Source organism: Malaclemys terrapin, chromosome 12 (assembly GCF_027887155.1).
Source record: "Malaclemys terrapin pileata isolate rMalTer1 chromosome 12, rMalTer1.hap1, whole genome shotgun sequence".
Classification (NCBI taxonomy): Eukaryota; Metazoa; Chordata; order Testudines; family Emydidae; genus Malaclemys; species Malaclemys terrapin.
The window spans coordinates 19457179-19580334 of record NC_071516.1 but is presented as its reverse complement, the minus strand read 5'-3'; the positions used below and the strand labels follow the sequence as shown (position 1 = coordinate 19580334).

At 44.8% G+C, this 123156-nt stretch overlaps 2 protein-coding genes across 2 annotated transcripts; both read right to left on the bottom strand.

The window, feature by feature from the left end:
- Positions 1-64128: 64128 nt before the first annotated feature.
- OCSTAMP (osteoclast stimulatory transmembrane protein) lies at positions 64129-67452 on the bottom strand. Its single transcript, XM_054045967.1, has 2 exons — positions 66457-67452; positions 64129-64491 (listed from the first exon to the last, which is right to left on the bottom strand). Exons 1-2 carry the CDS (start codon positions 67450-67452, stop codon positions 64129-64131), a joined length of 1359 nt encoding a protein of 452 aa, XP_053901942.1.
- Positions 67453-80176: 12724 nt separating this feature from the next.
- SLC13A3 (solute carrier family 13 member 3) lies at positions 80177-122620 on the bottom strand. The gene is made up of 13 exons (XM_054046334.1): positions 122465-122620; positions 109449-109714; positions 108445-108608; positions 103147-103213; positions 102199-102384; positions 98576-98701; positions 94441-94536; positions 91999-92103; positions 90782-90879; positions 89796-89908; positions 89300-89461; positions 87255-87392; positions 80177-81872 (listed from the first exon to the last, which is right to left on the bottom strand). The coding sequence occupies exons 1-13, from the start codon at positions 122573-122575 to the stop codon at positions 81687-81689; spliced, it is 1818 nt and encodes a 605-aa protein (XP_053902309.1). The 5' UTR covers positions 122576-122620; the 3' UTR covers positions 80177-81686.
- Between the last annotated feature and the right edge of the window lie 536 nt (positions 122621-123156).

Sequence of the window (123156 nt, the reverse complement as noted above, 5' to 3'; positions counted from 1 at the left end):
GATCCTTGCTACTTTTGTTGTTGTTGTTGTTGCAAAACTCTCATGTCACCATCATTTGCAGCAGGCCTTTGATATGCAGCAAGGGGAATCCTTTCAAGCTACAGATTTTTATGTTTATTTTTTTGTCTCAAAATTCCATTCAGTTTGACTGTAACATTAAGATACTGAAAAATCACCATTTCTCTTCTCCCACTTGCTTTTCTTATGGAAATGTTGGGAGCCTGCCAAAATCACTGACCCTTCCAAGGCTGTCAAAGCAGCAGCAACAGTAGGCACTGCATTGGGAACACCAGGGAACTGCCAGTGCAGCTGTAAAGGGAGTGAAAAGGGCAGGCTCACCTTCCCCTGTAAACCTGCACATAACAGAATTTGATTTCCCCCTTAAAAAAACCCTAAGAAATTATACACAAAGAGTACATCGAAAGAATGTTGTTTAATTGCAAAGCCAAGTATTCGAAAGTTAGGGAATGCCAGATTTCTGGTTGCCCATGCAAACTTAATCCTGCCCTTTAGTGTGTATGCATTGTAACTATTTAAGCACATAATAAAATACTATTTTTCTACAAGACCCCCACCTCAGTCAGTGCATAGAACAGACACACAAGGTTGCGGGATGCAGACAATCACACATCTAGTACTTCCTAACTTTTGAGTTCTTGACTTTACAACCTAAACAACATTCTCTTAACACATTTTATGTTTTATATTTAGATAACAAACACACACATTATATAGATATTATAAATTGCTTTGCAATGTTTGTAAAATACTTTTCAAGTTAGTGAAATGTTAGTCATAATAATTATCATCATCATTATTGCTGCCCTCTGGTATATGAGCAAGAACGTAGCATATTCATTATAGATTTACAGCATTCCTGGTTACTTGTTGCTTGGCACCATTAGCAGGGCTGCAGTGCATTGTTCCTCCCTGAATGCAGCACTGTTGCTCCACTTTCTTCTCTCTTGGCCCTGCTCCAGCCATAATAAACATTCTCTTCCTATTACTTCTCATTGTGTCAACCACCCACCATTATTTTCTACAGAAATAATAGCTGACATCATCATTAGCTCCCACAACAGGATACTGTCCAGATCTGGGATTTGTGATGTCAGGAACCCATGTTTTCACACCTGAACCAGCACTTAGAGTTTATTGCTTAATAGCACCTGTCATTACTTAATTATTTTCTAATTGTTGGATGATTTAATTCTACCTCTCACCATTCAGCATTTTCTCAGTGGCATTTTTCATCCAATGCTGCCAGACTCAGCAAACTCCTCATTCACTTTGTGTCAATATAATAACTTTCAGCTTCCCACCCGAAGAACCTCTTAATATAAGAGCCACAGATTTGCAGGCACTGAATGTGGCCACACACTTCTTGCTTTTCTCCATCATGACCTCCACCCTATCCCTTACCTTATGCTGACTAAGGTTTCCAGTGAACTTCTTGATCACCATTCATTACATAATCCTTTCCCACTGAGTGCTTGACACTGTTGGAGAGGGCAGTCTGCTGAATTCAACCCCGTATTTGGCACTGCACTAACCTGAAGTGGTGCAGTCCATCAATTAGCCCTCATCTACAATGGGAATATGTCTCAATTTCAGCCATTAGTAGCCAGCCACTAGAAAGCCAGCACAGGTGCAAACCCCTAATGTAAACAAGGAAAGCTGCAATTTGCCCAGTGGAACTTACCCCTGCTTGAAATGAGGGGGTAGGAATCAGTGGCTAGCTGCTGGTGGCTGGAATCAGACAAATTCGCAATGTAGACAAGGCCTTAGTGTTGCCGTATGGTTTTTCTCCATAAGCTACTTACAAGTGAAATCCATGAATTGGATTCTCTCTGGTCTGCTAAGTGGGGTTCCTTGGAGTGGGTGGGTGTTTGTGTGTGTGTGTGTTCATTTAGCTCATGGTGTTCAAGGGCTGACACAAGTCATTATTCTAAACAGAGTGACGGTAATGCCAATCTGGTTGCTGCTGTTCATCAATACACTGCTCTATCTTAACAATAGCAGAGGGTCCACTCTGGATGTTATTATCTGACACCACATTGCTGTGCAGCGGTGTAATTTTGCACTCCTGATCTTTTGTTTGGTAATTAAAATGTCCTCCTTCAAAACAGAAATCAATTGTGGTAAAAACTGTCACATAATTTTGAGGCAGATGCAGGAAAAAGGTACATCAAAATAATAGGTTCAGTAGTTACTGTGCACTGTTCGTTACAATAATCTCCATCCAAGAGTATTAAAGGAACTGACACAAGAAATTGCAAGCTGAATAGTAAGAATTTTTAATGAATCTGTAAACTGGGGGAATAATATCCTATGACCGGAGAATTGCTAATATAGATCCTATTTGTAAGAAAGAGGAGAAAAGTGATCTAGGAAACTGCAGGCCTGGTAGTGTAACCTCAATTGTAGGTAAGATCTTGGACCAAATTTTGAAAGAGAAAGTCGTGAAGGACAAAGAGGTAAATGGTATTTCAGATAAAATACAGCATGGTTTTACAAAAAGTAGAGATCATGCCAGACCAACCTGATCTCCTTCTTTGAGAAGATAACTGATTTTTGAGACAAAGGAAATGGAGTAGATCTACCTGGATTTCAGTAAGGCATTTGATACCGTTCCACATGGAAAATTATTAGTTAAACTAGAGAGGTTGGGAATTAATATGAGAATTGAAAGGTGGGTAAGGAACTGGTTAAAGGGGAGACTATCATGGGTCATACTGAAAGGTGAACTGTCAGGCTGGAGGGAGGTTACTAGTGGAGTTCCTTAGGGATCGGTCTTGTGGCCAATCTTACTTAACATTTTTATTAATGACCTTGGCATAAAAAGTGGGAGTGTGCTAATAAAATTTGCGGATGACACAAAGTTGGAAGGTATTGCCAATATGGAGGAGGACCGGAATATCATACAAGATGATCTGGACAACCTTGAAAACTGGAGCAATAGAAATGGGATGAAATTTAATAGTGCAAGGTCATGCACTTAGGGACTAACAACAAGAATTTTTGCTATAGGCTAGGGACTTATCAGTTGGAAGCAACAGAGAAGGAGAAAGACCTGGTTGTATTTGTTGATCACAGGATAACTATGAGCTGCAAATATGATGCAGCCATGAAAAAGGCTAATGCAGTCCTAGGATGCATCAGGTGAGGTATTTCCAGTAGAGACATGGGAGTGTTAATAGTATCATTATACAAGGCACTGGTGAGACCTCATCTGGAATACTGTGTGCAATTCTGGTCTCCCATGTTTAAGAAAGACAAATACAAACTGGAACAAGTGCGGAAAAGGGCTACTAGGATGATCAGAGGAATGGAAAACCTACCTTGTGAGATAAGTCTCAAAGAGCTTGGCTTGTTTAGCCTAACCAAATGAAGACTGAGGGGAGATATGATTCTCTCTATAAATATATCAGAGGGATAAATACCAGGGAGGGAGAGGAGTTATTTAAATTAAGCGCCAATGTGGACACGAGAACAAATGGATCATCAACAAGTTTAGGCTTGGAATTAGATGAAGGTTTTTAACCATCAGAGGAGTGAAGTTCTGGAACAGACATTCCAGTGGGGGCAAAAAACCTAACTGGCTTCAAGACTGAGCTTGATAAGTTTATGGAGGGAATGAGGTAAGAAGACTGCCTACAACAGGTAGTCGATTTGCAACTGCTAGCAGCAAATATCTCCAAAGGCCAGTGACGGGACAATAAATGGCAAGGGCTCTCAGTTACTACAGAGAATTCTTTCCCAGGTGTCTGGCTGGTGGGTCTCACTGAAATGTTCAGGGTCTAACTGATCACCATATTTGGGGTCGGGAAGGAATTTTCCCCCAGGTCAAATTGGCAGAGTCCTGGGTTCTTTTTGCCTTCCTCTGCAGCATGGGGCACAGGTCACTTGCAGGTTTAAACTAGTGTAAATGGCAGATTCTCTGTAACTTGAAGTCTTTAAATCATGATTTGAGGGCTTCAATAACACAGCCAGAGGTTATGGATCTATTACAGGAGAGGGTGGGTGAGGTTCTATGGCCTGCAATGTGCAGGAGGTCAGACTAGATGATGATGATGATGGTCCCTTCTGACTGTAAAGCTTATAAGCCTATGAGTAGAAGAGTGCCACATGAACATCAAAAACACAATAGACCATCCCATGTTCCCAACTGGACTAAGGAGCTATTGGAGCACACTATGACTTGGTGGTTGCCACTGTAGTACAGAGGGAGGCACCAATGTCACCAGGGCATTCTTGGAAGAGTCACTTGCATCTTTTTGTATCTTCTGTTGTCCTGCAATAACAGAGGAGTTTATCTCTTGGTTGGGGAACTCATGAAGAAAATAGTACTCTGCACTTATATAGCAATTTCCTTTCAAGAACCCCAGAGGTACATTCAAAAATTAATGAATTAACCTTCACAACACCACTGTTAGGTAGGCAAGTATCATCCCCTACTGTAGTGAGTACTCCCATCCCTACTATATTCCCCAGATGGAGAAAACTATGCCCAAAGAGATACAAGGGGAGATTTTCAAAGGCACAAATAGGACTTAGATACCCAATTCCATTTGATTTTCATTGAGAATTGGATGCCTAACTGCCCTTTGTGCCTTAGGGTAAGATTTTCAAAGTGATATGCCTAAATTCACACAGCTAGCCTGTGGCTGGGTCAGAAATAGAACCTCTTACATCTGTCCTGTCCTTTAACCACTGTACCAGACTTCCCCTTTCTTTTCCCATATGTTTCATGTGACAAGACATGTGGTGTTCTGCTGAATCATATGGCAGTGCAGCTCAGCAGATGTACCGAATCAATAATCTGATGCAAAACAATCCAGGGTGTTAAAAAGGCAGCAAAAAATCTATGCTGAGCATTGTCATCAGCCAAACCAGCACTGCTTCCTGAAATAGACTATGTGGGAGAAGTGGACACAAAGTTATTCACGTGTCCTCCTAATTTGGATGTCTCTGTAACTTATTCCTGACATGTCGCTTGCATTGCAAAATTTAGAAAGAGAGAGAGAGAGAGAGATGGAGGCTGGGTGGTAAAGTGTGTGAGAGTGGGCTGAGAGGAAAGCAGAGTATAACACGACAGAAAGCACAGAGAGTGGTTCCAGATTTGACTGGTTTCTCAAACACATTCCAAGAGCCAGGGGCTGTGACCAGGACAGAAAAATAAAGTAATAATACATATTGTTGCTATTTCACATCAAATAGCAAACAGTTTGTGGGATCATCATTTTTGACTGTTTTCCCCTCATACAACAAACCGCATTTCAGTTTACTTGCAGAACTGCCCATTCAACAATAAATAACCCCCTAGTAATCATGAAGATAAGAATAGCCATAATAATAATGGCACCAGATCACTCCAATAGATCCCAAAGTATCAACTCCCCTTTTGCCCAAATGCCGGAGGAAGTGGACATAAAATGTGTGTATACACACACACAAGCATAATGCAGACACATAAGGTTATAAGCAGTGCAGTAGCAACACTTATTATTAAGATTATCTAACAACTTCCTTTGTAACTCCCTGTTTTCAGTTGCTTATAATTCAGAAAAAACTTTAACTTTTCAGGTATTAAAAAAATAACAGTATAATGAGGTGTTTATAAATAAGATCTGGCCAGCCAATGAGTATTAAAGAAGAATATACCTAAATATTTACCCCAAATTTGAATGAAATCCAAAAGGTGTGTGTGTCTTGAAGCTTGACTAATTTTTATTTGTAATTGACATTTCCACATAGTTGTACTTCTGCACTTGCTAGTTTCACCCAGAAGCAAAAGTGTCTATATCATGACAGAAAATCTCTGTGGATTTTTCTAAGCCTGACTAAAATCAGGAAGGAGAAACTGAACTCTTGAAAGAATGTCTGATCTGCTGAGATGTTTAGTCCCCATTGTCCAAACCAAATCTGATCAGGTAAATTCAAAGAAGCTGTGACAGACATGGCAATTTCCTGCAAAATCTTTGGGAGAAAATAATGGTATTAAGTTTATGTATCACTGTGGACCAGGGATTATATGAAATTCCATGGGGGAGAGGAACCACAGCACATGAAGAACTAAGAACAGTGAAAGATGACTACAAAAGTATAATCAGGTTGTAACACCTCCAAAGAGGCACCACCACCTGCAGATACTTGCATATACTGGTTCAAATGGGGTTCTCCAGAGACCAGCAGACAAAGAAAGGACTTTGGGACAAATAACCTGAGTTTAAACTGACTCAGGGTCTTCATTCTGGTCCAGCAAATGGACAGAACTTTCTGTCCAACGGGAGTGGCCCTAATCCGTAGGAAGGACTGACACCAATGCGAGCCCTGGGTGGAGATGGAGGGGTGGGGTGATCTCTGGTAAACTTATTAGCATGGGACAAGGTTCTTTTATTGTTTGGAATATGTTTTCTCGGTAATACTTTTACCTTAAGAATAAATGTGCTTGCTTAGAAAGAGCTGTGTGGTAACTTAATGGTGGGTAATACGCTGTTTATAGCCTCTGAGGAGAAAAGCAGAGCAGGCCTGCTGAGGCAGTCTGACTTTGCTAAGGAATTCACAGTGTAGGCGGGGAAATACCTGGCCAGGAGGGAGAAAGAGACACGGGTCTCCACCCTAGTGTGCAGAGGCAGCTGGGAAGCTGAAAGTGTGAGAGTGGGTGCCCTTGCTGGACCATGGAGGGGGAAATTCAGGTGCCATTGCACTGAACTGTGACAGAAGCATCTAGACTAGAGGATCAGAGTCTCTGGTCTGCTTCATCTACTTTGCACCACTCAGGCTCGCTCCTGGAGGGCTCTTACACCACGGCCAGTGATGCAGCATCGGGGATTCAAACTGGTATCATGATTACTCCTCCCCACTGCACGGGAACTCTACTTAGACATAGTTGAAAATCCAGCCCTGAATGGTTTCAATGACTTCTGGCCAGGGCTGGTGCAACCCATTAGGCGACCTAGGCGGTCGCCTACGGCACTAACATTTGGGGGGCGGCAACCGCAGCAGCCGTATCTTCGGCTGCCCCGGTCGTCGGCAATATTTCAGGGGTGGGACCTTCTGCCGCCTAGGGTGGCAAAAAAGCTGGCAGCGCTCCTGCTTCTGGCACTATTTACAAGCAACTGCTATTGCTAGGAAGAGCATGTCTCCCTCTGCTAATGGATTTGCATACTGTTCAACTGGGCTATGGATTATGAGGGTGTCACCCCCTCCCACTCCACCCCCTGCCACTTTTCCCTCTCGTTCGCTAATTTCTTTGAACAAGTTGGGCACAGAGTATTGGTTCACTGTAACCGGACAGTGAAAATAGCTGAGCAAACATGTTTCTCCTTTCCTCCTTAATTAATGTAATTCAGCAGGACAAGTAATGAAACTAAAATTAATTTGCAATTGCATTCTCTGGTGAGTTATCTCTGCCTCATTACTCTCGATGATCTGTCATTGGCTTTGTCTTGTGGAGGCCAGTGAATGACATTAATGAAGAGAGCACAGCATGCACGGGAATTTATTCTGCTATCACTGACCCCACATGAATACAGTCAGTGTTCATTTTCTTACACCAGGCTGTCCAGCATGTCCATTGGTGGCAGAGGAGGGACCAAGCAAAAAATGCTGGTGTCAGAAAGAGAGAGAGCTCCGACAGACTATAAAAATCAATCAGGGAAGAGTAAGCGAGGGATGTGTAGATAGACCCCACGGTCATATAATTAAAATGTGAAGTGTGAGCATGCTATCTGTTTGGACACCAGGGAGGTCAGAATGGAGGTTTTCAAATGGAGCGGAGCTGGGGAGGAGGTTGAATAGCTCAGGCAATGGGCTGTAAGGCCTTTCTCCTTTGCAGTCGGGCACATGCTAAAGTTTAGCTCAAGTCCTTAAAAAACAAATGTGATCATCTGACAGCTGTTCCATGGCCTCTGTGAAATGAGTTTGGCAGGAGGGAGGGCTCTCAGTCCAGTTTGTAAAGGACAAATGTCCACAATGTAAAAGCTGCCATTGCAAGTGGCAGTAGCTAGCCTCCTGTTTGGTAGCCTCAGGACATAGCTGGTAGGAGCAACTGCAGAAGCAGCCAAAGCAGAGACTACAGCACTGAAGGAAAGGGGTAAAATGGGGCCTGAACTGTGCAGTGGAGACCCTGCCACATACACACTGCAGGACAGTAGGACACCATTTGCCCTCCCCTCCCAATGTCTGTTTTGTCTGTTTGTACAGTGTTTAGAACAATGGGGCCCCGATCTCAATAGAAGCCTCAAGCCACTACTGTAATAAAAATAATTAAGAAAACCTATTCAGGCCACCTAAAGGCCTACATTCCCACACTGCTCAATCCTTCATGTAGTATGTTATTTCCCATTGCAACAGCTCTGTATCCCTGTGCTGAGGAGCTAATAAGGTTACGTCTCACATGGACAATAAACATCTTTACTCTCCTATTTTTTTAATAACCGCTAGAAAACTCATTCCTCTAATATGGCCTCAGTGAGCAATTTGATTAGCTCCAGGGACAGAAAGACCTATGATGTTTTAACATATTTAATAAACAATGTGGGGGGAGAGTTTATCCACGTGTCCAAACTTTGGATGAGCATCTTTCTCTTCTCTGGGGTGCCGAGTACACTAAAAATATTAAAACCATTAATCTTGTGAAATTAGACTGAAAGCTGGTGGATTTATGCTGTGTCTAAAGCAAACTATGAAAGACACTGGTGGGGCTCACAGAGGCCATGGGGTGTCTCAATGAGGGACTTTCATGAGAAAGCATATTTGACCAAACATGACAGTGTTTCTCTGTCCATTTTACTGTCCTACCAGATATTTGCATGGTAGGGGCACTCGGATTGAAGGGAGAGGGGTATAGTATGGAAAGTTAGTTAGCTCGCTGAATTTTACTCTACCCTATCTATACCAGGAATGAACTTGGCTTGTTATGTTTATATATAGGGCCCTACCAAATTCAGGGTCCATTTTGGTCAATTTCACAGTCATAGAATTTTTAAAATTGTAAATTTCAGATATCTGAAATTTCATGGTGTTGTAATTGGAGGGGTCCTGACCCAAAAGGAGATGGGGGGAGGGGCTCATGATATTGCCCCCCTTACTTCTGCGCTGGTGCTGGCGGTGGCGCTGCCTTCAGAGTTTGGTGACCAGAGAACAGCGGCTGCTGGCCAGGAGCCTAGCTCTGAAGGCAACACCTTTTCCAGCAGCGGCGCAGAAGGAAGGATGGCATGGTATGGTATTGCCGCACTTACTTCTGTGCTGTTGCCTTCAGAGTTGGGCCCTCGATCAGCAGCCGCCACTCTCCAGCCTCCCAGCTCTGAAGGCAGCAGCGCAGAAGTAAGGGTGCATGGTATGGTATTGCCACCCTTACTTCTGCACTGCTGCTGGTGGGGTGCTGCCGTCAGAGCTGGGCATCTAGCCAGCAGTCACCACTCTCTGGCCACCCAACTCTGAAGAGAGCACAGAAATAAGGGTGGCACTACCATAACCCTCCTACAATAACCTTGTGACCCCCCCAGGAAGTCCCTTTTGGGTTGGGACTCCCAGTTGACTCCCTGTGAAATATGTATAGTATAGGGTAAAAGTACAGAAAAGACCAGATTTCACGGGCGAGACCAGATTTCATGGTCCATGGCGTGTTTTTCACAGCCATGAATTTGTAGAGCCCTATTTATGTGTCTTGGTCTGTCTATTCAGTCAAATATTAAACCTCTTGACAAGGGCATTGCAGAGTAAAGTTTTTCAGGGATATTGGAATCCTTTAATTGTCTATATACCACTGCTAGGAGCCTGGGTAATAAGAGGAATTGGAATTGCTCACTCATGAGCATAAATTCAGCCTACTTGGTATTACTGAAACCTGGTGGAAAGATTTGCATCATTGGAATGTTACACTCAATTGGTATAACCTATTTAGGAAGGATTGAGTGGGCAAAAGGAAGGGAAGGGGGAGTAGCACTGTCAAAACTGGCATTACCTGCTTCTGAGTCACTGACAAATGACCTCGAACGTCCACACATTGAACAGATAAAACACAAGACGGGATATTAATTGGTGTCTATTACAGTCCACCAAAATCACATTAGGGAATAGGCTGACCAGTTCCTTAAGCACGTATCTATAATATGTAGGGGGAAAAGCTGCATTATTGTGACCGATTTCAATCTGAGTGACATATGCTAGAGGCCTCAGGCTGCTAGTTTGAAAACATCCTTGGCATTTCTAAAAATTATAGATGACAATTTCCTAACTCAAAAGGTGTTGCTTGTGACAAGGAGGAATTCCATTAGACCTCACCTTGACAGATAAAGAGGAATTGACCACAGAACTAAAAATTAGTGGTAGTTGAGACACAAATGATCCTGACTTGAGTACATCTGCTATGTGCGAACAGAATAAAGCCCAGACCAGTAATATAGATATGATGTATTAAAAGTGCCAATTTCACAAAGATGAAAACATTTTTGAGCCAAATCAGTTAGGAGAAAAAAATTAAACAGAAAAAGGTGAACAATAATTGGGAACTATTTAAGAACATGTTACTAGATGCCCAAAAAGATACATGCATTAAATGGATTAAAAATTAGGGAGGAGGGATAGCTCAGTGGTTTGAGCATTGGCCTGCTAAATCCAGAGTTATGAGGTCAATCCTTGAGGGGGCAATCTAGGGCAAAAATGTGGCAGAGACTACTTGATCCTGCTGTGAAGACAGGGACCGGACACAACTCAATGACCTTGCAAGGTCCCCTCCACTCTATGAGATATATCTCCATATTAAAGATAGGTCTGAAAATGTAAGCATAAGTGAAGAATCATCATTGTTTCTAGTGGGGTCCCACAGGGATCACCTCTTGTCCCCATGCTATTTAATATTTTTATCAATGACCTGGGAGACAACATAAAATCATCATTGCTAAAGTTTGCAATGACACAAAGAGTGGGAGTGGTAAACAAGGAAGAGGGCAGGTTATTGATACAGAGAAATCGGGATCACTTGGTAAAGTGGTTTCAGAGTAGCAGCCGTGTTAGTCTGTATCCGCAAAAAGAACAGGAGTACTTGTGGCACCTTAGAGACTAACAAATTTATTAGAGCATAAGCTTTCGTGGACTACAGCCCACTTCTATATGCATCTGAAGAAGTGGGCTGTAGTCCACGAAAGCTTATGCTCTAATAAATTTGTTAGTCTCTAAGGTGCCACAAGTACTCCTGTTCTTTTTGGTAAAGTGGGTGCAAGCAAATAATGTGTGGCTGAATATGGTCAAATGTTAAATCATAGAATCATAGGACTGGAAGGGACCTCGAGAGATCATCTGATTCCAGTCCCCTGCACTCATGGCAAGACTAAGTATTATCTAGACTATTCCTGACAGGTGTTTGTCTAACCTGCACTTAAAAATCTCCAATGATGGAGATTCCACAACCTCCCTAGGCAATTTATTCCAGTGCTTAACCACCCTGACAGTTAGAAAGTTTTTCATAATGTCCAACCTAAACCTCCCTTGCTGCAATTTAAGCCCATTGCTTCTTGTCCTATCCTCAGCGGTTAAGAAGATTTTTTTTTCTCCCTCCTCCTTGTAACAATCTTTTATGTACTTGAAAACTGTTAGAAATTAATGGAGATATCCTATCTCCTAGAACTGAAAGGGACCTTGATAGGTCATCGAGTCCAGCCCCCTGCCTTCACTAGCAGGACCAAGTACTGATTTTGCCCCAGATCCCTAAGTGGCCCCCTCAAGGATTGAACTCACAACCGTGGGTTTAGCAGGCCAATGCTCAAATCACTGAGCTATTATGTCCTCTCTCAGTCTTCTCTTTTCCAGACTAAACAAACCAAATTTTTTCAATCTTCCTTCATAGGTCATGTTTTCTAGACCTTTAATCATTTTTGTTACTCTTCTCTGGACTTTCTCCAATTTGTCCACATCTTTCCTGAAATGTGGCACCCAGAACTGGATACAATACTCCAGTTGAAGCCTAATCAGCGCGGAGTAGAGCGGAAGAATTACTTCTCATGTCTTGCTTACAACACTCCTGCTAATACATCCCAGAATGATGTTCACTTTTTTTCCAACAGTGTTACATTGTTGATTCATATTTAGCTCATGGTCCACTATGACCCCCAGATCCCTTTCCGCAGTACTCATTCCTAGGCAGTCATTTCCTATTTTGTATGTGTGAAACTGATTGTTCCTTTCTAAATGGAGTACTTTGCATTTGTCCTTGTTGAATTTCATCCTGTTTACTTCAGACCACTTCTCCAGTTTGTCCAGATCATTTTAAATTTTAATCCTATCCTCCAAAGCACTTGCAACCCCTCCCAGCTTGTTATCATCCATAAACTTTATAAGTGTACTCTTTATACTATTATCTAAAACATTGATGAAGATATTGAACAGAACTGGACCCAGAACGGATCCCTGAGGGACCCCACTCATTATGCCCTTCCAGCATGACTGTGAACCACTGATAACTACTCTCTGGGAATTGTTTTCCAACCAGTTTTGCACCCACCTTATAGTAGCTCCATCTAGGTTGCATTTCCCTAGTTTGTTTATGAGGTCATGTGAGACAGTATCAAAAGCTTTACTAAAGTCAAGCTATACCACACCTACTGCTTCCCCCCTATCCACAAGGCTTGTTACCCTGTCAAAGAAAGCTATCAGGTTGGTTTGACACAATTTGTTCTTGACAAATCCATGCTGACTGTTACTTATCACCTTATTATCTTCTAGATGTTTGCAAATTGATTGCTTAATTATTTGCTCCATTATCTTTCCAGGTACAGAAGTTGAGCTGACTGGTCTGTAATTTCCCAGGTTGTCCTTATTTCCCTTTTTTATAGATGGGCACTATATTTGCCCTTATCCAGTCTTCTGGAATGTCTCCTGTCTTCCATGACTTTTCAAAGATAATCGCTAATGGCTCAGATATCTCCTCAGTCAGCTCCTTGAGTATTCTAGGATGCATTTCGTCTTGCCCTGATGACTTGAAGACATCTAACTTGTCTAAGTAATTTTTAACTTGTTCTTTTCCTATTTTAGCCTCTGATCCTACCTCATTTTCACTGGCATTCACTATGTTAGATGTCCAATCACCACCAACCTTCTTGGTGAAAACAGAATCAAAGAAGTCATTAAGTACCTCTGCCATTTCCACATTTTCTGTTATATATCCCCCCCTTAATCATCTCTTTTCCAAGCTGAAAAGTCCCAGTCTTATTAATCTCTTCTAATACGGCAGGCGTTCCATACCCCTAATCATTTTGTTGCCCTTTTCTGAACCATTTCCAAGTTCAATATATCTTTTTTGAGATGGGGTGACCACATCTGCACACAGTATTCAAGATATGGGCATACCATGGATTTATATAGAGACAATATGATATTTTCTATCTTATTATCTATCCCTTTCTTAATAATTCCCAACATTCTGTCACTTTTTTGACTGCCGCTGCACACTGAATGGGTTTTGTCAGAGAACTATCCACAATGACTCCAAGATCTCTTTCTTGAGTGCTCACAGCTAATTTAGACCCCATCATTTTAAATGTAGAGTTGGGATTATGTTTTCCAATGTGAATTACTTTGCATTTATCAACATTGAATTTCATCAGCCATTTTGTTGCCCGATCACCCAGTCTTGAGATATCCTTTTGTAGCTCTGCCTGGGACTTAACTGTATCATCTTCAAATTTTGCCACCTCACTGTTTACCCCTTTTTCCAGATCATTTGTAAATATATTGAATAGGACTGGGCCCTGGCCTCCACAAAAGGGGATTGGTGTGCAGTCCCACCTAGGATTTGGGATACTCCTCACTTGCACCAGGGAGACCTAGCCCCTGACCTTATGCCCATTTAAATCAATGGAAAGCATCCCATTGACTTTGGTGAGCTTTGATCCAGGTCCTAAGTGCCTGATCCTGAACTACTGACACCCGTGGGAGCTTTAACCTTGACTTCAAGGGTGCAGAACTAAGCCAGGGGGTGAAACTCTGGCAAAACTCCCATTGACTTCAATGGGTGAAGGATCAAGCTGGTGGTTTATTTGTAAGGCATAGCTAGGCAATTCCCCTTCCAAACGCTCTCTTCACTGACTTCCCCACCAGTACATAGGTTCTCTGTCTCCTTTATGTCATTGTCTGGTTTCTGTTATCACTTCTATATATATTACATGGAATAATCTATTCCAGTGAACTCACAGCTGCTTCTATGCCTCTGTGTGGCATTGCCCCTCCCCCCCCCCCCCCACCATAGGCGTTTCACAACTTCGTAAAAACAAAAAAAGGAATTGGCTGCATGTGGATGTTAGTGATTTTTCTTTAATAATTTCCAGCTGATCTAAGAAACCCATATAAGGTGACTGCTACATCATTAAATTAAAACAATTGATTTCCATTTCCCCTTCCCACTATTTTTCACACCCCTCAAGCGAAAAACTTTTCACCCGGAATAAAATGGGAAATGTCTTTCCAAAATGAAGTAATTAATTCAAATAGGCAATTCTGAGCCTTTTGCTGGTGCTAAGGACCTGAAGGTTTATGGCTCCATCAGTATGCGAGCAGCGCAGTGTCAGAAACTGTGATTCATTTTTTCCCTCCTGCTTCAATATTGATCTAACAATCATACAAAAGAAAGTTACGGCTTGTTGTCTGTAGAGGCATCATTTGCTATGGGATAAGGGGGCAGCTGACAGATCTTGGTCCCCCCACAACTTTTCATATATCTATATGCTCCATTCCCTCCAATCCCTGACTTTGCAGGATATAACATAATCACTTATAATGTTCTATTTGCTGACATAACTCTACCCCACTCCGAATTTGTCTGACATGATGCTCCTGTTTCTCTGTTTTTCTAGAGGTTGACTTAGATTACCTAGTTCTGCGCTCTCTCCCTAAGAGTCACAAGAGCAGGGATCAGCTAGTGGAGAGGAAATCTCTCTTATACTCCCTGTGTTTCCATACCGGGAGAAAGTGAAGTCTCTGGTCAGGGTGTTCTATTTTGGAATTCACTTCCTCCCACTGTTGTGAAAGAGCCTGAATTTCATAGTTAGATGAAGAGTAATTTTCATTTTCCTGGTGAAGGTAGAGAAAGAAAAAAAACTGTTATATCATCCAGTCAGTGTCCTGGGGCCAATGCGGGTTTGTTCCCATTTCCTCTTGTGGGTGTTGCCATCAGGGCCCATATGTTGAAGCAGGCTTTTGCTGGAGTGGGGAGAAGGGTTGTGGGGAATGCATCAAGTATTATTTGTGGCAAGAGCCTTCAAAGGTGCCATTTGCCAATAAATCATTATTGTTTTAAACTTTTATACTTGCACTTGGAGAATGTGTGATGGATACGTTGTATAAATCACTAACTAAATCATTAATACCTAACCATATGCTCCCCTTACATACCAGCCTACTACAGACTGAGGTAATAGGGCATAGCAAACAGGAAGGCTTGCCATTCCAAAAGCACAGGGCTTTACCTTCTGAAAGACTATTGAGCACCAAACAGAAGAAGCTGACTTATTTATTGCACCAGAGTAGGGTAAGGCAATCAGGCTGCAGGAGCCAGTGGATAGGACACAAAGTGAGAGTCAGGGGTCATGGATTCTAGTCCCTGTTCTGCCAATATCTCCCTAAGTGGCCTTGGGCATATTCTAAGTGGTAGTAGGACCATTGACACAAGCTGAGCTAGCTGGTGGAGCAGGACATTGAGAAAGTGGATTAGAGAATCCTTCTTTAAGAAGCAATAACCTGCAAGGCTGTTATTTTGCATAAGGCCTCCATTGGTTCTGCAGCCAGAATGGGCCCAGATTAAGTGCTTAGAGCCCAACTTTGGGCTCAGCCAGCATTCATTAGTATGAACCTCGGTTAGAGGATTGGTCTGGTACACCTGGATATTAGATGTGTGGGGCCATGTATTCCATCACTCACCCATCACCAATTAAATGTGAAGAGGGACATGATGCATGAGACCAACACTTCCTGATCCAGTTGGTTTCTTCCTCCTATTAATTCTCGGAAGTAAGCCTATTTATCAAGGTTATATTGATGATGTGATGCCCAATGTGTCTCAACAATGCTTCACATATGCCAGGCTACACAGACATGTACCCATGACCCACTCTTTGTCCTTTATGAATGTTCTGTATCCATGACTCATGCATCCCAGACCACCAAGTACCGATGTGACCAACTTCACAAGTACTACTTTTGGAAGGCTCTAGCAGAGACAATCTCCAGGTTGAACGGATGTGTTGACTTTTGCCTTACAACCCAGAAGGAATATAAAGGAGAGGATGTGAAAATAAGGCTGTGGTGGGGGTTTTTAAAGCAAGTCTATTTCCAAAGCTAGGCTGTTGGCTGTCATTTCTAGAACATGAATGTTGAAAACAACTATGGAAGGATCTTGACAAGCAAATGGAGGGTTCTGATGATGAGACTCAGCCTTTCTGTAGCTGGGCAGTGTCTCTCTGCAGAGTGAATGGCAACACGCTACAGGCACAATCAATCCAGTATGTCTCACAAGAGATGCCTGGGAAGTTAAAGTGAGAGTACGTGGTGGTGTTTTTGAGTCAGTTCCACTTGCCAGTCAAATGTCAAACACAAATGAACGAGCAGGTGCTTGCTTTCAGTCACTTTGCCTTCTTCAGCCCTTTCTGGTGTTAAAGGTGATTGGTTTGTAGAGGATCAGGAGCAAAACAGCACATGAGGGTTACAGAAAACTTTCCAAGTTTGTGATTTATTTCCCCATCAAGAACGCATGCTTCCGAAGTCAGGGTGTCATTTTCCACAGCTAAAGTCATTGCTTTTAAAAGACCATGATTACAATTTTGTTCGTTTAACATAAAGCTGGTGGAAGTCTCACTCGGAGCACAATTGCTGAACCAGCCATTTTGGATTTTGAAAGCGCAGTACGTCTGATTTTACTAAAGTAATTCCCAGCACTAATAGGTCACTTCATGCACTTTCAGCCAAGTAGCAGAAGAATAGAAAGGGTAGTAAATGTATTATTATACTGTGTGCCTAAATGAAAGCAGTGTTGTCGCGACAAACTAGGCGGCAGACCTTGCACTCCTAATTACAGGGCAACAAGAACCGGGGAAGGATGGTCTTGTGGTTAAGGCAGCAGATGGGGACTCAGATGTGGGTTAATTACCTAGCTTTGTTGGAGATTCCCTGTGCGACTTTAAGCAAGTCACTTAATCTCTCTAAGGAAAATCATGGCATCAATAGAAGTTTTGACTTGACAATGGGGCCAGGATTTCACCTTTTGTGTCTCAGTTCCTCATCTGTACAGTGGGGATAACAATACTTCCTTTCTCCTACACTCGTCTATTTAGACTGTAAGCTCTTTGGGGCAGGAACAAACTCAAAGACTTTAAGGTCAGAAGAGACCATCATGATCATCTAGTCTGATCTCCTGTACATTGCAGGCCACAGAACCTCACCCACCTGCTCCTGTAATAGACCCATAACCTCCGGCTGTGTTACTGAAGTCCTCAAATCATTATTTAAATACTTCAAGTTACAGAGAATCTGCCATTTACACTAGCTTAACCCTGCAAGTGACCCGTGCCCCATGCTGCAGAGGAAGGCAAAAAAAAGCACCCCAGGACCTCTGCCAATCTGACCTGGTGGTTAATTCCTTCCTGACCCCAAATATGGCAATCAGTTAGACCCTGAGCATTTGGGCAAGACCCACCAGCCAGACACCTGGGAATTAATTCTCTGTAGTAACTCAGAGCCCTCCCCATCACTGGCCTTTGGAGATATTTGCTGCTAGCAGTCAAGATCGGCCACATGCCATTGTAGGCAATCCCATCATGCCATTCCCTCCATAAACTTATCAAGCTCTGTCTTGAAGCCAGTTAGGTTTTTTGCCCCAACTGTCTCGTACTATGTATGTACACCGTGCCTGGCATTAACCCCTATCTCAGTTGGGGCCTCCGTCTGCTACCATAATAATAAATAATGGAAACCATCACTGACTTAGTTGAGTGAGAATTTTGCCCACGTAAGGACAGCAGGATTCAAGCATAAACTAGCAGCCAACCAGAAAATAAATTTTGTTGCTGATATTTTTTCCTTAAAACTGCAACACCACAGCAGATTCGTTCCTCCCTGTAGACCACAGCAGCAATGCACCAAATTAACCCTTCATACCATTTGACCACATTGTGCTCATTCCAGACATTAGTCAGATTTTGCTCTGAATCCATTTTTAATAGAAATGTTGCTCTAATAGAATAAGGTAGCAGGTGTTAATCTGACAAAACAACAGGAGAAGGCTAGCTCCAGGGTTATTGATAAGTAATTTTTAATGAAAAAAAAAAAGAAATTACCCTGTTTTTTCTTTTTCTTTTTTGTGTTTTAAATAGTACTTTCAGACAGATGTCCCTCTTTCTCATATTCTCTATCCACTGCAGACATGTAAATCACTATAATTCATCACTGATGCAGCCTCCTATATCCAGGAGCATCCAGAAATTAAACTATTTTTCTCTGCCTTTGAATATATCGGTCCTGCATGTTACAGTTATAATCAGAGCACATTTTGGAATCCATTCTGACCAGCTTCTGGAATGACTGAGATCCTATGAATACACCATAAGAGCAGAAAAGCACTTGTTAGTGTGATATATTATAGACCGGTTTTATAAGCACAATGAATTGAAACACTGGGATTGATGCAGCTCTGAACAGAACAACCTTTAGGAATGAGGATGCATTATGTAGTTCTATGGATACCAATTTCCTCTTTCCAATACCTATAATTTCCATCTCCATATAGTTTAAGAGCTAAGCAGACTGGTACAGTGTATCTTTACAACCTAGTTAAATCAGACGTTTGTGAGCGTTAGCGTTGGCGTCTTCTGTACAGAGAGCTCCCCTCCTTTTTCTGTATTTCCCAGTCATTTTGGCTGTAGACTAGCTGGGACCAATTTGACATGCCCGAGCCATCTCGGCGAACAGCCCAACACTCACATTGTTTCCACCTTTCCAATGGAGCCCGAGGAGAGGAAAAGCCGTTGTTTTTGGAAATTTGACTGGCAGCTACCAGTTCTCAGCTTGAGTCTTACAAATGTCTTATGCAAATTTTTAAAATTATTTAAAACAAAACAAACCAACCAACCAAAATGGCCAGAAGCATTTTCTAACTAGGGATGGGAAACGCCTCAGAGAGTTCAGCCTGGGCAGTCAGCTCAGGAGAGGGCACCTCCTACCCCAAACCTGGGACAGGGACTGTGGCGCCCTCTATGGATGTACCAAGCCCCAGAGTCGGTGCTCAGTCACTAATCACCATGTCTGATAGGACAGTCTTATTGGGACAGGCTTCTGGGGGAGATTTCTGATTCTTCCTGGCTTCAGTGAGCTTGGAAATATTGTCCTTTGCTCATGACGTTTCAGCGATTCTTCTGGGCTCAGGCTGATGTCCAATGGGGAGTCTGCCCTGTCAAGCTGACCTGCAGTGGCTCAAGAATGTTATTACCAACCTCCGGGCAGACTGTTAAGAAGCAGCGCACAATCCCCAAATGGGCTGTGAGCTCTATACTTAGATTTCACCAACCAATTATCAAGTACAAACTCCTCAGGCCCTGTAAGAGCCTAACCATGGAGTCACAAACCATCCCCTTGGGTACACTGATCTATCTTGTCACCTAGGCAAGCTTGCCTTTGTGATAGATGGTCCCTTACACCAAAGATCCCTGCAATATCCAGGTTACTCCCAGTCGCAAAGGACCAGTCACTTACTCGAAGTCAATTGCCCCTTAGATCTCATACCAAAGACAACTCTGTAGCCAATCCTATGATAAACTATCTAAAACATTTATTAATAAGGAAAAGGAAATAAGACAATTATTTACAAGGTAAACACACACAAACAAATTGGTTACAATCTTAAGTTTCTTTGGGTAATAGAAACTGCTACAATAAGCAAGCTCTATATGCCCCTGAGGGCTAATCCAGGGTAAACACTGGGGATCTCTTTCTTATGTCTAGAAAACCTCACCCTCAAGTGTCCAAGCAGCACAGAGATCCAGTTTCTTCTTGTTAGGGGTTTTATCCCATTTATCCCAGTTCAGCTGATGGGAGGAATTCCTCTTCATGGGGTGGGGGGAGCAATCAACAAAGTCTTTTGTCCTCTGATGTCCCACAGTAGTTTGTCTGGTGTTGATGAGCCTTCTTTGTTGGGCAGGGTGTAACACCTCCTGTTATTAACACTTGGTAAAGCTTCTCTCCTGTCTGGTGATTTACAGTTACAGAGCAATACTTACATGTTACTTTATACCATGGGATACAGATTATATAAGTGAGGGTAATGCCAGCAGCAATTTACAAGCATTAATTAAAGTCTAAACACTAAGCACATTTTTATAACACTAGTATCTATTTTAACAATACTACCGCATAGGTGAGCCAGACTGGTTCCAGATATGTACTGGTCATAGGCGCTGAGTTTTTCATTTCCCTAGGGGTGCTTCCCTCCTCCCCCCAAAGCCCTGGCTTTGTTCTTCCCCTTCCCCAAGACCCTGGCTTTGTTCTTCCCCCCTTCCCAAGGCCATGTCCTTGCTCTGCCTCATCCCACCTCACTCTGCCCCCTCCCTGAGGCCCCTGCCTACTCACTGCTCTCTGTCCTCCCCCAAGCTCCTCCCCCAGCCACCAAACAGCTATTTGGTGGTGCCTCCAATCAGCTGTTTGGTGGAACCCTGATCAGCTAATTGGGGGCGCCATCAAACAGCTGATTGGGGGTGCTACCAAACAGCTGTGGCTGGTGCGTGCTGAGCACCCACCATTTTTTTTCTGTGGGTGCTCCAGCCCTGGAGCAACCGCAAAGTCAGTGCCTATGGTATTGGTCAGTGTTTCGTTAAGACCTAGGGGCCTTGGCAAGAGCTGGCACTGGTCTGCCAGCATCACATGCCCACTAGATGGAGAACTCTGCTAGCTGTCGACATCTATTTCAGACAGTGCCTGGTTACTGGTCAGTGGACACAACTATTGGTGAAGAGAAAGGGAACAGTTCCCACATGTAGTTCCAAGAAAGAAAGAAAGAAAGACGGGATTTCCAGTCAAGATTAGAGAAAAGTTTGTCTCCTGATCTGAACTTCCTCACAGAGTGAGTGGAGATGTGTTTTGGGACCATCTAATGTCTAGTAGAATTGTCACTTAAAAATCGCAAGGTCTCAGTTTGCAGTCACATGCAGATACACTCACAGCAGATTAAGGGATCACTGATAAAAACACCTATAATTATTAATTGGTCATGAGTCCCGTGTGCTTTAATGCCTAGTCACCAGTTGGCAGAGAGAACGAGTTACACACTTCTATCCTGCCCCTGAGCAGCTGGCTGGGATAATTGTTACAGTAGAAACCCACCCAATTGGCCCTGTTTCCAAGGAAGATGCCCTGTAGTTGTTGGCAAACCCTGTTTTGCAGCAAGAGAACAAATAGCTGTACAGATATTGCACAATCTGTCTGGCCAACCTTCAGGTTGTGAGGATTTGTGAGTAGAAACTGAATAGATAGTGTCACAAATGTGAAGAAATCTTTAAAGGAAATAAACTTATTGCCACCAATTTATAACCTCCCACCACAACCTTGCTTCCCTGCAAAAAAGCAGGAAGACTAATGCTCTCCAGGTTACTTCTTATCACTTTATTTTCACCTTACTTTTGTGACACAGAATTGGTACACCATGTTACAGAGGAGCTACACACTGTGCTTGCTTGCTTTCCCTCCGCCCCTATTCTTTCATGTTTTGCTTTTTCTTTTCATCTAAAATAAAAACTAGTCAGGCTGAAAGCAAACAGTTTCTCTCTGTGCTTGGAAAAACATAACAGATTGTAGCTATTTTTAAAGAAATACAGGCTTGAAGCAGAGGTATCATCTGGATCTGTGCTGCTGTGGGTCCCTCTTGGAAACCAAGTACATTTGGATGTCCCAATTTGAGACTGCAATTGTGTATGCACAATTTTCAGTTGTCATGACTGCAGGCGCATATTGGAGATTGGCACTTACAAGCAGCCATTTACGTGCACATCATGCTATAGTGATGGGCACTCTAGAAACATCAGGGATAGAGAGAGAACTGACCACTAACAGGATTTAGGATTTAGGAGCACATTTCAGGTGCACAGTAGCATGCACTTTTTTTTGGCCCCCCATCCCACAATCAGGCCATTAATGCTGTGAGTGCAATGATACCTAGAAGTCTTGTGAAACCCCGGATCTAGTTTGCTTCGGGCTCATACAAAGCTGTTACCTAGCTCCATTCAACGTGAGGTTTAAACAAGCTTCCAGAGCCTGATTCTTCCTTACCTGTTACATTGCCAGAGTGCAAGGCCTCTGTGTAAATGAGAATCAGGCCCCAGACCTTTAAGCAAACCTAAGCTGTGATCATATTTAGCAGGATTTAAGATCATACCTTGGTACATTTTCTCCTGCAGTGTCACTAAGCCTAGCTTGTGTTTCACAAAAATGTGAGTTTCACCTGCTTTAATGTTGATTGTGAAAGTTTCCCACTCTTCTCCTTCACCTAGGGAATTTCAGCGCTTTGCCTCCATGGTATATAAAACAGAGGCACATTTCCATTCTGATGTGGCAATGTTGTACAGCGAGGCCTATTACTGAAAATCTCCCTCTGGGAAAGAAAGCCAATTCCTCAGACTGCTCTCATCATCGTCAGTGGTGCTTCATCAGCCCAGAAGAATCTGCTTTAGATTTGGCACACTTAAGTAAGCAGGAGAACTTGTACTTGGCAGAAAACGTGATGAAACCCCCTGAAAAGAACTGGTCTGTAATGTGAGTGTGGGGCACACTCCATCTCTTTTTTTTTTTTTTTTGCTGCTTCCTGGATCACTTATTAAACAATTAACATGTTGTGATATAACAGCAGGGATTCATCAGTAACTGTTGGCAGAGCTGATGCGTCCAATTCATTTCTCTATGAACAGCTATATTTTGCTCCATCAAATCCCTAGAAATGGTCCCTACAAATGACAATCAGAGCTGGTATCCCAGATGAATTATGAATGGCCAATGAAATAATATACAGAGGTCCAGCCAACGTCCTGTTTGCGGAACCTTGGTTAAGAGAGATTTCCAGCAACTTAGGTCCAGAGTCAATGGTGCTGGGAAGGAAGAGCGTGAGGGATTGTGTTTGATCTCTTTGCAACACAGTTAAATTCTCAAAATATTGGATAGGCCGAAGTATAGCGGACTCCAGAGACCATGTGTACATTCCAGAGAAGAGGCTGACAAATAGGTGATGGGCAAAGCTCAAAAGATTCATCCAGTGGCTTCTCTGAAGTGCATCCAAATCTATCCCAACCACATTGGCCAGGGAATCAAAGTGGAATTTGTTTGAGGACAGCCTCTCTTGTAAACTTTCAGCACTCCTTTGTTTTTTGCCCAGGACAAGAAATACAATAGAAATCACCTTTTCCTGGTATATTTCTGCTTCTGGTCCCAGCCAAATGGAGGAGGTACAGAGGCTCAAGGAGCCTACAATACACTTTTAAATAGTTAGCCAAGCTTTTATGAACTTCAATAAAGTTTTAATCACAATATGTTCAAGAGATTCATCTTTAGGACAATGGTTCAGGCTGGATGTATTGTATGTGAATTGGATTACCTAACCCTGCTCCTGTCCTGGGGGAGAATGCATGGGCTAAGTCAAAATATAGTGGTTTGGGGCCAGAAATAGTCAGTTCCTGAAAATAGTAACCAGCCTGTTTGAGTTAATAGACTGGAGTCCTGAAGGGATAATAGGAGGGTTAATGCAAGGATTAAATACAATATTACAAGAGAAGAAAACCCTGGCAGAATAACAAGATTGTAATTATGGGTGATTTCAGTTCCTGTAATATGTGTTAACCTTTTAACACTATTACAACAAGCACTTAGGTACAATAATACTGCACACACTGCTGATTAATATCGCTGCTGAGGAAGGTGAATTCACAGCTATTATTTTTTTGCTCTGGTTCATATTAGAATCTAGAATTGAACACAAAACTTCGACTGCCACACACAATTCAGGCTAGAGATGGCATCAGAGTGAAAATGTCAACATCCGTTACAAATGAGTGCTTCTGATGGATACAGAGGTTATCTGTCTGGCTTGTAACCGTCCATCCGCGGTGCTAAATGTGCATCCTCCCTGGTAGCAGCTGAATTTATGAGGTGCTGAGCACTTTCACCTGTCCATGTCTTCAGTGGGAGGTCAGAACACTTGACACCTCACAAGATTGGACACTACATGTTAGATGTTATGGACCATAAATTCCATTAGCAGAGATGGGCTAGACTCAAAATGCCCACTAAGAATTGCATGCACCAGGCAAATCCCCTCTGCACCCCCATGCTTTCCCATTCAGAAGAGATGCTCACAGGGGTACTATTTCCAAATGGTCTTTATCTATGGTGTCAAGGGCAAAAAAAAATTCCAGGTCATGCAAAACAAGCCACACCCTCTCCACCCACCCCAGTGTTCTGCAGTGCCCAGCCAAGCCCCTTTGCTCATCTCAAATCATTTATAAGGGAGAAAGCTAAGATACTACTGAGATTTCAGACTAAGTGCTTTGTTGTATAAAAAAATCTGTCACTAAAAATTCATAGTTGACTTTAAGGGTACCAATAATTCCAAGCCCTAATCCTTAGCATTTTTGCTTAAGCAAAACCCACTTATATCGCTAACTGGCTGGGAAATGAAAATGCATCCATCATGTGCATTTAAAAGTTACTGAACGTCTAGATTGGGTTGACATTTCAAGGGCCTGATTTTCAGCCCCTGGCCTCATTATACATACCTACACAATTGCACACTTGCATACACGGGCCCACATGTTGCTGGGGCAAACTCTTAGGCACACACTTGAACATTTACCAAATGGGTTTTGCAATGGTGTATGTGCACGTGTGTGCGTGTAGCCCTTTGTGCTTCCAAAGCATGGGGACCCTCACAATTTTATATGTGCACAAGTGGAGGCAAGGCAGAGGCCTGACTGGATATTTGGCACGATGTTAAAAGATGCACTGTGAACACACCTGGGGCGTCATTCAATGTAACCTCAGGATAGGGCCTCCATTGTTTGATTATCTGGTAGGAGATGGGTTGTGATGGGTTCCCCCCGGGGTACCACCTGGAATTGGGTTACCCCCTGACTCACCAGCGTGGGCTCCCTCTCATACTGTACTGCTGTGACAATCTACAACGCCCTCCAGCCTGTACTTTCACCAGCATTCATACAGGTGGGGACAAACCAGCTGCAGTTACACGCAGGCTCTCTAACCACCAGCTTTCCAGCCTGGAACCCCAGAGCAATATCGTCCAGCCCTGGTCAAATCTGGCCAGTATATGGGTTTAATACCCGGTCCGCCTCTCCCTCAATGTGAAGAGAACAATGCACACTTGTGGTAACCAAGCAGAGATTTTCCCCAAGCACTCCAGTCAAAGCTCACTGGTTTAGATTAAAACAAAACCAGGTTTATTAATAAAAAAGATAGATTTTAAGTGATTATAAGGGATAGCAAACAGATCAAAGCAGATTACCTAGCAAATAAACAAAAACCACAAACTAAGCTTAATATAATACATAGCTTGGCTATGAATAGCAGATTTTCACCCTAACAGATGATACAAGCAGGCTGCAGATTCTTAAGGGGCAAGCTGCACTTGCTTACAGCTTGGAATCCCAGGTATTTTACACAAAGGCTAGGAATCCCTTTAGCCTGGGTCCAGCACGTTCTCCAGTTCAGTCTTTGTTCCTCAGGTGTTTCCAGGTGTCTTCTTGTGTGGGAAGTGAAGAACCCCAGATGATGTTACCCCCTGCCTTATACAGCTTTTGCATATGGCGGGAAAACCTTTGTTCCAAAGCTGGGTTCCCAGACCAGTCTGTGGAAAAATACTGACATCCCAAGATGGAGTCCAGCATCATGTGGCCTGGTCACATGTCCCTGTGGAGTCATGGCAGCCATTACTTACAGGCTGTGTGGTGTGTTCTCAGGAAGGCTCACCAGGTGGGAGATAAGCTTCTCCTAAGGCCTATTGTTTTCCCTAGTGGCTCATTGCCCTTAACAGACCCTTCCCAACCAGCTATCTAGACTGAAAGCATCTTATCTAGTGGGCATTACCTAGGTGTAATTACATTTGAAATACAGATACATAGTCAATATTCATCCTGACAGGTTGACCCCCTTAGGATACACCTGATGTGCTGAGATACCACTGAGCATCCTTTTAGGCCAGCCTGGGCCCCCTTTTTACCTGTCTTGCTGAGCCAGGCTATTAAGCCTCCTCCAGCACACACACAGGCAGGGCCACACTCAAATGCAGAATGACACAGACATCAGTTCTGGAAAGATTCAGTTTAAGGGACTTGCCTTAGCACTCAGGTGTCCATCTCCCTTGGAGTGCAAACCCACAGGTATATTATGAAATCCGCATCCTCCCTCAATGTGGAGGGAGGTATGCACAGCCTCTTCCGCCACCCCCCAGTTATGAATTGTACAAATAGGGTTATATTATAAACAAGAAATAAGTTTATTAACTACAAAAGGTAAATTTTAAGTGAATATAAGAGATAACACACAGAACAATGCAGATTACTGAGCAAATAAAACAAAATACGCTAGCTAAGCTCAATATACTTAAGAAACAGGTTACAAAATGTAATGTCTTACCCTAAATGTTATTTTAGGCAGGTTGCAAAGTTTCTGTAGCTTAGAGTTCCAGTTATATTTCTTTTTAGACTGGACCCCTGTCTCAGTCTGGACTCCCCCCTTGCCTTCCCTTCAGGTGTCTTTAGCAGTCTTTCTTCTTGGGCAGACAGGCCATGGAGAGGAGTCCTGTTTGCCTTCCTCCCCACCCTTAAATAATATTTACATAAGGCGGGAATCCTTTGTTTCCCAAACTTGACCCCCCCCCCTTGCCTTTAATGGAAAGTTACAAGAAGTCCAAGATAATGTTTACCATCAGGTGACACAACCACCTGACCTAATAGTGTCACAGTTACATCCCCAGACGCCTCCCAGGAGGGAGAGGAATTAGTATCGTCATGGTTTTGTTGTTCCTTCCTAATGGGCCATCAAATTTGATGGCCTGTCATCTGGTGGGTGTCTTCCCAATACACACCCAGTTGTAATTGTTACATAGTCCATATTCCTAACTTTAGATACAGAAATGATACATGCATACAAATTGGATAATCACATTCAGTAAATCATAACCTTTCCAATGATATCTTACAAGACCCATCTTGCATAAAGTATATCTCAGTTATGTCATATCCATATCATAAGCATATTTCCATAAAGAATATGGAGTGTAACGTGACATTCATAACTTAAGATACAAAAGCGATACATGCATAACAATAGAATAATTATATTCAGCAAATCGGAACTTTTCCAATAACCCCTCACTATGAAGAATATGGGGTGCAGTGTCACACAGGTTATAGTACAAGGTGCTCACAATCCCTTCTCTGCGAGGGATCCTGAAGTTAGGCAGCACAGCCCCAAAAGTGGGTGGTGGTGGCTGTGGAGGGGGCTTGGCCTGGGCACTCACAAAGTGCACTTAATGACCTCTGGGGATAAGGCTTCCATAAACCTCCCACTGCAGGAGGCAGCTTTAATTTGCAATTGAATACCTGGGGAAGGAGAACAGGAGTACTTGTGGCACCTTAGAGACTAATAAATTTATTAGAGCATAAGCTTTCGTGGACTACAGCCCACTTCTTCGGATGCATGGGGAAGGAGGGTGCTAACACTGCATGGCCTCCCCTTCAGTGAATCTAATCACACCTGTGCTGGTGTGAGTAGTGCCATTTGCATGCTATGCACTAGCAGGGGCAAATCATGCCCTGGATCTTAAAAACCAACCACTTTTTCATAGCTTCCTGCAAACTTGCAGCTTTATCACCAGCAGATGGGGCTAATTCTGCTCAGTTCACACTCCAATCCACACTGGCTGTACTACAGTGCTTGTTGAAATCTATCTACCCTGCTGACTGAGGGAGCAACCCTGCTGCTTTCTCTAACTTTAAACCCACTTGAGCTCAAATGTGATGGGTTCACATGCCACTGAGAAGAGACTGAAAATAGAGAGAGCAAGAATATTCCTAGCACAGTGAACAAAAGAGCTGTGGGAAGGAGAGAAAAAAACTCTAAACGGGGTAAAAAAATGCAGAGGTTCTGGTTCCCCTATAGCAGTGTTTCCCAAACTTGGGATGCCGCTTGTGTAGGGAAAGTCCCTGGCGGGCCGGGCCGGTTTGTTTACCTGCCCCGTCCGCAGGTCCGGCCGATAGCAGCTCCCACTGGCTGTGGTTCGCTGCTCCAGGCCAATGAGAGCTGCTGAAAGCGGCGTGGGCCGAGGGATGTACTGGCCGCCACTTCCAGCAACTCCCATTGGCCTGAAGCAGCGAACCGCGGCCAGTGGGAGCCGCGATCGGCCGGAGCTGCGGACACGGCAGGTAAACAAACCAGTCCAGCCCACCAGGGACTTTCCCTGCACAAGCGGCGTCCCAAGTTTGGGAAACACTGCCCTATAGCCATGCAACTTGTGTGTCATAATTTACACTGCGCCGATGGGGTGTATAATATGACCAGATCAGATGGCAACATTCTGCACTCACCTTGCAGAGGGGCAAAGCAGGGGAGAGCTGGCCCCAGACTGCAGACCAGTTATAAGGCTTGGTCACCTCTCTTCCCTCCGCCCCCACTCTGTCTCTTTTGACATAGTTACTGCCGCTCACTGAGGACAAGTAGAGGATGGAAGAACAGTGGATGTAAAGAAACAGTCCTTACAATTAGGGATGTTAAAAGCAGTTAAACTAAAATAGAATCCACCCTAGAGCCTTCACCTTAAACTTTTTAGAGGTTTTGAAAAAGTTTTGACTCACTCTTGGGTTTGGAAGGGATTCCAAAATCCAGCCAGGATCAGGACTTGGAAATGCAGTAATACCTTAGGCAAAAGGGTCTTCCTATGGTTTTTTTTTCTCCATCCAGAAGTAGGAAGTACCAAGAATCTCACAAAAGAAACTGTTCTTACAGTGGTTATAGCATTAGCTTAGGACTGAGAAGGCCTGGATTCAAGTCCCTGCTCCACCACAGACTTCCTGTCTGAGCTTAGGTCAGTGACCTTGTCCCTCTGCGCCTCAGTTTCCATCTGTGAAATGGGACCAACAGTACTTCCTTACCTCGGGGATGTTGTGAAGATAAATATATTAACAATTGTTAGCTGCTCAGACACTATGACCATGGGGGCATTAGTTCCTTAGATAGATGCTAAACTTCCAAACCTTGTTTGCTCCTCTGAGCATATTAGGGTCACCTGCAGTAGACAATACTGAACGCATGCAATAGCCATGAATAAACATGAGGACTGTGGCTTCTGATAGGCATGAGAGCCACACTTTCCCCCTTTGCCACCAGGGCAGGTGGGTACTACAAATTCTGACACGACGCTGGGTGAGGACAAATCCCATTAGTGCTTTGAGCTCACTCTGCAGTAATGTTCCAAAGCACTGTTGCTGCCTCTGAACCCTGCCCAGTAGATTCCTGCATGATTTGTTCTTTAGAGCATGGTCATTTCGGGCTACAGCCCCTGCCTGCTCAGCCTACAGCTACACACTCTGCAGTGCTGAATATACTATCTGTACAATGGGTCAAGCAAGGAGACGCTTCCTATTAAAGGAAAACCACAAATGAGCCCCTCATTTGCTATGCTATCTTCAGTCCTCAGGCTGCTGTGCCATGACAAAGGATTTGGACCTTACTGCAATTTGCCATATCCCTGCTTTACTGAATTAATAGCTGCAATGGATTTTAAGCTAATGCAAGAGAAACTTTCAGCTTTTGAACTTGGTCATTTCAGTTCCTGGATCACTTCAAAGGATAAATTAACCTCACAGATGCTGATCGTCCTCCAGTCAAATATAACCATTCACGGGGCCATACTATTGTGGCTAAGATGTGACTGGAATACAAGTGAAGGGAGCTGGGTGATGGTGGATATTTTCCTCCAGTATCTTGGTTTTCAATTCTCCTCTAGAATTTACCTGCATTTCCCTGAGTCACTAGTGGGAAGTTTCATTGTATTTTCAAGTGTAATTTTCCCTTGAATTAAATTATCTTTTCAGAATCTCTGTGGGAAAACAAATCTACAGAGCTGCTTTCTATCTTCCCCGAGAAATTGTTTTCCCTTGAGTGATAGGGCATATTCTGCCTGTGATTTATATGTAAAATGAGGAGTTAATACCAAAGGGTTAGACTGCAACAGCATATGAATAAGTGTTTGGGGGAGGGGCGTTATATATTTGCATGTATATTTGCTCTTCAGTTCAGGACCAGTGAAGTGAGCCAACCTTGATCTTATTCCAATCTGTTTTCTCTCTCTCTCACTCTCTCTCTGCAAATAAGATTGACTGGTTTGTTGCTGTGCTGCAAAGCACTGAATTGACTCAGTTCAATCAAGATTTCATGAATCGTTCATAATTCTTCAAAGGCTCTTGTAAAATAGCCCATGGCCACACTGCACAGTAGTTTACAATCTCAGATCAGCAGATTTTAGGTCTCTGGTGCACTCTGGTGCTGAGACAGCTGATCAGGGCCACGATTTTAAAAACTGGGTGCCTAAAGTTAGACTCCTCAATCCTTATCTAGGCACCTAGAAAGTGGCCTGATTTTCAAAAAGTCTCAGCACCAAGCTAATGGGAGCTGCTGAGTGCTAAGCACTTTTGACAATTCGGCTACTTATTTAGACACCTAAATATGTGATTAGTGTCTAACTTTAGCCTCCTTTTTTTGAAAATACGGACCCAGTTCACTACTAAAAATTGTGTAATGATCGGTGTGATTATTATTTATCTCCCTCTCATTGACTCGAAAGGTCAAAAGGATATATCCATTATGCATCATCACTGGCCAGTGCCCAGACCTCGCTTTCAGTTACACAACACTCAAATATCAACGTTCAACTAGAAATTTGAATTCAAAAGAACTGCAATGACAGGGACTGTTCTGTTGGTGAAATGCAAATGATCCTATTCTCAGTGCAGCTGCCTTAGCACTCACTCTGACATTAAAACTTCTTTCAGAGTAGCAGCTGTGTTAGTCTGTATCTGCAAAAAGAACAGGAGTACTTGTGGCACTTTAGAGACTAACAAATGTATTAGTCTCTAAGGTGCCACAATTAAAACTTCTGGTTTTCCATTGGAAATAATTAGAAGATCTGATTTAAAAAAAAAAAAAGCGTCAAGAATAAGACTCTTAAAGCCACCCAAAGTGCTGCCAACTCTCACAATGGTAACATGAATCTCGTGGTATTTGGTGTTTTTCTTAAAGCCCCAGCTGCTGGAATCATGTGCCTATGTGAACATCTCAGCTTTCATTGACAAAAAAAGTAAATGTCTAGCCCCCGTGGTTGTAGAGAAAAGTTTGAAAATGTGAACCGTAAAGGATCAAAAACCAGAAGGTAACTAGGAATCCAAAATTATTTTTTTTTAAAGTCTCCTGATCTTTTTAAGCCAATCTCATGATTTTGGGAGGGGGAGGAGGGAGCTTGACTCGTGGCTTTTGAATTTTTCAGTTTAGCAACACTGCACAGGTTTGTGGTTAAAGAGCAATGAAAAGCCAAACAAGCTCACAGATGTTTGAGTACCTTTTCAGGACTGGGAGGACACTCACTATTTCTTTATCCAATAAGAGCAGTCCCTGTAGAGCACATAGAATCATGGAAAGCTTTGTTCCATGAATATTCAGTAACCTTTTAAAATGAATTCCCATGAGCCACACTTCAGTCCCTTTCGTGTTTCCTTTCCATGTCATGTGATCAGTTTCAATGAACACAAGTTAATGGAAAGCAAATGGAAAAGTTATATCTGCCCTTCTGGTAGAGGACGTGTGTCCCCTGGTGGCCTGGTTAAATCCACGGAGGCTGCTGGAAGATCAAGTAGCAGGAGTGGCCAAGATGGCTTCTGTCCATCTACATCTAGCCAGAAGCATGTGGCTGTTCCTCACGGATGCGAGGATGTTGCCAGCAATCCAAGCTTTGTCACTGCTAGCTTTGACAAGTGTGGTGCAGTTGACATGGGACTAGAGCTTGAATGCACTTGGAAGCTGAAGCCAGTGCAAAATGCAATAGCCCACCTGTTAAAGTGGGGTATTCTGTTGTGAGCATGTTGCATCAATGCTCTGTGATTCCCCCTGGCCGTCGGCTGGTTTCTGGGTAGAGTCTCAGGTGTGTTGGCTTTGACTCTGGTATCTCCCTACTTGAAAGGTGCCTCTTTCCCTGTCTCATGCTGCCACAGTTACAATCGACAGAGATGCTGAAGCTGGCACAACCATGGTCTAAGAGACAGCAGGGTGTTCTCTATGGACATCCCCTTCACCACCACCACCAGGTCTGGAATTAATGATCCCCACTACCTTGGTCTGAAGTAGCTTGAATCTGTTCCCCTTTGTAGCTAGCATGCTATGAAGCCTCTCTGTTTTCATGATCGTTTCGGGGAATGCAATGGATTTGGTCTCTCTCCGGAGGATTATGCTGGTTTAAAGGGACAAGGTTTTGCTGCTGGATTTGTAGATACTCTTGATTGCACTCTTAACCCAGAACCATGGAGAGGCACCTTTCCAATTATATTATATACATCAATATTAGTTCAATTAAGAAGGCGTCTGTAATTGGAAAAGTTTAACACCCAGTGACCTAGCACTGATTTCACTCAGTCTGTTTAGGCCTCATTTCTCCAAGGAACTGAGACAGACAGATATTATACCTGACTCAGCAGACTTGTGCTATTTGTTCACTGTGAGTCAGGAATAATCTCACAAACTAATGAGAAGAATTGTCACACCCGACTGCTTTGCTGCTGGTCTGCAGCAGATTCACCCAGCCTTAGACTGGTCTTGCTATCTCAGCATGTGTTCTGAGCTCAGATGCTGGTCTTTAAGAGCGGGGCCTTCAGCTTTGTGCCTGACACACCACCCTAGGGATGCTGTTAGAAGAGTATAACGTGCTGGGCTATTGCTCCTGTCAGGAGATCCAATGCAGCCTTAGCACACCTTACCAAGTATCCTTCAGTCTAAAACTTACCTGCTAATAGAACCTCAATCTCATAATCTGCCAACGGATAGACCTTAATTTTCCTTTAGAGCAGAACTCCTGAAGGGCATCAAAGGACAAATACAGAGTTGACACCTGTTCCGTGTTACTATCTCAAGCTTCTTTAATGACCTTCTCTGGAGGTTTTGACACCTTAGCCCTGAACTGTTGAAACATCTCCAAAGTGCGTCTTTGGTTTTCAGCTCTTGGCCCAGTCCTGCAGAAAAGCTAAGCAGCAACCCAGGGTTTCAGAGAGCAGAGTGGCCTCGTGAAGAGGGCACTGGCCTGGGAGTCAGGAGACCGATGTTCTAGTCCTAGCTTTGCTACTGGCCTGCTGTGAGACCTTGGGCCAGCCACTTTCCTCCTTTGCGCGTGTCTGTTTCAGCTCCCACCCTTTGTCTGTCTTGTCTCTTCAGCGCAAAGGCTGTTTCTCAGTATGGTACTGAGCACATGGCAGCCTCTAGATGCTCATATAATAAACAGTCTTTAGACTGAAGCTTTAACTGAAACAGAGCTGATAAATATTACAATTTGTTGCCTGTCTGTACAGAGCACTGTGCAATGCGGCCCCGATCTTAGATTAACAATTCTCTTTTTAGGCTATTCTTATTGCTTCAGTGTGTGGAAGTCTTCATATATTTATAGAAGTTATGGATCGGATATAAAATTCTTTTATATCTAACCCATCCTGCTGCTCACTGAAGTGTATTTTTAATGTTGGCTTTGGTTTAGTTTTAGTTCTGTCTATTGGCTTTCATCCAGTAGAATTATGTTAATGAGCAATTTAGGTGAAAGTAAAAGCAGGTTCTTGCTGAGTGGTCTAGCCCTAGTGAGTTTCTTCTCAAGGTAAGTGTCCGTGGGCTCCTCAGATGACAGAGAGAGAATACAGATCCTCTCCCCCAGATAGACGTTTTTCACAAGTATTTTCCACTTTCCTCTTTTAATTAAGGTTATCCACTAAAATGGGATTGGCAGCAATTTGGACACTTTTGGCCAGGGCATAAACCTTGCTCTAGAGGGAGCAGCAAAAGGAGGCTGCCAGCTACATGGTCTGTCAGAATCTCAGACTCAAGTGAACCTGGAAAATCTGCAGTAAATGAAGCAAATCCCCACTCCAGCCTTCAGGAAATACCAGTGGCTCCCAGACTTCACAGGCACCAGGCTTTGGCAATGCTCCATGACTTCACTATCTTGGCTTGTTTGTTCAAAGGAATGATAGTGCAGACTGAAAACCTAGGAGATCAGTATTATCTATTACTGGAATTCGACAGCATTGGCAGTCACAGTGCAAATATTATGAATGCCCCATTCCTGACGTGGAAGGACGATCTCTGGTGATAAAGGAGAGAATTAAATCTTGCATTCTCCTAAGAATGGCTACTCTGGTATACGTGTTGTGATTGGTGGGGAGGGAGTGTGTGACACAGAGAACTGTCCACTAGGAACTGGACTGAGACCCATCAACTCATTACACATAAGTCACTGAAATAGCCTTTAGATAGAAAGTCTCATTCTCAGTGACATTATTTTCCCTCCTCAGTTTTGATGACAGCCCAATTAATTCAGTTTTCAAAAGCCAGGAGAGTGGAAGAATGAAGATCTGTGAGTGCAGAAATTAAATGTTCTCTTATCTTCAGTGATATAATTATCCCCATTTAGCTTCCCTCACCATGTCAGTGAGATCCTTCCTCCTCCTGGCATGTAGCTCTATCTATGGTCTCCCAGGTAAGTCCCATCAACAAAGCACATAGCTTATTAATAACTCAGCTGTCATCTGTACAAAAAGATGCTGGCTACATTAATTCTTTATGGACAGAAGGCAGGTTTCTGAGGACAGACTTCTCTAGAAGAAGTATTTTAGCAGCAGAGCACATTACACATCAATGGGAATAGAGGAGGTCTTGAAAAAAATATGCAAAATGCTATTAAATATAGAGAGGTATTTTTAAAATAATGTATGATACCAATAATATTTTTTGTTTACAACACATATAACTTAGATGGGATGAAAGCCCCCCCTAAAGTGTTCTGGATTTAAAATTGCTAGTGACTCTATTTCCTGGGAAAATATTAAAATGTGTTTTCTCTGGTAGATTGAAGATTAGGGCAGTCAATTACACTTTGCCTAAGAGGCTCTGTTTGTGTACAAATTTGCATCTCAGCACATCAGGGGCCTTCATTACCACGCACCAGCTTTCCATAGCAGGAGAATACTGTACCAATAGTGGCATTTTATACCCATTTTACTCCCTTGGCATGAGGTGCAAGCCCAGAAGAATCAGCTCTAGAGTCTTCAGGGCTGATGCTCAGATGTGTGAGAGCTCCATCCAGTGAAATGGGGCCATCAGGGAGCTCGTTGTGGTTCTCTGATTCTGCTCTACCCTGCCCTGCTGAAAGCGAGTGCTGCAAGGAAACTCTGACATACACCAATGGCGCATCAGGCATAGCATAACACAGATCCACCCCCTCGCTGCCTTACTCTGCCCCTGAATGCAATGTCCTGACAGGCCCTTTTGCCCTCCTTATGATATCATGGGGCTGGTGTAAGAGGCAGTGGAGCTACTTCCACCAGCCATCCACTAGTCCAGAATCCCCCCTGCACAGGGCAAACTCTCTGCTGACCATCTCTGGATGCTTTAAGTCCATTTTGCTCCCCGTGGTATTAAGCTGACTCAGTGGACTGGAAAATGTATCCTTCTGTGAGAGAGAGCAATCGCAGCGACTCATGCTGTAACATTCTGCATTTGAATTGTAACACAACATGGCAGTTGCCTCATAGCTGCTTCCACTGCAGACAGGCACGGAGACTGTTCTGCATTTAAAAGGTGCCTGGACACAGAAAAGAGATTGACAGCTTCTCCTTCCAGTTACACTGCTAACATATGCCACATAATCAATGCTACATCCGTGCAAGTGATGGTACTTTAACAACACTATTTGGTTTCTGACCAGTCATGACATTGATGAGGGCCATAGAGATGCCTATCAATGGACAACTACAGACAGCATGAGCAACTTGTACCATCATTTGTGGTACATTTAACTGAATTGTACATAAACAGAAGCGTGACAATGTTTTCCTCTCCCCTCAGCAGTGTTAGGGTAGCTCCCAGCTGCACTTCAGTTCTGGGCATAATGTAACAGAAAGATATTAACTGGACAGAGGGAGTTCAGTGAAGAAGAAGAAGAATTACTTTTCCATGTATTAGTTCTGGAGGGACTAAGTTATGAGGAAAAGATTAAAAGAGCTAACTACTGTCTCCCTGATCAACGAAAGTTTTAAAGACCAAGATCTGTGCCAGGATGGTTCCTTTTGCCCAGCTCTAAATTTAATATCCTACTGGTAAATATTATTTAGTTTGACAACTCTTAAGAAACCCTTTTCTCTCTTCACCCCTGCCCCCAATCTGGTCTATTTGTATGCTGGCATATCGTGTAGCAGGAGCTGAAAGCAATCAAAGGTATCATCATAGTCTGACCCTCCTTTCTAAATTATTTTCTGTGTTTGAGACAGAAGGATTAGTGCTGAATAGAAACAAAGCAAAGGGGAGGGACGGGAAGAGTTCAGCAGGGGCACAAATTGAAAGACGAATGTGAAAGAAATCAATGGAAATTCCTTAGTACTTAATGAAGCCTTTGTATTGATCTCACTTCATAAACCAGTGCTGATATATTGGATTTGCCCAGTGGGTAAGGCTGTGAAATATTTCACTGCTCTACCATTAAGTAAAGAGTGGAAAGCCAGCCTACCCTCCAACACGCAATAGGAGAAAGTAACGAGATAGATTTCTGAGCAAGATAAGATATTACATACTGCTGCTACAACAGCTTGGAGGGATAGCTCAGTGGTTTGAGCATTGGCCTGCTTAAACCCAGGGTTGTGAGTTCTAATCCTCAAGGGGACCACTTGGAGATTTGGGGCAAAATCAGTACTTGGTCCTGCCTAGTGAAGGCAGGGGGCTGGACTCAATGACCTTTCAGGGTCCTCTCCATATATAAAAGATTAAAAACCTTGTAGAAAAGTTTCCCCCATAGAAACCTAGTCAGCCTCTATCCCAACAGTTCCACCTTCTTTCTGCAAAGTTAGTAGTTTAGGAAGTTGCTTCATAGAGAGATTCATACACATCTCCCCATGCTAACAACTCGGGCTCTTTTCAGCAGGAACATCAGGACATATTATGGGTTGCAAAGCATTCCTCAGATACATCTTTCCTGCTCCCACTAACACATTAAAAGCAAAGCTATTGAATGTCTATATTTGTATGGATATGATATCATGTGACACAGGGACCTAAGTGTATATTCTCTACTTCCCTGGCACACAAGTGGCTCTGAAGTCATGCGAGATTGAAATCAATCTTGTGAATAAGTGCTCACCCATGGGTGCTAAATGCACTTGAAGAGCGGGGAGTTGAGAGAACTTTTTATTCCTCACTGAATTTGCATAATGAAACTAGACTGACTGCTCTGTGCTTTCCGCCTATTGCTCTTTGTTGTTTGTTCCTACTAGCACAATACCATTGTGTTTGGTGTTTCAGCACTGTGGGGTATGGTTAAATTAGGGCATAGATACATAAGGAAGCTGCCTTGTTTAATGTCAATCAGTTTAAAACCTGATGTGGTGCAAACCCTTATGTAGACACAATTACACTGGTTTAAAACTAATTAGATTGGTTTAGCTTGTACCTGTGTAATTTTATTGACACTAAACTAATAGAAGCCAGGTTTCAATTGATGTTAGAGCATCCATACTCAAAGTTGCACTGGTGTTACTATATTGGCATAAAACAATATTTCTAGCTAAACTGGTGTGGCTTTGTGAGTACACTGAGCCTTATTTAAAAAAAAACTGTGAAAATTGCTTTCACTGAAGTTTTTGAAACTCCTGTGTAATGTGGATGGAAGTGAGAAGAGAATCTGGCCCTGGCAGGTTAGACATCCAAATTCTTTTCACAGTTTTGCACTCAAATCTGGAACGAAATTTGAGGATAAACCACCTGATTGTGTTCCTTTAAATCCTAGGGTGGAAAAACAGGGCCAGAAAAGCTTTTCAGATTTGAAAGAGCTACTTTATCCCAAGAAACTGCCTCTGTCTAAGGAGTTTCCAGGATTTATTGAACAAACTGTTTGATTAATTAGGGGGATTAATCTTTAATGAATTTCTCAAATTCTGTGTGTAATGTCATTCCTATGGCATATGTGCTTTATTCCTGTGTACTGAAGCTTAGAGATTTCTGGTGTGCAGAGTGAAAGAAATCAATGAGCTGTAATTAAGGAAGGAATTAATTGGTTGCAAATGTGCATTGGAGGAATTATAATGAGTTAATGGATACACCATAGAATCACAGAAATGTAGGGCTGGAAGGGACCTCCAAGGTCATCTAGTCCAGCCCCTAGCGCTGAGGCAAGGCCAAGTATACCCAGACCCTCCCTGACAGGTCTTTGTCTAACCTGTTCTTAAAATCCTCCACTAACAGGGATTTCACAACCTCCCTTGGAAGCCTATTCCAGATCTCAACAACCCTTATAGTTAGAAAGCTTTTCCAAATATCTAACATAAATTTCAATTGCTGCAGATTAAGCACATAACTTCTTGTCTGACCTTCAGTGGACATGGAGAACAGTTGATCACCGTCCTCTTTATAACAGCCCTTAACATATTTGATGACTATTATCAGATTCCCCCATCTTCTTTTCTGAAGACGAAACTTATCCCGTTTTTTTTTTTAACCTTTCCTCATAGGCCAGGTTTTCTAAACCTTTTCTCATTTTTGTTGCTCTCCTCTGGACTCTCTCCAATTTGTCCAGATCTGTCTTAAAGTGTAATGCCCAGAACTGGAAACAATACTCCAGCTGAAGCCTCATCAGTGACAAGTAGAGCAGGCCAGTTATCTCTCGTGTCTTATGTACAACACTCCTGTTTACACACCCCAGAATGATATAAGCCTTTTTGCAGCTCCAGCACATTGTTGTCTCATATTCAGATTGTGTTCCACTATAACCCCCAGATCCTATTTTGCAGTATTACCGCCTAGCCAATTATTCCTCAGTTTGTAGTGGTGCAGCTGAATTTTTTTCTTCCTAAAGGTAGTACTTTGCCTTGTCTGAATTGAATTTCATCCTGTTAATTTCAGACCAATTCTCTTAATTTCCAAGGTCAGGTTGAATTCTAATCCTGTCCTCCAAAGTGCTTGCCACCCCTCCCAGCTCAGTATCATCAGCAGATTTTATAAGCTTACTCTCCACTCCAGTACTGGACCCAGGACTGACTCCTGGGGAGACCCCGCTAGATACATCCTCCCAGTGTGACAGCAAACCATCGATAACTACTCTTTGAGTATGTTTTTTCATCCAGTTATGTACCCACCTCATAGTAATTTCATCTAGACCACTTGTCCAGTATCTTTAAAGCTAGGTACTGTGTTTGCCCTTCTCCAGGCCTCGGGGACCTCACCTGTCCACACCATGTATGTGTGATTGCTTTTATTTAATCATATTAACTTTCTGCTAGCAACAGTTACTTTTCTAAAGTAATCCTAAGAGGGCCTTTGTGGGGACAGTATAAAGAGAGGGTTTTTATTCCATTTACTGCAGAAAGGTCCAGAGTTCAATAGGTAATCTAGATTGTTTTCCTCCTAATACCAAGCCTTAAAATGCCCTTCTTTTTGTATTTCTGTATTTATCAAATCCCTCTGACATAGCGCCTGAAGTATCATTTTCCACTTCTGTCTTCTTTGCAGACACTGTGAGCAAATCCTTCTGTAACTGAGGGATTTCAACCCTGTAGCATCACCTGGCAGTCTGCTGTGGAACTGCAGTTGTCCCTGCCTCAGTTTCCCCTAGTTGGATCAGGGATGGAACTGGTGTCCATCAATCTTTGTCTGTAAGTCCAATCCTCTACCTGGGTCACTTGTGTGTCTCCCCTTTTGGGACAGAAAGAAGTCTGGTCCCACCCAAAATGTTACCAGCGTCCTTTAGTGCAGTTGTCTCCAAACTTTTTTGATCGCGCACCCCTATCAGTAAAAAAATTTTGAGCACGCCCCCTGCCGTGCCAGCTCTACCATTTTTGCCAAAGCAAAAAAAAAAAAAAAGCCGCTCGGACTCCCGCCCGAACTGCCGAAGCCAAAAAAAAAAAAAAGGGCTCCTCCTGCCGCGCACGCCCAAGGATCCTCTTGCACACCCCACTTTGGAGACCACTGCTTTAGTGGACCTTTGCTCAATAGTCCCAGGAGTTTGGGCCTTCATCTCAAAGTGTCTCCTCACCTCTGTTCTGGTGCTTCCCCTTGACAGATTTCTTCCCTTCTCTCTTTTTGAGCAGGGCAGAAATAAAGAAAGTTAAAGCAGGAACACAAAGGCAAAGCCCAATATTCCTGTGATTGTTACCACCCCTGGTCAGGGTTCTCAGCAGTCTTTATCCCCATCCATATAGGGGTGGTAGAGACCTGCCTTCTCCTCTGGGGCCCAGCCAAGGGACCCTGGGTGATGCAGTCAGGGACTTGTTTCTTTAAATCGCCCACTGCTGGAGCCTGAACCCCTCCTGCACCCCGCCCCCCAACTCCCTGCCCACACCTCGCACCCCTCCTGCACCCCAACTCCCTGCCCTGAGCTCTCTGCTGCACCCTGCACTCCTGTGCACCCCAACCCCCTGCTGCACCCAGCACCCCTCCTGCACCCAACCCCCTGCCCTGAGCCCCCTCCAACAGTCCGCACCCCTCCTGCACCCCTGCCCTGAGCCCCCTTCTGCACTCCATACCCCTCCTGCACCCCAACCCCCTTCCCTGAGCCTCCTCATACATCCTGCACCCCTCCTCTGTCCCAATCCCTTGCCCTGAGCCCCTTCCTGCACACCACACCCCCTCCTACACCCCGCACTCCTTCACGCACCCCAACCCTTTGCCCCAGCCCTGTATACAATTTCCCCATCCAGATGTGGCCTTCAGCCCGAAAAGTTTGCCCACCCCTGCTCTAAGCCATCTTTCCACTCCATTGATCCTAGATTGAAATGGCCTATTTTAGCTGTTGACATAACATAGAGCAGCCTATGGTCTCCTCTAGTTTACATTGGCTGGCCCTATCCCTTTGGTGCTGTTCCAGTGGGCCAAAGAGCAGCACACTCTGGCATCATGCTTTTCGGCCTCAACACATCTCCTATCTCAGGCGGGCTGGAATTTGGATGATGTAGGCACACCTGGTTCCTTGTCATTAAGGTATTCCCTTATGACAGCCAAACTCCTAGCTTCCCCCATTTAATGCAGCTTTCTGGCTGCCTGAGCAACACAAAGCAGTTGGCTGGGAAGTCAAGGATCTGGCCCACAGAGAAGTTCAGTGACTTATAGCATCTTGCAGCAGTGGGCACTTGGTGACGTGGGGTATGTCTCCCAAGAGGTCTGGGGTACTCTTATTGGCCTCAGTGCAGAACCGATGGCTTTCAGGTCCGTGCAAAGCTGAGCTCGCAGAGCATTGGTGACAGAGTCAGGAACAGAACTCATGGCTAGAGCTGGACAACATTTTTCAACCTAACCTTTTTTTGCCAAAAACTGCAGATTTTGCAACAATGAGACATTTTGTGGATTTGTGTCAAATTCACCAAATTGTTTTGGTTTAAAAAAAAATTAAAACAATTTAAAAACGGAAACATTTCATTTTGCCATTTTCTAACCAAAATGTTAAGGTTTTTCAGTTCAGAATGATTTTTTTCAAAAATTCCTTTAATTTTATTTTTTTAAATCAAAATGGTTTAAAATGATGTAACTAAAATGAAATATTGTTACAACAAAATGTTTCATTTGGCTCAGTATTTTTTAAATAATTTTTGATTCACTGAAAATTTCAGAAAGTTTTGATTTTGATTTGACCTAAAACCTTTTTCGTCAAGAAGTGCCAGCAAACCAAAAATGTATTGTTCACCATCTACTCGTAACTTGCTCTACTCACTCGACCATATCTGGGTCTGAGCCAGGGACACCCTCGGTTTGAGCTCAGCAGTTCTTGTATTCAGTGCTGTATCCACTTTTCTTTGTTAATTCCCACTGTTCCCTTGCATGGGATTTTAGCACCAGTTGATTAAGCCTTAGATCATTTTTCCTTGTCCTGATGAATTAAAGATTATTTTCTGATTTTTGGATCAATAATCCCATCTCCTAACTACAAAATTGATGCTTTTTATTTCAATGCAATCTTTCAAGTATGAACTGAATTTCCCGGTGCTATGAAATGTCCATTTAATCTTGTTGGAACTCACTCTTGGATCAATATTGTAAGGATTATGAAGGCTTTGTTCTTCTTGAACAAGTCTTAATGTTGTGAATGCTGAACGAACTATTGTCTTTACAGGGAGTAAGCTTTAAAGAGTTTATGTTCTATATTATGATTTAATTATAATTATATACTTTGAAATTAGTCTGGTTGCAATTAGATTAATGACTTCTTGTTCTCTGTGTTTAATACTGGCCTGACTAATTGGCTGTTTCCTCTGCCTGTTTTTGTGCTAATTCTCTGGACTAATTAAATGATCATACTGGACTCCTGTATCTTTTGCTTTGGGCTCTTAGGACACAATCTCACTGTCCCAGTTTTATAAGTGATGCACATAATGGCTCTATGAATACAGAAGGACTATAAAGGAGTTTGCATCTAATCTGAGAGTGGATGCACATTCTACCTCTTAGAAGTGAATGCTTTTGTTGAAACTGATGCATATGGATTTCACCATCTGCTAAGTATGTGTCATGTGCTTATCAAGCAGAACTCAACCCAAAGCGAGATGTCAATTAGTTTAGCTCATTATGGGGGCAGCCTTAATATGAACATTTTAGGATGTTCCACCATCAAATTAAGGCCCAGAATACAAACAAGATACAATTTAGAATGAACCAGGTTACTGGACATCTTTAAAACTATTGGCATGTTCCAGACTGCTATCCAAATTAATGGTTCAAATGTTATGTGTGTGCATCTGTATATATAAAAAATAATATAAATGGCTCTCTGCAGCTACTCAGGTATTTGGAATACTAGAAACAGTCCTAGAGGAGAGAGATTAGTTGGCAGAATGCCCGTGAGGCAGTCATGCCTATGGAACATCATCAGCCTTGCCATCGCCTTCAGAATTAAGGGAAAGAGTCAGGACGTAGCGGGGGAAAAGTGACATGCCCAGGGTCACACACCAGGTCATTGGCAACCAGGAGCAGCCTGAATCCCAGCCCAGTGCCCGATCCACTAGATTATGCTACGTCTTTTATATGCACAATAGATGCTTGCATCAATTATGCAGCCATAACTTCTCTGTCAAACCTTGCAGGTGTGGCCACTTGAGTCTTTCCCAAAGATTTCCTCTGCTACAAACTACCTGCACCTGTTCTCTTGAAATTAAAAATCCTGTCCACAATAGCAAGGAGCAAGAAACAAACTCCTGAATAATCAGGTCCCAGCGTGCTGCATTTGGAAGTGCTGTAATTACCTCTGCTGTTTTAATGTGCTACAGTCCGCTGCTCCTGATTTATGTGCTAGCCTGCCCAGAAGGATTGGTCTAGTTCTCCTAACCATTGGTTAGTGGATATTAACCCATCCTATCACTGATACACCGTTTGGCCTGGGTGGCTGGCCCAGGGGATGTTTCAAACAGCAGTGAAGGTAATTGGAGCTGCTGTCTGGTTATTAGCTTGGCTGACTTTTTGCACTCCCTTTTTCATCTTCACCTCCATTATAGAATCATAGAAATATAAGACAGGAAGGGACCTCGAGAGGTCAGTGCAGCCTCCTGCACTGAGGCAGGATTAAGTATTATCCCTGACAGGCCTTCTTAATAACCTCCAGTGATGGAGATTCCACAACTTCCCTAGTAATTTGTTCCAGCACTTAAATACGCTGACAGTTAGAAAGTTTTTCCTAATGTCCAACCTAAACCACCCTTGCTGCAGTTTGAGCGTATTACTCCTTGTCCTGTCCTCAGTGGATAAGGAGAACAATTTATCACGCGTCTCTTGATAACAATCTTTTACATACTTGAAGACTGTTATCATGTCCCCTCTCAGTCTTTTCTCTTCTCCAAACTTAACAAACACAATTTTTTCGTCGCGGCAAAACCATCCACTAAGTCCTGCACATTTCCCAGAATCACTCTCCTTATTAGCAGAAGTCTATTGACTGCCCTGGCAATTTGGATCACATCAGACCCCACAGCAGATTTACCCACTCCGAATTGATTCCCCACTGACAGGTTGCAGTCTGGCATTGCAAGCTTCCACAGAGCTATCGCCACTCGCTTCTCAACTGTCAGAGCAGCTCTTGTTTTAGTATTGTTGCACTTCAGGGCTGGGGAAAGCTCTTTGCACAGTTCCATGAAAGTGGCCTTGTGCATTCCAAAGTTCTGCAGCCACTGCTCGTCATCCCATAGCTGCATAACGATGCAGTCCCACCAGTCAGTGCTTGTTTCCTGGGCCCAGAACCAGTACTCCATCATGTCAAGGTGATGCGCGACTGTTGCCAGCATGTGAATTGCTCCACTCCATGGCTTCCAGCAGGGCTGCTTGCGGGGCATCACATTGTTCTGTGCAGCGGCTCCTGCTTCAGCTAAGCAAATACTGCAGGATAAGGCGCGAGGTGTTTGTAATGCTCACAACAACAGTGTACAGCTGAGTGGGGTCCATGCTTTCTGTGCTATGACATCTGCACGGGTAACCCAGGCTTAGGAAAAAAGGCGTGAAAAAGGCTTGGTTGGTTTGCCATGGATTTCAGGGAGGGAGGGAGGTAAGTGCATGATGGGAGGCTAATGCCATGTTCTCATAACCACCCACACAAATGTTTTGGTCCCATGAGGCATTGCAAGCCCTACCCAACATTCCACTCGGCTCCATGCACTGTGGGATAGCTACCCACAATGCAGCGCTCTGTGAGTTGATGCAAGCCCTGCTAGTGAGGACGCGCTCTGCTGACACAATGTCATAGTGGGGACATGCAGAATCGACTTGCTTAAATCGGAGACTCGGTGTCAACTTAAATAAAATCAACCTAATTTTGTAGTGTAGACATACCCAAAGTCTATCACATCTACTACTTCTTCCCCAGTGACAAATCTATTATATCAAAAAGGATATTCGGTTGATTTAATTATTTGTTCTTGACAAATCCTTGTTGACTGTTACTTATCACCTTATTATCTTCTAATTGCTTACAAATTGATTGTTCGATTATTTGCTCCATTATCTTTCCAGGTACCAAAGTTAAGCAGACTGGTCTATAATTCCCTGGGTTGCCCTTATTCCCCTGTTTATAAATAGGTACTGTACTTGCCCTTTTCCAGTCCTCTGGGATCTCTCCTGTCCTCCATGAGTTCTCAAATATAATTGTTAATGGTTCAGAGATCTCTTCAGCCAGTTTCTTAAGTATTCTAGGATATATTTTATCAGGACCTGATGACTTGAAGACATCTAAGGCCAGGTCTACACTTCAGGCCTATATCTGTATAACTACATCACTCAGGGGTGTGAAAAACCCACACCCCAAGCAACATAGGTATACCAACCTAACTCCCCATGTAGACAGTGTGACAAAACACCGCCCTGAGTGCTGCAAGTTTCAGCACTGTAAAACGCCAGTAACGACAGTGCACCAGTGCTGGGAGCCACGCCCCTCATGGAGGTGTTTTGTTTAGAGCACTGGGCATGCTCTCTTCCCAGCGCTATGCTGCGACCACACAAGGCACGGCAGCACTTTAACGTTGCCAGTGAAGACGTGCCCTTAAGTGCTACACCAATGCAGCTGCGCCAATGCACTGTTTTAAGTATAGATCTGCCCTAAGTAAGTCTTAACTTGTACTTTCCCTACATTAGCCTCAGATCCTCCCCACGTACACTGATATTCACTGTGCTGGTCATCCAACCACTGCTAACCTTTTTGGTGAAAACTGAAAAAAGGCATTTAACAATTCGGACATTGCTGCATTTTCTGTTATTGTCTTTTTCTCCTCATTGAGGAATGGGCCTACTATGTCCTTGGCCTTCTTGCTTCCAACGTATTTGTAAAATGATTTTTGTTGCCTTTTATGTCCCTAGTTAGTTTTATCTCCACTCACCTCTCCAACCCTTACAATGATCAGAACATTCCAGCTAATTAGAAAGGATTGGGTGTCTCTTTCCTCCTTGGTTTTGCTCTAGATTCTCCCTGGCTCTCATGTGACTGTGTGGGACATTGCAAGGAATGCACCTTACACTTCAAACTTTGCACAAGTGTCAGACACTATCACAGCTCCCACGCTTGCAGGAGAGCTGGGACTGCTCCAGGGAGAGCAAACCACCCCAAAAGGCATGTGGAGGGTAGGGTCACTTAATGAAGCCCAATGCCCACAGTGCTGGCCAGTCAAGTGGGGGTGCAGGAGGGCAGTAAGGTGCATGTCTTCATATCAGTCTGTGAAGTACCTACCGCACAGCTGGTGCTGTACAAATAATAGTAATTCACAGGGCTCCTCTGAGCCTCAAGACTGAGAGGGCCGGAGGATGAAGTCCTTTCTTTTACCTGCAGACGAGGTATAGCAATGGGCAGTGACAGTTCAGGCTTCCCCACAGACGTGATTCCAATATAATCTGCACTCAGTCTCCATGGCCCAGTCAGGCCTTGGCCTCTCTCCTGACACTGTCAGCTGTGGTTCCCTTTCCAGGGGATGAGTGTTTTTGTGGCTTGTCCATGGAGAGCTGGGGCACCAAACAGCCATCCGATGGTAACTAGAGACACTGGGTTGGAGTCCTTGGAGAGATTGAAGGATTTTGTTAAATCCTCTTACCAATCCATCATCTGGACTCCTGGCCTTCCCATGACAAATCCATCTCCAGGCCTGGCTTTTCTGTCTATGTGGGCTTGTAAACCTTTATGGGAGTTGCCCTGGAACAAGCCCATTTCCCTCTGGTGCAGCACCTCTACAGGGGATAAGCTGTATCTTTTCAGCTCCCTAAATGCAAAGGGCCAGATTTTTGAAGGTATTTGGGTGTCTAATGGTGCAGATGGGTGCCTAGTGGAATTTCGACAAGTGCCTAGGCATCCGTCTCCTATCGATTTTAGTGGGAGTTAGGCATCTCAGCAATTATGAAAATCCTGCTAAGCACCTGTCTGCATCTTTAGGCACCTAAGTACCTTTAAATCTCTGGCCTATAGTGCAAGAGAAATATTATTGGTTACTATAAGGTGGTCAGCTTAACATATGTTAGCCCACTGGCTCTGTTGTCAACACTGAAAAAATTGCATGAGAAAAATATGGTAATTTAAACATCAATAAGTGGACTTTGGACACAATCGACTGTGTGAAGTGATTTGCATCACAGCACTTTTGGTGGAGAATAATGTGGCTGGAGAAACAATCGTCTAATCAACAGCTGATGATTCATAAACCTAAAAATATTGTGTTGTTCCTGAATGCAATTTACATTTGAATAAGTGCTTTGCTTTATTAAGCTAGCGTTAGTCCCTAAAACAGATTGACAGTGATGATAATAATAAAGAAATCACATTGTGCTAATCTTTGTGTTTTTAATTATAATGTGTTTGTTCTAAAATATACTCTCTGCCACAAATATATTTCTATTATGACAGTTTATGCGATGATGTGTAATTAACAAAACACACCACACAGTGTATGTGTGTCTTGCTCTGTGTGGGAGGGGGGAGGGGGACTAGGATTGTACAGGGTACTCCGTCTCAGCACACCGTTTTCCTCATTAGGTGTTACTTTGCAAATGTTCATAGCTCTTGACAGATGTCAGTCATTCTGGAATGTATTAGCAGAAGTGTTGTAAGCAAGACACAAAAAGTAATTTTTTTCCTCTGCTCAGCACTGAAAAGGCCTCAACCGGAGCACTGTGTCTATTGTTGGGCACCCATACTTCAGGAAAGATATGGACGAATTGGAGAAAGTCCAGAGGAGAACAACAATAATGATTAAAGGTCTAGAAAACATGGCATAGGAGAAAAGATTGAAAAAACTGGTTTTGTTTAGTCTGGAGAAGAGAAGATATGATAATAGTCTTCAAGTATGTCAAAGGTTGTTATAAAGAGGAGGGTGATAAATTGTTCTCCTTATCCACTGAGGACAGGACAAGAGGCCACGGGCTTAAACTACAGCAAGGGTGATTTTGGTTGGACATTAGGAAAAACTTCCTAACTGTCAGGGTGGTTAAGCACTGGAACAAATTACTAGGGAGGTTGTGGAATTTCTTTCACTGGAGATTTTTACGAACAGTATCAGAGGGGTAGCCGTGTTAGTCTGGATCTGTAAAAAGCGACAAAGAGTCCTGTGGCACCTTATAAACTAACAGACGTATTGGAGCATAAGCTTTCGTGGGTGAATACTCACTTCATCAGATGCATGTAGTAGAAATTTCCAGAGGCAGGTATAAATATGCAGGCAAGAATCAGTCTAGAGATAACGAGGTTAGTTCAATCAGGGAGGATGAGGCCCTCTTCTAGCAGTTGAGGTGTGAACACCAAGGGAAGAGAAACTGCTTTTGTAGTTGACTAGCCATTCACAGTCTTTGTTTAATCCTGAGCTGATGATGTCAAATTTGCAGATGAACTGAAGCTCAGCAGTTTCTCTTTGAAGTCTGGTCCTGACATTTTTTTGCTGCAGGATGGCTACCTTTAAATCTGCTATTGTGTGGCCAGGGAGGTTAAAGTGTTCTCCTACAGGTTTTTGTATATTGCCATTCCTAATATCTGACTTGTGTCCATTTATCCTTTTACGTAGGGACTGTCCAGTTTGGCGGATGTACATAGCAGAGGGGCATTGCTGGCATATGCAGGTGAATGAACCAGTGATGTTGTGACTGATCTGGTTAGGTCCTGTGATGGTGTCGCTGGTGTAGATATGTGGGCAGAGTTGGCATCGAGGTTTGTTGCATGGATTGGTTCCTGAGTTAGAGTTTCTATGGTGCGGTGTGTGGTTGCTGGTGAGAATATGCTTAAGCTTGGCAGGTTGGCGGGGACAAGGACTGGCCTGCCTCCCAAGGCCTGTGAAAGCGAGAGATCGTTGTCCAGGAACGCTTGGTGAAGATCTTGTAGGTGTTGGTCTCTGTCTGAGGGGTTGGAGCAAATGCGGTTGTACCTCAGCCACTGGCCATCACCTACAGTCCTCAGCTAAAACCTCTCCAATGCATCATCAGTGATCTACAACCCATATCATTCTAAATACCAAATAGATGCAATAGTAGCAGCCAGCCTCCTCTTACAAAGCTTGGTAAACTGGAGTAGATACAACAACAGATACAGTGCATGACTCTACAACACACCACTTTCACCGTTCACACGTTGGTTTGTCATGCCAAAAATATATGGCTACACCTCTGATGGGGTGAATATCACTAACTGCTTTAAAATGGCAGGACTCCTGGGTTCTATTCACAACTCTACCAGTGACTTGCTGTGACGCCTTGGTTAAGTCATTTTCCACTGCTTTGTGCCTCATTTTCTCCTTCTGCAAAATAGGGATAACCACTGCCCTACTTCACAGAGTGTCATGAGGATTAATTAATTGCAAAGTGCTTTGCGATCCTCAGGTAGAAGGGGCTAAGGGCAAAGCATACGTTTTAAGAGCTTTCCAGTTGCTAGCTCACTTTTAGTTCTGCTGCTGCAATGTGCCACATGAGACAAAAAACCCAACTTTAAGGAAAATGAGACTTACAGTAGCAATAAATAGACATGCTGCTTAAGATGAAGGTTTGCAGACCCAGTAGACTGAATTTTGTGAGGCTTTTAAAACATTTTAGTAGCAGCTGAACAACAAATTAATTGTAATAAAATGAAATGGCATCTCATGTGGGCTGGAGGTATGTTATCAGCCGAACTAGAAATCCTTTCCAATGGCATATTTCCTGCAGGCTAGCAAACCATTACAGTTGTGCCTCAGGCAAAGCCCATCTGGAGCGCTTCTGTCGCTGTGATTGGAATGCACTCCCCAGGGCCAGGCAGTGCTCTCACTCACTCCACATGCGGCTGTTGTTCTCAGGCCTTCAGGTTCAGAAACAGAAATCCCTGCCTCCTGCTTCTGCCCGAACTGATTCTTCGCGTTTGGAGGCCTTTAAACTACCCAGAAAGGAGCCAAAATGCTCCAGCAGTACTGAGTCAGCTGATTGGTACACACATTGCAAGAGAATAGACCAGGGGTTGGCAACCTTTCAGAAGTGCTGTGCCGAGTCTTCATTTATTCACTCTAATTTAAGGTTTTGCGTGCCAGTAATACATTTTAACATTTTTTAGAAGATCTCTCTCTGTCTATATTATATAACTAAACTATTGTCGTATGTAAAGTAAACGAGGTTTTCAAAATGTTTAAGAAGCTTCATTTAAAATTAAATTAAAATGCTGATCTTACGCTGCCGGCCCGCTCAGTCCGCTGCTGGCCTGGGGTTCCGTTCACCTAGGCCGGCAGCAGGCTGAGTGGGACTGGCAGCTGGGACCCTGGCTGGCAAGAGGCCGGCAGCCAGAACCCAGGGCCGGCAGTGGGCTGATCGGGGCCGGCGGCCAGGACCCCAGACCGGCAGTGGGCTGAGCGGCTCAGCCCGCTGCCCCTCAGCCCACTGCTGGTCTGGGGTCCCGGCCCTGCCCACAGAGAGTGGGTACCTACCTTCTCCCTGGTTTGAGCCCATTCTCTTCCTCTCTCTCTGCACTGAGCTGAGGGTGGGAGTGCACTGAGCACAGGGCTGGGGGTGAAGGAGCAGGCTGGGGGTTGGGGTATGAGGTCTGGCCAGGAGCTAGAGTGAGGGACGGGGCTCAGGGTTGGGGCAGAAGATTGGGTGTGGAGTGCTTACCTGGGCAGCTCCCATTTGGTGCGATGGGTGTAGGTGGGAAAGTGGTGCGGGGGACGGTGCAGGACTTCCATTTGGTGCTCAGGGTGGGAGTGGGGATGTGGGCGGTGCAAGAGTTAGGGCATGGGGTATGTGGGGACTGGGTATGTGTGGGGGTGCAGGAGTCAGGGCAGGGGGCTGGGGGTGTGTGAGGAGGGTGCAGGAGACAGGGCAGAGGGCTGGGGGCATGTGAGGGGGGTGCAGGAGTCAGGGCATGGGGTGTGGGGGGGCTGGGTATGTTTGGGGGTGCTGTAGTCAGGGCTGGGGTCGTGGGGGGTGCAGGGGTCAGGGCGGGAGCTGGAGGTGTGTGAGGGGGGTGCAGGGATCAGGGCAGGGGCTTTGGGGACATGTGGGGGGGGGTAGGGCAGGGAGCGGGGTGGGAGTTGGGACTCCTGGGCTCCGGGAAGGGGCTGGTGTCTGACGCTCAGAGGAGGAGTGCTGGGAGCGAGGACTTTGGATTCCTAGGTTTCCAGCTGGGCTCTAGTTGTTCGAGGGGGTGGGGGGCAAACGGAGACTATGGCCCCGGACTCCTGGGTTCTGCCCTCAATGCCGGAGAGGAGCAGGGTCCAATGACCTGCGGTGGGGAAAGAGGCGTGACCCAGCTGTTCCCAAGGTCCAGCAGGTGGCGAGCCGCAGCCCCTGGCCTCGGGTTCGGGCTGTAGGACGCGGCCTGCTCCAGTACAGAGCCGAGCTCATCCCGGCACCGGGGCTCCAACCCTGGGGCAGCTTGCCTGAGTCCAGGGAGTGGGGCCGGCCGTGCTCGGGGCGGGCAGGCACACGGTGCAGCGGGGACCCACGACCCTTCCCCACTTACAGGCCTCATGGGCCCTGCAACTCCTGTGGGGCTGGGTCCCTCTTCCTGGCCCAGCCGGCGGGGCTGCTCAGTCTCCACAGACACCAGATAGAGGTATGGACACGCTAACCCGGAAACACAACCTCCCGCCGGAAGTGACAGAGGTCAGGAAAGCATGTGCAAATGCCGGTGGGAGGGGCGGAGAAGAGCGGGCCGGGCCGGGCCGGGCAGGATTTTTAATGGGACGCTGCTGCCTGCCAGGGTCCCAGCCACCGGCCCCGCTCAGCCCGCTGCCAGCCTGGGTTTGGCAGTGGACTGAGCGTGGCCAGAGCCCGGGACCCCGGCAGGCAGCAGCGTGCCATTAAAAATCAGCTTGCATGCCGTCTTTGGCACGCGTGCCATAGGTTGCCGACCCCTGGAATAGACCATTTGCTTCTGACCTCAGAACTCGAGTGTGTGTTGGAGGGGAAACAGGGAAGAATTGATTAACATGTGACAGGAGGCACTGGGCCAGGTGCTTTCAAGACAGAGAGTGTTTTCGTGAATCCAACAAGTAGGGGACACACAAACTGCACTGACAGAGAAATAGCACCTCATGCACATCAGCTTAGAAATGTTGCTATTGCCTCCGGAGCTGGAATGAGCAGGGATACCACTGATTTGTTAACATTCTAATAAAAAGGAAGACATCTGCTGCTGGTCAAATTCCCCCTCACTGTTCTCTTGAGGTGACACTACCTCCTGTGCGTAGGCTACCACACAGAGCTTACACACCCTGTAAACCAGTGGGGGTAATTAAGTGGTGGGGATTTCACCCTCTCTGCGCAGCAATCATGTGATCCTTGTGCTTTCAGTCTGTTCTAGGTCCAGCTCTGCAGTGTGACCTTGGGAAGCCACCTCACCCTTTTGGGTCTCCCTGTCTGTGAAATGGGCATTACACCTGCCAGGCTGTGGGGGGGGGGGGTGTCACTGGCTGTACAGTGCTTGAAAAGCACTATGGAGGTGCTAGTTATTTTCAAGAAAGGGCAGATCCTTTGCGGGTGTAAATTTGTGCAGCTCCGTTGATTTCAGTGGAGCTTTGGTGAGTTACACCCGACTGAGCGTTTGCCCCAACGTTAATAAATAAATAAATCCCAGTGATTGTGAGGGAGAAATCTCAGCTTTCAGGCCCCTTGTGGAATTCTTATTTCTTATCAATAGGAAAGGGATCTTGTGTCAGCTGGGCCTGGCTCTGAGAGGAAACAACTGCCCAGCTACAAGAAGTTGTCCAGCTATTGCTAGGTCTTTGCAGTCTATGTGTTCCACTGGATTAGTCAGGCCATTTTCCCTTGACTCAGAACATCCTGATCGTGCTGTGATAACCCTTATCCCACCCTGACTCTGAGTCACTGCCATTGTGGGAGTTTGGAAATACTGGCCAAACCTTAGGAGAAGCTGCTGGTTAATCAAACGTCACATAAATGTTGTGCAATTAAGCTGCAGAAGATGGGTGGGGAGTGAACTGGTTTCCTCCGCGGATTCCTCTCTTTGCTTCTCTGAGAGGAAAGCAGGACTTTGCATACAGTGGAATTTTGTTTTTGATCTTCACTTAGCACCATCTTTCAGCTGTAAGGATCAAGTCACTTTCCCAAAGCCATTTGCCACTGGTGTGTATAGCCACCGACCCTGACTGGTCAGTGAGGAATTTAGGTTGTAAAGATCAGACAGGAAGAGATTTATTTGATACTCCTTGATGGTTTCAAAAAACAGGAAGGAGTCGTTCCCTTTTGCAAATGCCACTCAACTACAAGTAAAGAAGATCACCGTCTGTGGCTGTGCTAGTTAAAGCCAATAATAATGTGTCTGCTCTGCCCCTGGCTATTAGCTGTAGTTGAGCTCTTGCAAGACGGAGATTTCCTGTGATATAGAAACTTCTCATATGGGATGGTTTTATGGGTCCGTGTTAGCAGCAGCAGCCTGCGATGTGGGTGACCTGAGCTCAAGTCTCTGATCTGCAGCAGACTTCTTGTGTATGTTGCACAAGTCACTTATACTCTGTGCCTCAGTTCCCCATCTGTAAGTTGGGATAATAGCACTGCGCTACAATGCAGGGGTGTTGTGAGGATAAATGCGTTTAAGACTGTGAGAGGCTCAGAAACTATGATAATAGGGGTGCCTAAGATATGTTGTTATATCCTTTCAGATAACAGTTAAAAGATTTGGTTAGCCAAATCAATTTGTATGCTCTGTTGAATTCCTATCAGGTTCTGAGGGTTAGTCCTTAGTGGAGAAAGGTTATTATGAACTAAAAGAACCTTTAAAGATGTTAAGACATTCATTGCATTAGGGATGGTCGTGATGGACAGGTGTCATTGTTAGATGTCAGGGGAAAGCCCTACTAACCTGATTGAATGAACAAGGTGATTGCTGAGTCTCCTCTCGCAAGGCCTAGGGAATTACAGCCAAAGGAGGTGGGGATTTCTGTTAAAAAAGTGAAGGAGACAGGATATTATAGGACTTGGCAAACACCCAAGACATCCAGGTATTTCTGAATATTTCTGGCTGATGCACAGTGCAAGTTCAGTGAAATTGAGGCACATCAGTGAAAAATAAACAGGGCAGCTGTGTAACGATGGAGCAAAATGGATACATTCAGCTAATGGCATTTCCCTGCAAGAATGTGAGCTGGATCTTGCAGTCCTTACTCAGCTAAAACTCTCACTGATTTCCTTGTATGATGCTGTGCCCAGATAGATTATACAGTGTGTGTATGCATACTTACCTTCATCCATACAATTACTGGCATGGGTTTTGGCTCAGAGAGGTTATGCTGGATTTTAGTCAAGACAAAAATGAAAATTAATGTTGCTGTTTGGTAGGTGGCATTTAACACAAAGGAAGATAAATAAAATCCCAAGGGGGGGGGGAATGAAAGCACATAGGTTTGAAACAAACAAAAACATTGTGGTTTGGGTTTGAGGTCTCTCCCATCCCTAATTTAGTGGCAGAAAAAAACCAGAGCTTGCTGCTTCAGCTGCCACTGATTGGCAGAGTGAGAGGGTAGCTGCTGTGTACATAACAGGAAGGAAGGTCAGCCTTATGCAAATGTTGGGGGTTAGACTTTCTGCTAGTAGAACGTGGTGCAGCTTCCTTGAGGTCAATCAGATTACAGTAGGGTTACCATATTCAAACATTTAAAAAAGAGGACACTCCACGGGGCCCTGCCCCCCTGGCCCCGCCTCAACTCCGCCACTTCCCCGCCCCCACCCCCTCCAACCCCACCCCAACCCCACCTCCATTCCAAAGTCCCTGCCCCAACTCTGCCCCCTCCTCTGAGCACCCCACATTCCCCCTCCTCCCTCCCACTTTGATCTTGGTTGGAGGTTGCTAAGTGCTTCCCTGCACCCCACTCGCCCTGCAGCCCCTGCACCCCCCCCCACTCCTGCAGCCTCTGTGCCCCCTGCTCCCCACTAGCCCTGGAGCCCCTGCACCCCCCCGTCCCTGCAGCCTCTGCGCCCCCTGCCTGTCCTGCCCCTGCGCCCCCCTACCCCTGCAGCCTCTATGCCCCTGCCTCCCCTGCTCCTCCTCACCCTGCAGCCTCTGCACACACACACACCCCCGCCTGCCCTGCTCCCCCGCTCACCCAGCAGCCTCTGCCTGGCGGGGGCTTCAGATGCTCAGCGGCGACCGAGGCAGCGCGGGTCCCTGCAGCCCCGGCACACGCCACACTCCTGCCCCGCGCCACAGCCTTCTTCCTGCCACGCAGGGTGACGGGGCCGTAGGAAGGGTCCCCCAGTGGCCGGGGAGTCCCGGCCCATGAGGGAAGCCCGAGCCACTGGCTGGGCCCGGCCTCCCCGTGGTCCTGCGGGCTCGGCTGGGGCGCGTGGTCCGCCCGGCCTCCGGGAGCAGCAGCGGCCCCTCCGCTGCCTTCTGTGGCTGCGCCCCCCTCCTTTCCCCGCCCAAGCTCGCTACAATGTAGCCGGGCGGCTGGGCTGCGCTGCGGACCCAGCGGGTCCTGCTAGGGCTGGGCGGACCCTGACTTATGCTGCCTCCCTATTTCCCCGGACATGTCTGGTTTTTTGGCAATTCCCCCCGGACGGGGATTTGAGCACCAAAAAGCCGGACATGTCCGGAGAAATCCGGACGTATGGTAACCCTAGATTACAGCAGCAGAGAATATGGGCCTGAATCTTTAAAAGCCAGCCTGTTAAACATGCTGGGTGAAATTTTGCAAGACCTTTTAAAGCTGTTATTTATTTTCTGATTTTGTTGCTTCCCAGCATCTCGATGTAACTTCAGCAAAGACAAATGAAGTTGAGTCTCACAAATATAATTGTATTTTATGCCTTTTGTTTTCTGGGCCCCACCCTTTGTAATGCATTGTGTTTCTGAAGAGAAACTCCAACCCCTTGATACAAAAGGGATATCTAATTCTTTATTTGCAGTGATGTTCTGTTCTCTTCTGTCGAGATTCTTCTGCTGCAATGCAGCACTTTAATATCTGCTCCCACTGTCCTCTGGAAGAGCTGCTTTGCCAATTGACTTTCTGACTTTTCCAACTCCAATGGGCCCTGTCCTCTCTCCTCACAGATAAGGCCAACTCCAAAACCCAGACCCAAACATCCCCCTGGCTTTGTGTCAGGTGTCAAAATCCACATCTGAATTTTGAGACTTGTGTCTATCTCTAAATGTAATAAATCCCCAACCCTGTGCCTCCACTTTCCCCTTGCCATTCACCCTCTGAACTGACCATCTTCATCTTCATCTTCATCTTCCACTCCACTCCTACAGAAATCTTCCCTGCAGGTCATATTGTAACCACTCCTCTTTGTGTTGGGGGATAGAGACAGGAACCGGGAGTTTGTTTCGGATTAAGGATATGGTACAAAAAGAACTTGGATTGTGTAAAATGTACCATTGTGAGGCATTAACTAAAAAGAGTAGGGTCCATTCTGAAAAATTGAGCCATCTGTTTCAATGACTACAATGAAAAGTGCCTATCAGAACTCCGTATGCTAATGGGGATGGTTTCTAGTTAGAAAGAAATCTTCTGTTCTCTTCTCTTCCCCATTGCTCCAGTCATTGGTTCCAGATAGGTTCAGCTACTCAAAGGGAGCATGGAAGTCTCTTTGGTTCACAAATGCAGGAGAGTTTAAAGCATTTTCTAAAGAAACACCAGGCTCAAAGCCCTTGATTGTTCCAGAGGCAGAAAGGCATTTGTATTAAACAAGGTAATGATGTGGCGCCAGGAAACCCAGGGAGACAGTTACAGCCACTGTTTCCTTAGGTAGCTACTAAATAAAAAACCCCACACTCTTTGTTCCAAATACCCCAGAAGCTGAAAGAGTCTGTCTGATGCATCTGGCTCCAGCTGCCTCTTCACTTCTGCAATTTAATCTCATAAGGTCCATTATGGCAAATAATTACAATACCTTAACGAAGACTTGGATGGGAGAAGTGAAGGAAAGAGTCAAGACACACTGAAGAAAGGGAGGCTGCACAGTTTTGTCATTATAACTGAGCTCGGTAATTTAACTGATTCTCCCCGTTTCATCCTCTGGTGCAGTCTGCTCAGAACAAAGGGGGGCTGATGTGCCACCTCTCAGATTCAGATTTAGCCGCAGTGATCTGTGCCTGTGGACCGCTGAGCTAGAGTATTGCAATTCTCTGAACTTAGGTTTGAAACAATCAAGCTTGAAAAAGCAGCAATTGGTTCAGCGCACTTCTGTTCATCTGCTCAGCAACGCAGGCCACTGAGACATGGTCATCCCACTGCTCTGCTTGCTGCACCAGCTCCCATGTAGTACTGAATCATATTCAAAAGCTTGGTCCTTATCTTCAAATCCCCTTTAGGGATTTGATCTAAATGACCTAGGGGACCCCCTCTCCCTGAGAATGACCTCCCATTTCAGCTGTGTAAGTTCTGCAGGAACCAGGGAACACCCACCTCAACACAAGAACTTTATTAGTAACTGGGTCATGAATCTGGAACTAAGTGCCGGGAGAACTCAAGTTGTTTGTGGACCTCAGAACCTTGACAACCAAATGCAAAACCCACTTTTAATAGCCTATCCCCAATTACACCCCCACAGAGAGAAAGGAAACCTTCTGGAAAATTAAACAGTAAACCAACCCCAACAAATCCAGCCACTTCTGACTGAGGGAGTTAGAGAGAGAGAAATGCATATATGTACGTACACTTTGTAATTTTGAGAAGCACACAAATACAATGGCCGTGGGTATCATATAAAAACTTAGATGGACAGATTAGTTCTTTTCAAACAGGGATATGCTTACCCTTAGGGGTACACGAGTTCTCGTCAGAGGGTACATGAGACAAATCCTGTAATGGTGGACAACGCATTTTATTTTGTAAGACTTGCCAATCTAATCACAGGTATATTATGACCCTGTCTCAGATGAGGGTACACAATAGACTCCATTATTTGGGAAGGGGTATGCAGCCTAAACGTTTGAAAACCACTGGATTTAGCAACACAAATAGAAGTGACGCTAGCATACTCTAAAACCAGAGCACTAATGGTTGCCATATTATTCCAGTTTCAAGAGTCAGTGGTGTTTCAGAATTGATCACTCTCCCAAATCACATGCTAGCCTGAAATCTCTTCTTAATTACAAGCCACACTAATGGGACTCCTACAGGAGCCCAATGGGAAATAAACTGGACTATGTGAGCCAAATTTTGAAAAACAGCCACTAAAACGGCACCTGAAATTTTGCACCTGAAATTTTTCATCTGGTATGCAATTAATTTTTGTATATGTAATCAAGGATTAGTGCATGGAAACAGCATTTATGCATACAATCCTACCCAATTTGCATGTGCAAATCCATCTTGCCACCTTCACAAAAACTAATGGTGAAAACAAGATACCCACTAAACTTGTGGCCACAAAATTGTGGGCTCAGTTTTAGATGCCAACACTATTTGTCATGCTTGAAAATTTGTTTGTTTCTTTTTAACACCTGGCTTCATCTCTCAAGCAGCCCCAGCTGGGCTACTGTCTCTGTTATGGGGCATAAGTACCCTGTGGGGATTATAGGTGAGATTTTCAAAGGCACAAATGAGTTAGGTGCCTAATCTCCATTGAAAACCATTGGGCATTAGCCACCTAACTGCTATTTGTGCCTTGGAAATGTCCCCTGTTGTGTCTTTTGCTCTTTACATAAGAAATATAATAGGAAAAAATCACATGGGCACAGTGGGTTCCAAATAACCATATTTACTAAATACACACAAAAATGTCACACTGAGCTCTGTACTGCTCTGGCTGGTTTCCAGCAGCTTCTAAAACAGGAGTGACCAACCTGAGCCTGAGAAGGAGCCAGAATTTACCAATGTACATTGCCAAAGAGCCACAGTAATACGTCAGCAGTCCCCCCGATCAGCTCCTCCCCCCTCCCCCCCCGTCCTAGCACCTCCCGCCACTGGCAGCTCCACCAATCAGCATCTCCCCCTCCCTCCCCGCACCTCCCGATCAGTTGTTTTTTTGGGGGGGGGAGGAGCGAGGGCACTGCAGGCTCAGGGGATGGGGTGGGAAGCGGTGGAGTGGGGGCAGGGCCTATGGCATAGCCAGGGGTTAAGCAGTGAGCACCCCCAGCACATTAGAAAGTTGGCGCCTGTAGCTCCAGCCCCAGAATTGATGCCTATACAAGGAGCCGCATATTAACTTCTGAAGAGCCGCATGTGGCTCCGGAGCCACAGGTTGCCCCTCCCCACCCCCCCACCCCCCGTTCTAAAACATAGAACACAGTGAGCACCACTAGGAGGGATCACAGACTACTTAAAGAGACTACCCCATTCCTGTACACAACACCCCCCCCAGGAGTGTGCGTCTATATATATAATATTACCCGTGGGAGGTGGGAAGCAGCCCATGTACATGTTTCAGATTGCTAGTGATACCCTAATCATTTTGCTGACAGGATCAGCTTTGAAGCGGCCTCTCTCCATGATGGTTCAGTAGGAGATAGGTATTTTTAAAACCTCCCCTTGAAATGTCACACTTTGGTACATTTTCCCAAGTGACACTCAGAGCTCCTGCTCACAGTCATTTTCTGACGCGCTACAAACGTGCCCCATGGAAACAACAGAATCTGCCCACCTGGCATCATTCAGCCCTGACACTTAATTGCTCCCCATTGTCATCTGCCTCTAATATTGGCCTCCCACTCTGCATTTTCAATCCCTCACACCGAATCTTCTCACCTCCCCAGCAGCACGATGAAAAGAGTCAGTGAACTCTAAGGCATACAGCAGCCTTAGCTTGAACTGAAACAGAAGATTAGAGGCCCTTAGGTCCTTTTAAAAAATCTACATAACAAATCCTCAAGTGCCCTTTTCCCAGATAGCGCTAAATCTCTTTTTATTTTATAATGTTGGATTGCTCTTCTGCTCCGTGTTTTCTTTTTTCCCAAGTCTCTCATTAGGGGACGAGTGGAAGAGACTGATCAGGCTAAGTGGGAAGGGGCAAAGATAATTTTCCAGAGTAAGCTGTCATTACTGAGAAACTCTTTAAAATCTAGTTATAACATAGTTACTATGATCGTCAAAATAGACACAACCTAATAGATAGCCTAGCCCTTTTGGGAGCGAGATGTATTCCAGTGCTGATGTATCCTTGCAGGGGCAATAGTGTAAGAAATTAACTGTATATTATGGCTTTGGACATTTTTGGAGGGAGAGATCTCACTCAGTCACATGTTTAGGATATTTTTATGGTGCAGAGGGCATAAAGCCAGGCTTTTTATATGGAATAAATGTATGCTTCAGCAAAGCAATAACTCATTCCATTTATCACACAATATTCCCATGACAACATTTGTCCAGCTGATTAGTTGCTGACTGTGTAGCCAAGATCTAGCATGGTCTGAGGATGCCTAACGCTCACCACTATATGGTTACAATTCTACACATTAGAGAAATACTGAACTTGCTAGCAAAAAATGCCATCAGGCTAATTCATTCCCAGAAAAATACTCAGGCAAGAACTGCTGGAGGATCAGAGTAATTTCTAGTTGTGCACGCTACTAGGTAACTTATAATACATGCAGCACAGGTTCCCAAATGGGTAGCCCGTGGAAGGGGAGGTTTGAATATCCACCAAGGTGTGATATCTTCCTCCACTCCCACCCTTTCCCTTACTTTCTTAATGACAGAGAATGCAGAGCTCAGAGGGGGAAGGGCAGTGGTGTCAAACCTAATCATTCAGATCAGGGAAGATGTCATGGACTGACTGACCCATTCTGTGCTCCTCTCTTTCCCCTATCACAATGCATAGATAGGGGCCATTAAGTTATGGATTTCACTTCTCCTGCCAGTGATATTATTAAAATCCTTTTGGTGCTTTTCCAGTGAGAGATCTGGTGTGAACAGCAAGAGTTCCCACCTCACATGGAAAATGTTCAGGGATTCTCACACCTGTGCCATGACAATCTTGGGTACCTCATTATTAGCTACTTTGAATGTACTTCCCATTCTTTTGGTTTTGTCTCCTAAATTCAGTAGACACAACCTGATTTTAGAAGTTCATATTACACTGTAGGCCAAAGCCCTGAAATGGCAGCCAGCCTCAATTTGTGGCTTCAGGCCACATTAGGGCTTGTCTACATGGGGAGTTATTCTAGTTGACCTATTTCTGATTATCTCCCTGTGTGGATGCTCTTATTCCAAATTAAGAGTGCCTTCTTCCAAATTAGCTTAATCCACTTTTACCAGAAATTTAATTTAATTTAATTTAATTCAAATTAACTTTAGTATAGACCAGTGGTTCTCAAACTAGGGCTGCCGCTTGTTCAAGGAAAGCCCCGCTGCGCCGGTTTGTTTACCTGTGACGTCCACATGTTTGGCCAATCGCAGCTCCCAGTGGCCATGGTTCGCCGCTCCAGGCCAATGGGAGCGGCAGGAAGCGGCGCGGGCTGAGGGACATACTAGCCGCTGCTTCCTGCAGCCCCATTGGCCTGGAGCGGTGAACCGCAGCCACTGGGAGCTGCGATCGGCCAAACCTGCAGACACGGCAGGTAAACAAACCAGCCCGGCCCTCCAGGGGCTTTCCCTGAACAAGCGGCGGCCCTAGTTTGAGAACCACTGGTGTAGACAAACCCTTGGAGTACTCTATGTCTACACAGCATTTTGATGTGAGCTTCTGTGACATACCAGGTACAATCCAGACTAATGAGTAGCTGTGTTGCCCCTGCCCTGCAACTATGGGTGCCTTACAATGCCCTGCTGACATAGTTCCCACCTGGACCACTCACAAACAGCCTTCCAGCATGCAAGCCACACCATGAGGGTCTGTGTGTAGCTGCAGCCTGCCAGCCACACTTGGGTTACACTCTGGCTCTCACCAGCCTGGGTTATACTGCAGGGTGACCCCAACACACTTCCAGTCCCAGATTTCCCCCCATAAATGTATGTCTTGTACTACTCAGCCCTCTCCTGGACAGTACAAAGTATTTAAAGGGAATAATATGCCATTTTATTATCACAACTAGTTATTCAGACACTCCAATTTAAATGCACTGCATTAGATAAAACAGTAAAACAAGGTTATTTTTCTTGTACCCATTTTTATTTTATTGCCTCATTACTTGTACTCACTTAAAATCTATCTCTTTGTAGTTAATAAAGATTGAATGTTTGCTAACACCTAATTTGACAAACTATATCAGATTCAAGCAAAATGTCTCACCACAGGCTTTCTGCAGCCTGACTGATCAAACTCTGTAGGCTGGGACCCCTCCCCCAGAGTCCAACGAATGCTTCCTTTGTCGCTTCAGGTGCAGTGAAAACGATGGGTGGAGAGAGGGGGTGCCTGGGGGTGTTTGTCCCTCCTTTTTATAGTTTCAGTCCCCCTCTTGAAAAAAACATTTCCGGCTAGGCACTAGGAAATAAAGAGTCTATGTGGAAGGAGGTTCCTTGCTGGCTTTTTCTCACTTGTTTGAGCTTTGTTTGTTTCCCTTCTTGCTTGATGACTCTTTTTACTGCTTAAACGCAAATTAAGCAGAGCACATATTCCTTTGTCTAAGACAGACCTGTTTGTCAACTTCTGTCTGGGCAGGGCTGTGAGATTTGAAACATGTGTTAATAACATTATACAGGGAAATCTTGTAACTTTGCCTACAGTGTTGCCACACATATTTTATTAGGACAATACTGACCAGCAAATGATGAGTTTTCAAATGACACTTTGCAAGGCATACTTTGTACAAAGATTATTACAATAGTGTGGAGGGTGTGAATACAGGCGTGTATTCCCTCCCAACCTGGGTCAACAGATTCAGGCTAGAGGAGCTTGCACTAGCACTCTAAAAATAGTGGTGTAGACAACGCTGTGAAGTGACTCAGGCTGGAGCTCAGGCTCTGAAGCCGGGGGGTGGACTTCACAGCCTGAGCTCCAGCCCAAGATGCAACTTCAAAGACCTGTCTACACTGCTCTTTTGAGAGTGCTAGCATGAGTCCCGCTAACCAGAGTCTGTCAACCTGCACTGGGAGGCTCGCTCCAAAATGCAGTGTAGACATACCCTATGGTGCTTGATAACGGCAGGTCAGTCGTTGAAACCCCATTTTCACGTAGTGTCAGTGTTATGCCATATCTCTGGGTGGGTCTGCATCTGGGATCTCTGGATCTAAAAGCATGAGCTTCTATTGCCTGAGCTAAATGTGTTAACTGAGGCTGTAATAGGCTCATCAACTTCTATATGTGGCCCAGTCCCCACTAGGAGGAGACACGAAGTGGCTGTGCGTTACATCACCCCGAGTGAAGAATAGACAATATCCAGGACATCCAGGCCAATGCCAATCATTGGACCGGAAGTTACATATTTCTCCCCATAGATCAATAAAGTTTTAAGCAATTTCTCTCTCTCAAAATGTATAAATATTTAACATAGCACAAGTGAAACAGACTATAACTGCACAAATACATTCTGGCTAGGGCTGGGCAAAAACAGCATGATCTTTTTGCAAAATTAAATTCCAGGACAGAGTCAAATTGTGCTTTTCTTGACATTTTTGTGACTTTATTGTATTTGCATAAAAATATGCGAATTTGTTTTAATTTTTGCACGTTTTGAGGCCAAATTTGCTCTGCATCAGAATAAAATTTGAAATCTTGAGCATGCTGGGTTTTTTTGCTTATAGTAGGACCATTTTTGTTGTAAAAGTGTCCTGGAGCTGAGCAAAAGAAAAGAAAAAAAAAACATAAAACTTGGCCATTTTTGCAACACTAAAGCAAAATACAAAACCCTCTGATTTTGAGATTTTTGTGGTTTTGTGCCCATATTTCATATACTCCCTACCCCTGACTTTGAAGACAAAACCCAGGCTGAACTATCCAAAAAAAGATTGTCATGGCATAGCGCCTAAAGCATCTCTGTCATCTTCTGTCATAACATCCCAGGAATGCCAGCATGCAGGATATTTACAAATCCGCTCTCAGCTTTTGCTGCAGTTGCTGCTCCTTCTTGTTGTATTTCCTTAATAATGCCCTGTAGAGGTACTGGACTCTCCGCTCTTCTTGTCTCTCGAAGAAGGAGGCAGAGATTTTTCGGCACAAACGTTGTGCGTAGGTTTCCAGAAATAGCATGGCATAGATGATGCAATAGAGCATTCCGACAGCAAGGGCCACAAAGTTGTTTGGGGGGCTTGGCTGTTTAATTGTGCAATCGGCAGAGATGAAGGTCAGATTCTGCTGGTAAGTTCTTTCAAAGTTCACAATGGATTGTTCGCCAGAAATGACTCCATTGAAAATTTTCGAGATAAAGGGCAGAATGCTTATTTTGGCCTGAAACAAACAAAATAAAAGATTCAACGGAAAGATGAAAAAAAACCCACCACAATCTGGCAAGTACAAAAATAGCAACTTGGCAATGTAAGAATCACAATTAAATTTTGTACACGTTTGGTAAGATTGGGAGATAAAAATGTGAGTGGGTTTCAAGCTGTGACTGAGAGTGATAATACGCTTACCTGGGCATACGCTGCTTAGCATAATACGGTAGGATCCTGACTGAGGTCTTAGCTGCTTCCATAATAGCAATAAACTGTTTGAGGTGATGAGTCATAAAAAAATTTAACTCTTCTAGCAAAGAATGGCATCTGCAGTCACACTCTTTAGCATGAAGGTTAAATAGTTTCTCAATCCACAGGTTTCTAGCTATAAATTGCTTGCCAGTGGTAGCTAGGAAGAAATGTAGACTTGCCCAGTTAAGTGTGTGATGGGAGGATTACGCCTGCGTCTGAAGCATCCCAAAAAAGGAAAGAGATGGGAGAATAATTAAAACAGGAAAGCTAAAAAACAAGAAAAAATGAAAATAGGTAGAGGGATAAAAAATATATTGAAACTGGAGAGGGTTTGGGGAATGGGGAGTAGTTCCAGTGAGAATGCTGCTGAGAGCCAGGGGTCATGCTCTTGGCCTGTGTGATTGTACAAGTGTCTAACAAACTCTGGGCATTGTATAAATAATAAATCATAGTTCCTATGAATCCAGTGCTAACCACTCTCTGAGACAGAACACTGGACTACATGAACCATAGATCTGCTCTGCTTTGGTGACTCCCGTATTCCTAAATGGTAGATCCCCACAATTATCACTGTGTAAATGTCTCCTGGTAAAACTCTCCCCGCTGTCATACGCGTGGGTCTCTGGAGCTATGATTCAGTCAGTGCAATCACAAGTCCAGGAAGAGATGGGAAGGGCCCCATTCCTCTTTCTAATAAACTGCTTTTTCCTCTTGTCACTGAGAGCCCACTTGTCCCAGACTAGAGGCAGGATGCAGAGGGCGCAGGGTGGCATTCCAGCACCTCATTTCACTGCAGGGTATCCGTGATGCTGTCTAAGGGCTAGATTGTATCTCTACAGTTGGAATCACAGTTTGCTCCTGGCTCCCCTCCTTGCTACTGTTCTATATACACTGGCCCCCAGAGCATTTGGTGGGAGAGGAACCAAAGCTCTGCCCATTCCGTGCCCCCCACTCACCCATTTCTTGCCCACCTGCACAGGAGTGGGGTTACTGACCCCATAGAGACTGCTTTCCCTCCTTCCTGCTCTGTGACTCACAGTGCAGGTAGCCTTGCACATAGGGGGACCAGACGTCCCCATATTATCAGGCTCTGTCTTGCTATCTGGTCATCCTACTTGCACAGAGGAGAGTAAAGAGGTGCAAAGTGCTTGCCTGACTCTCCCGTACTGGCATGAGGGCAAGAGATGCTCCTGCCCTGAATGACTGACACCACGTGATTGATTCTCTTGGATTTTGCTTCACCCCTCCCCCCAGTCCTACCCCAGAAGCCCCAAAAAGACCCTTAAGGGCAACCCCTACAAGAACATATGCTTTAAAAGTGAAAGTTTTCATCCCCACATCAGTTGCTTGACCAGTGACTTCCTCACTTGCCCTATGGGGTTAAACACAAACTCTGGGCTAGTTTTGTCCGTTATTTGTTAATGCAGCACATGGGATTCATCAGTGATCCCTACAACGGGAGTGGCTGTACTACAGACCCTGCTCTTTCAGGTTGTTGGCTGGCTTCAGCTGCCATTGATGCTAGTGGGAGCTGAGGGCACAGGAGAGATCACAATGTTGCCTTATATAACTATATGTGCTGGAGGCAGGCTGTGAGAGTACACATGTCCCTGTCCTGCCTCCATTCTGCCTGTGCAGTTGGCAATAGACAAATGTAGCTTTGGCTGGTGAGACAAGCTGGGCATTCCTTTATTTAGAGGCTCAAGCTAGGGATTCTGCTACTTACATTGTATTTAATGTTGAGCGTTATGGGCACCGTGGGAAACTGAACCACCTCATTCATTGTTGTATCTGCCAAGTGGAAGGCGACGTAGTCCGTTGCTATGATCACCGCTGTCACCATCAGGACCAAAGTGAGGAGCATCATGCGCACCAGGCACACCACCATTTCCTCCCGGGACAGCTTCAAGCCGGTGGATCTGATCAGTTTTTTGGGTGAGTGTGTCAGCAGATGGGCTGCTTTCTTGTCCACAGCCAAGACCTCCAGCTTTTTGGTGATGTAAATGTTGTCAAATCGGAGGTTGGTGAGATAGCTTTTCAAATACCAAGCGGACTCAAAAAGGAGATAGAACAGGAAAAAGCCAGCAGCCACCCTGTTGGCTACCAGCAATGCCTGTTTGACCAGCAATTCGACAGCAGAGAAATCATCCTTGATCTTCTGACTAGCGATGAGTACTTGCTCCCTCACCAAGGAACTACTGTGATCCACAGCATACTGAAAATGTCCATTCCTGGGCGTCAGAAAGTTATCTGCCATGTTGTCAGTGACTTCTTTGACTTGGTGACCAAACTGCGTGGAAGCTGTTCCCAATAGGATTGTTGAGTTCAAAAGGCTGTCTGAGTAATTCTTGCAAATGCATTTAATAACCTGCAGTATGGTTTTAATGTTGTCCATGATGTTTGGTATGATATTAACTGCCACGATCATGAAGCAGGTGGACAAGAGCAGCCTCCGGCCTTGTTTAGTGCCCAACGTAGGTATGATTATGGTGAACATGCAGCGGACAGGATGCACCAAGAAGAGGATCAGTAGAAGTAGCAGACTGAAGGAAACAGCAATTGCAGAGGAGAGGTGAAATGGATACTCTAGCGAGGAGAACATCCAGTTATAGAGGAGGCCACCTGTGAGCACAGCAATGCAGCAGCACTGAAGAAATAAAGTCAGGAGCTCACTGCAGCTTGAAGGCACCGGCTTTGAGTAGGCAGACCATGCATCTAACATGACTTCTTGTATCTTTGGAAACAGATTGTCCTGGCAATAGATCCAGACTCTTAACCTATACCAAGAAAAAGCAACTCTGTATTTAACAGAGTCAATATAGAAATGCATTGATACGAGCCAAAAGTTTATGTCAAAACAGTGACTGTCAGATGAAGCAGAGTGACCTCCACCAAGCTGTGAAAGCTACTCCTTATGCACTATAAAGTTACTAATAGAAATGGGACAAGAAGAAAGCACTGTCCGACTGGTGTAATGTCTTTTCCTTATTTTTCCTGGGCATTATAATACATAAGGATGATCTCTGTTGGGGTGGCTACTAGCAGATGGATTCTTTGGGGGGTGATGCACTAACAGGTCTTTTTTGTGTGCTTCCTTCCCTGAACACATCTTGTCTCTCACTTCTGTTCCTCTGTACTGGCTTTGCTGAACTACGTATGTGGGACTGGGTAGAATTTCCTTCAAATCATGCGGAACAGGCAATTTCTAGGTATTTCTTGGAAGTTCTAAATTAATAATTGAAGGTCAGTTGCTCATCCTCAAATGTAATGTTGAATAACATTAAGCTCTTGTGGTATGGATAATCCTTTTGTTCTGAGTATGTGCAGCACCTTGCACTGTGGGACCTAGGCAATACGATAATACAAATAATAATAGCGATAATAATATCAACCCTACAGTTATTATGATTCATAGAAATAGCTTACGCTCCACCAGTAGTAGATATTTGACCCTGGTATAGAGAAGGCAGACTGGGAGCTTCTGTTCTCTCTGTCTTATAACACAAGAACAAGGGGACATTCAATGAAATTAAAAGGGAGGAAATTGCAAACTCATAAAAGGAAATACTGTTTCACACAACATGAACTCCTTGCCACAGGAAGCTATTCAGATTAAGAATTTTAAGAGATTCCTAAAAAGGATGATTGGACATTTCAATGGATATTAGGACTATTTTGAGTTGTAATAGTTAATGATGATAAACATTTGAGAAGGGATATTAAACCTTCATGCTTCAGGTTTTAAGTCAATCGCTAACCATTAGAAACCAGGATGAAACCTATTGTCCCACATCTGCCTGCTATGGGCTTCTTACACTTTCCCCTGAAGCATCTGGTGCTGACCACTACTGGAGATAGGATATTGGGCTAGGTGGACCTTGGATCTGATCCAGTCTGGCAATATCTGTCTTCCTATGACTCAAACCAAATCAGAGCATCCACCGTTATTCTTTGGGGGAGAATATTGAAAAAAGCAATTCTGGAACAATTGTTCCTTGGATTTTCCATAGATAAAATGTCAGTTTCATAGGCACAGAGAGTGAGATGCAGAGGAAAGTGAATTCTACATACCCAGCTTTGCGAAGAGACCTTGTGCTCTCTTGTAAGTGCTCCATGCTTCAGGAAAGTTTCTTGCCACTTAATCCACTCAGAAAGAAACCTCAAGAACAGCTCCCAAAAGGCACAGACAGATGAACTAGGAGAAGTGACCAGCTGGGACTAGAGGGGTAGATTTCAATGAATGGACATTTTAAAATGGTTCAGACAGTGAAGGCTGGTGATGCCAAGTGTGGCAAGCCTGGCCCAAAAGGTGAGCTCAGTATTACTAAGAGACCCAGATAGCGATCACACTGTCAGATGCAGAACAAGTTTAGTCCGTCTCTCTTGAGGAACTTCTGCTGGATTCTAGACTGCTTGTCTAAAAGGCACACAGGGCGTTGCACAATTTTGCCCACAGAAAGCAGAAGTGTCAGTTCTGAAAAGAACCAAGCAGGTGTCATCGATCTCGAGTCTGTGGTAGAGCTGTTCACTCTGAATCATGTTTGTTGCTGAATGTAAGCCCTTTGACTCTGGTTAGTGAACTGCTCATCAGCTGATCGTCATTTCCTTCCAATATACTTGATATTCAGAAAGGTTTGCAAGAGAGGTTGGGCAGATCATTTTCAGCCTCGGGGATTGCTTGCATTGACAATCTGCTATTTGCATTGTTTCTGTTGCTTGATTGGATAAATTAAGCTTTTTTTAAAAGGAGGACACTGAATAACACGATTTACTTATCGTGGGCATTTTCAGCCAAATAATAATTGGTGCTAAAATTCACAACGTTTTCAGGATCGGTGAACATTTTTATAAAGCCCTAGTGACCCAACCAAATAATGGCCCTGTGAATCATATGTAGCAAACCGAGCCTCAGTGCTTTGATTCTTCAAAATATTCCCCAGTCACTATATTACTATACTGCAACTCTGAGATACCCCCTTAGAAGCCTGAAAGTACCATTCTGTCCCATGCCAATTTAATTGCTCTCTTTGGCTTCTTTTCCTCTTGCTAATTACGCTCTGTTCCTGACAACACCTGCTTTGGAGGGAATCCCTCCGTCTCACCTTAGGATGTCAGGTGGTTTTGCCTTAGCTAGGATAGGCACTAGCATGAAGAACTCACCCCCTGCCACACAGAATGCCGCCTATCCCTCACTTTCCATCAGCCCCTAACACTTCACAAAGGTGGTTTTATTATGGCCACTGCTGACCTCCATGGCCACAGTATGTCTTTTTATTTCCCTGTTCGGCCTTCTCCCTGCATATGTTGCCTTGTCTCGGGTAATTGTTAGCGTGGCTGTGTTTTTTAAAAGTTACTCTGCATTTGTTTAGCATGACTGAATGTAAAGCACACTCCGGGGGAGCACAGGGCAGGATGGATCCGTGCCACTACAGCAGCAAATGGTGCGGCCCATTTCCAAATGTGCCTCCTGTGCCTCATAGCATAGTTGCTAATGCCAGTAAGGAGTGTGGGAGACTCTAAGAAATCAGTGCAGGTGAACAGAGCTTCCTCTGGAGCTGATCTGAGTCTGTGGAATTAACCCCCACAGGAACTGGGGAGCATCACAAAGCTCCTCAGGTACAAGGTGCTCGTCTTTGACGTCCCTTCTCCAAGGATGATAAACATGGCGCAGCGTGACCATTTAAAAACCAAACCAAACCGCTCCCCATTCCCACCCTGGGGAGAGGCTGAGAACCCACGCACGGCCGATGTGAGCCACGTTGCTCAGTGCGCTGTTGGAAGGTGCTCATAGAGCGCAGTGATGAGGGTGGTAGAAGAATCAGGACAGAACAGAATAGAATCGAGCTGGTAAATAAAAAAACGACTTTTATTTCTGTGGGAAATGTCAAAAAAGTGTTTTTTACTTGAATGTTTTCATGGAAATGTTTTTACATTTTTTTCAATGGAAAAATCCAAAGTGAAACAAAAATGAAAAAATTTCCGGTTTTGGATGCTTGATTTCCCCCCACCCACAACTTCTTCTTTTTTCTCTTCCGAGCAGCTCTATTGATGAGCAAAATGAAATCACATTGGTTACTCATAAACATACTCACTATGTGCTCATAAAAGCCCAGAATTTGTAATTTGCCGCCTGCTATAGGAAATATTTCAGGAGGACAGGAGGGCTAGCGGTTAGAGCGTGCGTCTGGGAGTCAACAAGTCCTGATTCTTAGTTCCAGTCATGCCAGTGACACGCTCTGTGGCCTCGGTCAGCTCCTTGCTCTGTGTGTCAACTTCCTGCTCTGTGAAGTGGGGATACGAGTGCTACCCTCCCACTTCAGAGGGCCGTTGTGAGGCTCCACTGATGTTTGTAAATATCACACACTATATGAGCACTAGGTATGTATTCAGCTCTTGCTGTAGTTGTATTAACTCTGTAGCATAAAAGCTTGTTTTTGTCAGGCATTTTCGCAGATAAGCGACAAAGACATATGGCAAGTAAATACAACACTGAGTAAGATGGAAAATTAGTCACATGGTCATTTTTCCAACCATAATCAAAGCATATTAGGAAATCATTCACTCCCCTCCTAGCCCAACTGATTTCCTCCTAACCCCACTCACTCTCCAGGGAACATTGGTAGGAGGTCCCAGAGAGGTAAAGCTGAATGTTTACTTTATCGCCCCGGAAAGGATGAGACTTTAAGAGCATAAGAACGGCCATACTGGGTCAGACCAATGGTCTCTCTAGCTCAGTGTCCTGTCTTCCGACAGTGTCCAATGACAGTGCTTCAGAAGGAAACTTTCCTGTTTCTTTATTACTTGTCACCTCGTTTCTTATCTTTCTTTTTTAGCTCTCATCATAGTATGAGAGTAATGCTCCAGCTGGGGGGAGAAGATGAAGCGCTAGGTGGATTCTCCTGTTACCAGTGCTCACAATTTCCACAGCTAGTCACTCCCTGGAGCACAGCGGCTCCCTTGGAAATGGCCCTGTTGAGTCTCCTGCTCTTTACACCATTGTATTATGAAGACAGCACGTGGATACAGTGGAGTCCAAATAACTGTTCATTAACAATATACAGCAGGGAAGACCTAGGTACATATATATGCTGCAGCTCTGGCAGGTTTCTGGGAGCTTCTGAAAGACAGTGCTCCATGAGGGGACTCATAAGCTATTTAAAGGGATACGACCCATTACAGGTCCTTTATAGGCTGACCAATCCCTTAGTTGCAGTCTGATTAGCTGACTACATCTAATTTGAAAAGAAGACACTCATAAAACCTGATTTGAACTTTCCTTGGGCAGCTCTTGAGTGCTGAGATACTGCAGTGATTGCTGTCACTGGAAATAAAGTCCATAAATAAATAGCTCCCACACAATCTTCTGTATCTGCGCTCCGGCAGAAGTTTAAGGTATCAACAATTTTTAAGGAAATGGTTATAGCAAGATTCCACTGTCATCTGCTTCTTCAGAGCTGCAATCATCCCTTCCATGCCACAAAAAACAAACCAAAAAACGTACTGATGACTCCAAACAACAACAGGCCTGATGCATCCCCGTCCTCCTAACAGGACTGGAGGAAACGTGGAATGATGGGAGGCACAGCCTCACACCCACGTTTGGGTAGAAGACATCTGCAAGAGGGGCCCACCTCCACTGAACTCAAGCTTAGGCAAAAAGTCCTTGCCCCGGCAGCATAGCTGTATTAGTAGCTCATAGTTCTCCCTGCTGCAACTGCACGTTCTTACTCCTTCAAGCGGGGATGGGGGGTGGGGGGTAGAATTTGCACAGTGGAAGGAGCAGCATTAACTCCTACAGGGATTTCTGCCACAGAGTGACATCATCCATCTCTCTCTGCCCTTGGCCTTGCTAGATATCCACACTGTACATCCAGCCCAAGGACGGCCTCCTAAAACCAGGGGAGGGTGAAGAGCAGTGATCCCTTGAAGTGCCGTAGGAAACTTACAATGCAGATGTAAAAAGAACAGGAGTACTTGTGGCACCTTAGAGACTAACAAATTTATTAGAGCATAAGCTTTCGTGGACTACAGCCCACTTCTTCGGATGCATACAAGTACTCCTGTTCTTTTTGTGGATACAGACTAACACGGCTGCAACTCTGAATGCAGATGTAGTTTACCTGTAAAGCGTTTAGGTTAGTAGATTTTAAGGCCAGGAGGGCTCCGCGTGATCTCTAGTCTGACTCCCACATAACACAGGCTATAGAATTTCACCCAGTGATTTCTGCATCAAGCCCAATAATTTGTGGTTGAGCTAAAGAGGACCTTTTAGAAAGACATCCAGGCCTGACTGAAAGATTTCAAGGGACAGAGAATTCCCACAGATGCTACGGTGATGCTTCTATAGAAAACCTTAGTCAGTTGGTAGAGTAGATACAGGCCAAAGCACAAACTCTGTGAAATTTCTCTGTGGTTCTTGACGCACCTGAATTGATTGTTATCAGGCTTGATACAGAGCTTGAATGTTTGATGGGAGCCATTTCTGTTTCCTGGCAAACGTACATCACAGCCGGATAGTTTCACATTAAAATGCTGCTTCTGCGTGAAGTGATTTAGGCTAATTACAGGTTGCTCACCGAACTGTTAAAGCTCATTAAAAATGTTTTTAATAGTGAATTGCTGTTTAATTTGCACATGCTGTCTGCCCTGCTGTGCCATGCTAAGTTAAACTCTTTCAATTTGATGTGCACTCTCTTGCACCACCTGCTCCCAGGCTGTTTTCAGAGGGCACTGGTGTAAACAGAATTTAGACTCCCAGAGCTCACAGTGACTGATGCCATAGAGATATCAAGGAAAAAGAGATCTGGAATAAATTCACAGTGACTGCCAGGAGCTATTAACAGCTCCAGCTCAGAGACTCCAATCTATCTGCGTTGTGCTTAGTGCCGAACTACAAGGAGCAGGGCCAGCTTTAGACCAATTCAACCAATTCCTCTGAATCGGGCCCCGCGCCTAAGAGAGCCCGGCGCCAAAGCCCCGGTATGATGTACCGGCATGGCCCGGCTTCCCCAGGGGGCAATTTAAAGGCAGGGCTGGCTCTGGCTTTTTTGCTAACCCCAGGCAAAGAAGCCTCCCGCCGCCCCCAGCCCCTCGGCAGGGAGGGTGCCGAGCCCGGCCAGGGCCCCATTCTCCCCGACCGGCCGGAGCGCCGGGAGGAGGGCGGCGAGCCCGGCCGGGGCCCCGCTCTCCCCAGCCGGCCAGAGCGCCGGGGGAGGGCGGCCCCACTCTCCCTGGCTGGCCAGAGCGCCGGGGAGAGGGCGGCGACCCCAGCCACGGCCCCGCTCTCCCTGGCCAGCCGGAGTGCCGGGGGAGGGTGGCGAGCCCGGCCGCAGCCCCGCTCTTCCTGGCCAGCCGGAGTGCCGGGGGAGGGCGGCGAGCCAAGCCAGGGCCCTGCTCTCCCCGGCCGGCTGGAGCGCCGGGGGAGGGCGGCGAGCCCGGCCGCGGCCCCGTTCTCCCCAGCTGGCCGGAGCGCCGCGGGGAGGGTGGCAAGCCCAACCAGGGCCCAGCTCTCCCCGACCGGCCTGAGCGCCAGGGAGAGGGCGGCGAGCCCAGCCGCGGCCCTGCTCTCCCTGGCTGGACGGAGCGCTCCAGCCAGTCGGGGAGAGCGGGACCCCGGCCGGGCTCGCGCCCTCCCCCAAGCGCTCCGGCCGCCGGGGAGAGCGGGGCCCTGGCTTGGCTCGCCGCCCTCCCCCGGCGCTCCGGCCGGCCAGGGAGAGTGGGGCCGCGGCCAGCCTCGCTGCCCTCTCTGCGGCACTCCGGCCGGGGAGAGCGAGGCTGCCCTCCCCCGGCGCTCCGGCAGGCCGGGGCCCCACTCTCCCTGACTGGCCGGAGCGCCGGGAGGAGGGCAGAGACCCCGGCTGGGGTCCCGCTCTCCCTGACCGGCCAGAGTGCTGGGAGGAGGGCGGCTAGCCCGGCCGCGGCCCCGCTGCTCTCCCCGGTGAGCGCCGCCCCCCTCCAGGTGCTGCCCCAAGCACATGCTTGGAGGGCTGGTGTCTGGAGCCTGCCCTGTTTAAAGGGCCGGGGGTCCCAGCAGGGGCTGGAGCCCCAGGCCCTTTAAATTGCCACCAGAGCCCCACTGCTGGAGCCCTGGGGTAGGGCTGCGGGGTCTGGGGGGCTATTTAAAAAGTCCGGCGCTCCCGCTGCCTCTACCGCCCCGGCCCTTTAAATAGCCGCTGGAGCCCCGCCACTTCCCCAGGGCTCCCTCGGCTATTTAAAGGGTCGGGGCGGTAGAAGCAGGGGAGCCCCGGGTCCTTTAAATAGCCCCCAGAGCCCTCGGGTAGCGGGGGTCTCGGGGGCTATTTAAAGGGCTGGGGCTCCAGCTGCCTCTGCTGCACCCCCTGCCCGCACCAGCCCCGCACCCTCTGCCCTGCCTGCAGCCAGCCCTGACCCCCTGCCCACAGCCAGCCCCTGCTGCACCCCCTACCCACAGCCAACCCCTGCCGCACCCCCCTGCAGCCCTGCTCGAAGCCAGCCAGCCCCCCACACACACCCCTGCCCGCACCAGCCCTGTACCCCCTGCCCTGCCCACACCAGCCCTGCACCCCTTGCCCTGCCTGCAGCCAGCCCCGCACCCGCTGTCCAGTCTCCAGCCAACCCCTGCCGCATCCCCCTGCCTGAAGCCAGCCAGTCCCTCACTCCTCTGTCGCCAGCCCTGCCAACCCCTGCCACACCAGTCCCCAGTATAATTTAGAGCAGCCTAAAGCTATTGTATTTTATAATGGATGCCATCAATTGTCTGGCAGCTGGAGATTAGCTAGTTGTAATGGCCTCCAGACCAAGCCTCCTTCTCCCTGGGCATGCCCCCTATGCTAGGACCAGAGCCGGCTTTAGGAAGTGCGGGGCCCTATTCGAACAGTTTTGATGGGGCCCCGGCAAGGATGACTGAAAAAAGAAAAAACACGTAAAAAAACATCTGGGGCTTGTACTCACCGGGCGGCACTCGTAGTCTTCGGCGGTTTGTCCTTCACTCGCTCCCGGTCTTTGGTGGCACTGAAGGACCTGCTGCCGAAGTGCTGCCGAAGACCCAGAGCGAGTGAAGGACCTGCTGCTGAAGTGTCGCCGAAGACCCGGAGCGCTGCCGGGTGAGTAAAAATTAAAAAGGAGCCTCTAGCCAGGGAAGGGATTCTCGGCCACTTGCCCCCACCCCGGCAGCCCTGACACTGGGCGCGGGGCCCTCTTAGGTGCTGGGCCCAATTCGGGGGAATTGGTGGAATTGGCCTAAAGCCGGCCCTGGCTAGGACCCTGGGGTGTAGAAGGTGAAGTAGAGTTATGGAGGCTTTATGCCATTCAGTGGATTCTCCCATGCAGGGGAACGTGTCCATAGCCCACATCCTCCAGATCTGCAGCCGCTTGGGCCTGCAGACTAATCCTAAGAAGCTCCTGTGCAGCTGTGACTATAGATTTGTGCAGAACTTGAGACAAAATCGTCTTTACTGTCACCGCGCAGAAAGAACTAAAGTAATGCTAGTGTCTGCACATTAGACCTCTCTCAAGACAGGCACACTCACAAACTCTATAAAGCACAAGCAAATGTTACAAAGCATCATGCATCTGATGAGCCCTTGCTGGGGATAGCAAATTGAGCATTTTCAGGTTTAGCAGCTACACCCCAGCTGTTCTGCACTGTAGTTATAGTAATTATGCTCCCCAGTCGGCTGGTAACACAAAGGTTTCCTAGCGATGCTTCAGACATTATGTGAACAGCATAAACCAGCCATCGAATGCCGCATACAGAACTAATACAGCTGTTCTGTCTGTGAAGGGACGACCGTCAGGGCAACACAAAAGAAGCTGTTATTTATTTTGCGCTTCCTTCGGAATTGCTTGCATGAGGCTATGAATTCAATTTCCAGAACATAAAAGGATTGAACAAAGATCCAACAGTTGTCTCCTGTAGAATCAATTAAGGTCTCATTATGAACTATTTTAAAATTAATCTAGTTTCTACTTTATTTGAATACTAACTAATTTTAGCATTAGGCCACTGTATTGTCCTAGGCTGAACCTGTCTTACAAGCTGGACAGGCAGTCTTCTGGGGCAGCAAATTATTCAGCGACTTTGTGCGTGGCAGGTGCCTGTGGACCAGGGAAGATGAATACTTGCTGGATCGTGGAAGGCAGTAGAAATACTATAACCTGGTCCCAGTGGTAACAAAGGAACTAGTCCTGCAGCCTGCACTCACATGAGCAGTCCCAAGATAGGTAAATAGTTTCTGTGCCATTTTCTGTATTTGTCTCCTGGAAAATTAAAGCACGAATGACAAATTTGACTCCTTAGCAGCACAGAGTAACTGAGTAACAGAGGCAGGCTCAGGCCCAAAATAAACAAGGAGTTACATTACTGGACCCAAGAGATTCTGTCAAACAGGGACCATACGCAAAATAAATTAATAGTCTGATACCAAATTGTGATAACTCCCTTCTGTAAATATAACTCTTCTCCCACTTAACTGATTCATTGTGCTCCCAGAGTGTGTCTGAGCTAAAGTTGGTAGATGGGTTATTCCTCCTCCTACTGTTGTATAATTTGATCGCTTAATGCACATGCAAGAATTCATGGATAAATCTAGATATGCATCTAAGTTCCAGCAGGGATAACTGTCGGAGGGCTCAGGGGCAGATTTTAAACCTGAGATTTCCGTCCTTTTCTATATACGCCTGTTCTATATTCTCTGAAAAATGAGCCGGAAACATGACTGTCAGACTTTTCCTAACCTTCTCCAAAGCTTAATGCAAGAGCTTCCTTCATGGCAATGAATTTTATTGCTAGTTGTGGGGTCTTTCTCACCTATGTGAAGCAACTGTGACCTCTTGTGGTGAGATGCTGCCATGTCACTTTGGGGTTCAAACGTGTTTGATCTCACAAGCCAATTAGGTCTGAGTCTGGCTGGAAGACCTGTGAGGAAAAGCTAAAGCAGAATCAAGCGTGGTGAGTCAGTGAATGGCACTTGGCTCTCTCAGTTATTGCTGAACCAATGCTCCATGGTGACGTTAAGGAGTGCCGTGCTGCCAGTGCCAAAGGTACTGTCTTTTGGCTGAAGCTTTTACCACTTTGCATAATTAAAGAGCTCATGGCACAGCATTGGAACATCTTAACCCTGCTGTCCTGACAAATTCCAACTCAGCAATCTGTACACTGACTCCCCAAAATGTTCCCTGTTGTTTACAGGATTCTTCAATTTCTGTTTTAAGCACCATGTAGTGTTACTATGAGCTGGTAGACCAGTGGTTCCAAACTGGGGTTTGGGAACCCTTGGGGGTTCAGAAAATGTATTGGGGGTTCTCAGAAAAAATTCTGTAATAGCGGACAGAGATGTCCCTAGGGACCCCGGGCATGGGGGGGCAGCTGCTGGGACCCAGGAGTGCGGGGCTGCAGCCAGAGCCCTGGAGCCAGTGGGGCGGGCAGCCCAAGCCCCATGGAGTGCGGGACCGGCAGCCCAGACCCCAGGCTTGAAGGTGGCAGCTGGGACCCTGTCTCCAGCAGACAGGGGAAGTTGGGTGGCATGAGGGGCAGAGTGGGATGGGGAGCCACGCTGTACCTGGGGGACCTTCCAGGCTAATTTGTCCCTGGCCCCACATCCCTCTGATGGCGGAAGAAAAAGTGTTTGCGCGCCAAATCAGCCGGAACCAAGGTCATTGTAGCCAATGTGGTGGTAACGACCCTCAGTTAGTCCATACTCAGTCATTCTCTGTAGTGTGCCGTTTTGTTCCAGTGAGACATGAGGAAATCTTCTCATTTACTAGTTTGTTAGCGTTCTCCGTGTGTTATTTTTATTTGAAATGTTGTACACCCAATATGGACAAGTGGCTGAAAAACGGAAAGTGTAAAGACACGAGAAAACAAACGTTCGACATCAGCTAGTGTTTCATCAAGCCCAAAGCGTGGAAAATCTGTGTTACATGATCATGATGGTCTTGGAAAGTCCCTTATGAAGAAAAAAAACTATGACAACGATTCAGTCACATAACATATCAGGAGCCTTGAGAACTACAAGGGACGTACCTGCCAGTGGCCTGATTAACCTTAGAAAGTGATGAACATGAAGGCTTAAGAGTTAAAATTCAGGATGGATTATATACAAATGTGAAAATTTAGGCCTAAGTCTTTTAGCAGCTATCGAGGCAGTGATGCAGACTGCAGGGGTTGGGAAGAGGCAAGTTGGTGCATACAATTGTATAATGCAATCATTGTGATTTTTGGTGCTAGCAACAAATGTAAGTAACAAAGGGTTGCATGGTTAGTGATACTCTTAAAACCATGAAATAAGACTTTAGGCGAGCGCAATTACTCTAGGACCAGTGCATACATGGCTACAAAGGAGCAGAATTACATAATCCCACATTCCCAGGAGTGCTTTGAACCAGAAAACCTAAGGAAAGACCAGAGCCGTGGGGGATGCACACATTTTTGGGCTCTGAAAGCAGTATGCTGATTAGAGAGATAGGAGAGAAGGGAGCATGGTCTGTGGCTAAAGTACAGGACTTGGAGGCAGGACATCTACATTTGGTTTCCAGTTCTGACACAGACCCACTGGATGACCTTGGATAAATCACTTAGGCCATCTGTGCGTCAGTTTCCCCATCTGTACTTCCCTACCTCCCCAGGCAAGATGCATTTGTGAAGCACTTTGAGAGCCTCAAATGGAAAGTGCTATAAAAGTGCCCAGATCCTGTGATCAGAGGGGTAGCCGTGTTAGTCTGAATCTGTAAAAAGCAACAGAGGGTCCTGTGGCACCTTTGAGACTAACAGAAGTATTGGGAGCATAAGCTTTCGTGGGTAAGAACCTCACTTCTTCAGATGCATCCATTCGGATGGCTCCTAATGGCTCCATTCGGCTTCCTCCAGGGCAGGTGCAATGGCAGCTGGCAAAGGCTCAAGAGGAGGCAGCCACAGTGTGGTTGACAGCACTCCCTGAACACAAGCAAGGCCCAGCTAGCACCAGATGCCCCAAAAAGGCCATGACCAGGCAACCTGGGGGCATAGCACCTGCTGGCAGCCCTGAGGGCCGCATGTGCTGCACCTTGTTACTTCCCCTGGTGGTGTCGTGCATGCGGCGCTGCTAGCACCCACAAAAGGCATCTCCCCACCACTGCCCAGGCAGAATGGCTCCAGTCTCTGCTGCTCTGTGTCCCCACTGTCACCGTACACCTCTAGCTGAGAGAGCCAGAAACTGGCCCAACAAGCTCATGGATATGCTGCTTCAAAGCCTTACTTTAATCACACTCTTAAACGGATGACATTGCCACGGAGTCTGCAGGGTTCCTGGCCTGACTAGAATGGGGACAACACAGGCAGAGCGTCAATGAACCAGACTCTCTTCTCCCTCACCCCAGCCTACATGAGGAGCAGCTCCATTGAAGCCAATGGAGTGAGACTGGGGCGAGTGAGAGGACCCTTAGACCCCACGTTTCTCCCCTGGCTTCACAGATAAAACATAACACAGTGGCACGCTTAATGAATGCATTTTATTGTACAAGTTCCCTAATCACGAGGACTTCGTCTCAACATCAGCTGAGTTCCATGTTTGGTCAGTTTTGGTTTCAGCTTGACCCCTCTGGAAACATCCATACTGTGATGTAATCAATATAGTTTTCACAGCAACAGCAGCAACTGCGATTAAAGAGAGAATTGGGTCTGATGGATAAATTACCCTGTCTGCTCTCAGAGCTGACACTGAATCTTTTGAGTAACTCAAGGGAAAACTGAGCTAGATCTCAGCTGGTGTAAATCAGTTTACTTCCGTCGATGCCATTGGCGCTATGCCAGTTTACACCAGCTGGGAATCTGGTCCAGTTGAATCCAACATCTGTATCAGTGCAAGGATTCCCTCGCTAACCATCCCCAAAGCACCATATAAGACTCCTCATCTTTCAACCCATCTGTTTCAAATACTGATCTTTAATTAAATAAAGTCTTACACAAACAAAATACAAGTGTTTGGATACAATGGTGATGAAAATCATGCTCAATTTGCAAATCCTTTCATTGAAAGTACCCAAGCAATCAGATAAAATAATCAAACTCCATTTCGCAAAAATATCAACATTCCTCTGCGAACAGTCTACTGACTTGTGACTCAACAGCACTGTCAAGAGTAGGTCAACCTCAAACCTCAGTTAAAGGAAGTTCACCAACTTAAGAATAGCCACATAAACCACTGGTGTCAAGCCCCTGATGGACACAAACACAGAGTTACATCAGGAGCGAATATGGCCACAAATCTCTGCCTTTCCAGTCAGTACAAAAGTGTTAGTGAAAATTATTGTCTTGGGTTTTAAAATAATTCCCAAGCTAATGAATGTGTTTGGAAACCTACCATTTACCAAATGCCCACTGTGGAGCAATACACCAAATTCTGGCTAGACTCAGTCATAGTCTCCTGAATTATCCTTTCATAAGCTGAAGAAATAGTCTTCATACTACATGATACAATTACTTGTGAAATCCTTGTGAAAACTTGACCCCTAACAAGTGTTCTAGAATCACAGGGATCAAGCATGGCCCCGCTCTGAGCCTGGTTCTGATACCCTGATTCAAGTTGCGTAGCACCTGAAATGGTCCCATTGACTTCACTCATGGGAGTAAGGATACCATCCAGCATGAGTTAGGGTATCAGAAACTAGCCCACAGCAAAACTCCCATAGATTTCACCAGGAGTGGCATTTACCCTGGAAATGTTAGAGACTTACTTGGTCATCCATGTCATACACCTCTACTAATGAAGAACAAAGTTTTCTAAAACTGTTTGATAGGTATCTGTGGGGGAGGAGCCAAATCTTCCAAGATCCCCACCCCAAAAATTATGTAGTGACAATGAATAATATTTATTAAAATAAAATGAATGGAAAGTCCTGTGCAATGTGAGCAGCAACATGGCCTTTGTCCTGTGTGTACACTCTGGCGATTCCAGTGCCCCAGTCCTAAGCGAGTGAGTCCCACCTATGACCTGGCTTTGTTCATATTTTATTTAGCGAGATTAAAGTAACATTCTTCACATCCGGCAAGAGGGACGTGATGTTCTCTCCATGGATGTTGGCCCACGCAGGGAAGGTGTCCAGCTGGAAGATGCTCTTGGCCCAGGTGTTTATAGCCAAGCTAAGGAGCAGAACACCCATAAGATTCATGAGCAGCCCAGTTCTCGCCTGTGAAAGAAATGCAGATACATTATACTTGCGTTTAGCCTGGAAATCCTGAGCATTTGAAGCAAAGAACCACGCTTGCCAGCCCTGAGGACTGACTGCACATGAACGAACATTTCAATAAAGAGGAGTTTAATTAACATTTCAACTGGATTTTCTCAAGCTGGGGACCCCCATTCCTAAATTCTGACTTAGGTCCTCATCCATCAAAACACATGAGCTTTAGCACATGGTTAACTTTAAGTACATGAGTAATCAACAAAACTGTTCTCATACTTAACACGCGCTCAAACACATTGGTGACTTGGGGCCTGATCCTGTGCCAGTGGTATAAATGAAATTTTAGCCATTGTTGGTGCAGGATCAGGGCCAGAGAGCCAAGGAGTACATGCAGCTTCCATTGCTGTCTTCACTGAAAGCAATGGGTGTTCAAAACTTTTCAGGATCAGGCTTTGGAAAAGCATCTCTAACATCCCAGTAAATGGAGTGTGTATGTGTTTGTTTTAAGTTTCATTTCTGCAGAAGGAAAGGTTTCTCTTACAAGTCAACTGAGCATCTGGGAACTGAGAATCCAACTTAAAGAGTCTGTGGATCAGGGCCGCCGGGGAGGGGGGGGGAAAGTAGGGCAATTTGCCCGGGGCCCTGCAGGGGCCCCACAAGCCCTGGCCCAGCGGTGGTCTGGGTCTTCGGCAGCATTTCGGTGGGGGGGTGTCTTTCAGTGCTGCCAAAGACGCGGAGCAACTGAAGGGCCCCCTGCCACCGAAATGCCGCCGAAGACCCAGACCGCCGCCGGGTGAGTACAAGCGCCACAGCTCCCCTGCCTTGCCCCAGGCCCCCTGAATCCTCCAGCAGCCCTGCTGTGAATTAAAAAGCACTTTCTGTCTTTAAGCTCCTGTTTTATTTTCTGTCTTTAAGCCCCTGTCTGTAATACAATCAGTGTCCATGTTCAGGGAATGAGTGAAACCACAGACATTTTTAGCCAATTAATATGAACAAGCAATTCTGTAAAGCTACAGCAATATGGAGGCAAAGAGTGAAAGCTGAATAAAATTAATCATCGAAGGTTAGGTGTGCACTTCTTAGAAAAGAAAACCACCAGAGCCCCTTACCAATATGTAAAGACAACAGGAGCTTGAGTTGATAAACAGCTGAATTTCGAAAGGAGTTAGGCTTTCGCCCAAAGCCTTTGCTCAGTTTTCACTCAGGCAAAACTCCCATTGGCTTCAGCTTAAGTAAAAGTGAGAAGGAGCCTCAGGACTTGGCTCACTGTTTCCAAAGCAACTGACTCTCACTTCACACAATGCAAAGGCACAAACTCATACAACCATGGCAACTGTTAAACCTCAGTCTAAACCAGGGCAACGGGTGGTGTACAAAGGGAGAGAGAGAACAGGCTTGAAAGGCCGGATGCTATTGTAGCAGCTCCAGAAGAAGGCACGTCATCACACTTTTAACCGTAAGGAGGCTGGGGTAGAGTGGGGCGAAAGAAAGTCAGAGGATGTGAAGGAATGCTGAACTCTGTTGGGTTAAGCACGTTGAGGTTATTGGGTAAGCCTGTGCCACTGAAAGGGACTTTCACAAATTGCACGTTCATTCCATAGTCACAGAACATCACAGCAAAGTCATAAAACTGGCTCCTTCTTGGGGCCAGCCAAGGGCAGGACACAAGCTTGGGAAACAAGCCGACATCCAGGCAAGCTGTCAACAAGAATGGGAGCAAACTGGGTTTCTATCATTTCACATTAAGTTAAAGGGGATGTGATTAAGGGTGACAGTCTCTAAACTGAGCCAACCCTAAAAATAACGGTCAGCCCCTCCGATAGATAAAATCCCAACTTCTCAGCTGAGCCATAGACCTGGGTGCATGCACATAAACTTGGCTTCCTCTTATTCCACCTGCTCGCTGTTTGGTGAGTGAGCAGCATATTTAAACATAAGAGTGTAAGATCAGATCCCTGCTCAGCAACATGAATCTTTTAAACTCTGAAGTTCCTCTTCTTTAACCACTTTGGCACTAGCCCTTCACCCTCTGGCTCCTTTGCGAAAGGCTAATCCAGGCAGCTAGATTCCCATGGCTTCCAATAGGAAAAATGAACCTCATCTCATTGCATGCAGCAGCCACTGTTGCAGAGCCTTAAGGATTGATCCTATACAGGACAGAGTGTGGCACATATTACCACAAGATAAAATTTGCTGAACAAGATGTGGGGGGCACAGAGAACCCCAACCCTGTATTAATGAGTGCTACTGTCTGAGCACCAAGGCCAGAGAGGAGAGTGAGTTGCTTAAAGTGCCTCATTAGCACAACGAGGGTCATTTGTATTTATTCTCTGCCCACACCCCATCCTTTTGTTACACTGATTTTGAGAATCAGAGAGCAGGTGTGCAAAGTCATGGAGCGGTTCTGCCACTAAAGGAGTAGGACTAGCCTAGTGTGTAACCTGACTTGCTCCCACGTGGATTCCTCTGCTCATGCTTCCACTGGAGCACAATGATTTTGTGCAAGGAGGGGACACAGATAAGGAATCAAGTTGACATCCAGCCAACCTGACCTTTCAGGAAGAATGTGGTTTCCTCAAAACACCCACTCCTTTGTCTTGAAATGCCATAAACTAGAGAATCTGCCCATCCTTCCCCGACTGCTCTTCATGTACTCCTGGTGGACTGTATAAAGCACAAGCCGCTACCACTTGAGCTTAAAGGACTAAGTCTTCTAGTGGGTGGCTTTTGCAGACTCATTAACATCACATGTGGACCAGTCACTAACGGGCTGGACAGCGACCTTCACATTCAGTGTGGATTATAAAAGCAACTGCATTTCCCAAACATAAGCCCAGCCATGGTAGTTGCTGAATCCAGTGCTGTGAGCATGGATGGGATCATGAGAACACTCCCCTCCTGCTGCAGAACAATGAGACCGTAAGCAAAGTACTAAATCCCATTGTTGTCTGGATTTCACTCACTCAGGGCAGGATTCCTGGCAATGCTATGTGCTTCCAACTGGGCAAACTAGGTTCTGGTCCCAGATTCTCACTTTTCAGGCTGGCAGAGGCTGTAAGTGATGTGAAGCTCAGCCTGTGGGAGAGGGATTGCCCCAGGTCACTCTCCAGCAATCCCCTCTGGCTGAGGTAAAAAACAGTACAGATGGGCTTTGGAAGTAGCTGTGTCTAGCCTTACTCCTGAAGGGGAGTAACTGCAACTCTGGGGCAAGAAGACATAAGGAGAGGAAAATGGGGAGGAATCTTGAGAGAAGCCTACCCAATTTCTCATCACCTCCTTGCTTTTCACTGAGTGTTCTCCTTGCCCTTCCGCACACCAAGATGTTCTGTAATATTCAATCCCCTTCCTGGTGTGTTTCCAGTCACCCTTCTCTTCTGAAGGAAACTGAAAACAGGCCTGCTCTTTTCTCCCCAGTTCTCACTTCCTCATTTACTGAGTGTTTGTGCAAATGCTGAGAAGCACTGGGGTGTGGGCTGAGGCCCTGGGTAACCAAACCAACTTAGCAGCTAATACCAGCGATCTCCAAACCAACCTACTACACTACGGAATCACATAAGACTAGGTTCCTACCAAACAGGTCTAGTGATTTCTGCTCATGTTCACCGGCCTTGAGGATAAGAGTGTGAGAATGGCATGAGAATGAAAACGGTCACTTAGTGTGGCCATCACCACATAAACGCTACAGCCTGGGGAAGAATGTCTGAGCCATCTTCATGTGAATTATAACCAGCTCTGAATGGTTGCACTTATAAGAGGGAGATCCTTTCCCCTATGTGACCATCTCCCCTCCTCAGCCATTGCTTATAAAAATGTTTTATTCTGCAAGTCATCAAAAAGGGCTTAGTGCACCATTAAGGGTCCACAGACCACAGGTGAGGAGTTATATAAGAGGACATATGCTCAGTCTGGAGTATAGAGATGTACTAAATTGACTCTGATGGACATTCATAGGAGTTTTGTGGTCAAGCTCTTCTGCCCAGTGAATTGAAAACATTCCCTTGGTGCTCTTTAATGTAAGGATCTACATTAAAAATCTAATAGTAATGTACAGTATAGGATGTAAACACTTTATTGTAACTTTGCCTTAATAAGAGGGGCTTTTTTTAAAAAAATGCCAACAAGAATATACCAGACAGGAAAACAGAGCAAAACAAACTTAATAGTAAAATCAAAAGGAGAAGTAGCTCTTAGTGACTCTTTGTTTAGGAAATAGCATGTCTCTTCATTAGTGAGGGTAATTGTTATACAGGCTGTATATTTAGTCTCTATAGAGAACTTGACAGCACATCTGAGAATTCATATACGTGTTTCCTGTTGAGTTTTGAGAGACATTAATTTTACTGCTCACTTGGAGAGCTTCATATTGTAGCTTTTCTGGCTTTGCTAGACTAGTCTGTCTTTCCTCTCTCTCTGTTTCACTCTATCATCTTCCTGAATGGGAATTGCCTGGGTGATTGCTCCAAGCATATTATGTCAAATAATTCCTTCCAGATCAGAAAAGACTAAAATATTCTAGTGCAGTTGATTCGGCCAGCATCTACATCAGATACCACTGGCAGTATATCCACTTAACCAATTAAAAGGAATATAGTAACATGCACTTCACATAGAGATGGTGACGTTGACCAAGGCCTACTGGGAAATTTAGCTTGGGATGCTCAATAACTTCATGGTTTGATATTTTATTCATGATCTAGAAGATAAATCAGTGCAAAGAACCCTAGGTCACAAACAACTGCAGAACTAGTTATGTCCAACAGATGCCAAAGGTTATTTTTCACTGGAACCTGTGAAAGCCATATAAACTTCATTAGCAAAGGGGAAGTGCTGTAATAGAATGTGAAGAAGATAAGGTCAAGGACACTTCCGTAGGAGTCATTTAAAGGACTCATGTTCACTCTCCCAAAGTTGAGAGCAGAGATCTTTGTGACAGGTCTGATCTCAAACTCAGCAAAATGGACAGCAGGGAGATGAGCATCCCCTTGTTACAATAAATTTGTTTAATATCTAAAAGGAGAGACAGAAAATTGATTATTTTTCAAGTTCGTGGCTCCACTTTTCAATTAGTTAAAGGTCAGACTCAGCTCTCAGTTACACAGAAGAAATTTGGGAGTAAATCCACTGAAAGCAGTTGAATTACTATGGATTTACATGTGTTTAATCAAGGGCAGAATCTGGCCCATTTTTACCTAAATAACACTTTCTAGATCTGACCGACCATGAATGAGGTTCTTTGCCTTCACACACTGCTCATAACAGAAACTGACCTTTGTGATTTTATTTTACAAAATGCTGATTTGGCAGCATCTCTCGAAATTATTGTCTTAAAAACTCTTCATCTAGATGATTGTGTCTTCAGTGATTTCTATACATAAAACAACTTACCATATCCTTGACCATCAGGTGTCCAGAAGAAAATGCAATTGAGTTTGGGGGCGTGGAGACTGGCAGCATGAAAGCGTATGAGCATCCTATAGTTCCTGGTATCATTAAATATAGGGGATTTACTTTCAGACGAATTGCCTTAAAAGAACAGAATTTAAAAAAAAACACTGTACATTAGGGGTTCTGAGCTACAATGGAGATACATCTAAGAATGCAAATAATTACAGCACTGTGCCTAGCAGAACTCAGTGATCTATGCTTTATAATAGCATATCCTGCTGTTCTATAGCTAATAACATTTTAAAAGATTATTATTATGCATGTTGTGCAGCATGTACTTACACTCATTTAGCATCTTGTTTCCAAACAGTCCAATATATTAAGCAGGCCTTGTAAGCTCCCTGTGACGTGCGCAGCTGTTGTTATCCCCATTTCACAGATAGGGAAATTGAGGCACAGAGTGGGGAAGTGACTTGCCCAGGGTCAGACAGCAGGTCAGTGGCAGAGCTTGAAATGGACACCAAGAATTCTGACTCCCTGTTGCCTGTTCTAACCACTTGAATACACAATACCCAATCCTGCAGTCACAACATCGCAAAACTACTGGTTGACTAAAACCTGAGGTCTCTTTAAATGGCCTCAGGGAGCACGGAGACCACTGTGAGGCTGAGCCAGCGAGGGTTAAGCAACCAGCAGGCTGAGTGACCCAAAACCAATACCTTAAGGCCATATTAGAAGAGTACTGAAATTGTATACAGATCCATTCCTTATAGGAATTTTAAATAGACTGGCATTTTAAATAGACTACAGTCCTTGACATGGAGGCCTGTATTGTTAGAGAATCAAGAATAGATCCTAGTTGTATTTCTCTATGTTTACCTTGTTAGAAGTTTAATGTGATCTAATTAGCTTGTAGATGCTAAAATTCTGTTCCTGTCTTTAATGATTCATTACGATAGTCAAAAGGGGATATTATCATTTAGATGGGATTTGTGGTGCAATAATATTATTCTTTCATTTATCTTTGAAATTTGTAGTAAACTACCTGGAAGCTGTTTGATGGTTAATTGCCCTATGCTAATGAATGCAACTAGCTACCAGTGTATGCCTAGGAATGAGGAATTAGCTTCGAAGCAACAATATACATTACCTATTCTTCAACCAAGGAAGCCCTGCTGTGAACACACCTTGCTTCAAGCTATAAAGGAAGTTTCGCGTCTGATGCTTGCTATCTCAGATCTGCTTAAACTTTGACCGGGAAAATCTAAGACTGTAAAACTGAGGTCTCCAGGTCTACTGTGGATTAACCTTGTACTTTTCATGGAAGAATTTGAAGAAACGCTGCACAAGAACTGCCAATTGGACTATAGCCTTTTAAACTGATTCCAGAAGGCTTTTTACAAAGCAGCAACCTCACCATCTTTGCTATGAAACTGACCTAAGAACTTTATTCATATCTGTACATTGAATGATCTTTTAACCACAGCAACTCTCTGTCTTTTCTTTTTATTAATAAATCTTAATGAATAAGGATTGGCTATAAGCATGTATTTGGGTGAGATCTGAAATATTCATTGTCCTGGTGGGTAATGTGTCCAATCTCTTGGTAGAACTTTATATACAGTGAATAAGGTTTTTAGTAACCCGCACTATATTAGAGTTGGCTGTCTGGGTGGGAGCCAAAGGCTGGATTGCTTAAAGAGAACTGTATTTTGGCTTCTTGGTAATCAGTAAGGTATTACAGGAACTGTTTGGTTACTGGCTTGGTGAAATCTAATTATAGAATAAACCACCAGTTTGGGGGATCATCTGCCCTATTCTTTGCAGTTTGCCCTGACTGTGCTATCTCAGTATAGCCCCTCCAGGGACCCTGGTCACAACCCTATACAGCTGGATGGGCCAGCTGAGATCCTAGAGACTATTGGGCCTAGTATGCAGAGGAGTGGTCTGATAAGGTAAAGGCACAAGGCCTACCACCTAAGGGTGTGCGCTGAGAGAGACCACAGAGGGGTCAAAGCTGGCCCCATCATGGTGATGTATCTTACCAGTTCTGCCAGGATAGGCAGGAAGATTATAATTGTGGCTGTGTTGCTGGCAAACTCTGTGAATAAGGCGATCACTATTGTGATAAGCACGACAGCTACCGCCGGCGGCACGTTCTCCAGGGGATGCAGGTGGCCTCCGATCCAGACAGACAAGCCTGACTCCTGCAGCAGGAGAGAAAATGCAGCAGGTTTTATATCCGAGTTCCTGCATTTCCATGCAAGACTCAGATCATTTCGCAGAATTGCCAACTACATATAAATAGAGATCACTTCGCCCACCCACCTCTGAAATGCAGCCACCCTGGGGTGGGCGGGGGAGGGGAGTGCATGTTATAGCCCTTAGATGTCAGATCCAGTCACTCAACTGCCATACACTGCAGGTGCAAAATTGCAGGAGCAAAGTCAGAAGCCAAACTGATACTCTTTTAAAAAGCATGGGCATAGAGTAGAATGACAACAAGGTAACATTGATGATGGGCATCACTCCAAAAACTACCTCACATCCTTTTGCCATGGCAAATCCTCCACCGAGCAGCAAGATAATGTTCCAAGGTACAGTCTCTTGGGCCCTTCTCCAAGACAGCAAGGGCGGATTCTCAGTGTTTGATGCTAGACAGAGATCCCCACCAAACACACACACACAGATTAACAAATAACTTGTCATCTGATAAAATAGCTACGTTACTCACTAGTGTCAAAGTTAGCTGATGATCACTTAGTAACGAAAACATGGATATTTCAATTTCAATTAAACAGGCAGCAAAAAAGTTCTAGCAGTTAAGGTTTTCTTGGGCTTTTTCTCAGCTGGTTTTTTTATTAACAAAAAAGGACAATTTCCTTGGTGTAACAGACATAGATATTCTCCTCTCTGACATCTGGCAGATTACGGCAGGAGGAAGTTTTCTGACATTTGTAATTTTGTGGACAAGTTCATCACCGTATAATTTTCTACTTGCAGCTCAAAGTGGTAGGAGCTTTCTAGGAAGGAAATTGCTGTGTCTCCCCCAGAAGGTCACTTCTGAATAAGAACTCAATTGTTGTGTCATATGGAAAGGTAAACTGGTAGGGCTGTCATGTTCTGTGAACTAAAGACACCCACATTTCACCCAATGGGAGTCTGAGGACCTGCCCGGAGCCTGAAAGCAACACCTAATTTGCATGAAATGACGTAATGGCAGTTGCTTTTGTTTTGTGCTGCTTTGCTCTAAGATGAGCCCCTGAGGCTTCACAAGCTGCACGTCCAATTAAAGATGAAGGTGGCCATAGCCATATGAGTAACATTTTCATAAGTGACTCAGGCACTTAGGCGCCTAAGTCTCATTGAAAGTCAATGGGACTTAGATGCTTTTCAAAATGTTACCCCATACCTGCTGACTGAGTACCCTGCCTTACTATTATGTGCTGAGCTCCTGCAGTGTGCTCACCTTATAGAGAACACACAAGAAGGGGACAGAGTCCCTACCCTGAGGGCTTACAACCTACCTTTTAAGTCAAACCACCATTTACAGGATGGTCTTTGTGAAGGGAAGAAGAACAGTATGGTCACTATGGCGACTCCAGTAACCGCATCTGAGACAAACCTGTCCAGGAGGAGCAGAAACAATTGTAAGCAGCAAAAGTCTTGAGATTTGTCAAGTTTATAAAAATTGGGATTTACCAAAGAGGATTAGGATTTTGCATCAACAACACTCATTGTTCATGATTAGCTTTTTAAAATTCCCCTCTGAGCTACATTTCTAAGATTGGTTGTGACGCCTTTAGAAAACTGATCAGACACACTGAAAACACAAAAACCTGGTTTTAAAAAAACAGGGAGGGGGTGGCAGTGCTGGCTGCTCGAATGACTGAATCACTTTCGGTTGTTAGAGTTTGTGAGAAGAATACCGATTATGGAGGTCTGGGGAGATTGCCTAAGCTGGTTGCAGGGAAGTAGAAAAATCAGATCATTGGCCTTTTTTGGTTATGATCTCTTTGTAAAATGCTCAGCTTCTAAAATGAAGAGCGTGATATAAAAACTCTAGGCCCCAATTCAGCAAAGCATTTAAGCTTTAACTTTAAGTAACTGTTAAATATTGAGAACAAAATTAATCTGTAAAGTATGTACTTGATTCTCATTAGAGCCAAGCATGTGGTGAACTCCTTTTCTGAATATGAATAGTCTGTTGAACTGTATCCCTAGAGAAATAGAGCTGGGCTCTTTTCTGTGCAGAAACAACTTACTCTCGCTCTGTGAGTATTATTATTATTGCCTTTATGGTTCTTAATCTTTGTCTTCACATAAGAAAGGTCTGGATGTCACAACAGAGAAAAGGTTGCAAAGCAGAGAGAAAAGCACTAAGGGGTGAACTCCTGCAGCCTTTATTCAGCCCAAACCCGCACTGAACTCAATGGCCTGCCCAAAGACTTCAGGACTTGGCCCTAAAAGTATCAATAGGCAACATTCCCAGAGCTCAGGCCATAGGGCTGTCAGGAAATAGATGTGAGCATTTTCAATACTAACATCCCACTAGGCTTCCACTACCTCCTCTTGGAAACATAAACAATTAAAATGGTTCTAGAGAGATACATAAGGCTCAGCTCCATTTACTCCATGAAACCTGGACAACAGTATAAACAAGGACAATGGAAAACACAGGGATCTCAAAAGCCTGGAAATACTATTGAAAAAATGTTACAATGGATTGAAAATAGAATCTTACCCAGGAGTGAATAAACTTGCCCAACCTGGGATGAATTTTGGGTCCCGGGAGAACAGCAGGATTGCAAAAAAGCAGAAGAGGAAGAGAACTGCCCGTTCTGCAAACCTAAGGTGTAAGGCGATGCGATTAAAATCGAGTCATGCTAATGAAGTGAACATGAGTTACCTTTCCCGGGTCACCTTTAACTACTAGTGATGATTTCACTACATTTCAAGCCTTAGCTTAGAAAGGTGAAACTTCACGCATGACACATGGGGACTTTCCCTCTCAGAGAGCAGAATGTAGACTGTATCCCCTACTGACGGTGTGAATAACTGAGAGCTGATGAGGGAGGGGATCTTCCAATTGCAGTAACATCTGCTATTGTTAATATTTCTAGTAAGGACCCGGGGGGGAAATCCTGACCTGAATGAAGTCAGTGACATAACTCCCATTGACTTCAGTGGAGCTTGGATTTGACCAAGACATGTCCAAAATATTGCCTTAAAACCTCTCAAAGACACAAGGAAGGAGGGATACTTAAACCACTGAGAAGAAATCACTTGGGTTGAATTTAAGCTAATCAAATTTATAGCACATGGCTTAATGGGCTTTCTCTGCTCCTAAAACTCAAAGTGGGACTTTGATTCTTACAATGACATTTTGCAGGCTGGTCCATAATGTACTGAAGGGAAAAAAATAAACCAATTTCTTTCATTTAGAGCACACAAGAATAATAATTAGAATGTTTGTTTGTGCTGCGCTACCTACATCAGTGAACCCTCACAATATCTCTGTGAGTAAAGCTGGGTGATTTTTTTTTTTTTTTTTTTTTTGGCAACCAGTAAATTCACTTTAAAAAAATGCATTTTGGGGGATACTGAAACTATCAGTGAATTCAGGTCAAATTCAGCCAATACTTTTGGCAGAATAAATGGATTATTTTCCCCCCAAAAAACAGTCAAAATGGTTTATTTTGACCATTTTGAAACAAAACATTGAGGACTTGTCTAGACCAAGAGTTAATGTGCAGCAAGCAGGTGTGGAAAAACTATAGCACACTAGCCTGCCACACAGGAACTATCCACATGGACTCTGCTGCCACTCACTAAAAGTGCCGTCGTGTGCTTGCATCTACTCCCGCGTCAAGGCAGTGTAGGTAAAAGAGCACTAGAGAACCTTTAGTGAGCTGCAGCAGGGTCGACATAGACAGTGCATCTACCCCAGCTGTCTGCTTGCTAGCTGTTTGTCTAGACAAGCCCTTAGACCTTTTGTTTCAAAATATAGCTATATTTATAAGGATGAGAACCACCAAAAATTCAACAAAAACCCCCCAAAATAATCCATTTCAGATCAAAAAACACTCCAAAACCAAACAAAAAGCTGGAAAAATGGGTTGTTTCATTTCAGCTGTTTTTTGATCCAAAATGAATTTTGGAGGGGTTTGGTTCCAGCAAAAAAAAAACAAAGAAATTCAGCTTCAATTTGAAACAAACCGATCTTTTTTTGTTATATTGGCCAAACTGAAACGTCCGTTGTTCGCTCAGCTCTCTCTGTGAGTATGGAAACGCTATTTTACAAATGGGGAAACTGAGACGCAGCAAAAGACAGACCTACATTTTCAGAAATATCCACTAACTTTGTTGCCTAGATTTTTAGTGTCCAATTTGAAACAGATAGGGCCTGATATTCAATTTTCCTGCTATACATCTTTTTCTGGCATCTCATTCTGTAAGTTTAACCATCTCTGATGCCCTTTCACCCACTCTCCAATATGTAAAAGTTCCTCAGGATTTGTTCAAAAAACTGTATTGAAATATCAATACAGATCTGGGTTAATCTAACCAAAGCCAGAAATAGCAGAGTTATGCTTGAAACGCCATCCTGGGAAGTCGAACACATCTTGTTTTCTCTTCACATGACTGATTAATAGATCTCAGAGAATAATTCACAATGAATAATGTATTCCACAAAAATCCATCTAATTTTCTGTTCACAAATTGCCCACAAACAGATCAGAAAATAATTGAATTATATTCTTTATATTCATCATGAATCTCTTCAGCAAATAATACCTGCTCTGCAGACCATTCATAAACAGCTTTCCATGAATATTAAAAATTCACACTGTATTGGCTAGGTACATAAGTCACATGATATTGTTTCTGTTTCCTGATTAAAAGACTTACAGTGTGTAATTAAGACAGCATGAATTAGCATCTACAATTGAAAATTGGCATTTGTGGAATATTTGAGCTACATGTTTGTTATCTGCAATTATCTGCATTAGCAAAGACAGAGTAACTGAATGTTTGAGGAAAACAAACTCAAAATGGTCACACATACTAACAAATGGAAATTCACTGACAAATTCTAACAGATATCCTCAGTTTCCCTCCCCAGAAATGTTGTTTCCAGCCCGGTTGATTTCTCTGTCATTTTTGTTCCCTTTTTGTGACTCACTTCATTGGCCCCAGTTTCTGATAATCCTCCTTTATGACTCCTCGGGCTCGGTCTTCTGCATCCATTCTTATTTCTGACTTTTTCTTTCTGCAATGCCTACCAACACAGAAATCACATCCACCACTCATTTCCACAGGTTCATATGGGAACTCAAACACTGATGTTCATGTTTTCTATTCCTGCACACACCTACACAGGGCATGCACAGAGTGGCTGCAAGGAAGGCTTAGGAGGATAAAGGGTTCAGCATGGGCCAGTGATTTCAGAAAACCAGTATCATATGGATCCATTTCATAATACAGTACATACTTCCAGTCTCTTAGACAGACTTCCCATCTCTCAGACAAGTTATATATAATGCCACAAATAATATTAATGACACCCTTACTCAAACTGAGTTGTACCTTACTTGGCGTATAGACCTGTAAACATCAGTGGGACTACTCATGTAGTAATATGGCACTCAATATGAGTAAAGGTGGCAAAATCTAGCCATTAATGTATTGGACAGTGGATATTATAGCTCGATATTCCCACCCTCTCATGACAAGACACAAATGTGCTTGCAGAATGAGCACATTAATTTATGGGCACAAACAGACATGAATGCACCCAATTGTCCATATGGCATGCATAGATGGGGTGAGCCACAGGCAAAGAGATAAGCGCTCAAGTTCTGAGCAGACGCTTTTTGATGCCTGCCAGAAACGTGGCTCTAGTTACCAACAGAAAAGCTCTGGTGCTGCCTAGAAACCCTTAGGCTGAATTCTCCCTGGGTTATGAGTATGTAAATTTCATTAGTGCTCAGGGTGGGGAGCAAGGTGTGTTCCTTGAGGTAGAATACACAGTTCCTGCTCAGGGCAGGTTTAATTGTTGCAGTGGTAAAAACAGAGGAAACCACAGGAGCCTTATCTACACTAGGGCTCTCACTGGTGGTACTATTCCCTAGTGTAAACAAGGCCAATATTTATCCTACTTTGTGTTGCCTTTCGCCCCAGGATTATGCAAAGGAGACTTTGGACGCTACACTAAAGAAGCTTATTTGTGGTAATCACAGCCTGTGTTCACAGAGACTGTTCAGAATGTAAATGAGAGTGAAGTTGTCAGATTTGCAGATTTCATCACTTTTAGCAGATGACTGCATCAGCCACTTGATTGAGAAGAGAGCAAGGTGGGAAATAAGAATCTCCCCTCCCTTCCCTTCCCCTCCCCCACCCCCTCAAGTCACCAGCAACTTTCTGGGCAATCTCTAATTTATGCAAAGCACTCGCTGATGATAAATATGTGAGGAATTTTTAACAACAGGGGCTGGCATTTTAATATGCTTCTCTTCATTAGCCAAGCTAAGCCTTCTAAGCAGGGAACCCTGGACTCGTACACGGTCTGACTCTTAAACAATACGTGTGCATATGAATGATATATTCATCACCAGCTGCTTCGTGTCCTATCAGTGTCATGTGGTTAAAATACATTTCTAATACTTCCTGGGACCTTGATTACATTTGAAAAGCCAGACTTACACCGTTAGATATCTGATTCTGTGATACTAAGACTGATTAATTCATTTGTTGTTTTAAATGGATGTCCAATGGTTAGATCCTTTATAAAGATGCATGTTTGACCATCCAAAAATTCCTGAGTCTCCAATAGATATTGGGGATGTCCATAAATTACATAACACATTTATTGGTGATGTTAAAGACCCACCCACCCTTTGTAACACTAACACTGAAACAAACACACAAGATTAAGAACCCACCTACCCCCTAATGCATTATGTAATTTATGGACAGCCCCTTACACAGTACTCTGATTCTTTTAGTAGCTGCAGCTTTACCCAAGGACATCGAGACAACCCCTTGTTATCCAAAATGCTTTTGAGTAAATGCTTTTGCTGCACCTCCCTGAGTGATGGTAGTAGGTCAACAGAAACATTCTTCTGGTGACCTATAAAAACTGCCTCTACCCTGGAGATTTAGGTTTGCATAGCTGAAGCATTCAGGGGTTGGATTTTTCACACCCTTGCATGCCTAAATTTTAAGTGTAGACCAGGCCAAAATCTGGATTCTTTAACAGGCTTTAATTTCTGTTTGCGTTTCTTTAGCTTGATTTTTCTAGGCCCTGACCCTGCCAACACTTAAGACTTGTCTACACTAGAAAGTTTAATTGTACTGGTTTAGTTAAAGCAGCAAAATAATCCTAGTGTTGATACAGTTGTAACTACATAAAAGTGTTTATACTGGTATAATTTACTCCAGTTCAGGGTGGGGTGTAAGGCATCTTTATACTGATATAACTACATCCGCACTAGGGTTTAGATCAGTATAACTATATTGGTTTAAAAAAAAAAATCACACCCCTAACCAACATAGTTACACTAGTATAACTTTTTTAGGACAGAGAATCCTTAAATACATGACTTCATTTGGATTTCTTAAAGACCCAGTTCATCAAGGCAATTAACTCTTATTGAAATCAATGGGATTTAAACACACACTCAAAATTAAGCACATGCTTAAGTGCATTGCTGAATCAGACGAACAAAGTTATGTACATGCTTTCACGTTTGAAGGATCAGGGACTTACACTGGTTATTTCCTATTGCATTGAAAAAGTTCCCTAGTAATTCCTGTTTTCTGTGTCACTGATATAATTATATACTTGGGTAATCCTAATGTGCACCTATTTTTTTTTCCTTTTCATTTTTTCTCCTGAAGTTAAAAACCAATAAACATTTTAAAAAAAAAACAAATTCAAAAGCGTCTCTTAGAAATTGTATATGCTCTATGCAGGATACAGAAATGTGTGTTCATTAATAACATGTGTGAAAATGGAAAGAAAAAAAGAGAGGCTTCAAAATGCTGCCAACTTCTCAACAATGCACCTGATTAAAGCACATCAAGTGTAGCATGTAGTGGAAGTTGGAGAGGACGTTGCAAGTACCCAGGTTAGGGGAAAGATTTACAATAAAACTGTATTACAGATTAGTTGTAGATTAACACACTGAAAAAAAATCCCAGTGTTATGAAATCATTGACGTTTAATCCCTGTCACAAAGTAACCTCTCCAGGGGCCAAATTTTCAACCTTAAAATGAAATCCTGACTCCACTGAATTCAATAGAAATTTTGCCATGGACTTCAGTGGGGCCAGGATTTCACCCAGAGTCTCTAAAGACTTGCTTCTGCACTGAAGTAAATGGGAGCTTTGCCACTAACTTCCCTGGGCACAGGATCAGGTAGTAAATGTGAGCCTATGTTCACTGACTGCATGTGCAAATCACATTGTTGTGCGTGTCAGTTGGAGGCCAACTACCTAAGTGCCAGATTTGTGCACACAGACGCCCACCTGCACCTCCAAACGACTGTGTGCCCAACATTTGCAGGCTCAGATGTGCAGGCTAGTTAAAGCTAGCTGTAAATTGAGACCCTTGGGTGAGATTTTCAAAAGTGTTCGGCATTGGCCTAAATGCTCCCATTAAAGTCCATGGTAAAACTCCTGGATTTCAGTGGGAACAGAGTTAGGCCAATCTTTTAGGCTTTTGAAAGTCCCATCTTTTGGGTCAGATCCTGTATCAGGGTAAATTGTCATCGCTCTGTTGATCTCAATTAAGCTATTCTAATTTACATCACCTGACAATGTGGGCCTTGATGTCGAGCCTTGAAAAAGTAGAATTCGTGAAAGGGTTTTTGATTAGAGCTGGTTGGGTAATGGAAAGAAAAACATTCACAAAAAATTTGCTTTCAGTTTTTATCCAAAATTGTGCTTCATCAATCTTTTCTGACCAGGTCTACTCATGTGCCGTATTTTTAACCCTTCACAATCTCTCCCATGAACTTTCTGAACAGAATATCAAATAATATTATAATGCTGAGCTCTACATTCATCACTTATGGGGCAATTTCTCTTGTTATTCATCACGCTGAATTTACTCAAATCGGAGCTTTTAGCTGAACATACATGACATACGTCTAGCTTTGTATAGAACAAGTATCGACTGAGTTATTGCAACATGTACAGATGAAATGTCTAAGGGCCTGATCCAAGAATCCCATTGATTTCACTGGGCCTTGGATCAGGACCAGATAAACTGCTTGCTTACAATGTAGTCACAATTAGATTAGAGATAAGAGTACCTTAGGTTAATTCCCCCGTACAGGAAACTGATCCATAACCATCCCAGGAAAAGGAAAAGCAGCATTAAAGGAAATGCAAACACAAACCAGGATCCGAAGTTCACCACATCACACCCTGGAAAAAAACTTAGAAAATAGGGACTAATTAACCTGAGGCGTGACACACCCCTTTCACAGGAAATGAAGGGGAACAGACACATGAAATCAAAATCAAAATGTCATTCAAACTTTCCAGCTGCGCAGTTTTTAGAAAGGTGATTATTTGTATACCAATAGTGCCAACCAGCACCAACTGAGATTGGGACCCTATTGTGCTAGGAGTTATACAAGCATGTCGTAAGAAACGGTCCCTGCTTCAAAGAATTGAAATGGACAATTTGAAATGCCATTTTGGAACAGATCTCTCTAGATTTGCTGGAATTCCCAAATAATAACAACATTCAATATATAGCACTATATAGAAATTAACTCATTAATCCTAATTCATGGTAGAACCCACTTTAAGAGTGTCTGAACATAGACTCATAGACTCATAGACTTTAAGGTCAGAAGGGACCATTATGATCATCTAGTCTGACCTCCCGCATGATGCAGGCCACAAAGCCGTCCCAACCCTTCCCCTTGACTCTGCTGTTGAAGTCCCCAAATCCTGGGTTTAGAGACTTCAATTAGCAGAGGATCCTCCAGCTAGTGACCCCTGCCCCATGCTGTGGAGGAAGGCGAAAAACCTCCAGGGCCTCTGCCAATCTACCCTGGAGGAAAATTCCTTCCCGACCCCAAATATGGCGATCAGTAGAACCCCGAGCATGTAGGCAAGATTCTCCAGCCAGACCCTCATTGGCCATTGATACTATTTACCAGTGATGGCACGCTGTTCATTTGACTAAAATCACGTTATCCCAACATGAACCTTACAGAAGAGCTCTACCCAAACAGAACCACTTTCATCCATGTCTAGGAAGAACCTTCTATGTAGATCACTGCATGGTTGAGAAATAACTGCAAGTTTACAGTGACAACACTATCTACTTTTTCAGATGGGGAGCCTCTTAGTGTTTAATAATAATCAAAGCACTTTACAAAGGACATCAGTATCATCTGTATTTGACAGATGGGGAAACTGAGGCACGAAGAACTTGTCCACGTTCACCCAGCGGCAGAGTCTACTGAGTCCCAGTTTAGTGGTCTAGCCACTAGGCAACACTGCCATCCAGGACAGAAATAGTGCGTGCCTTGTTTTCCTTTTTCACCACATAATGGACAACTTATAAAGTGCTCGCTGTTGCCCTGGTTCACCAAAACACTTAACCATCAGAAGCAAGTCTAAGAGAAAAAACAGTTCAAAAGAGCGGGCAGTTTTTCAAAGAGACATTATTAAGGGCACACAAGCAAACTATCCCACTGCATAGGAAAGATAGGAAGTATGGCAAGAGACTACCCTGGCTTACCCAGGAGATCTTCAATGATCTGAAACTCAAAAAAGTCCTACCAAAAGTAGAAACTTGGTCAAATTACGACACATGAATATAAAAACAACAACATATGCATGTAGGGACAAAATTAGAAAGGCCAAGGCATAAAATTAGATTAACTAGCTAGAAACATCAAGGGTAACAAGAAAAGATTCTACAAATACATTAGAAGCAAGAGGAAGACCAAGGAGAGGGTATGCTCATTACTCAATGATGGGGAGAAGACAATCACAGAAAATATGGAAATAGCAGAAGTGCTAAATGCCTTTTTTGTTTGTTTTCACCCAAAAGGTTGTTAGTGATCTGATGTCTAACATAGTGAACGTCAGTGAAAATGACGTAGGATCTGGGGCTAAAATAGGGAAAGAACAAGTCAAAAATTACTTAGACAAGCTAGATGTCTTCAAGTCATTACGGCCTGGTGAAATACATCCTAGAATATTCAAGGAGCTGACTGAGGAGCTATCTGAGCCACTAACGATTATCTTCAAAAACTCATAGAAGACAGGAGAGATTCCAGAGGACTGGAAGAGGGCAAATATAGTGCCAGTCTATAAAAAGGGGATAAGGAGAATCCGGGAAATTACACACCAGTCTGCCAGCTTGTCATATGGTTCAGTACCCGGAAAGATAATGGAGCAAATAATCAAGCAATCAATTTGCAAACACCTAGAAGATAATGTCATAAGTAACAGTCAATATGGATTTGTCAAGAACAAATCATGTCAAACCAACCTGATAGCTTTCTTTGACAGGGTAACAAGCCTTGTGGATGGGGGGGAAGTGGTAGACATACCTACCTAGACTTTAACAGTAAGGCTTTTGATACTGTCTCGCATGACCTGCTCATAAACAAACTAGGGAAATATAGCCTAGCTGGAGCTATTATAAGGTGGGTGCATAACTGCCTGGAAAACCATTCCCAGAGAGTAGTTTTCAATGGTTCACAGTCAAGCTGGAAGGGCACATCAAGTGCAGGGCCAGCTCTAGGTTTTTTGCTGCCCCAAGCAAAATGATCTGGACAAACTGGAGAAATGTTCTGAAATAAATAGGATAAAATTCAATAAGGACAAATGCAAAGTACTCCACTTAGGAAGGCACAATCAGTTGCACACATACATAATGGGAAATGACTGCCTAGGAAGGAGTACTGTGGAAAGAGACTTAGGGATCATAATGGATCACAAGCTAAATATGAGTCAACAGTGTAACACTGTTGCCAAAAAAGCAAACATCATTCTGAGATGTATCAACAGGAGTGTTGTAAGCAGGACACAAGAAGCAATTCTTCCGCTGATAAAGCCTCAACTGGAGTATTGTGTCTAGTTCTGGTTGCCACATTTCTGGAAAGATGTGAACAAATTGGAGAAAGTACAGAGGAGAGCAACAAAAATTATTAAAGGTATAGAAAAGATGACCTATGAGGAAAGATTGAAAAAACTGGGTTTGTTTAGTCTGGAAAAGAGAAGACTGAGAGGGGACATGATAACAGTTTTCAAGTACATAAAAGGTTGTTAAAAGGAGAAGAAAAATTCTTCTCCTTAACCTCTAAGGATAGGACAAGAAGCAATGGGCTTAACTTGCTGGAAGGGAGGTTTAGGTTGGACATTAGGAAAAACTTCCTAACTGTCTGGGTGGGTAAGCACCAGAACAAATTGCCTAGGGAGGTTGTGTCATTGGAGGTTTTTAAGAACAGGTTCAACAAATACCAGTCAGGAATGGTCTAGTTATTATACCGTCCTGCCTTGAATGCAGGAGACTGGATTAGATGACCTATTGAGGTGCCTTCCAGTCCTACACTTCTATGATTCTAAGTACTTGATTTTAAGCATATGGTTAAGTCCCAAAAACATATGAGAGTGTTTTTCAGAATCAGGTCCTATAGCATTAAGGTGACAACCTACGTATTGTAGCTAAGGTTGAAGGAGCCATTTCCTTTTGAATTCCTACTGTCACTTCCTTTTTCCAAAACTTGCTTTTGAGGGCACGAACTTCACATCCCTGGCCTCAGCCCAAAGGTAAATTTCCTATAGGAAACATGTGATGGCTTAATTTTGTAGAATTCCCTCTAATAGAAAGAGCAGATCAGCGGAGATTTCATAAACTGATTGTACTCCTAGGACCTGGCTTCCTAAGAATTTCCTCCCATACCTCTTTAGCTGTCCTAGAAGGATGAGATTTGGTGCCGTTCCTGTCAGCGTTGCTGTACCTCCAATGCTGGCTGCATAAGGGATTGAAATGAGGAAACCTTTCCATATGTTTGCCCTGTATTCGTCCTCTTTCTTTAAATCCATGGGAACTTCAATGACAACTTCCTTCTCCTCCATCAGATCTTTGCTTTAAAACATTCCAAAAGAGACTCCATTGAAAGCCCTGGTTTAAATACAGGTGTAACCAATTCAGATCCTCGACAAAAGGAAAACTCTCAACTTTTAGCAACAAGATTAGCAATATCCCAAGGGACGTCTATGCAGAATATTGCAACACATGGGGCCTGCTTGATATCCTCATCATTCAGCTGATGATTGAGAACCACTCTGTACTGGACTGGTCCTGCGAAATGCTGAATCCCTTGACTGCCCTCAATAGGAGTAACCTCCGATTAGCCACTCTGCACCTTGTAAGATCAGGCTGTCAAAAAAACTTAACAAAAAGTCAATACTCTTCATGTTAAAATATGAAAAAGGCTTTGATGATCTCAAGCTACGGAGTGGCAAGAAGAGTCTATTCCTGGGGAAGATATTTCTTCTACATCATTTACATATCAAACCTGGACCATCAGAGAGATGTAAATCTTGGTGATTTAAACCTGCTGCCTGACACATTTAATGTTCTCAAAAAAGCAATGCAGACACTTCCCCAGCAGCAGACACATTTCCAATCACATTTTCAAAGTGGCCTGAAAATCTGGCCTTGTGCTGTCTTGTTGAATATATTGGAGAGGGGTTTCTCTAGTCAGGCTGTTGGTAGTTGGGAAATAGAGTAACAGGTGGAATCAAAGAGTTTCATTGATTGAATTTCTCACTCCTAACGCTGTTTCTATCTGAGGGGATAATTTCCTCACTCAACTCTCCAATATAAACTTTATAATTAACTTACTCCTCAGTACTTGCCAGAAACTGCCGCTCAGTTGGTACAGTGTAAAGTTTATTCTGCTGTAAAGAGGCTGAAAAAGAAAGATTAGGACTTTAAAACAGTTTAAACCATCTAGAAAAACTCTCCCTGACCCAAACAATGGAACGGAAAGGGCTGCCGTTTTCAAAGAGGAAAATTCACTCCACACACAGAGAGTTCTATGCTGATAAAGCTCAAGGAGGCAGGAGAAGTCAAATCCATTCCTGTTGATCTGAGGGCAGAGCACAGGCAGCAATACAGCCCACTCCCCACAACCACCACTACGCTCTGTAGGACGCCAGGTATAACATCGCTCCAAAGATCTCTGGCAGCCTGCTCTCCCTCACCTTGACAAACTCAGCTCCTCCTGTGCAACCAGGACAGGCTACATCTGACCCAGTGGGTTTTTTTATGTCTCTAGTGACATTGTTATTCTAATGCAGACTGTATTTCCAGTTTGTAATTTAACCTCTCGGGTATGTGGTGTTTATTTTTTCGTAAACTATGGTTCATTCTTAGGACTCAAAATAATTTTATCAGAATTTTAAAAAATTGTTTGGCCTTGAATTACATCAAGATTGTCCCTGTCCCAAAATCACTTGCCCCCAAAGGATGAGCTCTGAGAGGGTGAAATTTCAGCCCCATGCACCACTTCACTCCCACCTCCAATCCCATTTTGAAGGCTAGAGTAGGACATAGTGGTGATTAGGCCTTATCCCAGGCCATCTTCACATTGGTCAATTTCACCCAGAGAGCACAGGCAATTTTTAGAGCCCATCAGCCCTCTGAAAGCCACACATTCCAAAGGCTGAACACTCTCAAAGTATAACATAATCCTCTGAAGGCCATCCCCAGGGCATAAGGCTAAGGAGAACATGGGGAAACTTTCTATCAGACTAGCCACTTCTGCATACAGTCTCAATGAAATGGCACGTTTGAGCAATACATTTTTATAAAACCCCATTCCCCAGATTTTTACCTTGGTCTCAGGGAGATAGTGGATTTTATTAGATTTAAGCCAGAAGCACAATCCTTCATTATACTTGATGTTTGCTATTGCTGCTGAACATTGCTACCCTTGCCATGTTGCTGTACATTTTAGGATTCCAGAGGCCTAGGATTAGGGTTACTAACGATCAAAATGCCCTGCTGATCATCATGGGCATGGACTCAGTGCTATTTTCCCCCTGCCCCTAGATTTCCCTGCACATACTTCATCCACAAACATTGCCTTCTCTTACCTTCAAGAAAATGTGGTGAACTATGGGGAGAGGACACACTGGTCAAAGTCTTTGGACCTATTTAATCGTACACTGAAGAGATCAAGCTCAGTGAACCAGGGAATTTTGCAGTGTCATGTTTTACACATGGCTAATTTATGGAATCAGAGTTAATTCTCTTGGAAAACTGAGCTTTGATTCCAAGGAAGCTATGATAAAGGGATGTAATTGGAAGGAAGAAAATTAACCCATTGGTGACTGTGGACTTTCTCTCTATGGGTAAATAGAGGGCCAAACCAAAGCCTATGCACCACTTAAATCCCACTTAAGCCTTGTGCTGGTCTTTTAAATTAGAGTGTAAATTTCATTTTGTCTATTTTAGATGCTCTCAATGTCTTTCATACTGGGCCCAAGCCCCCTCCCATATAGCAATATGGGAAGGATCCACCCCTTGACACCTGTTCACAGGCCTCCTGGGGCATTGCACTCCCAAGGCTGAGAACCCCCTTTCTTTTTTTTTTAAAAACAGAGAGAGAGAGAAAAAAAGACACTGCATAATGGTCACATTCCCAGTGATTGATGAAGTCATGAGTTATGCAGGTTATCCCAAATGTGTGCCAATAAACTCTTCATCCAGGGCTGTACTATCACACAATCTGTACAGGCTACATACTTTACAGAAAGACTGCTCTAGATAAAGTTTAGCTTTAACACTATTGTGCTCTTATTAGACTCCCTTGGCCAGTAAAGACAAGGTGACTTAATAACATGAACCCAACTTTTCAGGCATGGTGTAAAAAGATCATTACTATGAACTTTTAGAGGTTTCTAAAATATATTAAAAAAGTAATTTTTGCATCCCTAAAAATGTGACATTCTGAGGGCTGATATCTCGCAGTCTGCCAGGGGGGATAACAAAAGGAAGGGCAGAGCTTTGAATTCATAACTTTCTAAGGATATGAAGCTTCCATTCCTAGCCTTGTTGGACTGCAGGACAGACCCCATGTGATTCTGGAGAAGAAAATCTACATTCAGGAGGAAACATTTTTAAATAACTGTTCAAAGCTGCTCAGAGGAATGAAATGTTGGCAGAGATGGATTAGAGGGCAGAGAGGTGAGGTGGTCAAAGGTGCAGAATACATTCGTTATCACATGGCTCTGCAGTTGATCATGTGGATGTCATGGAGTATATATTTGGAAGTGTCAGAATATAATTAAATTAATTAAGGTTGTGTCTAAGGAATTTACAGCCAGCCTCAAAATGGAAAATTCCAGAAGTCACATGAAGGTGACTCAGCAGGTTTCTAACCCAACTTTGAAAATCAAGGATAGTTGGATATTTCATGGAAGGACAATTATCCAAACACTGTTAAACCCAAGTGAGTCATTCAAGCTTCAACTATCACTTACTATTTACCTAGTTTCCTATAACGGTACCCATAAATGTGGTATCTTCTATGGGTGAACACTAGTCAATACCTTTAGCAATCTATGGCCTTGATTCCACAAACACTTACTTACATAGCTGCAGTAGTTTATTCACATGAGTGAAGATTAAGTGTTTCCAGGCTCAAGGCTTTTCTCATCAATTTTTTCAGACCATTATATATATACACATATCTATATGATCAGTTTGTCAGTCATATACAGTAATTTAAATTATTCAGCTGCATATTAAAAATTTCTACAGGTAATTTCTTAGCCTTTGAGATCCCTTCTGAAAGACAAATGCACTCGAAAGGTACAAATTCTTTAATATATTTTCCCAGCTAAAATGTTTTTTCCAACAGCTAGACTAATTTTCTAGCCTCCTAATTGTTTTTAAATGTACCCATGCAGATTTGCACATGCACATCATCAGATGTCATTCTTAAAAGCAGCTCAAAATGGAGCCCATTTTGCAATATTTTTGCTATCTAATTTTTGAAATGTATAACATTATACCTTGGAAGTCTAAAATGAGTGTAGCTGTTTCCAAAGGTAGCGTGTAAATTGTTCGTTTCATGCAAGCTGTGCAAAAGTTGGGCAACAAAACCTAAACCTAGCTGTGAAACCAATCCTGGTGTCAAGCCAAGTTTCAATAACAGATAAAACCTTAAGGAAAAACCTGGTTCACAGTTCTCATTATCTTTCTAGATACAAACCAAATTCATTGTTCTTGACTGAGAAATTGCTTCAAGATTTGGTGTTCATTCTAGAAATTCAGCTTGCATTGTCCAGATCACAGATGAAGCTCCCATTCTATTTTCTAAATACGAGGACGAGAGAACAGGGCAAATCTGTCTTGGCATTCATATTAGAGCCAAATTAGGCTCCACTGTTACTGATTTCTACCTTTCTCCCAGACAAAGAGATACTAGGATATCTGCATTTTGACACCCTATATTTCAGTTGTGAATTTTTCTTTCACTTCTGCTTACTATACTGGCAAGTCTCAACTTCCAAATAAATAACAATAACAACAACGATGCAGCTAACATATCTGCAAACCATCACTCTGTTGATTCTGTGTATGTTATAGCCCTTGTCTGTCTTGTTTGTTTACATTGTAAATTCCTTGGGACAGTATGTACAGTACCTAACACAATGGGCTACCATAGGTCCCCAGTATTAATTGTTCCTTAGGCACTACCATAATAAACATTACAAATAAATAATAAAATCAGCTCAAAGGACAGGGTTAAAGAAAGTTAAAGATCAAACTCACTAAATGCTCTAATTCTGAAAGATCACAAAAAAGAGTGACCATTTGTAATAGACTAAAAATGGTTAAAAATTCATAGAGTAAAAGCAACAAAATGGCTTGGATCAAAAATATCTCATGATTGCCATACACTGATTGTGAATTACAACTCTGTAAGAACATGCATATGCTTGAATTCAGTTTTCTACATCTCAGGAATCAGCATCCACCAAAAAGCCATTACTTAGTAAGGGCTACTTCTGTTTCTGCTGTTCACAAAGGCAATTAGGAGAAGAGAGAGAAGCTACTACTACCCTAACCATCATTAACAGCTTCAGCGGGGACTTCATTTCTATTTTGCTGTTTTTTATCACTGTCTGCCAAAGAAAAAGCCTCCCTGGAAATTATTTTGTGAACAATCAAGCTACTGGGGAAGATTTTTCCGCAATTACTAAGCTCCCTGATTGAACCTTGTGCAATAGCTGTTTATTAATAATCCTTAGCATTTCTGTAGCACTAGTCCTGAGGATATCTCAAAGGTTTATAAGCCTCATTTAACTCTCTAACCCCCCATTGTTATGTCCATTTTACAGTTGGGAAAAGAGAGGAACAGAGAGGAGAAATGACTTTTCCAGGCTCATACAGCAAATCAGTGACAGGGAATCCTGACTCCAATCCCTTGCTCTAATCACTCCCACACTGGAAAAGGGTGTGTGCTGTAAAGGCTTGATCCTAAACCCACGGTAGAAAATGCCATAGCTCTCATTGACTTTAATGGTGCAGGATCAGGGCCTAAAAAGCCAGTGAATGTCTTACCCAGAGCCCACAGATAGGGCCACTATCTGTGCAAAAAGTTATTGTTTAAAAGAGGTATTGGCTGTCTCTCTGCCTATCTAGGTATCAATATGAGTCTCATCACCATCACATCTGGGTGCCTTCATGGGATTGATGTTTTATTTGCACCATTACTTTGCTTATCAGAGCTCTGTGGGTATGTATCACCCACCCTTTCCCTTTTTGCCCCAGGACCCATTTGCAAATCAAATGTTCCACCTCACCAGGTTTGTCTGGTGAAATGTCTTATTCAATAGCTCATGGCTCCCAACGGGTATGAGGTTAACCATGGCTCATAGGAATCTATTCTAATATGCATGACAGGAGGAGGAGCCAGGATGAAGTGAAGTAATGACAGAGGGTAACATTCCAATGCCCTTTCACCTCCATAATGAAACATAGTCTATTTAAAAGGCCATTCCAATACATATTAAACTTCAGCTAACAGGCCTGCTTTTGTCCCCATTGAAGTCAATGGAAATTTGGTCACAAAGCTCACTGGGAACTGTCCCCAGGTTGTGCAATCTATTGCGCTATGTGAGCTACCTGGATTTTCTTCATTTTCTCTGTTGAGATCCTTAGATGCTGCTTTGTCTCCAAAGAGGCTCTTCAGAATCGCATTTGCAATTGGAAGCATCATAGCAGTGGAGGCTGTATTGCTTAACCACATGGACAGGAAAGAAGTTGTCAACATCATTCCTAAGATCAGCCTGAAAGGCAGAAAAATTAAGTTTAACAATCTGTGTTTTGCAAGGTCAATTTTAGATTCCAGTAGAGAAAATCCCATGCCACAGTCCCATAAAATTAACAGGAACAAAGCTGGCTGTGGTTATCCTCAGGGCCGGCTCCAGGCACCAGCATTCCAAGCAGGTGCTTGGGGCGGCAATCTGCAAGGGGCTGAAGTCCGTGTGTTTTTGCCGCCCCAAGCAGCACGCCAAATTGCCACCGTGGACGGCGGGGGCAGTCCGTGTGCCATTAGGGCGGCACGCGCGTTTACACGGCGGCGGCAATTCGGCGGCAGCTTCCATGTTCAGCTGCCCGTGGTGGCAATTTGGTGGCAGCTTCATTGCCGCCGCCACCGCAGAAACGCGCGTGCTGCCCTAACGGCACACGGACTGCTCCCGCCATTGGCTGCGGCAATTCAGTGCACTGCTTGGGGCGGCAAAAACAGTAGTGCCGGCCCTGGTTATCCTATAATATGCCAGAGCATGTATAACTGGGATAAGTGCTAATGACAAGGCTGAAGTAGTTGCATTTCTCCTCTGCTTCATTACAAGCCAACAAAGGAATGAAAACAACCTGAGCTTAATGAAATCAGCAAGCTCTGAAAAAGGAGAGAGAGTGTGTGTGTGTGTGTGTGTGTATGTGTGTGTGTGTGAGAGAGAGAGAGAGAAGACAGAAGGGGTGTGTGCAATGCTCTTACTAGTGTGCACTATTGACCATTTGTGACATTGTTTTCTTGGCCAATCTGCAGCTCACATGTTGAAATCACCAGAGTTTGAGCCTGGGGAATTAAGGCACGAAGCAAACACCATTGGTCTGTAGGTTACCTTGCAGGCTGGACTCCCACTAGCATGAGGACCTTCAGGGCAATCCTGCGGTGCAGGTTCCACTCTTCGATGGCCGATGCCATGATTAAACCACTGAGAAAGAGGAAGTTGGTGTCTAAAAAATACTGTGGGCAAACTTTGTTCGAAGGGAGAATCCCCAGAAATGGAAACAAGGTGATTGGCAGCAGAGCAGTCACAGCCAGAGGTAGGGCTTCTGTGCACCAGTACACGGCCATCACGAGGATCACATAGAGGCATTTTCCCTCCTGAAAAAGCAAAAGGAAATGGAGAGAGAGAGAAGCTGACGGCTCTGGAGTTACAAACTCATAGACTCATAGACTTTAAGGTCAGAAGGGACCATTATGATCATCTGGTCTGACCCCCTGCATGCTGCAGGCCATAAAACCGTCCCTACCCCTTCCCTGGACTCTGCTGTTGAAGTCCCCAATCCTGTTTTAAGTGACCTCAATCAGCAGAGACCCTCCTGCTAGAGATCCCTGCCCCATGCTGCGGAGGAAGGCGAAAAACCTCCAGAGGCTCAGCCACTCTGCCCTGGAGGAAAATTCCTTCCCGACCCCAAATATGGCGATCAGTAAGACCCCGAGCATATAGGCAAGAGTCTCCAGCCTGACCCCTGTCAGCCATTATACTATTTACCTACCATTGCTTGGTTTTCCTTGACTACTATGCTTTACCATTAAACCATTCCCTCCATAAACTTATCTAACTTAATCTTAAAACCAGACAGGTCCGTCGCCCCCACCGTTTCCCTCGGAATGCCGTTCCAATATTTCACCCCTCTGACGGTCAGAAACCTTCGTCTAATTTCAAGCCTGAACTTCTCCACGGCCAGTTTATATCCATTCGTTCTCGTATCCACATTAGTACTAAGCTGGAATAACTCTTCTCCCTCCCTTGTATTAATCCCTCTAATATATTTAAAGATAGCAATCATATCCCCCCTCAGCCTTCGCTTTGTCAGACTAAACAACCCAAGCTCCTCTAGTCTCTTTTCATACGACAGGGTTTCCATTCCTCTGATCATCCTAGTGGCCCTTCTCTGCACCTGTTCCAGTTTGAGTTCATCTTTTTTAAACATGGGAGACCAGAACTGCACACAGTACTCCAAATGAGGTCTCACCAGCGCCTTGTACAACGGAAGCAGGACCTCCTTATCCCTACTAGATATACCTCGCCTAATGCATCCCAAGACAGCATTGGCTTTTTTCACCGCCACGTCGCATTGTCGACTCATAGTCATCCTGCGGTCTACAAGGACCCCTAGGTCCTTCTCCTCTTCCGTTACTTCTAACCAATGCATCCCCATCTTGTAACTAAAATTGTTATTAGTCATCCCCAAATGCATCACCTTACACTTTTCACTATTAAATTTCATCCTATTTCTGATACTCCAATTCACAAGCTCATTCAAGTCTCCCTGCAGGATATCCCTATCCTCCTCCGAATTTACAACGCCTCCCACCTTCGTATCATCCGCAAACTTTATCAGCCCACTCCTGCAATCGGTTCCGAGGTCAGTTATAAATAGATTAAATAAAATGGGTCCCAAAACCGAACCCTGAGGCACTCCACTAGTAACCTCCCTCCAACCTGACAGTTCACCCTTTAATACTACCCGCTGCATTCTCCCCATTAACCAATTCCTTATCCACCTCTGGATTTTCATATCGATCCCCATGTTTTTCAGTTTAACCAATAATTCCTCATGGGGTACAGTATCAAACGCTTTACTGAAATCCAGGTATATTAGGTCCACCGCATTTCCCTTATCTAATAAATCCGTTACTTTCTCAAAGAAGCCTTCGCATATTGGTACACTTACCACGAACAAGTAAATTGCACCCACTTACCACCAGTGTTCAGGGGTAGGGAGAGCATCGGAGGGGCTCACCCCTCATCTATGTAGAATTTTCCCCAGATCATTCCATTGGAGCAGGATTAAAATCATAGAAATGCAGGGCTGGAAGGGACCTCAAAATGGCATCTAGTCCAGGGCTGAGTATATCTAAAACATCCCTGAAACGTGCTTCTTCAACCTGTTCTTAAAACCTTCAGTAACAAGGATTCCACAGCCATCCTTGGAAGTCTAGTCCAGTATGTCACTATCCTTATAATTAGAGAGTTTTTCCTAATATCTACCCTAAATCTCCCTTGCTGCAGATTAAGCCCATTACTTCTTGTCCTACCTTCCAATGGAGAACAATTGATCACCATCCTCATTATAACAGCTGTTAACATATTTGAAGACTGTTATCAGGTCCACCTCAGTCTTCTGTTCTCAAGACTAAGCAATCCCAGGTTTTTTTTAACCTTTCCTCATAGATCAGGTTTTCTAAACCTTTTATCATTTTTGTTGCTCTCCTCTGGACTCTGTCCAAATTGTCTAGATCTTTCTTAAAATGCAGCACCCAAAAATGGACACAGTACACCAGCTGAGGCCTCACCAATGCCAAGCAGAGCAAAACAATTACCTCCTTTGCCTGACATACAACATTTCTAAACATACATGCCAGAATATTCGCCTTTTTCACAATTGCAACACATTGCTGGCTCATGTTCAATTTGTGATCCACTGTAACCCCCAAATCCTTTTCTAAAGTACTACTACCTAGCCAGCTATTTCCCATTTTGTAGTCGTGCTTTGATTTTCCCTTCCCAAATATACTTTGCACATCTTTACTGAATTTCATCTTGTAGATTTCAGACCAATTCTCCAATTTATCAAGGTAATTTTGAATTCTAATTCTGTCCTCCAAAAGTGTGCAACCCCTCCCAGTTTGGAAATTTTATAAGCATGCTCTCCACTTCATTATCCAAGGCATTAATGAAAATATTGAACAGTAATTGATCCAGCACTGACCCTTGTGTAACTCCACTAGATACATTCTCCAAGTCTGACAGTGAATCCTTGACACCTGCTTTTTGAGTATGGTCTTTCAACGATTTGGGCACGCACCTTATAGTAATTTCATCTAGATCACATTTCCCTAGTTTTCCTTCTGTGGAATGAAGAGAGGATTCGGGACCTAGAATCTAAGGAATCCTTAATATCCATGCACATCTCAGGGGCTTTGCCATAGCCATTGGGTTATGTGCATGGAGGCTCTGTGCCTCCACATGAAGGGTGGGTACATCTCCCATGTTATGGAGAGGAGAGTCAACTGCCTTCATGCACTGTTTTTTCTCTCCCATCCCCTATGCCTACGGATCTGCACAGGGATGGAAGCAGGAGGAGCAAAACCTGGCTGGAATGGGAAGGGAAATGTGCATTGATCCTTCCGGACATCACCAACAATAAATCCTCCAGCAACTGCATTAACTTTTGCACTGACACCCCTCTATATCCTTGAGGGTGATTGGGGGAGAACTGGCAATAAAGGAAACAGAGAAATAATCCACTTGACTAATTATGTTGTTAGTCTTCTGTCTACAATGCTGCTCAAATGAGATGAGAGTTGCTAACACTCTGGGTTTTCCAACAGAGTTTACAGACTGTAATGCAAATATTTTTTTGCCCTCAGTCCAAGTTCCAGAAACTTCGCAAGGTCAAATGACCTTTTTTCCCTATTGCCCAATCCTCTTCAGCTTCCAGAAAGGAAAGTTTCACCAAAATGAATTTCAACTCAGGTATCATGTTCTGTCTCTTATTGTACCAGTGATTTAAACTGTTTGTCAACATCCCAATGCAAAAGCGCCATCAACAAAGCTCTCAACTGATCTGGTTAGATAAAAGCACAATTCAGAGGGCTATTTGTAAAGACAAGAGTTTTTATTTTCCGAAAAGAACACTGACAATTTCTACATATTAATTAAGCAATCCAACTCAACAGGATACAACTTGTAGTCTAATAATTCACTTGCAGTGCAGGATCAAAAGCCAAGGTTTACAGACACAACCAGGCGTGAAGAATTGTACCGTGATTCTGAAGTGTCAAGTTGCAATTTTGTGGTGTCATCTATTAATCGATAACAAAAATAGCCAATGTTGTATTTTTGACAGAACTGTAGTTTTCTTGATGTAACTTAGTTCAGAACATAAACGGGATGGTCCCCACCTAAAGAAAAGTTTTCATTTAAAACAAGGAGTGTATCTTTAACAGCACCCATCCACCCACCCAAATTTTGATTAGAAGTAAGGAGCCCTAAGAACAACACCCACAACCTCTAAGTCCTTAATGAAACTGAACATTTTGAATTATCAAAGCACTCTCCAAATATTAATGAACTAGTGCTCCCAGCCCCTGGGAGGTTGGTTAGTAAGCATTAAGGGAGTTAGGTGCCTATATTCAACCGATTTCACCTGCTATCCTAGCCAGTGTTCTTTGGCCAGGGCAACTGCTTTGCCAGTTGGTGGGGTGGTCAGGCCCCCCACATCCAATGCATATACTGTCTGTGCAGCATGCACCACCCAGGGAATATGTAGCAATGTGTTCCTCCTGCCCATCATACTATATCCTACTCTGCAGAGCCATTGCATACCAGCACCACTCTGCTTCCCCCACCCCCCAAGCAGCATAGGGATTTGGGGAATAAGTCTCTAGCTCAATTAAAGTTCAGATAATTTTTGGTAGCAAATGCAAACTGTCAAGTGGGTCTTGTGATTGGGTTAATTTTTAACCATTTAATGATTGCTAGGGAAGTCTTGGGCAACCCTGCACTGCCCCGGAGCTGCTTCCAGTTATACCAGAGACAAAACTGGCTCTTTAGAGAATGGCCTCTGCTCCGCTGTGCCCAAGAGATACCTTTGTTCCACTTACGAATCCGGGATTTTTCATGTATGGTACCTACTGCGCACTCTGCAATGGCAGAAGAAGCCAAGCCTTACCTAGCAATGGTTACTACAGAAGACAAACTTCCACTGCCTGGCAGCTTGAAGGAGGTGACAGGAACAACCCATCAGAAGAAGTGAGCTGACATCTTGGAGGGACTTCAGTGGGGACAGTGTTATGGGAGCCAGGGCCGGCTTCAGGTTTTTTGCCGCCCCAAGAAAAAAAAAAAAAGCCAGAGTGTCGTCCCTTGAAAAGTGCCGCCCCAAGCACATGCTTGGAACGCTGGTGCCTAGAGCCGGCCCTGATGGGAGCTATTGGAAGACTTTCTTAGTCAGGCAAAATTTGCTGGGCAATACACATTCATCAGCCTGTTGGCTGCTTAACCCCTCCCTGCCATTTGTCACAGGCTAGGGAGAAGAATTAGTAAGGCTAATGGTTTGCAACCACTTTTGTACATACCGTTTTGTACCTTTTGTACATACCATTTTGTACATACATATTGATACCTTAAGCTCTCGTTACCTGCTACTGGTACTCAGAACTCCCTTTCTCTACCTCCACAATGCGGATCCATGCTGCGGCTTGGTGATAGTCACAGTCCCCTGGCAGAATTTGGATAGCATCAAAGGGCCTCTCCAAATTACAACAGCCTCCTTGGGCAGCCATGTTGGGTACTACAGCCCCACAACCAATACACCCCTAAGGCCCTTAGCCACACATACCTGTGCCAGGATAGCCAAAGCGGGAGAGGACTTTCCTCAGTTCCTGTGACAGGGGATTCCGCCCCGGGCCAGAATCTTTGGATCACCATTCACCACTCTGGCCTTTTTGCCCAGGGTAAAAGGGTCAGAGCAGAGGTGAGGATCTCACCTTTGATCACCATTGTCTGGCATACAAATACCTATCAGCCACCGGATTGCTTGCAAACTTTTCACAATTTGACATTCATACTGTTTTGACTGGCCACAAAGGTCACATGGTCTATTCACTGAGTGGGTGACCACAAGCATTGGAATCAGATTTCCACTCAGAATACTGGCTTCTTGCAATTATTCTGTAAATCATCATGTAACACATGCCTTGTTTGCAAACATTCTGGCTAGCAAACAGAGGTTAAATGACTTACCCAAGGTCACACTGCAAATCAATGGCAGAGCTTGGATCCCAGCTCTCTGTTCTCACCCGCTAGACTACACTCCCTTGCCAGAAGCAGTGATAGAACCCGGGAGCCCTAACTCCCAGGTCCCTGCCCTAACCACTAGATATCACTGCTTTTCATTCTGCCCATGCCTTCTCACCAGTGCACCATACCCCATTCTTGCAATCACTTCCTCTCGCAGCCTCGATGCTGCTAACCCACTGAACTCTATGGACAGCACCCACCGTCTCCAGTTAGCCTCAGACACCCTCTATTGCTACATAGTTTGAAAGTGGTTCCTGTTCATTGCTTTTAAACGGGAGAGCTTTTCCTGGGAGCTGGTAAGTTTCCTTACTCCAGTCAGGAGATATCCATTGCTTCCAAGCCTGCCAGTTCCTATATCTTGCTTCTGAGTTAGTCTTAAATTGATCTGTATTCATTAAGGGATTGAACCTGTGTTTTTAGACAGCACTGGGCATTAAACACTTGCTTGGTGCCCCCGGTAGCAGGCCTGGCTACAGCAGATGCTGCCAAGCCAGGGGACTGTAGACGCTGAGTTCATTAGAAGCAGTTGTAACAAGCACTTTGCACAGCTCATTAAAAGTGCCCCCTGTGCTCAAACTTGCAACACAGTTCCTTCAACCACCTGCTGCCCTGCCTGAGCTCTTTGCAATCATTCACAACTGCCCCTCGGGTTCTTGGATTAGATATTCAAGAATTTCAGCAGCAGCCAGAGAGGTGGGGAGAACCTGAGGGGCCCTGGTGCAAAGTGTGGTAAGGGAGATGCACTTCCTCAGGAAACCTTGCATTGTGGCGCTTAATGCATAGTCGACACATCGCCCTTTCATTGTTTCAGCCCCCACTGCGGGAGCACGTGCTGGCATCCAACCAAACCTGCCTCTGAGGTCAGACTTTCTCTTTCCCACTTATAGAACTAGAGATGATGCCAGTTACCCCAGGGTCTCCTCCTCCAACGATGTGACTCCCTCAGAGAGCACTGACAAATGCAGAAGGTGCCATTCAAATGTCAGCACACCAGGATCCTGCAGTCTGTCTGTCAATGTATGTACTCTCACAGGCGTCTTTACATGGTATCTCTGCTTACAACCGGAGCTATTGCTACCCTGCAAGGGGCTAATGGTGAAGTTTTTTAACAGTTTCCCCTCAGTATGGATGGAGGGGTGGGGGATGAGCAGCAATGGAAGGGCCCCAACTTGACAGGTGAACTTTCAATCCTCCGACACCCGAAACTATAAAAAATCAGGGAAACACCCTGTGGCAGTGTTCACAAGGAAACTCCTAGCCAGGTGAATGTCACCTGGGTGCACACTCGGATCATGTCCATTGGAAGGTTCACTGAGGGGTTCAAATCTTTTCAGGGAGCCTGGGCCCACTTAGGATTTTCCTCGTGTTAAGTTTGTAGTTTCTTGCAGTTCCAATGCAAGTCCAGGTGAATCGTCACCCTTTGACCCACAGCCCCTTGTGAATGGAAATGGATCCCCTCGGAAGCCAAACGAGCTGGCTCAGTCATTTACATGAATTGGCCTTCACAATTCCAGTGGAGCTTTTACTGAGTCAAATTAAAAAACCCTGAAGACCTTGAATAACCCAACCTGACCTCCCCCGCCCCGCCCCTACTGGGCACTCATAGTGCTCAGTGCTTAGGGCAAACTGAGACCTAAGATAATGGTTCTGTTTAAGAGCTGTACGTTAGGACCCATGTCTCCAGTCCCCTTTGAAAGACATTAAGAAGTGCATTGTGTTATGGCCAAAATCCAGCCCCTCCTTCATGGCTGTGGAGGGCCCTTTGGCAGCAGAACTGGTGTGGTTCCAATACATAAGGTAGGGCTGGATGTGGGGGCCACCTGTGACATTAGGATCTGGGCCTTTAAGGGCTTAGCTTCCAAGGCAGAGCGTCTGTGAGGGGTGCTGTGAAGCTGGAACAGGACACAGAATAAAGCAGAACTCTTCTAAGCACATTAAGCACCGAGTGACCACTGAACACTACAATGCACGGCTGAACCACCACCCACCAGCTCTAACTTCCACTTGCTTTTAATACCCCCCTCGAGGCAATTACACTGGCATAGCACACCAGAGCACAGTGCTCACTGCCCCCACACACACACACTGTCATGCTCCCTCCTGCCCAGGGATGTGGGGAATGGGTAGCATAGAGCTAGCTACTGTGGCTTCTCATTACCAAGGGATTGAGTCTACAATCAGGGCATGCCTTAGGGCACCTTTCCAACTGCTTTATGCTGCTCAAAGCTTCCAGAACGGAGAGGCTGAGGTACTGGCCCAGAGTGTTCATCCTATATATTTATCAGGGTTTAGCTACTATGCCAACAGATAGATTATATATTAAACCAATGCATGGACTTGCACCAGATCTATATTTATTATCTTCACTGAGGGCCTGGCTCATAAGAAACTGGTTTGAGAAACCCCCAAATCAATGAGGTTTCTAGCAGCTGTCTGTTCTAAGTCAGTCATTTAACTTCAGCCAGGCAGTTAATGGCATATGTTCCACAGCTAGCACATGTTCCTTTTACAAGCCACTATGCCATCTGGTATCCCACCACCTGGGCTCCCCTCACCTGCTGAGACTGCCTGTTCCACCCTCTTGGTGAACACAGTTATATATGTAACCTGTGCCCTTCATTTCCCAGCAGCCACCTGCTGCTCAGGCTGTGCAGGACAGGTTAACCACAGTTCCAGACGTCAGAATTTAATCCCACGTGGATACCTAAGTAAGGTTCTTTGCTTGCTGAAGAAAAATTAGTCAATTTGTTTTTTGAAACCCGAGGCTTTACCTCGAACGTGAACAAATGACACTCTGCAAGAGTCACTCCCAGGTGTAGGCTCATCCGTACTCTTAAACTTAAGGAGGACGGTTCAGACAGTGAAACTGCTGCTCAGATTTGTTTTAAACACGCAGGGCCAAAATCAGCCCTGATTTATAGGCACCGCACTGACATTGGGAATTTGACTTTAAAGTAATGCAGATAGTAATGGCAGCGAAGCAGCAACTTTTTTAAAATTGCGAATGAATTTAGAGCTCATGAAAATTAAAGACTAATTGCTAACAGCTCAGTCAGGCACGGTGAAAGTTTCCCATGTGCAACTCTGCCAATGCCTCTCTAACCTGACCTGCAGCAGCTCCTGCTATTCCATGCCTCGGCTCTCCACACAGTGCCCCACAATGCACCAAAACGCTGATCTGCAGCACCCCTCACACACAATGCCCAGTTCTGAGTTGCAATCCCTTCCACTTTTCCATCATTGGGTCTTTCTGGAGCAAAAAAGTGCTAATCACACTAACCTGTGTGGACTTGCACATGAGGAGTGTGCTACCAGCATATTAGAAACCCCGAGTCTGGGCTTGCAAGGCCTGGTCTTACACTACAAAGTTAGGTTGACATAAGGCAGCTTATGTTGACCTAATATATCAGTCAGTGCCTACACTACAGCTTTCCTCCCACCGATGTAAGTGCCCTACTACACTGACATAATAACTCCACCTCCAGGAGAGGCATAAGGCTTATGTCGGTGTAGTTAGGGTGATGCAATGTCTGTGTAGACACTGTGTCCTTTACATTGGCTGTCCTGTCTTGCAGGAGCCGTGAAATTGACAGGAAAGCCCTGCTCCCCTGGAGAGCTGGGCAGCTGGACTCTGCTCCCAGCTGGGAGCCAGGGTGAGAAGCCCAGGGGACTTCAGGCTCCGATCCCATCTTGGAGCCAGGGCGAGAAGCTGGGGTGACTTCCTCCCCGCTTCTGGCAGGGCTGGGGCAGGCAAGAAGCCCTGGGCAACTTCCCCTGCTCCCTGTGAGGAGTGGGGAGCAGAATGGGAGGCAGCCACCCCAGGAGCCTGTGGGGCAGCCAGGCTCTTGGCAGGGAGCTGCTAGTAGATCTGAGAGACCAGGCTCTCACCTCCCCACACTGTCCCTCTTAGGTCAGTGGAAGTGCTCCTGGTGAGGACAAGCACTCGATCTAAGGAGAGTAGTGTAGACATACATAGTATAGACAGTAGTGCAGTAATTACTGTGGTGGTTGTAAGTCGGCCTAGTTTTGTAGTGTAGACATACCCCAAGACAAGAGTCTGCATTTAGCACACAGATTGCTTCTTCTACGACAGACTGTATGCCTGGACCTACATCACTGTCAGCTTCAAAAGGAAAGCCATTAAAAGCGTTAAAGTCACTTGTTCAGCTACAGAAAATGAATGCACAAACTAATACAATGAGCTATTTACAAGTCTGCAGAAGGAATTAGATACCTGTTATGTAATCCTATTTCTGCCCTTTGAAACAATCAAAAGATTTCATATGCCCTTAGTAAGACATCATCCAAAAAAAAACAGTTATGCAAAACAGAAACTATGGATTTTAATTCCAAAAAGGAATTCTCTCTGCTCCTGTGTGGTGTCATCAACTAAAACAATGTTAATTCTTCTTCTTCTTTCTTTCATTTTTATTTCAGGGATTCACGTTGTGACTTTGGAAGTGAAGGTTTTATCTGACTAGAGCCAGGCACAAAGTCAGAAGACTACACAGGTGTCCCCAACACAGCTCTGCGAATGCACATGAATCATGACCTGCTATCGCCATGGCTATTCCAGTCCAGAGCTTCTCTTTAGCAGAGACTGCCAAACTTGCTGAACTGTGCCCAATTTTTGCTGATAGGAACAAATTAATTTTCAAGTGGATCTGAGTCATGATGTGAATTCAAGGGTAAAATTCTGCCCCGTTTAAGTCAATGGCAAAAAAACTCTCAATCACTGGGGTGAAATACCCCAAGTCTCCTGAGAGGAAATGCTAGTCATTCTAGACATCTAGCCAAACTTTGTGTGAGAGAAAGCTGTAAAAATCCTGTATTTCCCCAAGAAGCTTTTCAGCATTCACTGTAAAGACAAGTCACCTGCTTTGCTCTCTAACACACAGTGCCCAAGCCCATATCCTAAACTGAAAACAGCTTGTACAAAATAATCCAAATATTTCACTCAAGAAGCTTCTTCAGTCACGATAACAAAGGTTGTCTGTTTACAGGCACATCCCACACCTGCAAAATGCCATATTTTACAACATTGCTCGTAAGAGGGAATGATAACAAGCCATTTAAACCATGTAATACTCATTGGGCATATTGTGGTCCATGCATCACTTTATTGCGAATCCAACCACAATTCTGACACCAAACCTGCAACTTTTGGCTCTCCTGAGAAAACTGTTCTTGGCTGTAGATCTTGGGATTGACTTACAGTGAGATTTCCTTACAGTTGGAGAGATAGTGTGCCTAGCAGACAGAACACTATGGTGGGACTCTGGAACCCTGGGTTAATAGCTCTGCCACTGGCCTGCTGGGTAACCTTGGGCATGTCACTTCATCTCTCGGTACTTAAGTTTCCCTTTGAGGTCTACTGCTGAAAAGCACTCTATAAGCACTAGGTGTTCTAGGAAGGTTGAAAGAGTAGAATCACATACTTGTTAGTGCCAGATCTTAGCATAATCCACTTAATTGTAGCCAGTTCTGAGATCCTTCTTGCTTAGTTCTGCATTAGTCAATATTCCCACCATCCTGGGATGGATTGGTTTGTTTGGAGCTATCGCTGCATGCACGCTGCACACACACACACACTCACCAAAGCTCTAGGCACTTTCACAAATATATAAATACACATCACAGTTAAAATCACTGTATCTGCACCCTACAACAAAGCAACATTTCTCCACCACACCAATACAGTTAAACTAAGCCCTCCTGCAACTCCTAGCAGTTAAACCAAGAGAGACTCTAGCTCAAGAAACTACGCCATCCACAACCGTTGTAGCACAGCAGGGGAAGAGAGCCAGAGTAGCCAGGGCCCAAACCAGTTAGGGATAAAACCACACAGGGAAATGGCTAAGCAGCCAGTGCAGCTCACAGTCATAGGCTAAGCCTTATCCACGCTGTGAGTGCAGGTAGAACACCTTATTTTCACCCTCAGGCCAGACTCTGCTCACAGTACCAGGGGCATGACGCCATGCTGTAGAATCTGACCCATAGTGTGCTCTGGGGGTATGGGCCATAGATCTAATTCCCTCTGCCTTCTCTCTATCCCCTTGTGGGATGCCTGGCCCCATCTGTGCAAGGGGTCCTACGCAGTGCAGTTTTCCCAAGCTCAGGAATCCAATGCCATTTGGCCCTCTACGGAGCTGTAGGCACTCTTTGCCTTTATGGCCCTGCCAAGAAAACATTGAGGATCAGGTGGGGAAAGCCAAGGTGGGAAGGTTCATGAGGTCTCCTGACTTGAAATGCTCTTTCAGGGCATAGTGCTGCAGGTTCCCTTGTCTTCTTCTCCTGGGTGGGGGAAAGCTCGCTCCACAGGCAGTCAGCAGGGAGGGGATTCAGACCAGCATAGAAGCCAGCCCCAATGTCCCCAGTGTCTTGACAGGAAAGGGTCTGGAAAACACGCTTATGTACCAGGGCAGGGGTGCCAGCGTGCGGCGAGTGCTGACGGGCTGGAGAGGGTCACTTGGAGCCGGGCATGGGCGCAGCTTCCCGCAGCCTTTCCATAGAGCCTTGACCTGGCGCGGAGCGGGGAAAGGAGCGCAGGAGCACACATCGCACGGGCGCCCTGTGCCAGCGCTTGGCGCCGAGAGACCCGGCGGAAAGTTCTAAGAGTTGGACACCAACTCGCTGGCTGCGGTCCCTGCTGCATCCAAAGGCGCCGAGGCAGCCTGCTCCGCCGGGACCGAGAGACAGCCCCGACCCGAGGCGCTGGGCCGGTGGCGGATCGGTTCCAGGGAGGGAGCACCCGGCCCGGCGCGGGCAGGGCAGAGGGGAGTGGCTGGGGGCAGGTAGGAAGGAAGGTGGCTCGCCCTGGGCAAGGGGACAGAAGGGACCTGTGGAGGGAGCGTGGCGGGCAGGGCAGGGCCAGGGCTCCCCTGGGGGCAGCGGGCACGGCGGGGGCAGGGGGGTTCCCTGGGATGAAGGGAGGGGGTCGCTAGGGGGGCAGGTCTGGAGGTGTCTCTTGGAGAAGCAGGGGAATCGGGATTCCCTGGGGGCAGGCGGGAGGGGTCCCCTGTGGGGCTCCGGGGGGGGGTTACCTTGGGGGGCAGGCTGATGATGATGGGTAGCAGCACCAGCGGGGTGAAGAGTAACACCAGGAACCGGCGGATACTCCACACTTTCTTCGCTAGGGCTCCGACCGCTGCCATAGCCCGACAGACACCCAGCTGGACCCGACTGCGGCCGGGCGCAGGGGCCGCCGCTTTATCCCGGGGGGGAGGAGAGTTACTCGGGGAGGGGGAGGGAGGGCTCTTACCTGGGGGCGGCACTGAGCACGGGGCCACTGCTGCTGGCCTGCCGCCCCCTGCCCCGAACAACCCCTCCCCCCCGCGTCCGGACACCTCCCCCCCCCCCGCATGACAACCCCGCTCCTCATTCCTCACCACACCCCCTGTCCCGCATCCAGCCCCACCCACCCGCAGGCTCCCCGCAAGCTGTCCCGGAGCCGGAATCCAGAGGCCGGCGGGGCCCCGGCAGACACCTGTTGCCTGTAGGAGGGGGAGCTTCCCCTCCCCGAGGTGAGAGGCGCATGATGTGCAAAGCAACCTCCACCCCCCAGCCACGGAGCTGGTGAGCGGTGAACTCTGGGCAACTATGCTGAGCGATCTTGTCCAACCTGGCTAGATACCACCATGATGGGCGCCTTAGAAATCCCTAACCGCCTCGGGGCTGGGGACAGGGAGGGGGCAAGGAAGTGTGGTTTTGCACCCAGTTTTCTCAGAAGCCATCG

Bases quoted from the DNA above. Each gene is read 5' to 3' on its own strand.
- SLC13A3 (XM_054046334.1), bottom strand. From the start codon at position 122,575: ATGGCAGCGGTCGGAGCCCTAGCGAAGAAAGTGTGGAGTATCCGCCGG. The intron at 98,702-102,198 runs GTATGGGAGGAA...CTATTTTCTAAG, and splicing joins CTTCTAGGACAGCTAAAGAG to TTTTTTTCCAGGGTGTGATG. The intron at 89,909-90,781 runs GTAGGTTGTAAG...ATCTCTGTCTAG, and splicing joins ATGGTGGTTTGACTTAAAAG to CATCAAACACTGAGAATCCG.
- OCSTAMP (XM_054045967.1), bottom strand. From the start codon at position 67,452: ATGTTAGATGCATGGTCTGCCTACTCAAAGCCGGTGCCTTCAAGCTGC. The intron at 64,492-66,456 runs GTAAGTAGCAGA...TGTTTGTTTCAG, and splicing joins CGCTCAACATTAAATACAAT to GCCAAAATAAGCATTCTGCC.